The sequence below is a fragment of the Pelodiscus sinensis genome, chromosome 22, assembly GCF_052426305.1.
Source record: "Pelodiscus sinensis isolate ZL-2025 chromosome 22, ASM5242630v1, whole genome shotgun sequence".
Lineage (NCBI taxonomy): Eukaryota > Metazoa > Chordata > Testudines > Trionychidae > Pelodiscus > Pelodiscus sinensis.
The window spans coordinates 11,273,779-11,395,115 of record NC_143073.1 but is presented as its reverse complement, the minus strand read 5'-3'; the positions used below and the strand labels follow the sequence as shown (position 1 = coordinate 11,395,115).

The window sequence follows — 121,337 nt, the reverse complement described above, 5'->3', positions numbered from 1 at the left end:
CTGCTATTATTAATAGTCCCCAACACTGCCCATGCTAACACTCCTTCATTGCATGTAATTTTGCCTTTTTAGTTGGAATGTCCCTCACAGCTGTATGCCTCTGGCTGAATTTTTTTTTAACTTACCCAAAAGGGCTCAATTGTTATTCAGATCAGTGTTTTGTCCATGTTAAAAAAAAGTCCAGTGACCTTGCCTTAGAAATCTGTACTCCCCTGCTCCCTTGACACACTGGAGTAGGGACTTGAAATTTCTGCCCCCAAAAAAGACCAGCCTAGCAGAAGGTGTTGGGATCTTACAATATCAGGCTGTGCTTTCAGGATTTTCTTAAATTGACACTGCCCCAGATAATCCTTTTCTGCTTCTATCACTTTGCAGCTAGAACATGAAACCAAAAAGTGTGAAAAGTCTCAGAGGGGGAGCTGTTAGCCAGTATCTGCAAAAACAAGGAGAAGTCTCATGGCTCCTTAGAGACTGAGGGTCCGTCTACACTACAAGCTTATTTTGAAACAAGCTATTCTGCTATCTCGATTTAGGGCTCCAGGAGGCACCGGGAAGGAATAACTTAGAATGGCCTCGGTGAGGGGCTATTTTGAAATAGCTGCAGTAGAGCGTCTACACAGGCCTCATTTTGAAATAGCTATTTTGGAATAGGGGGAGCAGCACAAGACGACACAACCCCGCACCGCCGAGCATTCCTGCCTTGAGGGAGGGCCCTGAGCTTCCCCCTGGAGGCAGATAAATCCAACCCACAACTTTGAACAGCAGGAGCCTGCCCCCCCTTTTGGAGACAGCCCAAGGCTGGGTGTGAACTCCATCTCCGCGCCACCCCAGCAGACCTGGCCCTCCCCCTCAGTGTGCGGAAATGGAGTTCAAACGGGGCCTGGTATCACGGGGAAGAAGCATCTCCTTTCTCCTGGACTGGATTTTCTCTCTGGTGCCTCACAGCCAAACCAGAAGCCCAGGGAGAGATGAGCAAGTCCCTCGACCCTTCATCCCAATGCCCCTAAGTCAGGGGTGGGGAACTTTTTCGGGTTGCGGAGCCGCTGATCCGCAGAAAAAAAATCAGTCGGGGACCACACTCAAGTGAGAAGCAAGTCGGGGAGTAAAGTGAGGCAGCCCCCAACTGAAGAGAAAGATATTCTCCACATTCCCTGCACACACCAGAGACTGGGGGGGGGGGAGGGGACGGCACTGTGGCTAGTAGATTGTGTGTGCTCCAGCCCCACTGGAGGGAGGGAGCCCTGAGGTTCGGGGGCCAGATCCAGGCAAGCTGGATCCAATTCCCAGGCCGTAGGTTCCCACCCCTGGCTTCAGTGGGCTTATCCTCAGAGCCCCCTGGGGAATCAGGAATGGTTCTTGCCGTGTTGGACAGCTGGGGAGCTGAGCCCAGAGAGCGCACGTCACCTGCCCAGTGAGTCCCTGGCAGAGGGGTGGGGGGTGTTGAAGGCAGCTCTCTGGAATCAGAGGCTCAATCACAAGAGCCCCTCGACTTGCCTTTAGCCCTGGGTAGCTGTGCTGCAGGGGTTCCCAAGGATGTGTCCATGCAGCATGCAGGCAGATACCACGGCATGAGTGGAATGTGCTGATGTTAGTTCTGCTACAAAGCCAGGAGAGAGACACCCAGAAAAGGTCTGAGAAGGGCTGGTGGGTACTGATCCCCTCTGTTCTCTGCGCTGGACCTAATGCCAGGACACGACTGGAGCCAGGAGAAGCATTCCATTCACTTGAATGGGCTTTAGGTGAGGCCCTCTCTGACTCAGTTTCCACATCTATGAAATGGGTAAAATGAGACCTGCACCTCCCCCCCCCCCCCCCGGGTACTGCGAGGCTCAGTTAGCAGAGGGAGAGCCGGGGGAGGCCTCTCTGAATGTACATGATGCTTCTTGGTTTCCTCCTAGCAATTGCTGCAGGCTCTGAAGATGGAAACTGCTCTAAGGATGTCACTGCAGGTCCACCTCCTCCCCTCTCAGGCAAACCCCACTGAACTCAAGGGCTGCAGGGTGCTCGTGCCATGGGCAGGTTAGGCAGAGAGCCAGCACAGCCCTGGGAGCAGGAGGGCTGGGGAGGAGCCCTGACACCCGCTAGCCTGGCTATTAACCAGCTGATCCCCTGTTTTCCCTGCTGCAAAGTCAGCAATGAAGCAACTCGCTCTCCTGCTGCTCCTCTTCCCTGTGACTAGGGCGGCCCCTGGCGGTAAGTGGCTCTTTTTCCTTTCTTCTTCCGGGGAAACAATTCTCCCAACCCTAAGGCAGCCTCCTGCCACCCAGAGCTCCCCCTGAGTCACTGAAAGATTTTCTTCAGTCCAAGTTCCAGGGCCAAGATTTTCAAAGCTGGGTGCCTAAGGGAATTATTGTTGCGGTAGCACCTAGTCCTTGATCCAGGACCCAATGCTGTTATATGCTGCCCTTTATCTATTAGGTGCATTAAGGTAGCACGTAGTTGACCGAATCCTACACCAGGCCCTTATGGTGCTAGGCACCATCCATGATGTATTAGGAGTATTATGGTCGTATCTTGATGACCGAGAACAGGTCTTTGCCTCCAAGGAATTTCCAATCTAAATATAAAAAGTTTGACTCCAGGCCCAAGTGACGAGCGATTTTGGATGCCAGTCTTGACACCTTAAAGGAGCCTAAGGTTTCTTGAGTTGAGCAACCAAAATCAGCCTGAAAATCTTATCCCCAAAAGGCTGTTCAAGAAGAGACCAGATTTTCAAAAACCCTGAGCCTCTAGCTTCCCCCCTCAGCCCAGTTCCACATCCTCTCCCCTTTGTGAGTTTCAAACTTACACAGATCTCCCACTGCCGAGTGAGGGATGTGAACTAGTTCCTCGATGTACCTCTTATGAGAAGCATCCGTTCTACTTTAAATACGGACCTGTGTGGGCTCGGGACTTTGGGGCGTGTATGGGAGGGTCTGGGTGGCTCTGCTGGCCCCAGTGTCGATGGGGAATCTGGGACGAGCAACATGCTACAAGCGCTCCAGGCTGGGGGCCTATGGGATGAGAATGTGTCAAGGAGCCTTCCCTTCCACGCCGTCCATTGGCATCTTACCCTGATATTAGCGGGAGAGGAGCTGGCCCGTCTCAGCTAATCGTGGTGTTCAACTCCCAAACCAGCTCATAGACTTTAAGGTCAGAAGGGACCATTATGATCATCTAGTTTGACCCCCTGCACAATGCAGGCCACAGAATCTCACCCACCCACTGCTAGAATAATCCTCTCACCTAGGCTATGTCTAGACTGCAAGCCTCTTTCAAAAGAGGCTTTTTCGAAAGATACTTTTGAAAAAGCCTCTTTCGAAAAAGAGCGTCTAGACTGCAAGCGGAACTTTCGAAAAAGCAAGCCGCTTTTTCGAAAGGCAGTCTGGATGCTCTCTTTTGAAAAATCCCTGTTTGCATTCAAGAACGCCTTTTTTCGAAAGAGCACTTTCGAAAAAAGTCGTTCTTCCTCGTAAAATGAGGTTTACCACCGTTGAAAGAAAAGCCACGTTCTTTCGATTTAATTTCGAAAGAACGCAGCTGCAGTCTAGACGCAGGTGAAGTTTTTTCGGAAAAAGGCTACTTTTTCGGAAAAAGCCCCTGAGTCTGGACACAGCCCTATATCTCAGATATTGAAGTCCTCAAAGGATGGTTTAAAGCCCTCAGCCCCTAACTCCTGCAGTTTGCTGTCAAATCCCCTAGTGCAAATGCAGCTAAGACAAAAGAAGAAGCCACCTGTGAGGATAGCTAGTGTCGTGTGTGTATATGTGTTACTGTAGTGGCAGTGATGCTGCTGTACTACAAACAATGAACAAAATGGTGCCATAGAGGATCCAGGGGTCTGGGTGTAAATAAGACTCTTGGTTCAATGTATTTGTCAAATGAAATATATTTGTCAAATGAAAAACTCGTTCAAAAGCCATTTTAAAATGGAAATATTTTTATTTAGTAACTTTTTTTTCCAAACAGAGAAAAAATATATACGAACATTCCTTTCCTCCCTCCTCTCCCCAAGTAAAATCAGACTTTTTGTGTAAAGTCTTCCAGTGGATAAAAACACGTCTTCCCTAATTTTATATATAAAATATTTTTTCAGTACAGTACGTCATTAATAGGCAAAAATGAATAGGTTTTGTTTCCTTTTTAAAACAAACATAAGAATACCCCAAAGAACTAAATGAGCGGTAGTAGGTTGGCTTTAACATTAAGCTGGTGTACATATGCCTGTATGTTGGCCTGTCCATAAACAATGTACAGAAAAATCATGCCACTAACTCAGCTTGTTTGTTGCTGGTAATCTTGGATTAAACACCTCATTAAAACATCACCGCTCACTGTGATGCCGAGGGGCTACCGACAGCTGTGAATAGTAAAAGGGTTTAGTGGTGTCTCAAGGTTTTATACTTGATTATCATACAGAATTGTTAAATAGCAAAGGAATGTACCCTGTCCCTGTGTCACAAAGGAATGTACCTTGGTTCCATTCATTAAGCAGCTTCTATTTATGCCTCTGAATCTTCCATCAGCGTCTGTGCAGTTGGGCTTATCAAGGGATGAATGACCCTTCACCCAGAATTCAAGCCGGATCAGAAGTGAGAGAAATACAATATTTGTATATTGAGATATGTCCATACTCAGATCTGTACATCAGGCCCCAGTTTACACGTCCATTATACATTCTCATTGTTCAGTCTTCAACTAGGTGCAGATGTGTTACCCCCCTATTATTGTGCTCAGATCTGGGGTGGCTGTTCTCTGTTAATATCAAGCATAGTTTTTCCCTCTCACATTTTGTTACGAGCAGCAACGGAGCTCTACAGTTGATCTGAGAACAGGGGAATGAAAATGCTGTGAAAGTGCTGCATTTTATCCCCACTGTCTTTGGTCAACATTTCAAATTGCAATGAAGACTTTTGTCAACATTTCTAGTTTTGATCACCATGGTTTGTCAACTTCGCACAATGTCAATGACAATCTCCATCAAAATTTCAAGAATGTTTTCATCAAAATTTCACACAATTATTTTTGTCACAATTCCACATTTCCATTAAACTCGCCATGAAAAATATCAGCCTTTTTAGTTGATTTGTAATGAGTTTGTATCAACATTTCAGATATCAATGACAATTGCCATCTAAATGGCAACAATTTTTCATCAAGGTTTGAGAAAGTTCATCAAAATGTTGTCAGCATTCCAATGAATATTTCTGCCAGTCGTTCAACAGGGTTTTTGGGCATGCTTCAAAGTTGGAGAATGTTTCACCTGGGCTCATCTCAATTTGTCCCTTGACCTTGATGGAGTCTTGTGTCCACTTCTCAACCCTCCGACAACAAAGTGCTCAGCAGTTTAATTAACTCTTTCTAATAAAATAAATATATATATATGTATGTATATTTCATTTATAGATATTTATATATTTCTATTGATATTTTATATGGAGAGCAGAGACGTTCTCCTTTTTTCTCTTTACATTACATCACTTTGGACACATTTCCTGCAAGAAACCAGCCCAGCTCTTTAACAGTGTGGCTCCAGGATGGAGCCAACAATGACTTCCCGATCCCCCTTAGCAGTCACCACCATCATTGGCCACTTGGCACGCAGGCTTTCCCAGGCTGGAACCCAGCTAGCTTCAAGTAGGCCTGGCTTCTAAAGCATCCCAAAGGTAGAAACCACTGGCCTCTAGCTCCTCAGAATTTCCGGGCTTGCAGAAAGGGTCTGATTCCAGGTGGAAGGGTTACCTAGCTATGGTTGAGCTAAATAAATAGCATGGCCACTGCGTTTCTGACTGTATCACGCAACTCCACCACTGAGGAGCCTCCAGTACACAGACAGGACATGTCTGTGTCTACGGTGGCTCAAGAAGTATGTGCAATGGAGCCAGGGGCGGCCCGTGAGCCTAAGCGAACTAGGCAGTTGCCTAGAGCGCCGCTGGCCCAGGCGCCCGATGATGGCATCACGGCCATTGACGGCTGTACAGGCAGAGGCGGCAATTGCTCCACCTGCCTGGGGAGCCAGCTGCCGCAGCCGGCCCCAGGCCACTCCTGAGTGGAGCCATGGGATGTGTCAACACATGGGGTCTCTCAGGGCTTTTCAAGTACATCCTCTGCATGTGCATCATTTGGCCCGCTGGAATCATGTGATTGGAACCTCCCCAAACTAAACACCAAGGTGGCTTCCCCTACAAATCCCAGGCTGGCTTGACATTTGGCTCCACTTTGTGAAGACATCCAACTGTGTCCTGGGATGTCTGAACAACACATGAAGCCTCCTTGTGATACTTTTACACAACTCTAATAGGTACTAATGAGACAGAAGCCTTATCGAGGGCTCTAGCTATGTACAATATCTCTCCCTCTTTCTTATATATAATGTATATATTAATAAAGAACACAGTATTTGTACAGACATGTAACATTATAAAATCTGCCTGGATCCACATTTGTATATATACAACGTAACATGCTATATCTCTATAGCAGTATTGTATGCTAGATTAATATGTGCTGTTAATAATAAGGTATACAGCACCAGTCCTGTATTTGATTATGCTTTACCATGACACATAAACTCTATCTGTGTCTATACTTGCGGCTTCTTGCCCAAGTACGGTCGTTCTTGTGCAAGAATCCGCAGAGCGTCCACACTGCCCGCCTGCTCTTGTGCAAGGAAATTTACAGAACGGCGTGGTAAGAGAGGGCTTCTTGCGCAAGAGCTACGCTCTTTTTTAACAGGCGTAAGCCCTCTTGCGCAGGAGCGTTTGCATAAGAGGGCCATGTGGACGCTCTGCAGGGATTTCTTGCGCAAGAAAGCCCTATGGCTAAAATGGCCATCAGAGCTTTCTTGCGCAAGAGAGCGTCCACACTGCCGTGGGTGCTCTTGCGCAAAAGCACAGCTTGCACATGGCACTGTGGACGTTTTCTTGTGCAAGACTTCTTGCACAAGAACCCTTGCACAAGATATTATTGTGCAAGAAGCCGTGAATGTAGACATAGCGTATATATAGAGGGGTGTGTGTGTATGTGTGATGTTTTTGTGCCATTGTAAAGCATCTTATTACCTTTTTTTTCACCCCTTATATTGTCTCCTTAATCCATGTTCTTATAAGAAACCAGGGTGGTTTCTATGTATGTGTGTGTAGGTAAGCATACGTTTGCAGGCGTACAGGTGTGGGTGTGAGGGTGTGTGTGTGAATGCACTTAGGTGTGTGTGGGCATGGGTCTGAGCCTTCCCTTTTGTGTTAGAGCAGATGGGACTATTTAATTCCCTTTTGTTTATTTGATTGCAGTTTAACATCAGATAAGAAGCCCCCCGTCTCTGGAAGCATCTGGGCATGCACATGTGTATACGCTGGGAGATGGCCCCATGCTTGTTCCCAGGCCTCCCCACACATTCCATCCCTACACATGGATCTTCTCCCTGCACTCTCACGGGGCTGTTGGGGTGAGCAGGATGAAGGCAGACACGCAGCACATGTGGCGAGACATGCATGACTGTAGACACAGCCCCACTCCACCCCATAGTCTGAACCCTTGCTTGGCAGAACAGCAGTGGCCCCAGGTGAATGAGACACAGTTCTGCTCCATCTTCCTCTCCTCTGCACATCCCGGCCAGCAGGGGGTCCTGAGGGCCTGCCGAGACCACCTTCCTCTGTGGACATGAGAGTCATGACTCCAGCAGAGAGACAGACCTGGAGAACATCAGAGACCCCTGCTTACCTCTTTCCATAGGACAGACCCATGGGCGTGCCTGGTGGATGGATGAGTTTGGAAAGGAGCTGTAGACCCAAGCACATCAGAGCAGGTTAAAGGACACTATCCGCCTCTGAAAGTCCAGGGACTGCCCCCCAACACATGCTGGTTCTCGTCTCATGGGGTGCAACATACTCTGGATTCATGCCAGCGCTGGGCTGCACGCAGCAGTTGGTTGTTATCGATGGGTTACTTGTGAGTGTTGGGATGCGCACGGTGGCTTATTTTCATAGGGTGGCTTGTGAATGCTGGGCTGCCAGCCGGGGTTTGCTTGTGAGCAACAGGATGTGTGGAATGGGCTGTTATTGTAGGGCTGCTCATAACTGCTGGATGGGTGGCATTGCTTTTCTGTTAGAAGCAAACAGTGCTGCAGCTGTTGTCCCGGGGACCAAGGCAGGCAGAGTGGCGTGGACTTTTTCAAACAGTTCTAAGAAACAGGAAGGACAGTCCCACTGGTGGCGTAGCAAACGGCCTCCCTTAAAAAACAACAAATGGTCCTGTGGTGCCTTTGAGAGTAACCCAAATACATAGAATCATGAGCTTCCATTGGCAAAACTCACTTCATCAGATGAATTGGAGTGGAAATAACAGAAACCAAGGAACATATAACAGCAGAAGTACCTGTCTGTTGTAAGACTCATGTTAATGAGGCTAATTAAGTGGGCTGCATGTGTCCCATTCCTAACTTTTAATGTGGAAATGTGGATGTTAAAGGCAGGAGAAACTGGCTTTGTAATGCACCAACCAGTTAATGTCGATTCAAGCCCCGGTCAAATCTGTAGATGAATTGCCATTCTGCAGACTCTCTGTAGAATTGGTTAGTGAAATTCCTTAGCTCTGCAATTCCAGACCCTTGGAGCCCTCGGATTGAGCATAAGGTGGATTTGATTGTTTCCTTCCCTTTTGTGAAGAAGCCCTCAGTCCCACCAGCCACAACGCCAGGCCGGAGATCAGCTTAGGAGGCAGCAAGTCTATGAGCATCGCGGATTCGGGGCTTGGATCTTGCTCTACTGCCCTGGCTGTGTAAAGTGCATCTTGCAGTTACAGCTGTGCTTTTTCGGCTGGCAAAGTGGGGCAAAGGGACCTTCGTGTCAAGAGTACCCCCAGAACCCATGTGGACCCTTCCGAACCAGGAGTGATACAGCATCGCCAGCCCCAAGCATTCAGGAATCATTAAAGCAGAGTCCTTTCTATTTGCCTTCTAGCCACTGAATCTCTAGGGATGCACTGGGGCTACTTTGACCTACACCCACAAAGGCTAGAAACTGCCTTTAAAAGAAAACAGACACTGAGGCGCCCACAGAATCACAAGACTCCAGGAGCTGGGACATTCAGAAAAGTACCAGCTATTGCAAAAAATCACAGGTATAGGCCATGCTGGTGACATGTTCGCTGCCTTATCTACCTCCCCACAGGGGAGCATTCATTTCAGCCTCTAATCCAGCTTTACAATGTCAGTGCTGCAAAAAGCCTGGTATATATAATACATGGAGATACACCTACCTCATGAAACTGGAAGGGACCTTGAGAGGTTATTGAGTCCAGCCCCCTGCTGCAACCAAGCACCATCCCTGACAGATTTGCCTTACATCCCTAAGTAGGGCTCTCAAGGATTGAACTCACAACCCTGGATTTAAGCAGGCCAATGCTCAAACTGCAGAGTTACTCCTCTACCACACTTAAAACTAACGGTGCTGTCGGTTTCTCATGTTGTCACAAGTCCTGCCAGGTGCTGGGTGAGTGTGTCTCTCAAAGCGGGCTACAGGAGAGAGGAAATTCAGTAGGATTTGCCCAGGTGAGAAATCAGATTGTTCTGTTAAGGCTAGTTGGGTTTGTTTGTAATTGGACTCCCCAAACCACTTTGGGGAGGTCAGTGTCAGGGATGGGGGTATCAATGTATCAACACATGGCACAAAGGGGCCAGATTCACCAGTGCACCGCTCTTTACACCAGGGCCAAAGTCAGGGTGCATTGCTCTTTTTTCTGACTGGGAAGTGCTCCACCCACTTGGTCCAGAGGTAAATAGCGACCGGCGGGGCTGGGCTATGAGGAATCAGGTGCTGTTGACTTGTTGCACCCTTGTGGAGTTTCTTTGGGCTGGATTCACTCAGTTAAGCGCTGTGCCAGTGTTTCTCAACCTTTTTTTTTTATAAAGTACCCCTTTAAAAAAAAATTATAAGTACCCCCAGTACCTACAGTTTTCAGACACACAATTTTTTCTACCATTGCAACACATTTGTTTAAACAACTTAATCGTATCTGGGCGGGCGATGAAAAGTTTGGGTGTAAAAAATACAAAAATAATAAAGCGCTGTAAAACTTAAACTGCCTATCTCCTAGAACTGGAAGAGACCTTGAAAGGTCATTGAGTCCAGTCCCCTGCCTTCTCAGCAGGACCAAGTACCATCCCTAATGAATTTTTGCCCCAAATCCCTAAATGGTCTCCACAAGGATTGAACTCACAACCCTGGGTTTAGCAGGCCAGTGCTCAAACCACTGAGCTATCCCTCCTCCTAATACTTTTTTTTGCATGTGAAGTTGTTGTACAATGTTGCTGTGCATTGTGGCTAAGTCTATACTGAGAGTTTTTGTGGCAGAAAATATGCTCATAAGGGACTCATTAGCATAAGTCGTGATATCGTTACCATATTTTCTGCTGTTTCTTTTTGCAGAAGGGGTTTTTGCACAAAAAGAAGCAGTGTTGCCCCTTCTGTTTTGCGCAACCCCCCCGTTTTGCTCAAGATCCTTATGCCTGTCCCTGTTTGACTAGCTGCTGCGTTCCGCTCCAGAGGTGGCTGCATTTCAGTGGCTGGTGCCTCACAGTGAGTTGGTGCCTTGTCTGCCTCACAGGATAGTTGTCAGACTTCAGTGTGTAACATTTGAGATCCTTGGAAGAAATATGCTAGAGAAAGGCAAGACATTGTTTTAATGATCACAAAAAGTCAGGGCCCTGGTTTCACACTGTATAATGTGACCTGGTTTGTGAAGCAGAAACGGTCTGCTCTGACTCTCTCCGTAGAGGGCAGTGGCACCCATCCACAGCAGCCAGCACTCAGAGATAGGAGAGAGAATCCAGAGAGGTTTGGCACTCTGGGAAAAGTCTAAGATTTTTCTAAAAATCATCAAGTGTTTATAATGTTTTTTCTCTCTCCCTTGTCCTCTGTTTTCCTACCCAGGAGCTATTTCTGCACAGAAATGTTTTATAGTTGCTAAATTTAAGTGTCAACCTGTTTAAAAAATTCCATGGAACTTCTTTAAGCATGAAAAAGGTTTTTTTTTTTTAAAAAAAATCTCTTTTCCTAAATGGAACAAAGCCCTTAACATTCTGCAAGACTTGGAACCCTGGCACAATTACAATTACATTCTAGAATCCAGGAAGCTCTCACATTCTACATGATCTGGGGCTTCTCCTCGCAGCCCACAGCCAAACTTTCAGCACCTGCCTACTACGTGCAATTAAATCAGCACAATTAAATAAGGAGCTTTCCATTTTAACTTGGGACAAGTTGGAGGTGGAGACTGGAGAGAGGGGAGAGATTGATTGGGGTGTAATCACAGTCTAGCATCAAATATAATGATGAATTGGGGATGCTCTCTGTTTTTTTTTCCAAACAATTTTATTTTCACCTCCTTCCTAGTTCAAACTGGCCTGGCTCCATGTGGACAACACTACACCTGCTTTCCTGAGAGCCTGACTCAATGAGTAGATTTGGCAGATGAGAGATTACAAGGAGGTTCCAGTCATGTGTGGTCATTTGCTTAGACTCTCAACTCCTTGGAGCAGGGAGGAACCTGTCTTTGTTCCATGTACAGTGCCTAGCTCCAGAGGGTCCTGGTCTGTGAATACCACAGTACAGAATAATGATTTAAAATCCCATGGCATGTAGGTGCATCATCCTCAGAATTTTGGCCTCATTCCACCTTGGATATCAACATTTGGCCAAGCTAAATCTCCCCAGAGGCAGCTGCATTTCAGTGGTGAGAGAAACTATCTCGGTTTGCAATCGTTCTGTAAAGTCGGCAGCGTTTGGGGCGGGTTGGGTGAAAAAAAGAGCTGGAATGCCAGCCAGCCTGATGGCAGCATCCTGTCCCCCTGCTGCAGGGGAGAAATGCTGCATTCATGACCTTTGCCAACAGTCCTGATGAAAAATGATGGGAAGCAGCTGAGTTTACACACCCAGGCTGCGATGCTGGGGAAGGAGCCAGGGGATGGAAGAGTAAAGCTTGGAGGTTCTCTCCCCCCGCATAGTGGGGAAAAGGAGGCTGTGTGCCAGTCACAGGGAGGGTGGCACTGCTGCTCACAGTAGAAACCTTTGCTCCCAGCTGGGATTCTGACTCCGCTGCAACAGAAGCCTGTAGTATTCTCCGGACCGCCTGCTGTGGGGCATGGCAAATCTCCCATCTCCCAAAGCAGGAGCAGATGCAGGCCTGCAGGGAGGCAGCACCACGGGAAGCCTGTCCAATGATATTTAAAGTGGGAAAGGCACTAGCCTGCGACGCAGAAACCCTGACATCGATCCCTGGCTCTGCTACTGGCACGGCATTTGACCTTGACCCTGTCTCTTTTCCGCTCTGTTGCCCCATGTCTACGGCTGGCTCTGGGGACAGGAACTCTCTCACTGCGGGTCTGTATAAATAGCAGATGGCATACATAAGTGCTAATGAAATGCTAATAATAAACGCTTTTTGTGCTTGGCTGAGCCTGGACATGAAGCTGGATCTTTCAACAGCATCTGTAATCCCAGCTCTGCTGCTCTAGGGCAGGGTCTCAGACTCCCAGCTGCGGGGTCCTGGTGCCAGTGGGCAGCAGTGGCTGTGTCTCCCTCCCCCACATTCACCCTGGTGGGAGGAGAAGGGGAGCTCACTCTCCAATCTGCCAGAGCATTTCACCATCACCCCCTCGGCCCCCGTTAGGTGCTCAGTAGAATATTCCTACTGCTACACTCTTGTTACTTAAGCCTGGGAGTTCTATCCTGAGAGATTCTATGGTGCAGTTTGATTTATGTAAGATCACGGGGCCTCACCACTGATCCCTCTTCCTTGGGGACAGTGTGCCATGGGGGGGAGGAGGGGATGGAACGATGGTGGGAAGAGGTGGGGCCCAGACAGCCCCCCCACCTCAGCCTGCCGGGAGTTCCAGGCTGGATTGCGTAATTCTCTGGCCAGGAATGGCCTGCAGGCTGGGAGTATGAGATCTCTGCTCTAGGGATAGCCAGTACTGCAGGAGGAGCAAGCATGCTGTGTGCATGCCTGAATATAGCCAGCAGTCCCCAGAGAGCCTGGAAAGCCCAAGCTGGAATTCAGAGTGCCCCGGAACGGAAGAGCCAGAGAGAACCCTGGGATCTGTCTGCGCCCTGCATCCTCAACAAAGAATTGTCCTTTATACTCATCATAGCATGAATTTTAATAAGGTCTGTAACCCCTGCGGAGGTAGCTCCTGGGAGCCTGCCTCCCTGTTCTGGGCATTGCAATGGGGATCACCCGGTTGCTCTGTGGTTCAAGCATGGTGTGTCTGCCTCTGTGGAGCTGGAGAGATGGATGCACCAAACCTGAGTTGCATGGTGATTGCCTGGAAAGGGATTCAACCCCCACTCCCTAGAACAGGAGCTGCTGTTCTGGAGTGAGTACAGGCCAGGCTCATACTCAGTGTCCCCCCAGCCAGGCCGTGAACTTTCCATGACTATGGATTTTTCCCCTCAATTCCACCATGGACTTAACTAACAATTTTAGCCTGAATCACAATCCAGCCTTCTCCCTTCTCTATCAGGAGATGTTCTCTTCAGTCCCCTAGCCTGGCTATAGCTCAGGAGTGTGGTGATTATCCTCATTGTCCAAAGAGACAGGAATGGATGTGAAACTGACATTTGTAAGTGACATGGTTATGAACAAACACACCATTTTCTTTCTGCCTTCTGGGAGTATCAGTGCTGAAATTGACGTGCAGCTAGTTCAGGGCATAGTAATTCTACTTTAATATCCCCAATGGGAAAAGTTCTGTATGGTTTTGTAGGGCTGAAACTAATAGGGAGCTATAGAAACAGAACATGGGACAGTAGAAATGATGTAGTTCTCTAGAATTTAACAGACAATCTGAGCCTGTGAGTTTTTTTCAACCAACCCATAGACGATCGCAGGGATAATCTATCAGAGGATGGTGTTTTCTCTAGGACCTTTCCATAACAGGATCAAATCTTTGCTGGTATTTTGGAAAGGGAACTAGCAGAGGAGCAACTCTGATATTCAGCTTTGGAAAGTGTCTCTGTAGCTGTTATTCACTTGGGATTTCATAACATACAGCGTGTACCATGTTAAAAACGATGTCAAAATAGCTTCAAACTCTGCCTGGCTTCTGTGTACATATTAAGCTTTAAGTGTTAGATTTGCTGGATTTTTTTTAAATAACTCTTTCCTCATTAAAAAGAACTCTCTGTGGAATCTATTATCCTCATTCCGGTTAATACTCTAAAATAATCTGTCTGCATTTTTACATGATTCCTCCACTCTAGAGAGACAGAATTAAATATTGTTTCCCTTTGTTTTCACACAGCAGAGAACAATTCAGCCCTCAAGTAGTTTCCTGAATAGTCCTCTGCCTTTGAAAAAGTTAGATCTATACTGTTGTCAAGCCAAAGCTTCTCCATTGTGTATGTTCATCAGAATATATTTGTATGAAGTTTTTTTCTCTTAAAAACTACTCTACATGCCCCCCGCCCCTCACTGCGACTCCTTACTCCTGAAATGAAAGAAATTGACCCATGTGCAAACTGGCGCAGGGACCTTGAGGCAAGAACAAAATCCGTTTCAAATGACACCCTACACACACACACAACGTAGTGCTCAGACACAGGGCTGAATGTCCCCACTCAGTTCCCAGACTTGGCCGTGAACCATTGACCCCTGAAACATGTGGCCAAGATCAGATGTGATAGCCAGCAGATCAGAGAGCCTGGGACCAAGTGAGATCAAACATTTCTGTAACACTCATCAAGGTTCCCATAGCCTCAGCTTCTGGATTCAGCATTTCTGATGTCAGGAATTTACAGTACTAAAGAATGAGATCACAGCAGGTCTGTTTGGGAATGGAGGTAAGGCTGGTCTAAGCTGCATGCCCATACCTGGGACTTGGGTACAAAGGATAGGTAAGTGCCTGCCTTCATTTTAACCTCTGCTGGGGTGCTGGTTTCTGACATAAATGTAGGGGAATCATGCTGGCTGGTGCGTCTGTCACCGCTGCCCTCTTCTGGATGGAATTAGAACTGCTTGATTGCCTGTCATAGGTCCCGTACTGCCATGAGATGATGAGGACTCTCCTGGAGCACCGGCAGCAGTGCCCGAGAACAACTACTGTCGAGCTTTGCCAAACATGGAGCGTGGTGATAACAGCAGTGAAATCCATGCTGGATTTGTTACCGTGTTTTAACCATGGGGTGGCCAAAAACCAGTCCAAGCTGATGATGCCAAAACTGTGCCTTGTTCCGGCTGATGGGCAGCTTCCCTTCAGTGCAATGAAAGTCCCCAGAGAGCTCTGAGCACTGGTGTCACCTGCCAATAGGGATGTTGTTTCACTAGCAGTAGTGCCTGCTCTGCTGTCCTTCACTTTTAGGCCTGGCTCTGACATCTGTGAGTGGGTTTACCAACCCTGGCTCCAGCTGTCCCTGGCACTGAGAAGCAATTGAAGGGGATTAATCTCCCATCATTGCCCTACACTGCATGCACAACATCCCAGGACAACAGTGAAGCAAAACAGACCAGCATCATGAACTGCATAGAGGCCCGTGGGCAGCAGAAGATATTTTGAAGCTGGGAGCATTTCTCTTTTCAAAGCCACGTGCTGCCCGCTCCTTAGTCCCATGGAGAGAGTTTGGGGATGGGGAGGACTCCGAGATCCATTGTTTCTGTTGGCAAAATATGCCCCCCCAAACCCCCTCAGCAAATTTAAACAGAAATGTTTTCCCCCCACAGTGAGCGGCTGGAACAAGGGCCATAGAGGCCGGGAGCTTAGCACGATTTGCAAAAGGGCTGGGCCTGTCTGTGTGTAGCAAGGCGAGCCAGAGTTAGAAGAGGAAGGAGCTAAGAAAAGAGCTGAGAGCTTTGGAACTCCCAAAACACCGGCCTGCTTTCTGGGTCAGTAGGAAACTTCCCCCCAGATGGCTGATTCCTTTGCTGCCGGTTCGGCCTCTGAGGATACTGGTGCAGGCCACTATTGGAGACAGACTAGTGGGCTAGATAGTCCTGGGTTGGATTCAGGGTGGTCTGTGTTCTTAGGTCCTGGACAGGAAGGGAGATGCCGGCTTTTCTTGGGGCCACTTGGTACCGTCTCCGCCTCTCTCTGGCAGGTTAGCTGGGCATGAGGCTTGAGTGGAGGTGGTGAGGACAGGGTCAGTTTGCAGGTAGAGTGACCCCCTGCCCCTGCAGAATCCATATTCTGTGATGGGCGGCTGCAGTCCTCCTGGCTGGGAGCCAGCTGCTCCCCAGGAGGCCCTGGGGCCCCCAGACAGTCCTGCTGCCCCCACCACACCACTGAAAAGGAGGGCACAGAAAGGGCTTTGGCATGGAGGAAGGAACAGTTGCATCCCAGCTGCTTCCTTGGGCTAAGGGCTCCTGGACCCAGCAAGGGCTGGAGTGGCACTTTTGGGGGAACTATAGCTGCCATCCTCTGGTATGGAGCACTGGAGATGCTTCATGAGACAGGAAAGGGAAAGGAAGGAAGGAAGGAAGGAAGGAAGGAAGGAAGGAAGGAAGAAAAAACCAGCTGAAAAGAATGGCCGAAGCATGGAGCTCAGTGGGGGATAGGCAGGATCAGACGTTGCTGATGCGTACGCTCAGGGGGCTGCCCTCCCGTTCTGATTTCTCCCTGAAGGACTCCTCCAGCTTCAGCTTGTCCGGGTCGCCGAACCCGTGGGCGCAGCACAGGGGCGACACCTTGACCACCTGGTCAAACAGGCTGAAGTCGGCCACATACTTCCCGCTGGCCGAGAGGGAGATGACCGGGCTGAACTCATAGCCCCACAGGATCTCCTCCGGCAGGTAGGAGGTGCGCACCTGGCAGGTGGCGCTGGTCGACTCCACCGTGCCGCTGAGGATCACCACCAGCTCAAAGTCCCCTTCGCCCGTGCGCAGGGCGGAGTCCCGCAAGGGGCTGGAGTCATCCACCACATGGTAGAAGGTGAGGGGCAGGATGAGGAAGGGGCTGTCAGAGGATGTGTCGACATGGAAGTTCACGTTGACCTGGTTGAGCCGGACACACTCCCCTTCCTTGGTGAGGTAGGTGTGCAGCAGCTTGCCCGTCACCTGGCAGCCAATCAGCAGGCTCTTGCGCATGTTGGCCACCCGGATCATCAGGCAGGTCTTGCCATTGTGTGGGGCGACCACCGCATTCTGGCTGAACTTGATGGTCTCGGCTCTCTTCTTGGGACGGGCGATCTTGGCCAGGAACGTTCCGGTGATGAAGATCTCCATGATGGTGGTGAGGACCAGCTGGCTGATGAGCAGCACAATGGCTAAGGGGCATTCCTCGCTGATGTAGCGGAAGCCATAGCCGATTGTGGTCTGGGACTCCAGAGAGAAGAGGAATGCTCCAGTCAGTGTGTGTACCTGCATGACACAAGGGGTGTGGTTGGCCGGCGGTTCAAACTCCAGGAGGTCGCCATGCAACACGGCCACCAGGTACCAAATCACCCCGAAGATGAACCAGGTGCCGGCAAAGGTGGCCGAGAAGAGCAATAGCTTGTAACGCCACTGCATGTCAATGAAGGTGGTCCACAGGTCCTTGAGATAAAGGAACCGCTTGTCGGCGATGTGCTCCATCCGCACGTTGCTCCTGCCATCCTTGGTCATCACGCGCCGCTTGCGCAGGCCGGAGCCGATCAGGGGCCGGCTGTCGGTCTGGGTGGTCTGGCTGTAGTACACCTTGGCAGAAGAAGTCATCTAGAAGAGAGGGCAAAAGGGACGGGAAATGGTTAGGAGGCACCTCAGGGTGGGCTGAGATCACGCACGAGGAGGGCCAGCCGCCGGACGCGACAGGCTGTCAGCCTGCGGGAGGATCGCGGGGTTGGCTGATGTATTAAAGCTAATGAATGTCGCCACTTCAGCCAACTGAATGGAAGGGCGAGAAGGGGCCGTTTCTATTCACTGTAACCTCGAGGAATGCTTAATACTTCATTCAGTGATCACCTTGGGATGTTTGTTCTTGAGATCCTGTCCTCTCTGTCCAACAGGGACACCGTAATGTGCGCGTAAGCCCTTCCGATTCCTGGGCTCACTTATAAGACTGTCTCCCTCACCCTCTCCAAATACTGGTGAAGCCTAAAAGAGAAAACTGCTAATTAGCCACGAGGGGGCAGGATTTTATTAGTTTTAATAACAAATGACTCGTGTTGTACATTATCTAACCCTATAAGCCACTTCTGGGCAGGGACAAACTTTTATGTGTGTGCAGCACAAGGAGAATCCAATCCGTCTTCTTGTTCAACAAACTCACCAGTTCTTCACAGATTTCCTACAGTCAGGGATATAGTCACCGTGCAGACCTCTTTCATTGCCCAGAGTAACCAAAAGCACCAGCGATTCACTTGGGGAACGATGAGGGTATTAAAAATCCAGGCATGGACGGGGCCTTCTCCATTTCATCAGCTATGAAAAGCTGTAATCGGAAACAGATGGGCCATGGCTGTGATTCTACAGGGCCTTTGGGTGAAGTTAAGCCGGTGGCTCACTCAATAGCATCTGTCTGATCTAATCTGTCAGAGAGACAGACAGAGAGACAGACTGACCAAGCAATCCAGCTATTTGCCTGACTGAGAGGGGAAATCTTGGCCTGTTTAAGTCAATGGTAAAACTTCTGCTGATTTCACTAAGGCCAGCATTTCACCCAAAGGGCATGCCTGCACGGCACAACAAAAACCACTGAGTCTTGGTGCCTGGGTCTATTGGCTCAGCTTCATGGAGCCTGGGCCATGGGGCTAAAACCACCAGCGTAGACTTTGGGGCTGCAGCCCGGGCTCTCAGACCTGGCAAGGGAGGAAGATCCCAGAATCCAGGCTCCAATGTCTATGCTGCTATTTACGAACCCAAGTCATTGGTGCCAGCTGTGAGATTCACTGCTGGGGGTCTTTTATTGCAATGTAGCTGAATCCAGAGACTGTCTGTCTCTTGCCATAAGATTCTAGCCATTGAGTGATTGTCATTTCTACCTCTCACTTTTGCTTTCTTCATACACTCATCTGTCTCACTTTCTCTCTATCCCCATACACCTCTTCTGTCTGTCAGTCAGCTTGTCTGTCTAGCCTTCTCTTGTTCTGCAATAGTACCACCCTCAGGGTGTGTGCATGGGGAGGAGGGGGAAATCACAAGCTGAGGATATGGCTCAGAAAGTATCCTTGGATGGAATTAATTTTCCCACCGTCTGGGGCAGGAAGGAGGTGAGCATTAGGAGCAGTGGACTTTTCCCATCTCCCTTCCCTCCCCCACAAAGTACTCCCACCTGACACATGGTTTTCTGATCCAACAAAGGACGTAGCTATTGCATCTAGGGGAGAATGGGCATGGCTAACAGGGTGGATCAGGCCCCAAAACCTCGTGCTGGAGGCTTGTGGCCTTGCCACACTCTACCTCAGAAAAGGACAATAGAGAAGTCCTCCATGCAGGCTAGAGTGACTGAAGGAGAAGGAGCCAATCAGGAACCACGGAGGCCTATAAGAGGAGCTGCAGGAGCAAAGTCACCTCAGTGCCACTGGAGGTCTCAAGAGGTACGTCTAGACTACAGGCTTTTGTCGACAGAAGTTTTGTCGACAGATACTGTCGACAAAGCTTCTGTCGACAAAGAGCACCTAGACTACATCTAGTTCTGTGGACAAAGCAAGCCTCTTTGTCAACACGACAGTGTAGATGCAAAGGACAGTGTAGATGCAATAATGCCTTCTGTGGACAGAACTCTGTCGACAAAAGGCTGTATTCCTCATAGAATGAGGTTAACAGCTGTCGACAAAACTGCCGAGTTCTGTCGATGTTATGTCAGGGTGGACGCAGGTATAGTTTTGTCGACAAAACCCAGTAGTCTAGACACACCCAAGGAGTGCAGATCAGGAGACTAGCTGGCAGCACAGCAGACAGCTCCATGTGAGAGCTGTTGTGAACCACATGCGGCTCCTTGATTAAAAAAAATGCGGCTCCTGCTGGTACTGCTCAGGCCAGCTGCTCAGCGCACAGTGTCCCAGTGCGTGTTCACGTCCGGCTGCTCAGCACACGTGCTACAGTGCCTGGAGGAAGAAGTGCATGGTGGCAGCGGCAGCAGCTCCAGCACCCAGGCATTAGGTTAGAGCATGTGTGTGTGTGTGTGTACTTGGCTCTGGGGGGAGGAGGGGGACTGGGTTAGAGCAGGGGCAGGCTGAAGCACTCAAAGTCTTCATGGATGCAGAATAAGGCAGCCAGCACAGATGTCATATTTAAAGTCCAGGGCAAAAAAAGAATCAGCGTGTACCTGGTTTACACTGTGTTTCTTTAAAGATAATTCAAAGGTTTGCTAGGCTTAAGCAATTAGACATTTTAATTAGTTTTTGTCCGAAATGTCCTGTAATGTTATTTTTAATCACGACATTTTGTGCCCTATAGCTATCTAGCTAGCTTTCTATGGATACATAAAAATAAATATATAATACGTGGCTCTTTGCACTCTATCCACTCTATCCCTGAGACAGGGAGCTCAAATGACACCCTCATGCCCTCTCGCTTGGGCCAAAACTTTGAAAGGTCCCAATTCTGCCTCCTTCCTGTTCTACTCCTCTCACAGCACTGCATAGAGAACACATCTGCACCAGCAGCAGACACAATTTTCTACACTCTAGGTCCTAGGGGTGCCCCCCCCCCCACAGTCTGGCACCTGAGGCGGCTGCTCCAGTTCACCTCATGGTAAGGCCACTCTTGCCCTAAAGGTAAGAGTGAGGATGCTGTTTCCAGGAGGCGATGCCCTGGAGGCACCGCTCTCAATCAGAGTGGGGAAGAGACTGAGGGAACAGGCTGAAGGACACTAGCAGAGGGCACCAAGATGGGCCCTGTTAAGTGTGACAGTGTTTGTGGATCTTACAGGGTGTGACTCGGCCGGGGGCGCTGAGCTGACGAATACACTTTTAACTTCAAACTGAGAGAATGTAGGGACAAGCACTCAGCAAAAGGCGGGTGCTCGTGAGAGTTGGGTGCTGCCCTGTTACACCATCCCATTTGAGATGACAGTGCAACCTGACCTAATGGGCGTCTCCATTAGATGTTAGCTGTAGAGGGCCTATGACACACATCTGATCAGTACAGTAGCATGTGAAGCTCTGAGATCTCTGGGCTGTAGCCTGAGTTAGACCTGAGCAAGGAGCTGGATCTTATCTGGAAATGACCCATGTGTGACACGACTCCCCAGATTCTTGAAGTAGCCTCAGCACTTACAGGCTGGAAGGGTGTCTTGGGATCCGGGCGGGTGTCGTTACTAGGGGAGGATGTTACAATTATGACTCCAATCTCACCCCAGGGAATTTCCGCAGGATGCTAAACTGGTCCTCAAGACTCCTCAGAGCGTGGGGTTTGTTTCATCCCGAAGATTCTCTAGAACCCTGGAAAAGGACCCCAAAGCCAGCGAATCAGATCATTCGAAACCTTAGAGAAGGGCCTGTTTGCAGCTAGGCCTGTTCTTATTTATTTGTATGATAGTAGCCCCGAGAGGCTCCAGCAAAGATTGAGGTCCTATGTAGCCAGGCGTGGCACAAACACGTGGTGTGCAAGGGGCCCAGTCCCCGCGGAGTCCACAGGCTAACCACGTGATGGATGGTGGGGAAGGAAATGTTACTTTCCCTCTCCCTGTTTTCAGGCGAGGAAATGTGGCACAGAGAAGGCCAGATCCCCAAAGAAATGCAGGTGTCTAACTCAAATTGAGATAAGCACTGTAAGTATTTTTGAGACTAAATGAGTCCCACAGGGCCACACAGAGAGTGTGTGGTGGAGAAGGAAACAGAACCTCTGTCTTCTGTTCTTCACACAGCGCATAGTCAATCTGTGGAACTCCTTCCCTCAGGAGGCTGTGAAGGCTAGGACTATAACAGGGTTTAAAAGAGAACTAGATAAATTCATGGCGGTTAAGTCCATAAATGGCTATTAGCCAGGATGGGTAAGGAATGGTGTCGTCAGCTTCTGTTTGTCAGAGGGTGGAGATGGATGGCAGGAGACAGATCGCTTGATCATTACCTGTTCGATTCACTCCCTCGGGGGCACCTGGCACTGGCCACTGTTGGCAGACAGGGTACTAGGCTGGATGGACCTTTGGTCTGACCCAGTACGGCCATTCTTGTTCTTATGTCGTCCAAGGGTTAGTTTAGTTCAGGGCTTTGAGCCTGTGATGGGGTATTCACCTCAGATGGGAGCAGAAGGGGTTAATAGACGCCCCATGGGCCCTCCACACCGTGTCCCAGAAAGGAGCAGTGGAGGTGAGTCCTCCAAGCAGCTTAGAGAGGCTATGCTGAAAGCAGCCAATTGCAGGAAGGCTTCATGGAACAGCCAATCAGGCCTGGGATGAGAATCACATAAAAGGAGCTATGTGGGGCCAAAGATGGTCAGTGGCTGCTGAACCCAGGGAGTGAGCAATGTATGGTGGAGGAGCTGAGAAGATTAACAGTACCTTGGACAGAGCAGCTCCTTGCAGAGACGAAGGAGCACGACGGGTCTCCTAGCTGGCTGCTGGCCCGCTGGGACTAGCGGGCTGAATACTAGGAGAAGAGGGCAAAGAAGGTGCTGGGGTTTTGGGGAGGTGGCCCAGGGAACGGAAGACAGAAAGTTAAGACAGAATCCCTGGGCTGTGATTTAGAGTAGTGGGTACGTTTGGGTATCTCTCACCCCCCTTGCCAGTGGGGAAGTGGCAGGATTTGGAGAGAGATACACCACCTCCCTTTGAAAGGGGGAAATGCTGATGGGGGCATGGCTGAAGCGCCGAGTCGCAAAGAGGAAGCTGCAGTACTTGGGCTGAGATAGGTCAGGCACCACCAGAAGAGGGCACACTAGCTGGCAGAGTGACTCCCCATGACAGCCAGCAGGAGGCGCCATGGAGGCGAACGGACCCCATGACAGAGCCCACGACCTCTAACGGTGAATTCCTCGACTTTCCTCCTAGCAGTTTTCTTTGTCGCTGCTATCAGTTCTGCTCCACAAAGCTCGCCACAAGGGGAGGTATCAGGCCACCCAATGTTTTGACGGCAAGTTACCTTGGCCTCTTCCTGAGCAGGGACTTGAAGAGCACCGCCTGTTTAGCTTGTCAAAAAGAAGACGGAGAGGTGGCTTGATTACCACCTGTATGGTACCTTCACAGGGAGAAATTCTGGGGTACTAAAAGCTAGCAGAGCACAACATGGCCTCCCAGGGAGCTGAAGCCAGACAAAGTCCCATTGGAAATGAGGTGCTTTTTCAACAGCGAGGGTGAGGAAACTGGAGCCGTGATGGGTTCTTCATCTCTTGGTGTTCAGATCAGCCCTGTCTGCCTTTCTGGAAGGCAAACCTTAGCCAAGTACAAGTTCCGGGGCTCCACTGAGAGGTGACTAGGTGACATGTAAGGACTGTGGTGTTCAGGACACAGGAGGTGCTCCCATGGTACCTTAAGCCCTGTGGATCCATGAAGGGCTAGGGAAAAAAATCAGGGTGTTGTGTTGTCCCAGTTCCTTTAATAACAACAGACTCCAACCTCCTCTCCCCGTTTTCCCCAGTAGGTGTCACTCTAACCACATCACTGGCCAGAGCACTGGGGTCCTGTTTGGGCAAGTGGATTTGCTCTGATTGGTTAACTAGACAGTGTAGAAAGACCAGTCATCACCGCGTCTAAGCAGATGAGCAGCATGGGAGCACTGGATCCACAGGCCTGTGGCCCTGGCCAGCTGTAAAAGCTCTCGCCAGACACGGATTTCCTACCTCATGGCCAGTGGGGGGCTTTCACGGAGGCAGCTGGATGTTGGCGTGATTATTCTAGCCGGAGTTCAGGGCGCTATGGCTCAGCATTTTGTACAGCCTCTGCCCCAGAGCATTTAGAGTCTAAATAGAGGCTGAACCTCTCTAAACTGGGACTCTCTTGTCTGGCAACATCCATGTTCTGGAAGGACCATGAATGTTCCAGGAGCAGAGAGTCCTGGTGGAAGGCTGGCAGCTGGGAACCCGGTGGGGCTGGCTGGGCTTGTGGGAGGGGAGGAAGCCAACCAGGAGACTGGTGGTTGGGCCAGGGCTGGGTGGGAGCCTGGTGGTAGGGTGCTGGGGGGAGCTGGCTGGGAGTCCTGCAGTCAGGCCAGGGTTGTGGGGCTGGTAGCAGGGTGGCCAAGAATGACCTCCCCTAGTCCGGCAAAATCCCTTGTCTTGGAGTGGTCAGGTCCTGAGGGTGCTGGACCAGAGAGGTTCAACCTGTAGCACCTCAGTCTCCACTTCCCAGTCGAGCCTGATCTGCAGCAGACCTCGTTCTTAGCAGTCTGAAGACTTTTTCCTGAACCACCCTAGATCTTAGATTGCCTAAGGAAGGGCTTTGGCCTGGCCCTGTCTCTCTCTGAAGTTCAGTCTCTGGGGGTATGTCTACACTACCCCGCTAGTTTGAACTAGCAGGGTAATGTAGGCATACCGCACTTGCAAATGAAGCCCGGGATTTGAATTTCCCAGGCTTCATTTGCAAGTGCGGTATGCCTACATTACCCTCCTAGTTCGAACTAGGAGGGTAGTGTAGACATACCCCAGGAGATTTCTTTCTCCAGCCGCTGTGCTCTCCCTTGGCTCCCTTTGCAGTGAGTTCCCAGGGCTGGCATGGAGCTGTGTGTGCAGTGCACAGTGGGGAGCAGGCAGGGAGCTCAGGCAGCGAGGCATAGGTGTGCGCACGGGGTGTGCCAGGTGTGTCCAGGCACACCCTAATGTCTCGGGCTCGCTAGCCCGAGCCATTTTTGCGCCCTGGGCCCCACCGGGCCTGGCAGCACCGCATGGCCCAGCAGCATGGCGCGGCATTCCTGAGGCACCAGGGAATGCCCCCACCCAGCAGGGCAGCATGGCGCGGTGCCCTTCAGGTGCCCGGGAGCGCCCTTGCCTGGCCTGGCAGCACCGCGCGGTGCCCTGGGGGCACCCCCACCTGTCCTGGCAGCACTGTGTGGCGCCCCGCCCTGCAGCACTGCGCAGTGCCCCGGGGCCAAAAGGGGAAGGGGTGGAAGGGGCTTGTACGGAGGGGGAGGGAAGGGGAGGGGAAGGGGGAAGAAAGGGGAAGGCACCACAGGGACAGGGTAGAGAAGATACAAATGCTAGGGGGGAAGTGGAGACAATGAGGAAAAGGGCAGGAGGGGAGGTGTCAGTGGGAGTGGGGACAGGGTGATGCTGGAAGAGGAGAGGGGAAGGGCATTGGGGATTGGAGGAGGAGGTGCTGGGAGAAGGCTTGACAGAAGGGGTGGGCATGAGGAAGGTGGGGTTGGAGCAAGTCATGTGTGAGGGCACAGGGGCATGAGAGGAATGGGGGCAGAGGGTGGTGAGGGGTAGGCATGAGGGAAAAAGAGCAAAGGGGGCAGGGGCAGTGAGGGAAGGGGGAGGCACCAGGAGGGTGCAGGACTAAGGGAAGGTGCAGGTGCCAGGGGATTCTGGGGGTGAAGCAGAAGAGCAGACACCTGCAGGGGAGGGACCAGCACCAGAGGAGTGAGCGAGGGAGGTGTTAGATGAAGGGATGAGGAGGGGTAGTGCATATGATCAGAGTGGGGCTACTGGAGGAGTGGGCACAGGGGGGAGAGAAGGGCTGGTGGAGGGGGGCAGGTTTCAGGAAGGTTGAGGGCAGTGAGAAGGGCAGGAGTCAGGACAGCAGAGGAGGGTGAGAGGTTGGGGGCAGCAGGCACCAGGGGAGTTGATGGAGCAAGGGGAGGAGACATGGCAGCAGAGGGGAAAGGTAGATATTTATTAATAACTTGGTTGCCACAATGGCACATCCAAACAAGCCACAGGAATTCGGTACTGGTGCACAACACACAAAATTCATTCTGCTCATGGGAGGAAACTCGTAGAGGGAACACTTTACCCCCCCCCCCCCAGCCTCTCCACCCCTGCATTAATGTCACACACATTGGATTAATGCAATTGCAGGATAGTTGCATGGGGGAGGGTTGTGGGGGCCAAACTAATCCCTATTGGTAGGAGGATGGTGGGAAAAGTCCTTGGGTCAGAGGTCACATAACTTTTTACTTTTGATCATTTGCCCATCTTGCCCGGAGAGGGTTACCTCCAGAGGCATGGCTAATGGGGGCCAGCGGCGTGGTTAACAGGAGTCAGGGGTGTGGCTAATGGGGGGGGGGTCAAAGTGCATTTAAAAAAATTCTTTGGGTGCACACCCTAATGAAATGTGCTGCACACGCCTATGCAGCGAGGACAAGAAGGGGGTGATGGGGCGACTGTTCCCGTTGGGGGTGCTAAAAGGATCACGTGTGATCCCTGCTTACTGCATACACTGCAGAACGCTTGTGGTGGGATAACACAGCCAGACTCACCATGCGCTGCAGACCAGGCCAGCGGGGGAGGGCGTCTCCTGTCCTACCTCTGCCTAGGAATGTGGACAGCCCTCCTTACCAGCCCGTGTTCCAGTGAGAGTCAGGCCCATGCATATCTTTCTGAGTGAAGCCTCGAGTGACGTGCCGAGGTCTGCGGTGGGGCAGGGAACTGAGCCCAGACCACCAGCCAATGCTCTAACCACTGGCCCATCCTTCCTCTTAGGGTGGGGCTGCCACCATCGGAAATCCAAGGACCATTCGGCCATCTCTTGCACCTGGGTTATGTAGCACGCAGCTGTCAGCCAAGAACCACCGCCAAGCTCCACAGCGTTACAAGGCGAGGCGAGCGCCTTCCACCCAGCCTCTAAGGGTTTGTGTCCCACAAGAGTATCTCATGTCTAGCACACATGCACAGACCACAGTCAGCAGGTGGCTGTGCATTGAGGCATCACCAGTAGAAACCCAATCCTAGCAGTGGATACTCTGCTAATCAGCTGGACAGCATCGGGATCTCTGCTGAGCGGCCTCACAAGCACACGGCTTACAGGGACCACTGCCCAGGAGTATCAGGAGAGAGTCATTTGGCAGCTGTTGCCAGCAGGTGTCAGATAAGGTTGGTGTGACCGGCTAGCAAATGTGTTTCCAGAGCTCTGGGAAATCACCCTGGAGCTGCATAAGCACCAGCCTACTCCGACGGAGGAACATTTTTCACATGGCCACGGGGTGACTGCCTGCTAGTGGTGACTCCAGGCAGCCGTCATTACACCAAGGGCTATGTAACTTACAGCTGCTAATGGGGCCTACAGTCCCAGTGCGCTGAGCTGTAGGAAAGCGTCACCTCATGCTACAGAAGGACTGGGCAGATTAAGTGACTGGCCTGCTCTCCCTGGCAGCCTATGGCTGAGGCAAGAATTTTAACCCAGCTCTCTTGAGCCCCTGCACAATTCCCAGTTCTTCAAAAGTTGAGGTGATGGATCACTATGGACCTGAGCCACAGCCTACGGAAGACAATAAGAGTCTTTCTATGGACGCTGGCTTTTTGGTTCAGACCCTAAACCAGAGCGATTTGCAAGGTGATTAAATATGTCCCCATGAGCAACGTTCCCTCTAATCTTTTCCAGCCACGGGCAGATTTTTTTCACCCATGTGCAGAATAAATGTTTATGTGCAGTGAGGCACCACCAGTAGAAACACACTGCTAATCAGCTGGACCGCATTGGAGTCTCTGCTGAACAGCCCCACAAGCACACGGCTTACAGGGAACACTGCCCAGGAGTATCAGGAGAAAGTCATTTGGCAGCTGTTGCCAGCAAGTGTCAGATAAGGTTGGTGTGACCGGCTAGCAAGTGTGTTCCCAGAGCTCTGTGAAATCACCCTCACTCACAGGGCCTGTTCTCCGCCCAGCACTAGTAATTTAAGTGCTAACTAAGCTATGCTACAAAGGGTAAATGTCCACCCGCCACCATGAGCACTCACATGCAAAGATCTGCAGTTTCATAAGCATCCCCAAAGATTGGAGAGTCCGACACAAAACCCAGGCTCTGCCTTTTCCTACACTGAATTTGTCACACTCTGAATTCCATCCCTAGCCCCGTGAAAGTTGTCTGGGATGTTTCTTTGTAGGAAAATCAGTTGTTTGGCTGGGAAGAGCTGACAGATTCCCAGCCGGGGCTCAATGCCATTTTGCTGGCATGGAAATTTGCAGTGAAAAGAAAATGCTTTGCTTATTCTCTTGTCGCTCTATCACCGCTAATCCGCATCAATGTTCATTTCCGACTGGTGGGGAGAATGGTTTGGCAAAACTCTAGCCTGTCTGTGCTCACTTTCGTGGCCTAGGCAGAGGTTCTGCCAGCCACAGAAATCCGCATGGCCACTTGTAATTGACATAATCACTGGGATCCATGCAAACCTGGATGATCAGTGGAAGCAACCAATGAAACAGGATGGACGTGACCTAAGCTAGAGGCAGTTCCATCCCTATTATCCTCCTATACAACACCAGGGATTTAATAAGGTCCACTGAATCTTTCATCCCTACATTTCTCGTTCAAAATCAAGTTTTTGGAAAGCTATAAGTCACTCATGAACTGTTTAACAGCGCTCATGCAGGGGGTTTAAACTAAAACAGTTTTGAAACTATAGCTTGGTTTGCAGAGAATTCAGCCCCCCATGAATACTCCAAGTTTTCACTGAGAAGCAACAAACCAATAAAACAAAAACATCCTACAATATTTTTTTGTTTTGTTTTCAGGCTTGAAAAACTGAAAAATTTCCTCTTTTTTCTATGAAAACCAGAATATTTCGGTAAAAAATGAAGATTCCCCCCAATATGTTTTCAACTAACCCAACCCACCTACAAAAGGAAACATCACCAGCTCTGTTAGAAACCAAATTAATGAATCTAGTGTAGCTTTGTGAGTCTAGAGAAGGCCCTGTGAGCCTTAATTCAGACTAATGTCAGGGCACAAGGCAACTTAGTGGGAAGAAACTAAACCTGGAAGTACCTGCCCCTTCCCCAAAAAGAGCTGGCATTGGCCACAGTCGCAGACAGGATACCAGGCTAGATGGGCCCCGTGTCTGAGCCAATCTTCTTTCATGTCGCTCAAGGAACGCTGGAAGTCAGGGTGGTCTCAGGGAAGCAAAGATCCTGCTATGAAGGACTTTTGTAGGACTTTTGAAGCAGAAGCCCTTGGGATAAGCAAGACCCTACTTCGGGGGGCATTTGACAGACCATGTACTAGAGAAGGGAAGACACAGAGGAGTTTAGGACTGGCGGCTATCCCTGTTCTATTTGCCAGGGTAAGGCAGGCCAGCATAGCTCCTGAGGCTTGCAGAATTGAGGCTTAGCAGGGTGCCATGCATTATATAACCTTTTACTGCTCGTGTGATTCTTCCTCAAATGAACTGCTGTGCACTGAGCAAAGAATCCGACTTGTCACTGCTAATAACCTGCCCAGCTGTGGGCCATTAAAGTTCCCTTTCAACAGCTGCTAACAGTAAATTGTAGCTGGGGTTTTTTGGGAAAGGGAGGGGGTAGAGACAGACACCCAAAATCTGAAAAGGGGCTCAGCTGGATTTCCTATGAAGAGCTGACAAAAGATCCCTGCAGGTTCACCACGAAACAGTAACAATTTATATTGTCACAGCTCCTGGAAGCCTCAGCCAGGTCAGGTTTCTATTGTGCTAGGTTCTGTACAAACACATAGTTAACACTCCCAGATGTTTGCACTCTGAGACAAGGCAAAACAAGTGGGTGCAACAAGGAAGCGGGTGGGGAGGGGATGCTGGGGCGAGGAGGAGAATGGCAAACCAACAACAATACAGGATGTGCTAGCGTACACTAGCAGTGTGTACTTAGCCAATCAGGGGTGGAGGGCAGGGTGATCATAAAATTCCCTGTTGTTTTTTTAGCCTGTGAACTGTCTTGGATTCAGGGCTCTGTTGTCTCCTAATTCATTAATGTTTCACCCAACTTATCAGCCTACAGTTCCCAGAATCACCGTCCCCCCGCAGGGCATCCAGACAGGGAGCAGGTCTCGCTCTGCATTACCCCGTCACTATTTACACCAGTGCAGATCACTGCTGTTCTGATTGACCTTGGTGTAAACGCTGTCCTGAGGGGTGCAGAACAGAGAATCAGGCCCCAGGACAACGATTGCTCCACTTCAGTGCTCGGCTTGCCAGGCTTCTGGTTTTTGAACAGATGCCCAGTTGAAAAGGTGCTGAATGGGTCATTGAAAGTCCGATCTGTGGTGCAGCAAGGGCCTGAGGCTAAAGCAGGCTCCGTACCTGCCCTGGCTCCACATGGCTTCTGGAAGCAGCCGCCAGATCCCCATGACCCTTAGACACAGGAGGGCTCTGCATGCTAACCCTGCCCTGAGTGCTTGCTCCACAGCTGCCATTGGCTGGAACCAGGACCAATGGGAACTGCAGGGACCAATGCCTGCAAGGCATGAGAGCAGCACACGGAGCCAGCCTGGCCACCCATGCACCTAGGGGCCAGTGGGATCTGGTGAACACTCTATGGGAACCATAGTAAGCAGAGCTGGGACCCCACACCATTTATTCCTCCATACCCCAATTGCCTACCCCAGCCATCACCCCTTCCTGCACCCTCTGCCCCAGCTCAGTGAAAGCAAGTGAGGGTGGGGGAAAGTGAGTGATGGACGGAGGAGAAATGGAGCAAGTAGGGGGAGGGGTCTTGGGGAAAGGGCAGGGCCTCTGGGAAGGGAAGGTGGTGGGGCTGTTTGGGACACCGCTGTTCCAGGACTGGTGCATATAGAGGATATAAATGAGCGACACTAAAAAGTCCTCAGCCTCTGCAGCTGCAACCTCTCCTCCTATGGGAAACTGACCTCATAACACAGGAACTAGGGGGTACCCAGTGAATGAATATTGTGTACAGATGTGGTCTCCTCATCTCAAAAAAGATATTTTGGCCTTGGAAAAGGTTCAGAAAAGGGCAGCTAAAATGATTAGGGGTTTGGAACGGGTCCCATATGAGGAGAGGTTAAAGCGACTGGGTCTTTTCAGTTTAGAAAAGAGGAGACTGAGGGGGGATATGATAGAGGTCTATAAACTCATGAGTGGTGTGGAGAGGGTGAATAAAGAAAAGTTATTTATTAGTTCCCTAAATAGAAGAACTAGAGAACACCAAATGAAATTAATGGGTAGCAGGTTTAAAACTAATAAAAGAAAGTTCTTCTTCACACAGCGTGTAGTCAACCTGTGGAACTCCTTGCCAGAGGAGGCTGTGAAGGCTAGGACTATAATAGAGTTTAAAGAGAAGCTAGATAATTTCATGGAGGTTAGGTCCATAAAAGACTATTAGCCAGGGGATAAAATGGTGTCCTTGGCCTCTGTTTGTCAGAGGCTGGAGAGGGATGGCAGGAGACAAATCACTTGATCATTGTCTTCGGTCCACCCCCTCTGGGGCACCTGGTGCTGGCCACTGTCGGCAGACAGGATACTGGGCTAGAAGGACCTTTGGTCTGGCCCAGTCTGGCCGTTCTTATGTTCTTATGTTATGTTCTAATAGGCAGCAGGTTTAAAACAAACCTAAGGTGTTTTTTTCACACAGCGCACAGCTTGACTCTTTGCCAGAGGATGTGGTGAAGGCCACAATTATAACAGGGATCAAAAAGAGCTAGATAAATTCAAGGTTAGGTCCATCAAGGGCTGTTAGCTAGAATGGACAGGGATGGTGTCCCTAGTATCTGTCAGAGGCTGGGAATGGGTGACAGGGGAGGTATCACTTGATGATTCCCTGCTCTGTTCATTCCCTCTGGGGCACTGCTGTCAGAGGACAGGATACTGGGCTGGTTGGACCTTTTACAGCCCGGTATGGCTGTTCTTATGCTCTTATACCAGCACAGAGGTGACAATAGCTGCCCCAACAACAGATGAGTCCAGTGATCCCCCACTGCACCAGAGACCTGCAACCATGAGCTGAAGAGACCAGCCCCAGGCCTGCAGGGAGCCCTCAGTCCCTCTGACATGGTCGGCTCTTGCTGTCCCTGCTGAGGGAGCCAACCTGTTTGTGGCTTGAGAAGATGATTTTTGTGGTGGAGACATTCACCCACTGGGAACCAGACTGAGACCTGACAAACTCATTTCACCCCAGGGACCAGCAGCTTCCCTGTGCCCCAATCTTAAACCATCCCTGCCATGAATTTGCTCCTGGCCCCCTAGACCTTATCTCTTTCCTGCTCTTCCTGGCTCCACCAGCCTCCTCCCAGCATTTCCCAGGCACAACCTCTCTGCTGGAGACACCTGCGTCTTCTCCTCTGCAACTCTAGCCACGTGCAACCCCTGCCTATATCTCTGCCACAACAGTCTCCCTCTCCTTCACGTGCCTGCTGCCCAGGCCTGGTCATTCCTTTCGCCGCTGAGAGAAAGTCTTGGCTGGGATTTGCATGGATCGCTGTGCAAAATCCAGCTGTGTGCGCAACCTATATAAATCTACTTCTGTCTCTATCCACCTCCCCAATCTATCTGCCCTCATATGCACCTCTGTCTCTCTATGTCTACACTGCAGTGGTTTCCTGGAAAAACAGATGTTTTTCCAGAAAAACTACACTTATGTCCACACTACAATTGCATTATTGCAACAGAAAGTTGAAAGAATAGAGGGGGTTTTCAGACAGTGGTAAGCCTCTTTCTATGAGGAAGAAGCCTTTTTCTGAAAGAGCTCTTTTGGAAAAAGGCGTGTGTGGATGGGGAAGAGGTGGGTTTTTTTTTTTTTTTCAAAAGAAGAGGCCTCTAGGAAAAAGCACAGGTGTCCTGGTGGCCACTCCGTCCACCGCAATCAGAGCTTACATGTGAGATAGCGTCCAATGAATGTGGACGCTAACTTTTGATAAAGCAGACTTCTTTTTCGTTGTGCTTTGGCTGTGTAGACGCTCTCCTTTGAAAGAAATTTTTCCAGAAGATCTCTTCCAGGAAAGCTTCTTCCAAAAGAAGCCTGCAATCTCGAACAGCCTCTCTGTTTATCCCTGGTGAGTGTCATACCTGAGCCCCTTTTGCACAGGGGTGGGTGTGTCTGACAAGCCATGTCAGTCACTCGCTAGTTACCCTCTTCCCCAGGGTGCCTTGGCTGTGCTTCTGTTTGTCACATGCTCTGAACTCTCTGATACCAAGACCCACAAAGCACCAGGCTGCTGATGCCCTAGATCAGACCTCCCCTTGCTGGGCTTCTTCACTCTCTCCCTCCCTCCTTTTATTAGTGTCACTTTTCCTTAGTGCTCTAGAGGAGCTGGACCGTGTGAGTGCAGGAGCACGATTCCCCTGCAGGTCACCAGCCTGTTACCCAGAATGCCTGGCGCATTAAATGCCTGTCTTGCCACACGGCTGAGGGGTGACCTGGGAGGACAGCTCCAGCCACTGGAACAGAGTACGCCAGGCACAAAGGCAGCTCCTGCATTAATGGAGAGGAGTTTCCAGCTGATCTTGCAGCTAAAGCACAGGACTAGGAGGCAAGATGCTTGGGTTCTAGTCCTTGCTTTGATGTTGCCCTGCTGAGTGCCTCAGTTTCCCCATATGCACCCCAGGGCTGCTGAGAGGCTAAGTGTCTATAAAGTGCATTGGGACCCTCAGGTGTAAAGGGCTGGGTGTGGGGGGGGGAGGGTGATGATTGAGGGCACATGCTCACATCTGACCTCAAAGCATTTTATCAAACCAGGGCAGCATCAGCACCCGCATCTTTACAGGGGGAAACTGAGGCACAGAGCTAAACCGTGATTCATTTAAGTCCACACAACAAATCCAATTCCATTCCAGAATAGAACAGAACCCAGGTATCCTGGCTTCAACTCCCTCGCTTTAACCAGCAGGTAAAATCCCAGAGCTGGGAACAGAGCCCCAGAAGCTTTGCCTCCTTATTTCCTCCTGTACCCTACACTCACACGTGTAGTAGTTAAAGTAGGGGATGAGGAGTCAGGACTCCTGGGTTCTAGGCCCTGCTTGGGAAGGGCAGTGGGGAGTAGTGGTTGAAGTGTTAGGAGGAGGTGCTATAAGTCAGAACTCTGGGACTCTTGTTGCAGGATGAGGAGGACAGTGATTAAAGCAGGGACAGCTATGAGCCAGGACACCGGGGTTCTAGTCCAACACTGAGTTTTTCAGAGCTTATGAGTCAATTCCCCTTGACATCATGAGTGACTTAAAAATGATGAGGTTTTTTAAACCTAATAACTGTTGAGGACTCTCTATTTGCCTTCTGGTTTCTGAGCCCTCCTGGTCACATTTTCAAGCTTTTCTCCTCTGACACAAGGGCTAGGAACATCCTTTTTTTTTTCAGTGTAGACACCTTCCCCTGCGCCTTTTTGGTTCTAGCATTTGGGGCTTCAGCCACCCCACTAAGTATCATCAGACTCCCCAAGGCTGTGTTCCCAGCTCCCTTTCAACGGACACGTGCCTAGAGCTTGGGACGGTACCATCCCACCCATCCCTAGACAGAGGAACTTTGGTGTCAAACAAAAGGGGTTGTGGGGTGCCCAATGCCTTTCCTCTCCACTTCTGCCATCGGGCTGGCTCCTGCACCAGGGCTCCTGCCTGGACTCACCCCAGGTCCAGCAGGTGGTTTGTCCCCTCTGCTCTGCCTGCAGGACTCTCTCTAGACCAGTGTGAGGAACTGGGGTGACTGCCCAGCAACAAGAACTGGATGGGAGCAGGTGGTGGGCAGCCCTGGGGATGAGGTGGACACAAGTGGGGGGTGAGTTGTACATACCACGTGATAATTTTTGGGGGGTGCCCCTGCAGCACTTCCCTCAAGAGCTGCTAACCCAACTGAAAGCCATCACGGCTACACACTGCAGTCAGCTCTTCCACTGGTGGCATCCCACAGGACCGCAGTGCCTCTGGGCTTTTTTCTACCATTTACCCTGTGAGATGTTCTGTCCCTGTCAATGCTTGAACAACCTCCCACCACTTAACTTTCCAGGAAGCTGCTGAGGTAGCAGTCACCCTGGAGATGGAGGAGCACGGGAACACAAAGGAGTTCCGTGTGGCCGCTGTGCGCAAACTACGCACACCGAGAAGAACCGCTGGCCATGCTAGGGTATTTGCAGAACGTGCCAGGAGAAAGGACACAGTGCTGTGACCTACCATACAGTTCAATGACCAGCAACACGGAGAAACTGTGACTGTGACCTAATGCCCAGGGGGGGAGGGGACACCGGTCACCCGCTTTTTGCCTCAGTATGGCTGCGGGGTGGCACAGAAGAATCAAATCTTCCCACTCTGGAGCCTGGGTGAGATGGGCTGTAAATACATGAAGGGAGAGTGCAGGGAGGGAAGGTGACAATCCAATGTGGAGAGGGGCCCCTGCCCTCTTACATAACGCCCCAAAAGCTGGGCTTTCTCATCTCGTTAATCCCTGTCCTGGGAGATAAATGGAACCAGCCAAGAACACATTGCCAAAGACGGAACCTAGGAAAAGATGAACGTTGGGACTTCATAATGTGGGAAGAAATAAGGTCTTTAGTGACATTGACCAAAGTCTAGAACTATACGGGTTATCGTAAAGTGGAGTCAGAGATGACATCCCTTGATTGAAGGAGTTCCTACAAGAACAGAACTTGATGCTGGAGCTGCTGTTTCACCGATTTCTGCCTCTATCTTTAACTGGATGTGGTCACAAGTTCCTCTGGAAGAAACTGCCTGGTTCGAAGGCTTGAATTAGTGAAAAGTTATTAGGGATATTCCAGGTGGAAGATCAACTTGATGGAAAACCAGCTGTTTTACTCGCATGTGTGACTGAAGGAATGAATCTGTCATTAGTTGGCAGATTTTGGTTTGAGATGCTCAAGGTGGATTAGATCAAGATCAAGACTCTCATGAAAGCACCATGGAATCACCAAGAAATACTGGCCAGATACTCTATTTAAAAACAAAAGAGCTTGGACAGATTAGAAACATGCTAGTTAAGAACAGCCAGCCTAATTATTGCAGAATTGTGCCTTATGTTCTGAAGCCCCTAGTAAAAGCTGATTTAGATCATTTAATGAACACCGGGGTCCTGTCACCCAGATTCAGAGATCAAGTGGGTTACACCCATTGTATCAGTGATCAAGAATTCCTCATTCCTAATTTGGGGACATTCAAAGTGACACTGAATCCAGTTTTATGTTCACAACCTCATATTGAAGATTTGTTTGTTACAGTGTTTCCGTAAATTAGATTTGCTCAACACATGCCTGCAAATGGAGATTGAGCTGGCATCTTGCAAATATCTCTGTAGCATCTGTCCCACACTGGCCTTTAAGGGTAAACCTCAGCCCTAGGAGAGGGCTGAGAGAGCAAAGCCCCACAGCTGAGGCAGGTACTAGCTAAGTAGGGCCCAGCTGAGAGGAGTATAAATAAAGGCTCCTGGAGGGGCAGAAACACAGGGACTCACTCTTGCTTTAGCTGGGGAGTAGGAGGGACCTGGCTGCCTGGGAAGCTGGAGGCTTCCTGGCTTAGAGCAGGTCTGGGGAAGCTCTGGCCAGGCAAGCTCCCAGGCTCCAGGGCCTGAAACAAGGCCTGAGGCTACTAGTGCTGCAGAGGAGCAGCCAGGATAGGCGAAGGCAGCAGGTCCACAGCCCCTTGCCAGTGATGAGTGGCCATTTCAGACAGCAGTTTGCCCCTGAGGTAAGGGGCTAGATGAGGACTGGCAGTGGGTCACTGAGGCAAGGTGGACATAGAGCAGGGCTGGGCAATAATTTTTGCCTGAGGGCCACTTCAAAAATTTCTGAAATATCCTTGGGCCACCCCAGAAGGGGCGGGGCCAAAACAGGAAGGGATGGGGCCAAAACAGGAAGGGGTGGGGCTAACCCACAGCCAGACCATGATTGGTCTGGGGGTGGGAAATCCCCGTTCCCCCTCCTTCCCACTAGGCACCCATGCCCTGGAAGAGGCTTGGCATGCTCCCCTACGCCAATCAGGGTCTGGGGGTTGGGGAAGTGCCGGAAGCCTCCTGCCCTGCGAGGAGCACGTGGCACTTTGAGGTGCCGTGGGCTCCTAGCAGGGCCGTGGCAGGGCAAAGGTGGGAGGACACCACGGTCTTGGAGGGACATGGGTCCTAACCCAGAGGTGGAGGAAAAAGAGGTAACAGCCGGCAAGATACCAGCTGAAAGGCGCACCAGGGCTGCAGAGCTAATTCCCAAAGCAACCAGGAGGAGGTGCCTGTGGCAGTGGGTCCCACCCAGTTACACTCACAATCAACACAGAAAAAGGTGCATTTTGTTATGTTGGAACTTGCCCTGTTCCATAAAGCCAGTGATGCGATTCTGAGGCTCGTTTTTACAATCTGGATGTTATTTTGCAACATTTGGAAGGCCATGGATTAAGAGCATGTCAGGACAAATATGACATTTTCAAACCTTCGGCTGAATACCTTGGACACGTCATTGATGCTATGGGCTTAAGGCAATCGCTAGAGAGAGAGAAGATGATTTCTGAAGCTGCATCACCAGAGAACATGTCACAGTCGTGTTCATCCCTACAACTGCTTAACTAATGCCGTAAATTTCCGCTTCATCTGGTGACAGCATTGGTGCCTTTGCACAAACCATTACAAGGAAAGAACACATGGAACTGGACAAAAGAATGTGAGTGTGTATTTAAAGAACTAAAGAATCTACTGCTGAACCACAAAAAGTTTCAGAATGGCTAGTGAAAGCCAATAGTGGTTACTGAAGAAAATGAATGGTCTGGAGCTCAAGTCAATGATCTGTGAATAGTTCTGTGCTTCTTGTAAGCCTGGACTAGAGTTGGTCCTGCTATGACATGTGGTCAGGTCACCTGATGCTAGAACCCATGTTGAAGATGGTACTTTCCTGTGGGGGTGTGAAAAGGTTGAAGCTGAATACAAAGGATCCCCACCTGGGGCACAATCTATTTATAGACGGGGAGCCAAACAAAGGGGAGTTGTCAGATGCCAGACACCAAGACATTCCCTGCTTACCACCAAGATGTCTATTGGAAACATCTAAGACTGAACAGGAGGAAGGATTGAACCCAGCTAGGAGTCTGCCTAACTTGTGAGAGAGATGATTACAATTAATGTTAGGGTAAGAATTTTAAGTTAGGGTAACAATTTTCTTAAACTATTAAACTTAGTTGGTATATCTTGTTTTATTTTGCTTAGTAACTTTGATGTGTCTGTTACCACTTGCAACCACTTAAATCCTACTTTTTATAGGTGAAGCGATCTAACAGTATTTTATGGCACTGGCGTATGGACTAGTTGCAGCTGGTGCCGGAATCTGGAGGTGTTCCAGCAGGAGTTTCTGCTCCTTTATTCCAACCTCTTTCCATGACAGCTCTTGATTTTGGTGACTTCTTGGGAGAAACTCTGGCACTAGATCCATACCAGAACCAGCCGTTTGCTTACCACTGACTGTGCCTGTTGTTCAGTTTTCTTGTCCCACCCTCACCACGTTATCCCCAGAGAGCACGAACACTAGGGGTGTGCCTGCTCTTACCAAGTATTTAATGACTATATTGCTATGCCAGGGCAGAACAATGCCTCACACTTTAAGAGGCTGTGGTAGTTCACCCACAACGTTTTGTTAGTGTTTTACAGTAGCCAGGTAATGAATGAGTATTTGGCTAGTTTTTTAAAGTTGGGTGAAGGAATATGATGTCCTGGCCCTTTAGGGATGGGGAATCTTTCTTGGGTGGGGAGATGCTGATCTACAGAAAAATCAATTGGGGACTTTATACAGGTGAGAAACAAAAAAACCCAACCCAACAACACAACACAAACAAAACCCCTGAAACCCCTCACTGACGTGGATCACGACAGAGAAGCAGAAAGACACTCGCCGCATTCCCCTCACACACCAGAGCCTAGGAGGGCCCGGGCCAGTAGATTGTGTGAGCTCCAGCCCCACTGTGGAGCGGCAAAGGGACTGAAGCACCAGCGTGGGCTTCCCAATGCTGGGAAGAGCCCAGAGTCTCAAGGGCCGGATCCAGGCAAGCCAGAGGCCACAACTGGCCTCCGGACCTTAGGTTCCCCCCTCTCCTGCTTTAAATGTCAGTGTTTTTCCCCACCCTGGTGGAAAAACTCCATTTTCCTGTTGTTTTCAGTTCTGCTGCCTAAACAACACCGCTACACCAGAGCACACAGCTGTCAGCGACCCCTGCTCTGCTCCGTTCAAATATAACAGACCTAGCTCCTGTTTCTTGACCAGAAGCCACGCTGCTTCCCCCAGCCAGTTGTCCCCATAGGAATGGGAGTGCTTGCTTGAGTGTGACTGTGACCTCATCCCCGGGGGGAGGAGGGGGCACCAGTCACTTGCTTTTAGCCTCAGTATGGTTGGGGGGTGGCACAGAAGAATCAAATCTTTCCACGCTGGAGGCTGGGTGAGATGGGCTGTAAATACATGAAGGGAGAGCACGGAGAGAGAAGGTGACAATCCAGCACGGAGAGGGGGCCCTGCCCTCTTACATAACGCCCCAAAAGCTGGGCTTTCTCATCTCGTTAATCCCTGTCCTGGGAGATAAATGGAACCAGACAGAGACAAAACCCGCCGGGGAAGAAAGCGATGTGTGTTTCCGACTGTGTCACAGCCAGCCCCCCCCCGCCAGCTCCCCCTTGTTTCCTCCCACCCTGCTCTCCTTCCCTGCGAATGGAAAACAAGCCGGGAGGGAACAAGAAAGGCCCTTTTCATCTTTGCGTCAATGTTTGGAAACTTGTCCTGGAAGCGAAGCGCTCGGTTTGTCCTCCTGCAATCATACGGCCCCTGCCCCGTCCTTTCTTGTTTCATTGGCTTTTCCGGTGGCTGGTGAAAGGAGGGGAGCAGTGCAGAGCTGGGGGAGGGGGGACGCTGAAGGGGCAGGAAATGTCTTTCTGTGCCTCCCCCCCACTTGCCCGATCACCCCTCTCTCTCTCTCCTGACAGGCTGTTTGTGTGACTGTCCCTCTGCTGGGAAAAGGGCAGAACATTCCTGGCCCAGAATATGCCTGCGGTTGGCACCACCAGGTTCCTCTCCTCAGGCCTGGGTGGGAGGAGCGGTGCCAAACGCCAGGAGTCAATTTGGGATGAGGATAAATCTCCCTTTGTTACAATGCGGAGCTGAGATGTGTCCAAGGAGGGAGCGTGTGGGACGGTAGGTAGCATTTTGGGCCCCTTTTATCAGGCATGGCCTCGTCTTTGGCTCAGTCATCACGTTGGCCATGCTTCCTCCTTTTTACACTCTTCTCAAAGGACAGAGTCTCTTCTCTTTGAAGGCTCCCCATAAGTTACCGGTGCATGTGGCCACCCAAGAAATAAAGGGAGGCTAGAGCACTGATCCCAGGCAGCCCTGTGTTAATAGTCTAATACTGGGCTGCCATCAGCAGTGGAAGTCACCTAAAATTTCTTGCAGGGACTGTCCCATTGCAGCCCGGGGCCCTTCCAGCTCTTTAAATAACCCACTGATGGCTTTTGCCGCAGGTCAGGCAGCGCTTGCTGGAGCTGCACACCAGGACGGCACCAGCTTGCGTTCACCTAGGGTTGCCAGGTGTCCGGTTTTGAACCAGACAGTCCAGTAGTTGAGCTTTCTGTTTTGGAAACAAATTGAGACAATATAAATGTCCGGTATAAGATGTAATGTAGATTGTGATGTAATGTCAAGTGTGTCCGGTATTTTTGCTGAAACTGTCTGGCAACCCTACTTTCACCTCTGGCTGTGGTGCACAGAGGGTTAGCTGCATTCCCTGTCACCTGCACCTTGCCTGACGTCGCTCCCCCCACTCACCACGAAGAAGGGTGCTGACAAGCAGACGGCCTTTATTTTTGGCCTTCCAAGCAGATCAGGTCACATCCACAGAGAGAGACTTAAAGAAAAAAACCTCCCTCCCGTGGGCCTCCTCCCAAGTCCTCTCTTCCAGCAGCACCAGCTTGTTCAATCTCAGTGTGAGATTTGCTGTTTTTCTCTACAGCACCAACTCCGGGAGTCCCGGGATTATCTGCCTCTAGGCTGACCAGACAAGCTGGAAACTGTGAGCCCTGAAGATCCCACTATTATTAGTCCCCTGGTTTTTAACCCACGCTCAGAATTTCTGAGGGGGCCGGCTCATGTTTCTGAAAGCTTGGCGAGAGCAGTATAGGATTTACAGCACCCACGGTACCCCACAGTCATCTGCCCAGCACCTCGTGAGCAAATCAATTATTGTCAATTCCAGTCAATTGCTTTATAGACTGGGAAGATATGGCACAGAGAAAATAAATAACTTGTTCAAAGCCATCCACAATCAACGTCAATAGAGGTCTCCCTCACCACAGACCGATGACCCTAACCACTGTACCATCCTTCCCCTTGCTACAGGGCTTCTGACTCCACACCCGACCTGTGCTAATCTCTCGCCCTCCCCTATGGCCCTGACTCGTAGGTCGAGCAAAGCTGTGCCCAACACAGAGCCCCAGGGCTGGGGAGCAAGACGCAAGATGCCTCTGGTCTCCCTGTGGGATAAGTCACAGCTGCCACGGGGCTGCTCTCACCTCTACGGCCCATCCTAGCAAGCAGGACTAGCCATGGTGCTATAGAACTCCTGCTACATCCCCCTTCCCAGCTGGGGGGAGAACCGACAGAAACACGCCCTCTGCTGCACATGCCGCTCTGAAAGGCAGAGCGTGAGGCGGCACGAGGATGGATAACTGTGTGGCAGTCCCTCGGTAAAATAGTGGCAGCAAATCGAATAAGAGGAGCGGCCCTGGAGTCTCCACCATCTGGACACTTTATGCTATTGCCCAGTACACCTGCTCCTGGGAAAGGCCATGACAGGAGAAGTTGGAATCTCTCCCAACAGCCAATACATCTGCCCAGCTCCCTATACCGCCCCCTGCTGGGAGATGCTGCAGCCGGAGTAGCTGGGAGCTCTTCCCAACAGCCTGTGCCAATGCCCTGCTCCCCACACCGCCCCCTGCTGGGAGAAGCTGCAGCCAGAGAAGCTGGGAGCTCTTCCCAACAGCCTGTGCCAATGTCCTGCTCCCCACACCGCCCCTGCTGGGAGATGCTGCAGTTGGTGTAGCTGGGAGCTCTTCCCAACATCTAGGGTTACCAGATGGCTTCAAGAAAAAATACCAGACACACTTGATCTCAGACTGGGGAGAGAGGGGGATGGCCAAGAGGAGGTCGGGGGAAGTGGGGCTGGCCTGGAGAGAGGGGGGAGGGAGAGAACCGGCCGGTGGGAAGCAGGGCTGGCCGGGAGGGGGTTGGGGAGAGTGGGACTGGCCAGGGGAGATCGGGAGGGGGGAACCGGCTGGCGGGAAGGAGGTCTGGCCGGGAGGAGGTTGGGGGGAGCGTGGCTGGCGGGGGGGGGGGGAATCGGCCTCTGGGGAGTGGGGCTGGCTGGGAGGGGGCTGGAGGGAGCAGGGCTGGCCGGGGGAGAAATGGCTGGTGGGGAGCGGGGCTGACCCAGGTGCACACAGATTCCGGGGCACTGCCCATCCCATGCACAGTCCTGGCAGAGCACGAGCGAGTCTGGCCCCAGGGATTCCATCCCACCTCGGCCCCAGCCCCCTCCTCTCTACTGCATAGCTGCGTACTGCCTGGCTGGTAGACACGCTCACACACTGTGAACGTGTCTACCAGCCAGGCAGTATGCAACTACGTACTGAAACTCCTAATAATAAAACTAACTTTATTAGAAAATACCAGACATGTATAAGTCCGGTATTTTCTCAATTTATTTCCTGGACAGAAAGCTCAAATACTGGACTGTCCGGTTCAAAACCGGACACCTGGCAACCCTACCAACAGCCTGTGCCCCTGCCCTTCTCCTCACAGCACCCCCTGCTGGGAAAGACTAGGACTGGCGTAACCAGGAACTCCTTCCACAGTGCTCCTGACTTGCTCTCAATAGAGCCCCTTGCTGAGAGAGGTTGGGGCTGGAGTAGGTGGGGGCTCCCAACAACCATTGCTCCCCGAAAGCAGCGTTACTCTGACCTGTGGAAGCTAGCCCCCATGTCAGGAAAATGACATTACACCTGCACTCTTCCATGGGCTGTTTAAGGCCTACTCCTATCAATACACACCTTCTGTCCCTTCACATTACCAGGCTTCTGCACTCCCCGTCCCTCCCCAGCACACTGTCACAGGGAAAAGCTGGGGTGCCTCAGGAGGGGGGCTCCCCTCTGGTTTCTCATACAGCATGCAGTGAAATCATCGCCCATGTTGACATTCAGAACACCCTCAAGGATGATCGGAGTCAGTGCCCATGGAGACTCACAGGGTAACTCTCACCTTGGAGGGATTGTTTCAGGCTCTCTGCAAGCTCAGGCAGGCGCCTGTGTGCCAATTACACTCAAATCCCGCGTTCAAGGGGTCCTTCGCTACCACCGCAGTTAGACACTTGGCCTGTTCTTTTTTCAAACGAATGCAGAGACTCTGGAAAACAATCCAGAAGCTTGTCTGAGCCCACCAGAGGGTGAGGATGCCTCCCCCCCACCACATACAAACAGTCCCACAGGTGCCCTTGTTCGGAGTTGGAACGGCAGCAGCAGTGCTCCCCTCCCCAGGCAGCTGCCCCCGCTCCACCACTCATCCCAAAGCACACTGCAAAATCTGAGCTGACAATCTGCCGCCGGGGTGACTCGCCAGCCTATCTGGTTCCATGTAACCTCACTCCTGGGACCTTCTCCAAGCAATTCTCGGGAAGGGCCTCCAAGCTTTTAGAGTCACAAAAGGCGAGTGTGCGTCCCCAGCAGTAGGGACTTATCTCCTGTGGTTCTGGGGGCAGAGAGGGCCAGGGGAGAGCCACACCTGCACCCTAAGCATAGGAGAGAAAAGTGGCTGCATTGTAGGACCTAGGCCTGGTTTATACTTACCCCGAGATTGTCACGCCAGAGATCGATCTTCTGGGGTTTGATTTAGTGGGTCTAGTAAAGACCCTCTAAATTGACCACTGATGGTGCCCCTGTCAACCTCAGTACTCCACTAGGTTGTGAGGAGCAAGGAATAAGCTGACTCTGTCTGCAGGACTGTTTCATTGCTATATAGGACCAGGCTAGTACTTAGGATCCCTCCCAAGCCTGCATCTACCCAGAAATGAAGCAGCCCTGGGAGCCTGAGTCGGCTGGCATGGGTCAGCCATAGGTGTCTAGTTGCTGGGGAGATGGACCCTTGATGCTTCAGCTGCCTGCTGTGAAATTGGAGCTAAAAATCCTTCTTTTGTGCTTTTTGATTAGAAATGCTTGGAAGACAGGGGCTTTGCCCTGCTCAGCTGTGCCAGCGCCTAGCGCAAGGGACCCTTTCTTGAGATTTGAATACGTGGAAAAATAAAGGCAATAAAAGAGGTGACTTGGTGACAAGCTATAAGCACCTCCCTGGTAGGGTGCGGGGGGGACACCTTTTTAACAACAGGGCTCTTCAGTATGAGAGTGAAAGGTGGAACACAATCGAGCAGTGGAACCTGAAGCTGGAAAAATGCAGAGTCGGAATAAGGTGTGTGTTTTGAACAGTGAGCTAATTCATAGTCATGAGCCCTTAGAGAACCTGGAGAAGGAGGTGTGGTGGAATCTCTACAACAGACCATTTTAAAATCAAGATGGGATGTTTTTTTCTAAAAGCTCTGCCCTAGGCAGTCCTTTGGGCCAGTTCTCTGGTCTGTGATTATGCAGGAGGTCAGAGAGATGATCACAGTGGTTCCCTGCGCATCCTGCCCCCCACGAGCAAAACTTTTGTAACACTCTGAGTGCTAAAAACGCCAGACCCATCACCAATGTTCCCTCTAATTTTTTTCTATCCATGAGCAGAATAAATTTTGTTATGTGCACCCAGATTTGGGCAAATGTGCACCACCAGGAAAAACACAGGCTGCTGGCTGCAGGCACTCTGCTAATCAGCTGGATGGCACCTCAATCTTTCTTGGGCAGCTGCCCAAACACTCATCTTACAGGAAATACTGCTCTTAACCCCCCTCCCCAACCATCATTGTTCAGTCTCTTTCCTAAGCACTGAGTTGGTCTAGGAATGTGGAAAATGTCAGCATTGGAAGGGTTAAATCCCACAAAACACACATACACACACACAAACACACCCCCTCTCTTGGCACTGAGCCACACACACCCCTGTGATGGCATTCAGCATGCTTGCCTGCAGTTTAACATCCCAGTGCTCCTGGCACTATCTTAATGGTCCATTGTTCCACTAAATCTAGGAGAATAAAACCCTAAAGAGATAAAAGCTAATGGGAGGGTGCAGGCCTGGGGGATTTCTTTGATTGTTAAAGCTGCACACAGAGCTGCCTCTTACACACATGCTCATGAAGAACATTTTTATTTATTACTATCTCGATGGCATTTGACTCCAGTTACTTTTGCTCCTAGGGAGATGCATGGTTGGATGGCTTGTGAAGAAGAGGGAATAGAGGAATTAGACAGTTTTGAGAAAAAATTGTTAAACACATTGATCTGATGACAAAATACCAGCTTCCTCATCATCATCATCCCCTGACCTGCTTACTGAATGGTACAAGGAAGGTGCTGCATTGGAAACGGAACAATAAATTTATTTCTTTTTTCTTGTTAGCAGCGAGACTCTGCGTTGGAAAAATGCAATGCCTCCGATGGAATCGTAGCATAATAAAATACAGACAGCCTTTGTAATAGGAAAGCATTTACCCCAAGCATATGCACAAGGGACGCTCCAAAGAGAAGACAGGTATTTAGAAATGTGATCACCTTTTCATAGAATTATAGAATCATAGAATACTAGGACTGGAAGGGATCTCGAGAGGTCATCGAGTCCAATCCCCTGCCCTCATGGCAGGACCAAATGCTGTCTAGAAAGACCATCCCTGATAGACAGTTATCTAATCTACTCTTAAATATCTCCAGAGATGGAGATTCCACAACCTCCCTGGGCAATTTATTCCAGTGTTTGACTACTCTGACAGTTAGGAACCTTTTCCTAATGTCCAACCTAACCCTCCCTTGCTGCAGTTTAAGCCCATTGCTTCTTGTTCTATCCTCAGAGTCCAAGATGAACAAGTTTTCTCCCTCCTCCTTATGACACCCTTTTAGATACCTGAAAACGTCTATCATGTCCCCCCTCAATCCTCTCTTTTCTAAACTAAACAAACTCAATTTTCAGCCTTCCTCCATAGGTCATGTTATCTAGACATTTAATCATTCTTGTTGCTCGTCTCTGGACCCTCTCCAGTTTCTCCACATCCTTCTTGAAATGCAGTGCCCAGAACTGGACAGAACACTCCAACTGAGGCCTAACTAGCGCAGAGTAGAGCGGAAGAATGACTTCTCATGTCTTGCTCACAACACACCTGTTAATGCATCCCAGAATCATGTTTGCTTTTTTTGCAACAGCATCACCCTGCTGATTCATATTCAGCTTGTCATCCACTATAACCCTTAGATCCCTTTCTGCCATACTGTAGGGATAACATATTAATGTATTGAAAATGATTCCTCCAAATGGAAGTGACTCCCCATAATTTGTTCCCTACAACTTAGTGTTTAGATTTATTATTAATTCTTCTTCTTATTATTATTATTATTTGTTAAGATTGTTAAATGTTTAGATTTATTATTATTATTGTCCCTTTAGAATATAATATATTAGGTCATGTAACTTAGAACTGTTAAAAATATAATCCTAACTGTTAAGAATATAATCCTATGTAGCCAGAAACAGCCCCCCCCCCCCCCCCCCCCCCCCCCCGCGCTCCAGGGCATACTCAAGCTTGTGCAAGGGGCTGCTTGAAATTGACATTGCAGAGATACATTGTAACAATGCATTGTCAAGCCACTAACTCTGCTATGGGAGCCAAGCCCTGTAATTGACTTAAGGGCATTGTTACTTAATTGAGGCCTGTTCTCTTTAAAACATTGTAACTTTATTCAGCACTCAGAGAATGTTTTAAGCAATACCACCCAGAAACTCTCTGTAACTACAACTTTTATTATTATACAAAATACTGTATGAATGTATGAGAGAGTGCTTGGATGATGAGTGAATGGTTTTGAGAGGTGCCAGCCTGAGAATACAGCAACAAAGGGCTGAAGAAGGCGTCAGGTGCCAGTGCAACCAAAAGGTGTCAAGTGGAGAAACTGGAGGTCCACCCGATGAGATCACTGATGAGCACCTGGCAGCCACCCTGGAGACATCAGCATGATACAGCAATTTCCATAGACTGGCATAGGAAGAAATTCCTATAAGAACTGGACTAAAAAACTATGGAATCAGAGTCCAAGGTTCTGCTGCCAGCCCACCAGGAGCTTCAGATGCGCATCTGATCAGGACTTCGCTCCCCACTACCATCACTTGTGTACAGAGTACCTGGCCAGTATTCTGTCACAAGCAACTTCCAGGCTGGTAACTATACACAGAACTTGAATGAATGGATGTATGAATGAATGGTTATATATATATATATATATATATATATATACACACAAGTGTATAAGGGTTAAGTAGTGTTAGGAATAAGTAGTTAAACAACGTTGTTTGCTTCTATCTTCTCTTTATTTTTTATTATTATCTTTACAATAAATGTGGCTTTTTGCCTTATCCTCCTCATAAGATCCTGCTTGCTTTTATTTGGTACAACAATACTCCTTCCTAGACAGTCGCTTCCCATTCTGTATGTGTGAAACTGATTGTTCCTTCCTAAGTGGAGCACTTTGCATTTGTCTTTATTAAACTTCATCCTGTTTACCTCAGACCATTTCTCCAATTTGTCCAGATCATTTTGAATTATGACCCTATCCTGCAGACTAGTCACAACCCCTCCCAGCTTGGTATCATCTGCAAACTTAATAAGCGTACTTTCTATGCCAATATCTAAATCGTTGATGAAGATATTGAAGCGAGCCGGTCCCAAAACAGAACCCTGTGGAACCCCACTTGGTATACCTTTCCAGCAGGATTGCGAACCATTAACTACACTCTGAGTACAGTTATCCAGCCAGTTATGCACCCACCTTATAGTAGCCCCATCTAAGTTGTATTTGCCTAGTTTATTGATAAGAATATCATGCGAGACCGTACCAAATGCCTTACTAAAGTCTAGGTATACCACATCCACCACTTCTTCCTTATCCGCAAGACTTGTTATCCTATCAGAGAAAGCTATCAGATTGGTTTGACATGATTTATTCTTTACAAATCCATGCTGGCTGTTCCCTATCACCTTGCCACCTTCCAAGTGTTTACAGATGATTTCCTTAATTACTTGCTCCATTATTTTCCCTGGCACAGAAGTTAAACTAACTGGTCTGTAGTTTCCTGGGTTGTTCTTATTTCCCTTTTTATAAATGGGCACTATATTTGCCCTTTTCCAGTCTTCTGGAATCTCTCCTGTCTCCCATGATTTTCCAAAGATGATAGCTAGAGGCTCAGATACCTCCTCTATCAGTTCCTTGAGTATTCTAGGATGCATTTCGTCAGGCCCTGGTGACTTGCAGGCATCTAACTTTTCTAGGTGATTTTTAACTTGTTCTTTTTTTAAAATTTTATCTTCTAAACCTACCCCCTTCCCACTAGCATTCCCTATGTTAGGCATTCCTTCAGACTTCTCGGTGAAGACCAAAACAAAGAAGTCATTGAGCATCTCTGCCATTTCCAAGTTTCCTGTTACTGTTTCTCCCTCCTCACTGACCAGTGGGCCTACCCTGTCCTTGGTCTTCCTCTTGCTTCTAATGTATTTATAAAAAGACTTCTTGTTTCCCTTTATTCCCGCAGCTAGTTTGAGCTCATTTTGTGCCTTTGCCTTTCTAATCTTGCCCCTGCATTCCTGTGTTGTTTGCCTATATTCTTTGCCTGTAATTTGTCCTACTTTCCATTTTTTATAGGACTCCTTTTTTATTTTTAGATCATGCAAGATCTCGTTGTTAAGCCAAGGAGGTCTTTTGCCATATTTTCTATCTTTTCGACACAGCAGAATAGCTTGCTTTTGGGCTCGTAATAATGTCCCTTTGAAAAACTGCCAACTCTCCTCAGCTGTTTTTCCCCTCAGTCTTGATTCCCATGGAACCTTGCCTATCAGCTCTCTGAGCTTACCAAAATCCGCCTTCCTGAAATCCATTGTCTCTATTTTGCTGTTCTCCCTTCTACCTTTCCTTAGAATTGTGAACTCTATGATTTCATGATCACTTTCACCCAAGCTGCATTCCACTTTCAAATTCTCAACCATTTCCTCCCTATTTGTTTTCTAACTTTGTCAGAGGAGGAGGGGCTCCCCAGCCAGCAAACCAGAATCTAGCCAGGGTCTTGGACTGTGAACTCGACCCTGAATAAGCAGCATCAGATGTTAATGTTTGGTTGTAACTTTGGCTTAATAAAAAGTGCCATCCAACCGAAACCAGCTAAATGAAACGACAGGCTCGTGGAAACAAGAGATGGAAAAAGGCTTTGTAGATTCCACCTAGATTCCCCCAGCCTTGCCCCGACCCCCTACAAGCAGGGCAGAATCATTCCTTGTCTACACACACAAGTTGTACAGATGTAACTGTGCTAGTCTAGATCCAGCCAAGCAACACGCCTAAAGGCGGCTCCGTGCCAGAAAATTAGACTGATCCAGCTATGCTATCCCTGGGGGAGGGAGAATCAGGGTGACCACTCAGGGCCTCATGTTTTTGGGGGCCCCGCACTTCAGGGTGAGCATCGTGTGGGTCTTGGGCTCAGTGTCCAATAGCAGCAGCCATAGGTATCGACTCTATGGGTGGTCCAGGGCAAGAACACCCGTGGAAAAATATGGTGGGTCCTCAGCACCCACTGGGCAGCCCTTTATTAATTCCTCTCCCTCCCCCCAGCACCTTCTGCCCACCTGTGCCTTCTCCTTTCTTCCAATGCCTACTGCCTGCTGTGGATCAGCTGTTTCGCAGCCTCAAGAGGCTCCGGAGGGGAGGGGGCATGAGCGAGGGAGCCGCATGCTTAGGGTGGGGGAGGAGTGGAACCGGGCAGGAAGAGATGGGGTGGGGGGTTGGGAAAAAGCAGGGCAGGGAGAATTGGGGGAAGGGGTTGGAGTGTGGGGTGGGACCTGGGCAGAGCTGGAGGAGCGCACCCCCCAGCAGATTAAAAGCACAGGCTGATTTGTCGTGGGCCCTGTATCCCCCTAGAGATGGCCACTAGGCATGAACTGGCATAATTACAGAGTTAAAAAATAACCCTGCCTAGCAATGCGGGGACTAAGTCTGTGTACAGAGCAGCTACCCTGGCATCTCAAGAACTTTTCACTGGAGATGACTACCCACTAGCCTTTGGAAGGAGACTTGGCTGCCCCTTAAGATGCTAGAGGACCCTACATGCCTAGGTCAAGTCCATGCTCTATCATAGCTCCCTGGCATGACATGGGCAAATGGAGTTGAGCTAATGTAGGTCGGCATATAGCCACCACAGCACTTACAGTGCTTGTGCAGGTCTACACTACTGCCTTGTGGTGGCAGTGTGTGTGTATCAATTGTACAGCCAGTTGTGGGGCACTGCGGGATGGCTTCTGAAAGCCAGGGACCATAGATGTACACCGAAGTGTCTACACCAACATGGCGACCCCCAACTACATTGACCCCGTGAGGTACAATCACAGTTGAAGTAGCTAGGGTGATGCTTAGTTCAACATTGACCCCTAATGTAGACCTGGCCCAACTGTCCACACTAACATGTAGCTCTGGCTGACATAACTGCCCCAGCCTACACCATGTTTATACTAGCAAGAAGATCGACACTGCGGCAGTTGATCTTTTGGCATTTGATTTAGTGGGTCTAGTAAAGACCTGCTAAATCGAGCACCGAGGGCACCTCCTGCAGCACCGGTACGCCTCGATTTGCAAGGAGTAGGGGAAGTCAATGGGATCATTTGCTCCCATTGACCTCCCGCTGTAAAGCCGGCGGGAAACATTAAATTCAGGTACTTCGACTCCACCTATGCAATTAATGTAGCTGGAGTTGTGTATCTTAATTCAAACTTCTGGGTATGTATAGATGTGGCCTAAGTTGGTGGAGGCTAGGGCAGTTTTGTTAGCAGGAGTGATATGTTATATTGGACACTTGGGCCGGGTCGAACTAAGGCACACAACTCCAGGGACATGAATAGCATAGTTGGAGTCGATGTACTTTAGTTCAACTTTCTGCAGTGTTCCCATTGCTGGGGATTGACAGAAGAAACTCTCCTGTCAACTTCCCTTACTCATTGCAATCTGGTGGAGTTGACAGTAGAATGATCAGTGGTCAATTTAGTGTGTCCTTCCTATACCCACCAAATCAACCACCGGGAGATCGATCCCCATCTCCCAGTAAGTGTAGAAAAAGCCTTCCATAGTGAGGTCGATGTAAGCTGCCTTGTGTCACCCTAACTTGGTGGTGTAGGCCAGGTCTGAGTGTAGACGAGCCCTGAGATATTAACAGGAGCCAGATGAGATCAAGTCTACACATAAGACACTGCATTGGCCACTGTAGCACTGTAATAAAGATGTTGTAAGTTGACAGGAGAAAGCTCAGCCATTGGCATAGTTAACCCACCTCCCTGAGAGGCAGTAGCTATTGTAATGGGAGAAGCTCTCCTGTCAACATAGTGCTGTCTACACAGAGGGGTCAGATCAGTATAACTAGGGGTGGGGATGGATGTAGGTTTGTACTACAGACCTGGCCTAAGTGTCCATCTATCTATACCCAGCCTAGCCATCCCCATTCCGCAGGTTCACTCCATTGCTCTTTGCTCTGCTCTTGGATTGAATCTAAATGATTATTGTCATTTTTACCAGATGGTTAGGTGGCCTAGTGGTGTATCAACCAAGCTAGGATCTCAGTTTTCAGCATCCTGACACTCATGCAATCATTTACACCCCTGTAAAGAGAATTTAAATGACTTCCATTCAGAGCCAGCCTCTATATTGCTGATCCCAGTGCTACCACCATCTCCCTCGCCAGCTTGTGGCACTTAGGCGGTGCCTCAGTTTCTCCTTCTTCTGAACCGTGTTAATGCAACTTGACTACAGCTAAACGAATAATGGATTTTTTTTTAGTTCAGGGGCCAAACCAAAAAAATCTGTGAGGAAAAATGATGCAGTTCAATTTGAAGCCAAATCAATTTTTTTCAAAAATTTGCATCAAATTCATAAAACATGGGGGAAAACACCCCCAGTTTGAATTGATGAAAACATTTTAGGTTGCTTCTAAACAAAACATTTTTGTTTTGAGTTTTTCATTTTGATTCAGCTGTTTTGGGGTGTTTTTCAGCAGATGTGTGTGTGCGCGCACACGCTTGCAGGGGAGCTGACAGTTACACCGGACCCCTGGGCCAGGTGGGGAGGGGCTAGCTCTTCACTCCTGGAAGGGGCGGGGCCTCAGGTGGAAGGGGTGGAGCTTCCACGCAAGCTCCCCCTCAGTCCTCAGAGCTGCCTGGAGTATGTAGGGCAACACTCCAGAGGCAATTTAAAGGGGACATGGCTCTGGGCACCACCACTGTCACAGTAGCAGCGGTGGAAGGCAGGAGCCCTAGACCCTTTTGAATTGTGGGGCCTCAGAGCAGTTTCTGCTTTTACCCCCTCATTGGCAGGCCTATATGTGTATTTAAATGGCCAGATTTGAAAACAAAACCCCATTTCTGTTCTTAGCAGACCAGCTTCCCTGGACCTAGTGCAGGTTTCCTGTCCCCCCCTCCCCTGCTAGAGATCACACCTGTAGTGTAGACAGACCCTGTAAAATGAAGATAATAGCACTGCCCTCCCTCACGGAAGATTCTCAAAGAGGTAGCCATGTGTAATGAAGTGGGGATTGTATTTGCTCTGTTCCCTTTGTGATGATGCCTATCATTTCTACCGTCCTTTCAGTAAGCCCATGTGTGCCTCAGTTTCCCAGGGCACTGCGCCCATATCTAGGAATTTCAGTGTGATAGTCTCCCTCAAGTACACCATGGCTGATGCTTTCTGCAGCCTGAGCCTGGGCAGGGGGAGTCTCCAGCCCAGAAAGAGAGGTGGGGCTGGCTGCAGGGCCAGGGCAGGCTTTCAAGAGCGTGATTGAGTCTCGCTGGCTTGGGGTGCAGAGATGGGGATCAGGGTCCTTGGCTCGGACCCCCCCTCTCTCCAAGATGGATTGTACTGACCGCTTCAGGGTTCTGTGCTGCCAGGTCTGCTCCACTTGTATTCCAAGTCTGTATTCCTGTCAACTAATAAACCTGTTCTACCTGCTGGCTGAGTCACAGGTGGGGGTGCAGGGTCCAGTGGCTCCCCACACCTTGGTGACAGGGCATTAGTCTGTAGCTACAAGAACAATGAGGAGTCCTGCGCAGTGTTCCCTCTAAGCTGCACAGCAGCACAGTTTTACAGGTACTTCATCAGCCCCGTCCAGTCCGCCAGCGTGGAGTCCAGGGTGGGGCTGCTGAAGCACCTGTGAAGCTGTGCTGTCCCAAAAACTGGTCCTCTGGCCCCTTAGGACATGTCTACACTGAGGAATTATTTTGAAAACAAGGTGAGTGTTCACACGGCCAAGCCCATTATTTCGAAATAACAACTCCTGCTTGTGAAGAGGAATAAACTTATTTCAAAAGACTTATTTTGGGGGTTATTATTTTGAAAGAACCCTGGGGTATGTCTAGACTACAGGGTTTTGTTGACAGAAGTTTTGTTGACAGATACTGTTGACAAAGCTTCTGTCGACAAAGAGCGTCTAGACTACATCCAGTTCTGTCGACAAAGCAAGCCGCTTTGTCGACATAACAGTGTGGACGCAAAGGACAGTGTAGATGCAATAATGCCTTCTATCGACAGAACACTGTCGATAAAAGGCGTTATTCCTCGTAGAATGAGGTTTACATACGTCGACAAAACTGCTGAGTTTTGTCGACGTTGTGTCGACATAACTCAAAGGCAGTGTGGACGCAAGTATAGTTTTGTCGACAAAACTCCACTTTTGTCGACAAAACCCTGTAACCTAGACACACCCCGGTAGTGTAGACAATAGCCTCTGAGAGTGAGGGCGCATCCACACTGCAGGGCTATTTTGAAATAAGCTATTCTAGAATACTCTGGTCATCTGAAGAAGTGGGCTGTGCCCACGAAAGCTCATGCTACCATCGACATTTTTTGTTAGTCTGTAAGGTGCTACTAGACTATTTGTTGTTTTTTACATTTTTCCTGTTACAGACTAATCTGGCTACCCCTCTCAAGCTTTTATTCCAGAATAGTTCTTATGAAGTAGCTTATTTCGAAATAGCATGTCTACACTGCAGGGAAGCCTCAAATTAGACCATGGCAGGCTTCCCTAATGTAGACGTGCTATCTCGATTTAGAGCCCCAGGAGACACTGAGGAAGAATAACTTAGAATGGCCCTGGGGAGGGGCTAATTTGAAATAACAGCAGAGGAGCGTCCACAAAGGCCTTATTTCGAAATAGCTATTTTGGAACAGGCGTTATTCCTCGTAGAATGAGGTTTACAGATTTCAGAGTAAGCTGTCCGTTATTTTGGAATTATTTTGAAATAACGGAATGGCTGTGTAGACACTCGCGTTGTTATTTCAAAATAACGCCAGTTATCTCAAAGTAACGGGGTACAGCGTAGATGCACCCTTGGTCTACATCTACACAGCAGAGCTATTTTGGGATACCTCCAGTATCCTGAAATAACTATTCCACATCTTAAGAGCAAGCCCGTTATAACAAAATATAATGGGCTCACTATTCCGACATCCCTGTAAACCTCATTGCCTGAGGGATAAGGAACGTTTCAGAATAGCACCTTCTTTTGTAATAACATCAAAATAAGCTGCCCAATTTGTGTAGCTTATTATGAGGTAAGAATGCTGTGGAAATGCACCCTAACAGATTTATGAAGGCATAAGCTTTCATGGGTAAAACTCACTTCATCAGATGAATTGAAATAAATCCGTTAGCCTCTAAATATTCATCTACGCTGCTGGTTTTGCCAGCAGTGAGTATGCAAATGAGGCACGGATTAGCATATTGCCATGCAGCATTTGCATACTGTATGGATAATTTATGCTCGCCATTTTTGTACAAAGAGTGAGGCATAAGGATCATGTGCAAAACAGGGGTTTTTCACAAAAAAACCCTGTCCACTCTACTTTTTTTTCCTACAAAAACCCTCATTTGCATACTCACTGCCGGCAAAACCGGCAGTGTAGACGTAGCCCAAGGCTTTGTCTACACTACAGGGTTTTTGCACAAGAAGCTTTTTACAGAAGAGATCTTCCACAAAATCTTCTTGCACAAAAGCACGTCCACACCTCAAAAGTACATTGCAAAAGTGATGTGCTTTTGCACAAGAGAGCATCCACAGTGCATGGACGCTCTTGCGCAAGAAAGTTCTGACTGCCATTCGCAGAACGGCCTTCAGAGCACCTGTACTTTTTGTGATAGGCTCTTTTTGCAGAAGAAACCCCTGTTGAGTGTCCATACACACCTTTTTGCGCAAGAACTCTTGCAAAAAGAGTTATTCCTCGTGGGGAGAGGAATAACTCTACTGGCAAAAGCCCTCTGTCCTGTTAATTTACTGTATTTTTTTGTGCATGCAAAAATGCACTTGAGGTGCAGAAGGGTGAAAACAGCACTGATGGTGGCTTCAAGAGCCAGCTCGCAGCCCACCTAAAGAGGTGCTAACCGCTTCTCACCACCTTCGAGATGCGCCAGTGTGGGCAGTGGATTGCACCAGTCTCCACCCCCCGCCCTGTGACTGGCTAGAAATTAGCACAGGGGGATATCCATGGGTCGGATGCACGGGGCTGACAGGTGCTGGCAGGGTTTGTAACAGGGCTGGTGCCATGCCCCGTTCATGCCATGGCTCACCTGTGTATGGTACCTGCCTGAAAGCAGAATTGAAATGCTATTGTTAGAGCCCTGGCCAGCTGCTAGGGGCGGGGCTTACTCTGGGATATTCCGCGCCAAACACAGAGCTAAAGGAGCGAGCTCCTTAACCGGCAGTAGCAATGGCATTAATATTGATCACTAGCAGATTTACCCGGTGTTGCTCGGGTCCTGAACGCAATGATGTTTTATTTTGTGGGGAATAACATGAAAATGTCCAGGCTTCATTTCAATCATTGCTGGGGGCGGGGGCTAGGGAGGAGGGGTTCAGGGTGCAGGCTGCCCCGGGGAGAGAGGGGACAACCCCAGCCCTCTCACATTGCACCAGCTTGGGGCCAGGTGAGAAGTGCCTCTCCACATCCGCTGCAGCTCCAACGGGCACAGCTGGGGGAGGGGTGCATGTCCCTCAGCTGGGGCAGGTCCAGATTTGTCTTCCCCCTGCGCTCCTCAGCCGGAGTGAGGAATGCAGCAAATTGTGCACTTTTCCCTCACTCCCTGAGGAAGGGGAAGAGCCAGCAATGTTCCTGTAGAAATCGGATTGGGGGAGAGACTCAACCCCCCCCCCCCCCCACTCCCGCTAAGGGACGCTGGGTGGGGGAAGCTTGAGTCTGGGGCAGTCCTGGAAGGGGGGAGTGCACCTCCCAGTCAGCCCCTTTCACCTGCCTGGTGATTTTGTCTCTTTTGTGTATGGTTTTCTGAGAAGCAATCCCATTCCAGGCACATCCCATTTTCCTGGCACAACCAAACCCGGACCTTGCCTTAAGTTAGGATAAGAGGAAGCTGCGTGCTGGGTTTGGTGGTCCTAGCTCTTATAGTTTAGGAGAAGTTCTTGAACAAACAGACAGACTCACCGACAGACAAACTCTCTCAAATAAATAGTACATTTGCATGATGACTATTGCACCGAAGAACCAAAGGCTTCCTTCTTTCACCCCGTTTCAATTGGCAGCTCTCCTCCAACCTCATTACAACGTACACTGGTGCGTTGGCTGCACAGAGCAAGTTCTGGCACAACACAACCCTGTCTCATCTGTCTTTGTGCATCCGCACTGATCACGCTGCTTACACATCCATGCTGTTCTCCCATAATACCCCGGGGAGAGAGCACAGAGAGGCAGCTTAAGGAGAACATCCCAGAATGCACTGCGCCATGTGGAGAGCATCCACAGTCCTCTGTAGGATGGGCTAGTCACACGGATTACCCCAGAATGTACTTGCATGCTTGTGGCCATGCAGCCTAATGGGTGGAGCTGGCCAGCACGGTTGGACCAAACCAGGTGAGACTGGGGCCAAAGGTTATTTTTTCCTTTTCCCCAGAACCTTAAAGGGGGAGAGTTGGGGGAGGGGAGGAAACGGGGGAAGGGACTTGGAGAGCTGCTATGGGTGGGAGGGGGGCATCTCTTCCTCCAAAGCCACTCCTCTTCCCCAGGCCCTGTCCCTGCTCCACCTCTTCTCCTAAAACTCTGCCCCTGCCCCACATCTTTCCTTGAAGCCCCTTCTGCACCCCTTCCCCTGAGACTCTGCCCTTCTCCGCCCCTTCCCCAGGCCCCGCCCCTTCTCTGCCTCTTGAGCAGGCTCCGCCCCTTCTCTGCCTCTTCCTCTGAGACTCCGCCCCTTCTCTGCCTCTTCCTCTGAGGCTCCGCCCCTTCTCTGCCTCTTCCTCTGTGGCTCCGCCCCTTCTCTGCCTCTGCCTCTGAGGCTCCGCCCCTTCTCTGCCTCTTCCTCTGAGGCTCCGCCCTTGTCGTTTGCCCTGCCCACCCTTCTCCTGCAGCTCTCTGGATCATCTCAAGGAGCCTGCTGCAGGTCGGAGGCCGCGCAGGGGCATGTGCAGGTTAACGACTCAACTCCCTGCCCTGCAGTAACCAGACTTTTGGTTCAGGTGCTATTTACAGTTGCCACGTCCTCCTTTTGACCAGACTCTGATCAAAAACTGGGCATCCGCCAGCCATGAAGGCACCTGGACACAGAACCCAAAAACTGGGCTGTAAAACCCCGACGGCTGGCAACCCTTTGACCAGTGACGCTGCAGGGACGGCCGCTGGGAGGGTGGGGGGGAAGGGGTGTGAAGCCTAGGTACAGACTCAGCTACTGATTGATGTTTAATTCACTCCACAGAACCATGTTTTTGAGCCATGGTCCTGTCTCCTCAGACCCACAGCCAGCTGTCCTGGGCCTTCCAGCTCAGGCTGCCTAGCCAGTTCCATGATGGCAGCGCACACACATTCCCGAAGCTTCCAGCACTCCCCGAAGCTCCACCAGGGGAGAGACCAGCATCTGCCTGTGTGGGGAGTTCAGTGGGGAGGGCTTTAGAACACACCGGGCACTGTGTGTGGAGCTGCCAGCTCCAGGAATCTTTTTATTTCTTCAATCCCCAGCTCCTGGAGTCATGGGAAGGTGTGAGCAGCTCATCTGCCATTGAAAAACCAAGTTCTAGCTATCTTACTTGTGGGGAAAAGCTTGAGAATGGGACCCAGGCACCTCCCCGCGGGTCAGAAACCAAGAGGCAAACCCCAGCATATATATGTTTTAAAACGCTCCTGATTTTGGGGGGGCACAGCTCACGACTGACAAGGACTCCAGGCTGGCAATAGTGTATTCTCTATTCTGCCACTGATGCCCGCGTGACCTTGGGCAAATCTCTTTGCTTCCCTGTGAGCCTGTGAGCTCATTGGGCAAGCACTGTCTGTGTTGGTGCAGCGCCGAGCAAAACGAGAGCCTGGTGAAAGCCAGGGCAGAGACTGTTTCTCACTTTGTGTCTGAGCAATGGCCAGCCTTAATCTCAACTAAAGCCTCGATATGCTACTATATGAACAGAGGAGGCGATGGAGTGAACTGAGACCCACTGAGTCATTTCCCATAGGAGTAGCTGCTGGTCAGTGCCCTGTGCTGTTCGGTCCCCAGACAGAGCACAGGGGCTCCAGCTCACAGTAGCTGTGCTTGGATGGATGCCTGGCTCTTTTCCGGAGGCAGCATTTGCTCTAACCTCACGTCCAGGAATTTGTATTAGTGGTGTCAATAATTTACAGAGAGGGACAAGCAGGGAGAGAAGCAGGCTGATGCGGGGCAGAGGGAAACCGGGGTGTGAAATGAAATCGGTATGACCTTGTTAGAAGGGAGCTGCCTCTGTGCCTAGCTTGGAAGCAATCAGGCAAGGACGTAGGGTTTAGGGGGGTAAAGCAGGGGCTGGGAATCAGGCTCCAGCTTCTATCCTGGTTCTGGGAAGGGAGTATGACATAGTGGTTAGTGTAAGGCACCCCAGAGTCAGGGCTCCACAGTTCTAGTTACCCCTCTGGTAAGGTTGGGATGTGTGTGTGTGTGCACAAGTCAGAGGCCTAATGCTGCTTTTGGGGAAAGGTGCGGTCTAGTGGTTAGAGCAGACACCTGGACCCTTGGGTTCTGGTCCTAACTCCATGGTGTCTTAGGGAAGTGTCTTCCCCAGTCTGCACCTTTGCTTTCCCACATGAACTCTGGTGCTGATGCCCCTTTTGGAAGAAGCCTGCATCCCCTGATAATTAGGCTCTATAAAATGCCACATGGTCCTGCCCTGGTGGGGTCTGTGAGTGGCAGGTGGGAGTGGCCAGGGTGGAAGAGGGGCAATGGGCAAGGAGCTAGCTGGCATTGGAGGGCGGTGCCCCCTCCACCTGGCTGAGGAATGGCAGAGCGGCTGCACTGTCCCCTCTGACTAGGGATCACTAGGGGGGACAGAGTCCAGCTGTAAAACCAGCCCGGTAACCGGGATCATCAGCAATGGGGCAGAGGCCTCCAAAGTGACTGAATTCAGTAAGTCTCCTGTAGTTTGGCTCATGGCCCCCAAAATGTCTGTACTGGGGAAAAATAGGAGGGGGCAATGCCCTGGTCAAAGTGATGAACCGGACCCCAATTTCTCTCGACAGGCTGGCAGGGGATCATGCCCAGCATCGGGTCCTCACCAGTGAGAACATCACTGCTGCAGTATGCGTAATAGACACAGAGAAGGCAGAGCCGCCTGGCCAGCGAGGAAGGTCATTGTCTGCAAGATGGAGAAGAACTAATCAAACATGCGGACGACAGAGCTGGGAGAGGCTGCAAGGAGTTTGGAGGATGGGGGTAGGATTCAGAACTACCTGGACTTATTAAAGTTTCTCTGAAATCAGCAAGGTGACATTTGATCAAGACAAGTGCAAAGCACGGCACTTGGGAAGGGGGGAAACCCCTCTGCACTATTGCAAAATAGGGACTGACTGGCAAGGCGGTGAGACTGCTGACAAACCTCTGGGGGCTGTAACGGAGCACAAATTGAATGTAAGTTTACTGTATGATGCGGCTGTAAAGCAGGCTAACATCACGCTGGGGTGTATTAATAGGAGTCGTACTTAAGGCAGGGGAGGTAACTGTCTGCTTCTACTGGGCCCTGGGGAGGCCTCAGCTGGAGGATTGTGTCCTATTCTGGGCATTTAGGAAAGAATCCAGAGGAGAGCAGTGAAGGGGATACAAAGGGTTAGCAAATGTGACCTAGCAGGAAAGGTTGGAAAAGCTCCGTATGTGTAGTCTTGAGAAAAGAAGACTGAGTGGGGAGCTGCTAATAGTCTTCAGAGATGTTATGGGGAGTTATAAAGAGGATGGGGGTGGGGGGGTCAGCTGTTCTCCATATACTCAGAAGGCAGGACAGGAAGGAATAGGCTTAATCTGTACCAAGAAAGATCAAGGGGTACGTCTACACTGCAGGGATCTTCTGGGATACTTCTGGGATCCCGGAAAAACTCCGCCATGTCCAGGGAACGGTTTGCACTGCCTCTTTTTTTTTTTTTTTGTGGAAGTGCAAATGTGTTCTTTCTGAAGCTGTCTTCCTCATTCCACGAGGAAGAAAGGATCTTCCGAAAGAGGGGGATTTTCTGAAATTTGGCCCAGTGTAGACGGGCCAAATTCCGGAAAAGCCTCTTCTGAAAAGAAAAAGCTGTAATGTAGACCTAGCCTAGGTTAGATATTAGGAAAAAATCTTTAACTCTCAGGGGAACTAAGCACTGGACCAGGCCTAGAAGGGAGGCTCTGGATTTCGCATCACTAGAGGTTGCTAAGAACAGGTTGGACGAACGCCAGTCAGGGATGCTGTAGGTTTACTTGACCCTGCCTCAGCAAGGGGGTGGGGTGCCTGCCTTTGATGACTCCTTGAGGTCCCTTCCAGCCCTATGCTGCTATGACTCTATGATCATCTTGTGAATTTCACCCTTAGTCTCACGCTGTATTCTAAACCATAGAGTTAAGGCCAGAAGGGACCATTAGAGCCTCTAACCTCCTGCATAACACAGACCATTCAGGGTCACCCAGCTGCCCCTATACAGAGCCCAATATCTTATGTTTGGCTAATGTGTCTCCCAGAAAAGCAGTCAGCTTGCCCCTGAAGACACAGAAAGATGGAGAAGCTGCCTCTTTGGGGTGTATTTGATCGGTTCAGCTGCTGATGGAATCACTGTGTAAATCATCCCCTCAGAAGTTCTGCTTTGATTGACATTTGATTGGCTCTGATTGACAGGAGATTCCCTTGCCAGCCCAGTGGCTTGAGCTTGACTCCCAGAGTTTCTGTTACAAGTTTCTGTGGCCAGTTTGGCCATTCTCATATTTTTACACTGTCAGGGAAGCCCCAGAGACCTGAGCAGGAGGGAGTGGGATGCCTCTACAAATGCAAAGTGACTGCTCTGAAGAAGAATTGCTCCAGCTATAACCATGATCAAGATCTGTCTCCTTTTAATTTCCTTAGTCAGGCTCTTCAAGGTGCACTCTGTGCCCTGGAGAGAACCCAGCTGTGTCTGTCTCATGTCCCCCTTGTTTTTGCCAGCTGCTAGGACAGCATTATGGCTCCAGAGGAAGCAGCAAATGCAATTTAATTCCTTGTGCTGGTGGAAGGGTTAAACCAAGCAAGTCACGTGACCTATCTTGCCTAACTCTCAGCCCTAGTTCCTAGTGATCACAAAGTACTATCCAGGCAGTATTGACAAGCAGGCAAAAATAATTATTCTGACAGGTTGGCATTATAGTGGTACTAGATTAAGAGGCATTGTACTGAGTCAGTAGACAGCCTGCTGACTCAGGAGCCAGGAAACATGGACTCTGTTCTCAGCTATGCAGAATCACCATGGGCAAGTTGGTTAGTCTAGCTGTGCCTCAGTTTCCCCATCCCACTTGTTGTCTTGTCCATTCAGTTCATAATCTTTTCTAGATTTGGCCTGTCTCTATATATATCTTGGTAAAGCAGCTGGTAGGTGCTGCTGTAAATCACATAATAAGTGGCTCAGTTTTAAAGATGGGGAAACTGAGGCACCACATGGCTGTGACTTGCTCAAGGTCTACCTAGCAGGTTGACGGCAGAGACAGGAAAAGAACCCAGATGTTTTGAGGTCTAGTCCTCTGTTCACCAGACCATAGTTCTATGCTGATTTCAATGTGACTTCCTCAGGGCAGAGCTAATGGGCACATGCTCTTTCTAATATGGGAAGAACTAGGACATTATGCCAGATGGTAACATTATGTTCACCACTTTTACAATACTGTGATAAATCTTATACAAAGTATGCGTTATGAATTATCCTTTGAAAACTCATAATTTGCTGATCATTATTGTCCTTGTGAAAGATGTATGACAACATTGTGGGTATGTCTAGACTACAGGGTTTTGTCGACAGAAGTTTTGTCGACAGATACTGTTGACAAAGCTTCTGTCGACAAAGAGCATCTAGACTACATCCAGTTCTGTCAACAAAGCAAGCCGCTTTGTCGACATAACAGTGTGGATGCAAAGGACAGTGTAGATGCAATAATGCCTTCTATCGACAGAACTCTGTCAATAAAAGGCGTTATTCCTCGTAGAATGAGGTTTACATACATCGACAAAACTGCTGAGTTTTGTCGACGTTATGTCGACATAACTCAAAGGCAGTGTGGACGCAGGTATAGTTTTGTCGACAAAAGTCCACTTTTGTCGACAAAACCCTGTAGTCTAGACATACCCTGTATGTATAGTTAAACAATTAAACAGCTTCAAACCAGTTCCTCAGAACCAAAAAGCTAGCCATCACCTCAGCCAGGTGTCAGTATAATCAGCCAGTCTTTGGCAAGAAGAAGGCTGTGAGTGAGAAATTTACACCTGGGCAAACAGACTTGCTGTCCCCTGAGCCCCAGCTGGAGATGATTCTCAAAGAATAGAAATGTTGGAAGAAGGGAGAATGGCAGACATAAATCACCTCTCTTCTCTCAGCTCTACTCATGCCATCAACAACGTGGGAAAGACAAAAGGTGCATCATAGAACTGGTGGAGGGGTCCTGGCTGAAATATCCAGCCAGACGGCTGTGAACATATGGTGAGAGAAATCCTGTTGCTTTAAGTTCATGTCTCAGCTGAGGGAGCAGGGAGCTTTGACTGTGCATTTGTACCAGTGACACACAGTCTTCCTAGCCTTCGGCGAGTATGGTTAAACTGTAACCTGAATGATGATTAAAATGAGCAAGTTGAAAACATGTTTCTGCCTCCAGGGCAACATTCTGGTATCTGCAACAAGAGCCAGCTTGTTAAAACCTGTGTTCGGACGTCAGGGGACGGAGTCGGGGCACGAAGGGCACAGGCTGATGCCCAGGGAGAGGAGTGGAGACAAAGGGAGTGGGACAGCCTCTGGGGGATGGCATTAGAATCCTATGGCACAGGGCATCTGGGATTCCGGAGCGCTAGGTGTGGTGTGCGGGGTGGAGCGGGAGGCATGCCAGTTGTGTGTGATGTAGAGGGGTATTGGGTGTGGGGAAGGGAGAGGGGTGAATGTGGTATGCAGGGGAGAGGAGTGTGCACATATATGGTGTGAGCATTGTATAAAGCTCGTGCGGTGTTCAAGGCATGTGGTGTGAGGGTTGTGTGTACATGTGATGCTGGGGGTTTTTGAAGGCGGGGAGTGATGGTTCTTACCACACACACTACATCCTCACCTCCAGCATTGTGTGTTAGGTGTTAACAGTGCGGTGCGCGTGAAGGGTGTAACCACTGAGAGTGCATGTGGTATGACAATGGTGTGTGTGTAGCTGAGAGCAGTGTGAAGTGCAGAGATGTTAACAGGTAACCAGTTATCCAGTGAGCATCACCCTTAATGGCTAACCAGTAGGTTAACTGGTACCTGGGGAACAGCCCCACCATGCTCCTGCGTAGGGCTGCTGGCTTCTAGACCCATGCAGGCTGAGAGCTGTCTGCTCCAGAACCAGTTAACTAGTTACATTTAACATTTACCTGGTTAACTAATTAAATGGGCTTTTACATCCCTAGTGAGATGTGTAGTGTGTGAATCTCTACTGGGGAGTAGTTTCTGTGGTGGGAGCTCTGTGTGTGTGTTGTTATGTACTAACGTTACTGATTACTGAAGAACACCCAGTTATTACTTGGAGGGTTGGCAGGTTTTCGTTCCAGGATAAGGCCCTTTAGTATTTAGATTATTAGCTAGTTGGGACCCCCGATGTGCAGGGGGTGACACTCACATGCAAGGAACTCTGATGTATTTACAGATCGGCTTTATCGATACAGTTAACACAGTCCCAAACGCTCCGACTCAGTAAACAGAGGTACTGCAGAATGTTCGTGGGCACATCCTTTTTCTCACACCATCCCTTGTAGAGCAACCTGAACTGTTAGCCATTGTTAGCCATTGTCTCCTTCGCCTTCCCCAGCATCACCAGGGACCAGCATTCTGACTTCCCCCAGGCCTACATCTCCTTTTCCGCCAGTTCCCCAGCTGGGAGGCCACTTTTATGGTACGTGAAGCTGATATTTCTGTGTTTGATGCATAGAGTGGCAGTATCATAACCAGTAAGATAGTGATAGAAATGTAGCCGTGTTAGTCTGGTGTAGCTGAAACAAAATGCAGGACTATGTAGCACTTTAAAGACTAACAAAATGGTTTATTAGGTGATGAGCTTTCGTGGGCCAGACCCACTTCCTCAGATCAAATAGTGGAAGAAAATAGTCACAACCATATATACCAAAGGATACAATTTAAAAAAAATGCACACATATGAAAAGGACAAATCACATTTCAGAACAGAAGGGGGATGCGGGGGGGGGGGGGGGGGGAGACTTCCAGCTCCCATCCAGCACATACCATACGATCCATCATCTATAGCCAAGCCCTTCGATACAACCGCATCTGCTCTAATCCCACTGACAGAGACCAGAAGCTTCAGGATCTCTACCAAGCATTTATAAACCTCAACTACCCACCCAGAGAAATAAAAAAGCAAATTGAAAGAGCCAAACGAATACCTAGAAACCATCTACTTCAAGACAGACCCAAGAAAACCAACAATAGAACACCACTTGTCATCACCTACAACCCCCAACTTAAACCTGTCCAACACATTATCAATAGATTACAACCTATACTGGAACAGGACACTAAACTCTAAGAAGCTCTGGGAGACAGACCCATAGTCTCCTATAGACAACCACCTAACCTCAAGATGATTCTTACCAACAACCACAGGACATACCACACTAATACCAACCCTGGTACTTTCCCTTGCAACAAACCCCGTCGCCAGCTTTGTCCACATATTCACTCTGCTGACACCATTATTGGGCCTAACCAAGTGAGTTATAAGATCAAGAATACATATTCCTGCGCCTCCAGAAATATAATCTATGCTATCATGTGCCGAAAGTGTCCGTCTGCTATGTACATTGGACAAACGTCTCAGACACTTCGCCAAAGAATCAATGCCCACAAAACAGATATCAGACAAGATCACAAAGAGAAAACAGTTGCTTGTCATTTCAACCAGAAAGGACACTGTCTGAATGACCTGCTAACCTGCATCCTACTTCAGAAGACATTCAAATCTGCACTTGAAAGGGAATCCTCTGAACTGGCATTCATGCTAAAATTCGACACTCTCCGCAGGGGACTTAACAAAGACTCCAACTATCTTAGCCATTACAAAGATAGCTTCCCCAATTATCACCTCTAATACTATTAACTCACAGACATCTACCCTTCCCCACCTCTAATATCATTAACTCACTGGCATTCACCTTCCTCCCCTCCCCCCCCCCCCCCCCCGCATCCCCCTTCTGTTCTGAAATGTGATTTGTCCTTTTCATATGTGTTCATTTTTTTTTAAATTGTATCCTTTGGTATATATGGTTGTGACTATTTTCTTCCACTATTTGATCTGAGGAAGTGGGTCTGGCCCACGAAAGCTCATCATCTAATAAACCATCTTGTTAGTCTTTAAAGTGCTACATAGTCCTGTATTTTATAACCAGTAAGGTTAATCTGAGGTGCGATTAGCTAGTTGGGACCCCCGATGCACAGAGGGGAGACGCTCACATGTGAGGAACTCGGGTGTATTTACAGCTAGGTTTTATTGGTACAGTTTACTCAGCAGTTTGAGCATTGGCCTCCTAAACCCAGGGTTGTGAGTTCAATCCTTGAGGGGGGCCATTTGGGCAGATCTGTCAGGGATGGTACTTGGCCCTACCATGAGGGCAAGGGACTGGACTCAATGACCTCTCAAGGTCCCTTCCAGCGCTATGAGGTAAGTATAGCTCTACTTATTGTTATTAGGGGATTATCCACCTTTTCCTTAGCTGTATATTCCTACCTGACTCATTTTGAGGGTCTTTCCTTTATAAGTTCAGAGATCAATGATTTTAACTTATAGTTACATGCCCTGGAGGTGGGCAAATCCGGGCTTTTGAGCTACATATGGTTCTTTTATAGTTAAATTACAACTTTGAAGACCCCCAGCACTCCACTTCCATTCTCCACCTAGAAGCAGGACCTCTGATAGGGGCAGGCAAAAGAGGCAGTTGCCCCCGGGCCTGGTGTTTTAAAAGGGCCTGGGGCTCTGAGCTATTGCCGGTGTTACCATGGCAGCAGTGGCAGCCATTGCTGCTGGCTCTTTAAATCCCCACCAGAGCTCCATGCGGCACTATCTGGGTGGCACTGAGGGCTGGCTGCCTCTAACCCCGCCCTTTCTGCCCAAAGCCCCACCCATTCTAGGGGCCTGGAGCTCAGCTTCTCTCCCCATATTGCCCAGGGCCTGGCAAAGTCTATTGACAGCTCTGCCTAAAAGACTGAGGGGCGAGGAGTATAGGGCAAAGGGCTTCAGCCCTGCGGGGCTCTTGAACTTCTGAAGATTGCTGTTAAGGGGCTCAGAGAGTCAGTAAGTTTGGCTACCTCCATCAGATATTCTGATTTCTTACTATGGCCTTTCTGTGGCTAGTATTTAGGGGTATGTCTACACTACCACCCTAGTTCAAACTAGGGTGGTTAAGGTAGGCATCCGAAGTTGCAAATGAAGCCCAGGATTTAAATTTCCCGGGCTTCATTTGCATCTTGGCGGGTGCCGCCATTTTTAAATCCCCAGTAGTTCAGACTCCGTGCCCGCAGCTACGGAGTAGGTAGTTCGAATTAGGCACGAGGTAGTTCAAATTAGGAATGAGGTGTACCGGTAGTTCGGATTAGGAAGCCTAATTCGAACTACCTACTCCGTGCTGCGTGTAGCCGCGGGCACGGAGTCTGAACTACCAGGGATTTAAAAATGGCGGCGCCCGGCAAGATGCAAATGAAGCCCAGGAAATTTAAATCCCGGGCTTCATTTGCAACTTCAGATGCCTACATTAACCACCCTAGTTCGAACTAGGGTGGTAGTGTAGACATGCCCTAGGATCTCTCTCATATACCTGTTGCTGTCAGGGCATTTTTGTGAGCCTAAGGATGTGGGTAAAATTTCCTCTTAAACAATTTAAGACTTGGGATTTTCCGTGGGGCCATTTATCTGTGCATAAACATCCTGCCTTATGTTTCCATGAGAAAGCTAATGTGTTATATAGAATCCAGGCCTGTCGGTTCCTTACATTGCTGGTGAATCTCATGAAAAGCCAAATGCAAAGCAGCACAGTAACTATAATAAAGGCAAGCTAGCCCACTGAGCTACAATCCCCGCTTTAAGAGGGCAATTGTTAGTGTATGCTGTTGCAGAAATGGAGGGGCTGTGTTTTAACACGATAGATAACAGATAACAGGGAACTGCCACCTGTTTAATTAATATAGGTGTATGTCACTTCCCTGTAAACTGGGTGCTTGTGTGGCCACTCAGGAGAAATTCCAATGCTGCCCAGAAGAGTGCCCACAACTCAGTTTTTGTTTCTACTTGTGGTGCACATTAGCACATGCCTTGGTGCACATAGAAAAAATATTCCACACACGAATGAAAAAAATCTGCTCGTGGATGGACAAGATTAGAGGGAACATTGGTGTATGTGTATGCCTTTGGGATTTGACACAGTGACCTTGTACTTCAATTTACCATAAAAGCATGCACTTTCTCTCTCTCTCACACACACACCTGGAATACTGGCCATTTTTATTATATGATCCTTTTTTTATACAAGCCATTTGCTTGGTTAGACTGGCAAGCTACTGGCAATGAGGACTGCTTTTTTTGGTACCTTCCTTCTGACCACACTACCAGTATTGATTCTCTTCTCTCGTCTCACAAAAAGTCCTTGGTGTTCCTCATAAAAAAATGTATTGTGTGGTGTTCCTCCATCTTAAAAAGTTTAAGAAACACAGCCCTAGAGGTTTTTAAGTCCCAGCCTGACAAAGCCCTGACTGGGATGATTTAGTTGGGATTGGTCCTGCTTTGGGCAGGGGGCTGGACTCAATGACCTCCTGAGGTCTCTTCCAGTTCTATGATTCTATGATTCACTGTTCCAGGAGTCTAGGTACTTGATTTCCCTTGAAAGAGTGATCGGTGCAACAGGGCTTGAGTAGGAAAGGAAGGATTCTATGATACTTTCAAGTACCTAATGGTGTTATAAAGAGGAGAGAGAGAGAAATTGTTCTCCTTGGCCTCTGAGGATAGGACAAGAAGCAATGAGCTCAAATTGCAGCAGGGGAGGTTTAGGTTGGACATTACAAAAAACTTCGTCAGGGTGATTACACACTGGATTAAACTGCCTAGGGAGATTGTGGAATCTCCATCACTGGAGACATTTAAAAGCAGGTTAGACAGACACCTGTCAGGAAAGATCTAGATCAGGTATGGGAAACCTTTTTTGGGTTGGGGGCTGCTAACCCCAGGCAAGTAGATTATGTGTGCTCCAGCCCCATGGTGGGATAGCGGTGGGGTAGGGGGCTGGACCACCAGTGATGGTTTCCCAGTGCTGGGGGTGGGGATCCCCAAGACTTATGGGCTGGATCCAGGCAAGCTGGGGGCTGCAAGTTCCCCAACCCTGATCTAGATGGTGCTTGGTCCTGCTGTGAGGGCAGGGGACTGGATTTGATGAGCTCTTGAGGTCTCTTCCAGTTCTATGACTCTATGAAGTTAGCATAAGCCTTGAGGTTTAAGCAGAGATAAATGGCCCTATGGAAAACCACAAGTATCGGGGAGCTGAAAATAAAGTGTTTAAGTGGAAATTTTACCCACTGATGTGTGATTCAACCACAAGAACAATCTGGCAAGAAAATGACTGACATAACAGGTATATGAGATGCATCCATCGATACCTAACCACAACAGAGACATGATGACAAATTAATGTCTATAATTATGTATTACAGTCAGTGATATATTTAACTAGTAGGTGAAAAATCAGTGGTATATTTGCATATGCAGGAAAGACAGCCCAAAAATAATCAGGTAAGAATATACAAATAAAGGGGGGACTCCCCTACCAAATCAGACCAAACATGGTAATATCAGCGTAACAGATTAGAAAAATGGCATCCCAGCCTACGGGCCATAGATCAGTCCTTGGGAGGTGCCAAAACGATGCCCCCTGGCAATGATGGGGAAAGCGATGGTGAGGAGGAAGACAACGGCTAACACTCCAGATTGTTCTGCGAAGGAGGCAGGGAATAAATGGATGTTCTATGGTATCACAGCTTAATTGCAAGATAGCATCCATTCAGTGTGAACGCTATAGTTTGAGAAAGCAAGTCTCTTTGATGTACTTTTGCTGTGTAGTCGCTCTCTTTTGGAAGAAGTTTTTTTTTGGAAGATCTCAGAAAAAAACTTCTTTTGAAAGAAGCTTGTAGTGTAGATGTAGCCTCAGCAACAATATATAAAATATCTCAGAAGGGACCCAAATCAAAATTGGCTCAGAACACCAGGAAGCTAACACCATTGTTCCTCCTCTCCTAACAGTTGGTTCGGGAAAACACCTGGCCCTTTAAATTCCAACTCCCATGCGCCTGTGTTTGTACCATGTGAAGGAAGCTAAGAACACAAATTTTCGCATAAACCTCCACCTAGTAAACTACACTGGCCGCTTGAATTTGTGCAAGAGCACTGACTTTGTAATGTACAAAATCAGTGCTTCTTGCACAAATACTTTCATGCTCACGCTCAGGAAAAAGCCCTCTTGCACAAGAATACTTGTGCAAGAGGGCCTGTGTAGACAGGGAAGAATTGTTTTGTGCAAAAAAGCTCCGATGGCTAAAATGGCGATCGGGGCTTTCTTGCGCAAAATCGTGTCTAGTCTGGTCACGGATGCTTTTGTGCAAAATCATGCCAGTCTAGACGTAGCCCTAATGTTTTGGAGGCTGCAGGTCTGTGGGATCCTTGCAGTACATCTGAATGTTATGCAAAGCTGAATCTGATGCAGCGCAGTAAATATAATAAAGCAAGCTAGCCCACTGGGCTACAGTGTGTGGGGCAGTTGCTGGGGGGAGGAGGGGGGAAGTTGCAGGGAGCAGCACGAGCCATGTATTTTAAGTGCTCCTGATGCGTTGTGTCCTCTGGCCTGGCTGGGCTCCTGTGTGGCTACGCTGGGAATGGCAGCTGAGCAGGGCCTCTGCTGGGCAGCGACTCCCTCCGAGGTGACAGAATAGGACAGGCACCGAATCTGGAAGCAAACAAGGCTCAGGTGGGGAGTGGGCAGGCAGCAGAGCAGGGGACAAAGCCAGCAGCCTGCCAGCTGACAAGGCCAGACTGCCCACCCCCAGCAGCTCCACCAGCACCCGCTGCCACCACTGTCCTGAGCCCTTCCCAGCTCCGCCCCTATAGACCGCTGTGAGAGTGCCAGTAGGGACTGATTCCCTGCTGCTGGTTTCTGTCTCCTAGCATGCCAGCCGCACCATTAGAGAACCCTTTGCCAGTGTGGCGCTGTGACTCCTAATTTTATGCCAGCTGCCCCATAGCTCTGGCTCCAAGGCCCCCAAACTCCCAGCCCCACACTGAGCCCCCAAACCTGCTCCCCAGCTCTCTCCCATGATCTGTCGGGTGGGGCCAGGACCATCCTACCCTAGAGCCTCTGCGGGCTTCGGGGATCTCAGGGCTAATGAATCAGGAAGCTACGGGCAGGGACTGGTCCGGCCTCTGGGGAAGGAGGTGGAGGGAGGTTGTGAAAGCATCTGACTGTTGGTGAGGGGAACAGGCCAGACAGTAGCTCCATTGTGTGCCCTGTAGGAGAGGGGCTGAATGAGCGTCAAGCCACACAAAGGAGCTTTGACAATGGGGGCCTCATTAGTATGCACAGGGAGCCCTTCGCTGCCTCCTCTCGCATCACTCCGTCTCCCCCTCCATTGCTGCCTGCTGCCCCGTGTCACGCAGAGGTGAGCGAGGGAAGGAATTGGGGAGAGCGGAGGGGAAATGGAAAACAGCGGGAGAGCCCCGGCTACCGTTCCGCCTCTTTCAGCCAAGCCCCCTGGCTCAGTCGTTCGCCAGCTGCACAAAGTCGTCAGAAAGCAAACGAGTCCGGGATGCGAGAAGCAAGGGGGAGAGATGGCGGCGCGCCCTCCCCGTCCTGGCCCGGCCCCTAGCAAACTGCGCCAAGTTTGCACTGGCCTTTAAATCGCCACTTGTGTTTTAAAAGGAGCACCCAGCAGAATAAAAAGCCCCTTCTCCCAGGTGGCAGCTTGCATTGGTGCTGCAAAGATTTATCCTTGCAGACATGAGCGCTCGTGAGCGGGGAAAGGACGCCTGGATCTTTACCTGCCTCTGCCACTGACTTGCTCCAGGACCCCGAGAGGAGGCCCCTTCCGTGCCCTGCATGTGGTTCTTTCCTGGGAGAAACTGTGGAACCAGGAGACAAATTGCACTCACCCTGGCCCAGGGATTTCCTCCCCAGCCTCTGCCCATTTGACCCATCACTGCCGCAAATCAACTCAACCACCAGACTAGCTTCAAACAATCAACACCCAAACCACCCCCACAGTGATAACTTGCCCCTCCTGAAGCAGAATTTTCCTTTGATTGACGTGGAATTTTCCCTTGACAGGGTGTACAGAAGGTAGATTGTGCCAGACCACCTGATCTCTTTCTCTGAGCAGAGAACCCATTTCCTGTGTCTAAAACAATCCAGTCAATGAGGCATTGGCTACAGTTCCACATGGTAATTAGCACTTGAAAAGCTGAGAAGTCTTAGGGAGTCGCCATACCAGTCTGTATCTGCAAAAACGAGGTGTCTGGTGACACCTTAAATACTAACAGAGTTATTTAGGCATCACCCTTCCTGGGTACAAATCACTTTGCATCTGACGAAGTGGTTTTTATCCGGGAAAGCTGATGCCCAAATACATCTGTTAGTCTTTAAGATGCCACAGGGCTCCTCGCTGAAAAGATGAGAATTCATACAAGAACTTATAGATGGAGAAGGAACAGGTTAAAGAGGAGACTATAACAGGTCATGCTGAAAGGAGACTGGAGGGAGGTTACTATTGAATTTCCTCAGGGATTGGTCTTGGGATCAATCCTATTTAACATTTGTATTAATGACCGTGGCACAAAAAGTGGGACTGTGCTAATAAAATCTACGGGCAACACAAAGTTGGGAGGTATTGCCACCCTGGGACATAAGAATGACCAGAACAGGTAATCATCAAGTGATCTCTCTCCTGTCATCCATTTCCAAGCCCTGACAGAGGCTAGGGACACCATTCCTCTCTATTCTGCCTAGTAAGTATTGATGGACCTAACCTCCATGAATATATCTAGCTCTTTCTGAAATCCTGTTAAAGTCCTGGCATCACTATATCCTCTGGCAAGGAGTTCCACAGGTTGACTGTGCGCTGTGTGTAGAAAACCTTCCTTTTGTTTTAACCTGCTACCTATTGATTTCGTTTGGTGATCCCTAGTTCTTATTTTATGGGAACAAGTAAATAATTTTTCGCTATTCACTTAAGGATTTCAAATTACAGTGTATCCACCATTTATTCTAGTTTAAGCCAGCACCAGAAGATCAGGATGACCTTGAAAATGGGAGTAACCGAAATGGGATGCAACTTAATAGTGCAATGTAAGAGGTGAAGAATTTTTGCTACAAGCTGGGGTTTCATCAGTCAAAGGCAACACAGGTGAAGAAAGAGCTGGGTGTATTGATTGATCAGAGGATGACTATGAGCCACCAATGTGACACAGCTGTGAAAAAGCTTAATACAGACCTAGCATACATCAGACCAATATGCATGGTTTACAGTTTGGGTCAGTGGCGCTCAGCTTGCCCACGGCACACCTTATTCCAGAATCCATGCATCAGGCATGGTATTTCCACTACAGACAGGGAAGTGGTGGTACCACGATACGAGGCGCCGCTGAGACCCATCGGGAATAGCTTGCGAAATTCTGGTCTCCCCTGGTTAAGCAAGAGGCACTGGAACGGGAGCAGGTGTAGGGAAGGGCTACTAGGATAATGCGAGGAATGCAAAACCTACCTTACGAGAGGAGACGCCAAGAGCGAGGCTTGTTTAGCCTAACCAAACTGAGGCCAAGGGGAGCCCCGATTGCTCCCTATAAATACACCAGAGGGATAAATACCAGGGAGGAAGAGGATCATTTAGGTTAAGCCCCAATGTGGACACAAGAACCAAGGAAATAAACTGGCCACCCACAAGCTCCGAAATTAGGCCAATGTTTCTAACCATCTGAGTGGGGAAGGGCTGGCACAGCCTCCCAAGAGGCACGGCGGGGAAGGGTAGGGAAGAGGAGGAAATCTGACGAGCTTCAAGCCCAAGCTTGATCCATTTCTGGAGGAGACGGGATGATGCGGCTGCCTACAGGGACGTGTAGCTGATCTGCGACTGCTCACAGCAAATATCTCCAGTGGCTCGTGATGGGGGACTAGACAGAGAGAGCTCGGAGCTTCCTACATGTGTGTGGCATGTGGGTCTTGCCCACGTGCTCAGGGGTATGACCAGTCACTATATCTGGGGTCGGGAAGGAATATTCCCTCTGCTCCGATTGGCAGAGACTCTGGGGGTGGGTCACCTTCCTCCGCCATATAGGGCATAGGACATTTGCAGGCTTACACTAGAGTAAATGGTGGCGTCTCTGTAACTTGGAGTCTTTACGTCCTGATTTGAGTCAGGAAGTGGCTGGAAGTGAGGGGTCTGTTACAGGAGGGGGTGGGTGAGGCTCTGTGGCCCGTGATGTGCTGCAGGTCGGATGAGCATGCTGGTCCTGAAAGTCTAAAAGTCACCCCGTCCTTAATCAAGGCTCTCCCATCAGGCCCCTGCAGGGAAGCTTAAGGAGGGCCCTGAGAGGTGAGCCAGCCATAGGCTATTCCTGCACTGTCCCAGAGCTCCGAGGCGGAAAACAGACTGGGTGAAGCTTGTTTGTATAACACGAAAACCTGCCTTCCCGACGCAGAGCGAGAAGCCCTGGACGAGGAGTCCCCAAGGCCTGAAATGCTTATGGCACAGTAGGGGTAATGAAGGAATTGAAACCCCTCTTCCAAGACGCCCACCAACACACGGTGTCTCCAGAACCCTCAGGAGGGGACAGGGATGTGAATGGTTAACCTGTAAGCATTACTCTTACCAGGTAATGCTTACTGGTTACAGTTAGCCAGTGGGGACTGGCATAGCCCTTCGGCCAGAGAGGCCCCTGCCCACGGCAGGCCCAGTCTAGCCAAACCAGCGTGTGTGGCTGCTCAGCTTGGCTGAGGCCCCCATCTCTGTTGATGCTTAACATAATGCTTAACCGGTTAACGGATTAAACGGGATTTTCCATCCCGAGGAAGGAGCTAGGAACTGGAACGTCCTTTCTAAATCCTCAGGGACCCCCAGAAAGAGACAAGACAGGCCCTGATGGGTCATCCAGGTCAGCGTGGAATCGTTCCTTCCCCAGGCTGGTTTTAAAGGACCCAGGTGATGGATGCAGCATCGCTGCAGCCCGGTCGGTCCCCGGATGGGAGGGAGATGAGGAGGGTGAGGCAATAGCTTTTACTGGACCAGCTGCTGTCGATGAGAGAGGTGGGGTGTGTGTGGGGGGGTGTCTCCCATCACTGTCATTAATACACCTTCCCAAATGGCAGTCGCTAAGCTGACAGAAGAATTCTTCCATCTGCCTGGTGCAGTCTTCATGAATGGGGGGGATGTTAGGTCAGCTTAACTATATTGCTTGGGGGAGGGGTGGCTTTTTTCACACTCCTGAGCGATGTAGCTGGGACGGCCTGACTTAAGTGTAGACCCTAATGTAAACCAACCCCCTTCAGTGGTTGTTGACTAAGTAGCAGGCTGCACATGCTGGGGATTCCTTCGCTGCACATGCCGGGGGCTCCTTGCAGCCCTTCGCCCACCCCATAGCTCCTTATGTGCCACCCTCCCAACCCCCTCTAGTGCAGGGACTCTCTGTCACCACCCCAGCCTGGCTCTACTGGAGTCATCTGAGCATTCTCCAACACAGGGGGATAATGCTTCAGGGCCCAAATGGACGCACCTGAGCTAGTTTTAATGGAGCTAGCGTGGGAGTCGGAGCAATAGCATGAGCCTCAGCATGACTGTACAAGCCCCCTGGGAATCCTGGGCCTAGGTAATTACCTCAGCTGCTGCCATGGTTTCCCTGCTCCGGTACCCAAGCTAGTTGGATTAAAGCTAATTGGCGTATGTCTATGTGAGCCGCAAAGACACACACAAGTTTCCCCGTCTTCTGGGGAAAGAGTCACTTCCACATTGCACGGTCCCAAAGTAAAGAAGACAACAACAATTTCCTCCCCAATACTTGGTTGGTCCCTTTTCATCACCTTTTCTCCAATATAAGCTCCTCAGGCAACTTTCAAAGATTCGTCACTTTATTTGTTTCCAGACAATTTCCCCCTCACCCCCACACACACTTGGTCATGTGGTGAATTTGAGAGCCAGGATTGCTTACCCATCAAACATTTTGTTCTCTATTACCCTCCACCTTCTGCAGACAACTCCCTCACTGCAAAGCAGGTATAAAATGCCAGGATCAAAAATCCGGAGACTCCCCCCCCAATCATGACATTGGCAAAAATATAAACACATGATTTTTTTTAAGTGGGCTTGCTGGTATCTGGGCCTTTTGGGATCACAATTTCCAGCTTTTGTCCCCAACAGGAGGTCTGGAAACATACTGTTGTTTTTAAAACAAAAATCAGGATTCTCACCTAATCACATGATTCCAGGAGTTGGAGATTTAAGAAAAGCACCAAAGGTTACGAGATTTGCAGTTAAATCATGAGCACTAGCAACACTGAAATGCACCATACCAGCATAATTGTGCCCAATACTTAATAAAATAAAATAATAATAGTGCTAAGGAGCTCTTCTCATGGTACAGAACCCCAATGTGCAAGATGCTATAAAAACACAAAAAAGAATAGGCCCCTTCGTCAAAGAGCTTCCAATCCCTTGCACAAAGGACCTCTGAACAGCAACCATCCATCCCAATGACTCTTTGTATATGGAAAACCCCCATAAGGACTAGCATGCTCGCTGATATAACAGGCTAAAATATATTAACATAGATAGGTATTTTAGCTTCCCGCTCCTTGCTGATTGAGCTGTCTGACAGGAGACGGCATAGTTTGGCCATGACTTGCCGATCAGCTTCCAGATGCGAATCCATTTACGTGACAGAATCAGATAACCAAATTTCAGTCCTGGAAATAAACCAATTTGCCAAACAAAGGAGTGGCTAATGCACCAGACACTGTCTTTTGAGATGGTCGGAGGCACTGGTGTATAGAACAGTGTGGGAGCCTAAACAACCACTGTCATACCTGACTTTCTTTTGCCTCACCATCAAACCATGGACACTTATTTATTCCAACTCACAGCTGCCTCCTCCAATGATACAGGCAATTGTTATTTTACAGAGGGAAATGAAGGCCCAGGGAGAAGTAACTTGCTTAAGGACAGACCCTGAAAGAACTGGGAACAGACCTCACGAGTCCAAAAGGGCTTCTGGTCTGTGCACCAACCCAATGCACTGAAAACCAAGGAGCCCGCCAATGGAGTCCAACATTGGTGCCACACCCTACCAAGCCCTCAGAGTCCAATTTATTTTCTGCCTTGAGCCACAGAGTGGGAGTTCGTGGGCATCAGGCACTTTTAAAACTCTGACTTTGAAACAGGAGCTGAGCTCTGGAACATGCAGACAGCTGCCAACAGCACTAAAAGCAGGGGCTGCTCTAATTTGAGCTCAAGATCCAAGCTGCTGTAGCTGCAACATGCCCTGTAGATTGTGCTGGAGGGGGGATTTGTCACACGCTTTCACGGCAGGGTTACACAGGTATCCATTCCCCCTGGCTGATTTATTTGTGCTTTGTCACTGGGAGCCAGGACTGCTGATTTGTGCTCTTGGGCTATGTCTACACTGGCTGTTCTTCTGCAGAGCGTCCACACTGCCCACCCGCTCTTGCGCAAGAAGATTTGCAGTAAAGCGTAGGAAGAGAGGGCTTCTTGCGCAAGAACTACACTCTTTTCTAACAAGTGTAAGCTCTCTTGCACAAGAGCTCTTGTGCTCTGCAGCAGGAGTTTCTTGCGCAAGAAAGCCCTCTGGCTAAAATGGCCATCAGAGCTTTCTTGCACAAGAGAGCGTCCACACTGCCATGGATGCTCTTGTGCAAAAGCACGTGGCCGTGTTCTTGCACAAGAACCCTTGCGCAAGATGTTCTTGTGCAAGAACCTGCCAGTGTAGACATAGCCGTGGTGTAGTTTCCACTCCTCGCAAACCAGAGAACATGGTCTGACCCTAATCCACTCCTAATCCTTGGGCAGGTGACCAGCGTGGTATAGAGCCAGCACTGTCCCAAACCCTGTGTCCTGACATACACACACCACTGCCCAACTGGGCAGAGGGCTCCCTTTGCAGGCGAAGCTATATCTCACCGGGGACCTGTCTGGGGAGTAAAGCGAGGCTTCACAGCAGATACACTAAGGAAGGGAGGAAGTGGGAGGGGGTGGTCCCAGCAGATAACAGCCAGAAGCATTGGAGGAATGTCAGCAGAGGAAACAGTCTGAATTATCCTGGAAATCTTCTTCCCTGCAAGATCTGTCTGTTTATCACCATACAACCCTTCATCCTTCTATCTATCGCCATACACCCCCTCTATCTGTCCTTCTACCTACCTCCATCCACCAACCATCTGTCTCTAGTTCATCTCCATCTGTCCATCCACACCTCTCTGTCCCCATACACACCCATTTCTCCTTTTCTCTTTCCCTATTCACACCCATCTCTCTCCAGCCATAGGTGTTAATGTCCAACTGCAGGAATCCCTGGGGGAGGCTGGACAAGATGGTTAGGACAGGCCTTAACAATGACCAGCACTTGTTGCCAGAGCTGTCAGAGCCCTTTGGAAACACTAATGTATTGATACAGACCAGCAAGGTAGAAAAGAGTCACTATCCCTCATTCACTCTGTTGCCCTGTAGCTGATGCCTCCCCCCATCCACACCACACGGAGGGGGTGTGAAACACTGCTAGGACTCATCCACTGTGACGTGGGAGCCCCTGGAGGTGATCCCAGAACAAGCAGACCTCAGAATAGCCAGGGATTTTTTTGGAAACACCCCATGAGGCTTCCACTGTTTGCCAGAGATGCTTGGCTTCAGGGCAGGGATCAGACTTGACTCTGCTCCCATTGAAGCTGACAGTCCTGCCCTGAGTCCTATGTGTAGCCAGACAGGAACCCCCTTGTAACATCCATTTTTGCTTGCCTGGAGCATACAGGGCACACAGAGCAGAAGGCCCAGGCTTTGTGACCGTGAATGGCTGTAAACAGAGATACGCCAATTGCTGACCAAGAGGCTGCCAAGGAGTGCCCTTGACTTAACCCATATTGATACGAACACACATCCATCCGCGGGGGGAGGAATCTCTCGCCCAGTAAAAAAATGTCTAGTGCTCACAATTTAGTTGTCTCTCTTGCAAGTGTAAATTAACTTGAAACTTGCTTGTAAGAACTGGCGCCACAAAACGGACCAGTAGAATTCGGCATCTTAGATAAGAAAGAGAATACGGGCCCCCAGGGGTATAAAGATAGGTCCAGCAGCGCATTTTCTCTGAGTGTCAATCTACCATCTATCTGCTGGTCGGGTATGGTGTTTGATCTCCCGAGGTTCCAAGGGGACGCCCACCTCGTATTCGTCTTTCCTAGGAATTGAGAGACCGGCCCTGGCCTGACACGCTGGAGTCGAGAGGCACAGAAAGGGGTAAAAATTGTACCTGGATGTGGTCCTTTGTTTAAGTATATATATACATAGACTTAGAGCTCTTTAAAGATTAAGCTGTCACTTGGTACCATTATTTCTATTTTCTATCTTTATTTTCTTTGTAACCATTTTTAAAATCTGTATTTGTTAGCATTTAAGAAATAGAGCAATAGCCATTGTAACCATATGCTTTTATAAGTCTTTTAATAAACCTGTAACTGTTTAAGCTTTAACCTGACTCCTTCAGTTGCTGTAACAGAATCAAGCACAATTTAAAAGAACTTCAGCCGGTCATAAAGGGACAGACATAGGGAGAGCTTGGGCGTTTGGATCTGTGTCACTCCCAGGTGACAAGATCCGTTGGGGCACCTTTCCAGCCTTTCCCAGGCTGCCCGCTGCGAAGGAACCCCTGTGTTCTAGCAGTTAAAATCTAAGGTGTAATAAGCTCTTTCTATATAACGGGGCGTCTGTTGGCCTGCTGGCCACCCTCTGCGACGGGACCCCGGTCCTAGCAGTAAAGACACGGACGTTAAACCTTTTCTCGGAAGCATACACACACACACTGCCCTGACCGTCGGCTGACAGAATTGGCGTAGTCGGCAGGATTGTGCTATTGGTTCAAATACAGCAGCATGAAGCCAGTCACGATTGACATGGATTTTAGCTGTATAGAAAAGGAGTTTGCCCGAGAGGGATGGGGCAACCCTAAGTGGGATAAAGAGATGTTAAGGAAAGGCGCTTGCATCTGGCTGTTAAAGGGTGTGTGGCAAGCAGCCTGCTCTAGCTACTGGAACTTAGAAACAGAGCTGATAAAGGTGCAGAGAGAGAGATACAAACTCTGGGAGCAATGCCAGAACCTGGATACCCGGGTGCGAACCCTAAATAAGGACATGGAGCACCTACAGGAATGGCTCCTCGTGAAGCTAGAGAGGGGAAGGAGAAAGTAATTAATGGAGAAAAATGAGCTTTTGGAGCTGGCTTTAAAACTTTGCTAGCTCAAACCCCCGCTCTCCCGCCTTCCACTGTAACCAAGATAAAACAGTACAGCATTCCAGCCGAAGCTATGGCTCCGGTCTGTGAACTAATTAAAGATCTGAAAAAACGGGGAATCTTAATTTGTACCTACTCCCCGTATAATTTGCTCAGGAAGCATGCTTGATGGGAATGAGCCCCCCCTCTCATGAGGAAGCTCTGAGAGACAGCTGATAACGAGATACGCACTTATCAGTCTATAGGTTCGATTTACCGTAATGGGTCCCATTTCATTTGTACCTTACTGTGGGAAACACAGAGATGTCCTATGCCTTATGGCAAGAAGGAGAAACTGTACCCCGCCGCCCCATACAGTTTGGCTCGAAGTTATGGCAGAGGTCATAGTTAAATTACACGCTTTATGAAAAGTGCTTCTGGCAGCCTACACAGCACTAAGAGAAACAAAGGAGCTAACCCAAGCTCAAGCCATAACACTTCACACTCCTCTCCCAATCATTAAGCCCATATTGGAAGGAAAGGAGTTGCCACCGGGAATAGCCCAAAGGAAAATTAAGGATTCTACTGAAACTTAATTAGTTAACTGCATAAAAGAATGAGCTCTATATATTGTAACTTTATTTTGTGGGTTTCAAATGAACTAGTTTTATTTTGTTTTAGATTATGTCCTCTTGCTTAAAATTGCAAATAGACAATGCACAAATTAGTTAGCGCTTCTGTTAAGAATTCAACTTTTAAGGTTAAATTTGCTCTCTAAGAAAACCAAGTTATTGTTTTAAGAAATTCAAACTCTGAAACTTCACTGTGTCTATGTTCAAGGCTGAGTTGATAACACTTTTAGCTTGCTCTCAGATCCAAGGTTGTAAGTAGGTGCAGACTGCCTGTCTGTTCTGAAGAGGTTTGAAACCAACTGTCCCTCATAAGTAAGCCTGTAACATTGTACATATGATTCTTTTCAGGAAAATAAAAGCTTTTTGCTTGCAGGAACAGTAACTAGCCAACCAACACCTTGTGCTAAGGAGAAGCATTATAGCTTCACACATTAAGCCTGATCTGTAGTACAAGAGGGAAACTGAGGCATGCCACCGTTGGGGAAGGCTAGCAACTCTAGAGGTAATTCAAGGGAGTGGAAGGTCACGAGTACCGATGAAGCGCCCTTGTTCTCGTAAAGTTATAGCTCACTCGCCCATAGAAGTGGTAAGGAACTAGCTGTAACCGATTCCCCTAGCAGATCTTAGGCAGTATTTTAAGTTATAATAGGCCACCCCGATGGGGGTAGAGATGTTTTCTTGTCTTTCAGATCATCAGAAAGCGCTGGTGCCAGCTGAAGAAAAACAACAAACAACAACGACAAAAAACCATGGTTCTGTGTCATGACACAATAAGTTTGTGTTCTGTCCAAGTTTGTCTTGTGTGTCTTAATTGTAATACGTATTGCAAATATTGTTGTGTGTAAGATAGTGTTTTAATGAAAGGATAATTTGAGTAAAGCAGAAGCATTAATTTAAACCATCAAAATTAATAATTGGGCCCAATCAATTGGCAACTTTAAAATTCAGTGAAAGGATAATAGTTTAGAAATTGTTTAGGCTAGGAGAATGTTAACAATGTCTCCACAGGTGAATAAAGAAGAAACTGGAAAGAAGCAAGGAGTGCATCACGTAAACAGAAAGACTGGGAGTGGGGTAACAGCCCTCTCCCCCACCAGATTAGTTTTGCTTTAATAGCTCTAGAGCGCCAGAGATAATAAGAAATCTATAAGAAACAACACAGGCAAGTGGGACATCAGCATATTTAAGTAAAGATGCCCACAACAATGAAGAAACTAGTCCTGCTACTTACTGGTGCCTGATGCCTTAAAAGGCCTCAAGAATTATAGAATTGCATGGGTTAACAATTAAATATCTGTGAACCATGCTTGGTCCTTTAAAAGAAACAGTGACTCTAGTCAACGTAACCTCCTTCAAGTCACATACATAGAACAAATACACAGTCCTCTGAGTTAAAGTTTGTATAGAATACAGGCTGGTAGATGCAGTAATATCCAGTGCCTGTAAAGGCCTACACACCAGCCAAGCCAACCAAGTGATCCTAGATAGTTTGAAGGATCTGTCCAGCTCTGTGTCCACTTCACTAGATCTAACCAGATATTTGGACCAGAGACTGATTAGATTGTTAATTAATGGAACTAAATTAAAGAATTAGAAGGCCAGTATTGAAGAATAAGATAGCTTTGACCACCCAGCCCTGATGGTGGTGAGTCCCCATCTCCCCCGTGCCTACCCATGGGAGTGGGGAAGTAAAGAATCCATGAGGACCCAAAGGCCCACAGATGGCAAATAAGAAAACAGATTAGATACTGTGGTGCAAAGATTAAACAATCGGCAGACCCCTACGGGCAGTCCGATCAGTAAGAGATTTCTTCCCTACAGGGAGAACCTCTCCTAGCCACACTGTGCCACTCAAAGATTCTAAATATGCACCTGAAGACACTGTAGTAATCAAACACCCCAGTTTAAGAATGCAAACCTACGTACTGCACTCCTACAAAGGAAAAGGAGTCTAGACCACTGCAGACGCTGGGCTAACACCAATAACCATTACTGAGGCTTGGATTGTATCCAAGACCAGCGAACTTTTTTGTTTTATTACAGGAAACTGAGGCAATGGCCCTGAACAGTGCTCCAGTGGGATGTATCCCTCCCAGCGCTGGTGTGGATCCAGGAAACCATCATGAACTTTTTATATATATACGGCTTGCTGTTGCAGTGCTTGCAATCGCTGTTGTTATAGACTGAACTATAGAAAAAGAAACCTAAGCTGAAGCAAGACATGGTACTCCAACTCGCCATGGTCTTCTTCCTCATCCCAACTGCTACTGCTGTACCAGAACACCTTACTTAACTCCTCTACTGGACTGAGAATCGAGTTTGTCCCTCTCGGCCCAAAACAACTGATGGAACAAGAGTGACATCTTCCAATGGAGACCAGTATGGTTCGATAACAGCGACCACCGCAATCCTCAAAATAACTTTGGGGGGAGGCAAAGGAAGTGGCAATGGATGGTATGGGGTAAGACATGCTGTAACTAAGAATGTAAACATCTCATGGCTAAATTGGTTAGCCCAACAGCTGAGATTTTCCCTAACTCCTTTTTTTACACTCTGTTATAACCACTGCTCTAACCACTGTAATTTTTGTAATCATTTTCTGCATAGCTCTATGTATTGTGCAATGCCTAGTTAATGCAGCTATCTTTTCTGTGCACATTCGATATACAGCACTAGGAAAGGACCCTCGCCAATTCCTAGATCCTGAACCTTCTATTCCGGCCATCGGGCACTTCTAGATTCCCCCAAGGTGGGCAAGAGGTGCTGGTATCACCGCCATCTTGTATCCTGGGATGTGGTGTGTCGTATCAGGGGGTGGAATGTAGCCAGACAGGAACCCCCTTGTAACATCCATTTTTGCTTGCCTGGAGCATACAGGGCACACAGAGCAGAAGGCCCAGGCTTTGTGACCGTGAATGGCTGTAAACAGAGATACGCCAATTGCTGACCAAGAGGCTGCCAAGGAGTGCCCTTGACTTAACCCATATTGATACGAACACACATCCATCCGCGGGGGGAGGAATCTCTCGCCCAGTAAAAAAATGTCTAGTGCTCACAATTTAGTTGTCTCTCTTGCAAGTGTAAATTAACTTGAAACTTGCTTGTAAGAACTGGCGCCACAAAACGGACCAGTAGAATTCGGCATCTTAGATAAGAAAGAGAATACGGGCCCCCAGGGGTATAAAGATAGGTCCAGCAGCGCATTTTCTCTGAGTGTCAATCTACCATCTATCTGCTGGTCGGGTATGGTGTTTGATCTCCCGAGGTTCCAAGGGGACGCCCACCTCGTATTCGTCTTTCCTAGGAATTGAGAGACCGGCCCTGGCCTGACACGCTGGAGTCGAGAGGCACAGAAAGGGGTAAAAATTGTACCTGGATGTGGTCCTTTGTTTAAGTATATATATACATAGACTTAGAGCTCTTTAAAGATTAAGCTGTCACTTGGTACCATTATTTCTATTTTCTATCTTTATTTTCTTTGTAACCATTTTTAAAATCTGTATTTGTTAGCATTTAAGAAATAGAGCAATAGCCATTGTAACCATATGCTTTTATAAGTCTTTTAATAAACCTGTAACTGTTTAAGCTTTAACCTGACTCCTTCAGTTGCTGTAACAGAATCAAGCACAATTTAAAAGAACTTCAGCCGGTCATAAAGGGACAGACATAGGGAGAGCTTGGGCGTTTGGATCTGTGTCACTCCCAGGTGACAAGATCCGTTGGGGCACCTTTCCAGCCTTTCCCAGGCTGCCCGCTGCGAAGGAACCCCTGTGTTCTAGCAGTTAAAATCTAAGGTGTAATAAGCTCTTTCTATATAACGGGGCGTCTGTTGGCCTGCTGGCCACCCTCTGCGACGGGACCCCGGTCCTAGCAGTAAAGACACGGACGTTAAACCTTTTCTCGGAAGCATACACACACACACTGCCCTGACCGTCGGCTGACACTATGGAATGTGACAAAGCCCCTCCATAACCTCAGTGGGGCCCATGCTTTCAGGTGGATAACTTGCCTCAGAGGCTCACAGGAGCTCTCAGTTTAGACACCAGCCTGCTGTTTGTTGAGCTACACTCAGCATTAGCCAGCATGGGGAAGAGAGGGGAAACCAAGCTTCACAGTCTCTGTGGCCCTCAGTGGTACAAGGTGAGACCAACCCTTGTACCAAAACCAGTCTCTTTCTAGTACTGAAATGGGGAGCTGGTGGGGAGAGGGGCAACCCAGGCCCACCCACTACTCCAGGCTCCAGCTCTGGGACCCTGTGATAGCAGCTGTCTATAAGATCAGTTTCATGACAGCTACAAATCCCTGGGCCACTTTCCCACAGCCTTCCCTGGCACCTTCCTTGCCACAAGTTCTTCTTACTGGCATCTGCTTGCACTTTCTCCTCCCAGCCTCTCCATGGCCCATTCTCTCATGAGCTCCTTCCTCACACACTGAGCTAACAAAAGGGAAGCCTTTTTAAACCAGTCTCAAGGGGGGGGGGGGGGAGCGTCTTAATTAGTCCCCAGGTGTTCTAATTACGATGGCTCCTTTGAGCCTTGAAGCCTCCTAATTGGTACCAGGTGCTTTAATTGGCCTGATTGCTCTGATTGATTCTAGCAGATTTCTGCTAGTTCTGGATCAGTCCTTGGCTACGTCTACATTGGCAAGATTTTGCACAAAGACTTTTAATGCAAGAGTTTTTGCGTTAAAGTATTTGCGCAAGAGAGTGTCTACACTGGCATGTGCCTTTGTGCAAGAGATGTGCTTTTGCATAAAAGCATCCATGCCAGTGTAGATGCTCTCTTGCGCAAGAAAGCTCCGATGGTCATTTTAGCCATCGGGCTTTCTTGCGCAAGAAATTCATGCTGCCTGTCTACACTGGCCTTTTGCGCAAGAACAGTTGTGCAAGAGGGCTTTTTCCTGAGCGGGAGCATCATAGTTCTTGCGCAAGAAGCGCTGATTTTACGCATTAGAACGTCAGTGATCTTGCGCAAAACTCCCCGCCAGTGTAGACAGGTGGCAAGTTTTTGTGCAAAATCTTGCCAATGTAGACACAGCCCTTGTATCTACCCTGGGGATAGAGATCTATTTAATCTGGGGCTAATATATTTCCCCTTCACTACTCTTCTGTTGCTCTTTGGATCCTCCCTGGAGGCTGAGGGAAGGTTCTTTAGATGTGGGCGGGCTAATGCTTGCACACCTCCTAGACTCCAATAGGACTACTCTCCTGTTGCCTTCTGACCTGACTCTGTCACAGCACCTGGCCAAAGGGATAGAAAATGCTGAGAACCACTCTTAGTTCATGATCAAAACAGACAAATCAGCAAGGATATCACCCCCAGTTCATAGAAGGGAAACTGAGGCACGGGGCAAACAAGCTCAGGAGGGTCTGAGCAGACTTCCTCAGCTCCAAACTAGCACCTTAATTATGACGGCAGCCTTCCTTTCTGTGAACAGTCTTTCTTGAGTAAATCTAAATCGTGCACTCTCCCTGCAGAAACAATCCTAGGATAGGTCATTGTAATCTCTGCTGAATTCTCAAACCCACTTGAAAAATCCTATAGAGGGGAGAAAAGGGCCCTGTACAGGGCTAGAGGCTGTTTTAGGCACGTCGGCTTTGGAATCTCTGGGGCCCGATTCTCCATGGCCCTGCCCCGAGGCAGCTTTTCACGCCCCTGCAGAAAGAGTGCAAAATGGGGTCAGACCCTCTCAGCTCAGAATCGAGCATCCACTCGATGACTGTGCTTTTGAGAGGAATTCCCATCAGTTGTTGAAGAAGAGCTTGGGGTAGCTTGTCTCCCTCACCAATGTGCAATGAAAGACATTACCTCACCTGCCTGGTGTCTCCAATATCCGAGACCTGACGTGGCTCCCACGCTGCCTATCCCAAGCCCTGTGTCATTTCTAGAGAGCCCTGCAGGACTGTCCTTCCAGCTCGGGCCCTTTCTCTGGGTGGTGGGTCGCATGCTTCCGAGCTGCCAGTGCTGAGCGCGTCTGGCCTTTGCCGTGGTGCATCCTGCAGCCCTGTGTTTGCTGCTCCCCCTGCTGCCCTGGGAGGGTGCTAGCCGTTGGGCTGGGGGGCAGAGGGAGGGTGGAGCTTCCCAGTCAAGGCCACCCAAGCCCCGTGGCTTCCTTGGCCATGGCAGTGGCTAGCTAGTTCCTTGCAGATCTGTAGTTGGTTCCCCAGAGACACTAGCTGAAGTGGGCCAGGCAGGCTTGGGGTTGCACCACACGTGAGGGGGAGGGGCAAACCACGGAGTCATCTGGCCTCCGAATCCCTCAGGCTGCCACTGGCCCTCAGCCTTGTTCCTCATCAAAACGGCCCTGGGCTCCCCATCCTGGCTGACGAAGGCTCTGCCGGTCCATTGGTCGCTGAGTGCCCCACCCCTCGCAGGTGTCTCTGCCCCGTTCCCACCCCACTCAGGCCTTGTTCTATCCCCAACGTCGGCTCTTTGCCTCAGGCCCCAGCTGGCTGAGGCGCCTCAGCCTTCCCCACCAGGCCCTGTGTGATCTCACCACTGCCCACATCTCAGGTCGCGCTTCCTCTGCCTACCCCACCCTTGACCTGAGATACTGAGTCCCATCCTGAACTGCTCCCCTTCTCTCTCCCATTCTGGATTTGGCAACGTCTGTCCATCCATCCCTCTGGCTCAGCTTGTCAGTGTGCTCCAGGGGGTTGGGATGCAGGGCTGGAATTGGGGAAACTGGGTGTTTCCATTCCCTTCTTGTGTGAACTTGAGCAATGCCTGTCCCACTTTGTGCCTCAGTTTCCCCATGAAGTGCTCTGAGGGCTAGGGATTCTATGTCCCTAACCAATGGCCACTGCTCCCCCATCCATAAACCCACAACCTCCCCAGATGCCTGCCTTGCCCCTCCTATGCTGGAAACTCTTCAAGGCAGTGATGTCCAAATATGCACCTATACACATAATTTATCTGTCTGGTGATGATACTTATCTGGCTCTCAACCCCTTAGTGTTTGGGCACCTCATCATCTTTACTGTATTGTGCCTCACAGCCCCCCTGGGAGTCAACACAGGGCCATTATCCTCACTGTAGAGATGGGGAAACTGAGGCACAGGGAGACTAAGTGAGCTCTTTTCAACATCTGTCTCTTGGGAGACAGCTCACACCCATAAGAGCTGCCCAGCAATCCCCTGCAGGTCTCTGTTTTCTGCTTCCACTTGTATCTTTGTTGCTGAGGGTTTTATAGGCAAAGGGCTACAGGGGCTAATGGGCTGTCCTTTCTTGCTGCTGGCCAGGGAGAGGGATTCTGTCAAACGTGGGGAGCAAGAAAGGCTCAGTGAGGTGGCACAAGAAGGCAGCACAAACCCAAAGGACACAGAGACACAGATGCCCATAGACATGATCTGCTCAGAGCCAAGCCTCCAGCTCAGAGGAGTAGCAAGGAGACCACATGCCCTGGTACAGCACCTCGACTCAGCCACATGTCCTGCCAGCTCTGCCCTCTCTGTACCAGCTCCCAGGGTCCAGCTGAATGTGTGTGACTCTTCAGAGCCAGCTGTGAGACTAATGAGAACACACCCCAGCGCACAGCCAGAACCTGCCATGACAGTGACCGTACACTGGAACCCTGAAAGTGTCAGCCAGCGGTTCACGAGGGGTGCGGGCCATGAGCACAGAAAGCAGAACCACTATAGGAGCTGAAGCAAGACTGCGGAACTCACTGCCATTGTAAAGAAGAGGCCACGAGCCTCACTAGGCGCAGAGCCATTGGCAAACTGGTTCTTCAATTGCACTTTTCCTTGGTACGTTTTACATGTACATACACATCCCACAACACCCACCCACTCACACAGCACCCAATAAACACAAGAGTTTGTACTGCCTTGGAAATAAAGATTTTAAAAATATCTCTGAGGTGCTCAAGCATGTTAGATTAGATAGATAGATAGATAGATAGATAGATAGATAGAGGGGGGGGTGTGGTGATAGATAGATAGATGGGGGGGTTATCTAACTTGCTGGCTGCTCCTGTATGCTTCTGGGGTATGATCTATGACAATGCAAGATCCTTCTCCTCTGCATTCTCTCTCAGTGGGAGCAGGCTCCAATGCTCCCTCTCATGGGACACACCTGCATGACAGTCACCTTTTCTTTCTTGCCTTTGCAGCTTGATCCCCTCTCCCATCCCACCCTTACTTTTTATTTAGCTCTGTGCAGCCATCCCTACCACTGTAAACTTCTGAAATTGGATGTCACAGTCCTGGTGTGTGTGTGTGTGTGTGTGTGTGTGTGTGTGTGTGCGCACCAAACTGGATGTCACAGTCCTGGTGTGTGTGTGTGTGTGTGTGTGTGCGCGCGCGCATGCACCAGTGGACTAATGCCTTGCTCTGTTTCTTGTTTACTGTCCACCCTGTTATTGTCAGCCCCTGAGATTTTCAGCTCCTTTGGAGTGGTGGGAACAGCCCCCTCTAGGCTGTGTCTACACTGGCATGAATTTCCGGAAATGCTTAAAACAGAATAGTTTTCGTTATAAGTATTTCCGGAAAAGAGCGTCTACATTGGCCACAGATGCTTTTCCGGAAAAGCCCTTTTTCTGGAAAAGCATCTGTGGCCAATGTAGACGCGCTTTTCCAGAAAAGAGCCCCGATCGTCATTTTCGCCATCGGGGCTTTTTTCCGGAAAAGACTACTGGGCTGTCTACACTGGCCCTTTTCCGGAACAGTGTTCCGGAATAAGGACTTATGCCGGAGCGGGAGCAGCGTAGCTTTTCCAGAATTGCGGCTGATTTTCCGGAATAAGTGGCCCAGTGTAGACACAGCCGAAGGCTACGTCTACACTGGCCCCTTTTCCGGAAGGGGCATGTAAATTTCACCAGTCGTCGTAGGGAAATCCGCGGGGGATTTAAATATCCCCTGCGGCATTTAAATAAAAATGTCTGCCGCTTTTTTCCGGCTTTTTTAAAAGCCGGAAAAGAGCGTCTACACTGGCCCCGATCCTCCGGAAAAAGCGCCCTTTTCCGGAGGGTCTTATTCCTACTTCAAAGTAGGAATAAGACCCTCCGGAAAAGGGCGCTTTTTCCGGAGGATCGGGGGTAGTGTAGACGCTCTTTTCCGGCTTTTTTAAAAGCCGGAAAAAAGCGGTGGACATTTTTATTTAAATGCCGCGGGGGATATTTAAATCCCCCGCGGATTTCCCTACGACGACTGGTGAAATTTACATGCCCCTTCCGGAAAAGGGGCCAGTGTAGACGAGCCCCTAGTGTTTCATATGACAGGAATAACACCGCTAATAAGGCCTCTCCCATCAAGTTGGGTTGTGTGTTGTCAATCATCTGACCCAAGGTTTCCTCTCTTTTTTTTCTGCCTGCAAACCAGCCCCAAACAGCTACAGATTTTTTATGGCTTGGTGCACAAGTGCTCAGTGCTTGGCTTATTCACAGGAAGGTTGACCTATGGGCGCATGGAAGAGATTTCCCTTCACAATTGACTAGGTGAGCGTAGCGTCCTAGGACATTTGCTTCCGCTACCTGATTGGATGTGGCTAGGGGTCTATAGCCTCCATTCCCTCATCGTCTCTACCCATTTATTGCCTTTTCTCCTGTAGTTAGCTTGGGAGCTCCTTGGGGCAGAGACTTTCTTTGTGTTCTGGATACGTACAGCGCCTATCGCATGGGTTCTGGGGCCATGACAAGGGCTTCACCAGATAACTTTATTCAGGCTTGGCCGCTGGCAAAGGTTTAAGGATGTTTCCTCACAAGATGCCCATGTGGTAAGGGAACAGTTACTAGTAATGAATTAGCATTATTCTCCTTTTACACGGGGATGGAGAAGCAGACACGCCAGAGCTCAGCAAAACCCCTCAGCTACAATCTTGTCTACTCCAAGCCTTTAAAAATCATGAGCTGCCCCCGCCCCCATCACTAGACAGGCTTGAAAATGATGAGATTATAAAAGAATAATAATATTTATACCATCTGGGTTTTGTTTCTTTGCCTTCTGGGTTCTGAGCCTTTTGGGGCCAGAACATTTGGCTTTTCTCCCCATTGGTGAGAGCAACGTTAGTGCTGATTGACACCTCAGAAGCTTGTGTCATCCCCTGACTCCAGCAGCAAGTAACACGAGACTTGGGATAAAATCGCCCGAGTTGGCGACAGCTCATCGCCCAGGCTGCATTAAAAATCTGGCCCTAGCTGTGGAGAATTAACTGGCCCAAGGTCACACCAGGCACCAGAGGAAACCTGAATTGTCACCGAGCGCCTGAACCACAGACCAGCCTTCCTCCTTCTGGGCACTGAAGACTTATAGCAGAATCATGAGCAACATTCTGTGATTTGCCCACCTTTATCACTGGTTGACAGGGAGACACGGCCTGGGAGATACAGCCTGTGACTAGGACAGTCAGGCCTGAAACCTGGGCTCAAAGTACAGGTTGAACCTCTCTAGGTCGGCGCCTTTGGGACCCGCTGAACTGGAGAATTTGCTGGACCACACGTGGTCCATATTGTCTAGCAGCATCACCATCACTTCTACTGCTTGCTGGGCTCTTAGAAGATATTCAAGGGCACATTAGAGCTAATAACAGCACAGAACCCTGAGAGTCAGGACTGGCAGCTGTAAACAAACTTTATGGGACCGTGGGACCGTGTCCTTGATGAGTGGACAGCCGGCTCTCTAAAACCATGCCGGACCACAGATGTTGCCAGAGCAGAGAGTGCCAGACTAAAGAGGTTCAACCTATAAATCCCACTGGCATGAGTGATCCCATAACCTATAAATCCCACTCGCATGCAGGAGAGGAAGCAAAAAGCAGCTAGGACTCTGGAGGGACATTCCCAGACCTGGCACGCTGCTTCTCACCCAGCGCCGATAAAGCAATCGGTGCAGTGGAGTGGAGCCGCGTCAATTGCGGAGCGATCGGAGCTAGAACTGCCTCCCCCTGGCCAGGGCTTTGGAGACAGGAAGCAAAGCCTGCAGGGGAACTGCTGTCCACCAGCAAGTCCCAGTCTGTGGGTACAAACCCCCTTCCCCTTGGGGAGTTATCTCATTCACAGGCCGGTCCTGCCTTTAGGGATCTCTAGAAACCAGCAGGGAGGGGATGGGGGGAGTATGTCTGTATAACGCAGCCTGGCCTCCCAGCATGATGGGGTCATAGCTGGGTCGACTTTAAAGCCAGAAGGTGAAAGCTCATCTTATCTGAACCCCTCCCTTAATACAGGCCAGGAACTTTCCCCTAGTTCCCCCGTATTGAGCCCAGGAACTTGTGCCGGGCTAAAGGAGCCCCTCCAGAGAGGCACCAGTCCTGCTATGAAGATAGCAAGAGACGTAGGGTCCCCCTTTTCCTCGACGTTCGTGCCACGGCCCAGCCGCCCTCCTGGTGAGCAACGTGGGCCGAATTTTGAACTGGAATTTTTCTGGCTTCCGCTGCCAGCCCCTGGCTCTTGTTCTGCCGCTCTCTGCTGGTTCAAAGAGCCCTCTCTCCCCCAGGCTTTTCTCCCCGGGAAAGTAAATCCTGCCTTGCAATCAAGCCACCCATCCACCCTCTCTTGGATCGCGAAGCTCTGCACGCCTCTGCCGGGGAGGCGCTTTCAAATCGTCTGTGTGGCCCTTTGCTTCTTCCTCGCCACCCGGCCAGCCCAGGCAGGATGGCTGCATTAACAAAGGGCCATCAGCCGCTGTGTGCCCATGTCTGAGTAATTCAGAGCCAGTGGGCATGTGACAGGGGGTCTGACCCACCCCGCATCATGCCTCGGTGAGGCAGGGAAGGGGGGCACTTTATGGGGGCTGGGCTTCCCCCTGGGCAAGGAGAGGATGGAAGCTCTAGTGGCGAAAGTGCTGTGCAGGGAGTCTAGCGAGCTGGGTTCAGTTCCCAGCTTTGCCACAGGTTTCTGGGACGACCTTGGGCACGTTCCTTAATCTTTCCCAAGCAGCTGTCAAGTGGGGCTAATGATCTCTCCTCTGCCAGTGGGATGTGAGCACTTTGGGGTCTCTTTCTCATGCGGAACCGGTGGCAGTCCCTGGACTTGGCTTAGGCCCCCTAATAATTGTGCTGTTTCCCACTGGATTGAGCCAATTGTTGGGGGCCCGGAGGACATTTAACGACACCGTTAATGAGCCATGGAACTAGTGGGGCACTTGTCACTTAAACACAATGAGGGACAAGTGCAGGCACTCACAGGGCAGAGTAATAGGGCAGCGCTTTTCTATCTGCCCCATTTCCAGCTGCTGGGCTGATGCATAGAGAGGGGGAGTGGATGGGGGAGCCCAGGGTGCCTGTTTTGGGATGCCAGGACGGGCAGATGCAGAGCAGGTGGCGGATTCTGCGGATTCCCTGCTGCAGGACTCGAACCCCCTCCACTCCCGGCCACGGTGGCCCCAATTCATCAATCAGCGCCCGCTCTGTGAACGGAATCCCAGCCCAATGAGGAGGCCATGCTGGGACCGGCCGTACAGGCAAGGGACGGGGCACATTCCAGCAGCGCGGAATGCCAGCCTGGCAGAGGGCAGTCAGGGAGGGCTGTGTGGTGGCATCCCACCCGCCCCTGCAAACACAGGGAGTAAACACTGCGGCTACAGAGCTTCGCTGCTGATTGACAGAGGGCAGGGGGGCTAAGCGGGGTCAGCTGGGATCCCAAAGACGTATTGATTTACAGGAGATTTTTGTTGTGAGTGAGAGACTTTGCCGGCACTTCAAATAAAAGTTTGATTCTCTCTACAAGATTTGCTCTCCTCTCTCCTCCCCCACTCCCCTCCCCACCCTGATTTTGCCATGGGAAAATGCACCTCAGTGTAAACCCGGCGTACGCACAATCAGAATCCGCCCGTCTCTTTCGCTCTCTGCCCACCCTCATCTTTGCATCTGGCTGAACAGATGCTCCAAGTCACTTTAAGGGATATCTGTGCCAGGCTAGAGCGGCGGGGAGGGACATGCCCGCTGAGCCGCAGCACCCATGGGGAGTCCAGGCCGTCAACTCAGAGCGCAAGACAGAAGCATCCCCTGCACCACCTTCACCCCAGGGAGGAACGGCGCCTGCCCTTACCTTGAGCCCAAAGGGACACTTCGCAGTCTGGGTCCACGTTGGCCGGACGTGTGGTGGAACCCGAGAGGAAAATGACCCAATTTTCCCCCTTCGCCTGGTCTGAGCGACGGTGAGCAAAACTTTCTCACGCGGAGCCGGGTAAAGTTGGTGCCCCGAAGTGCCAAGGTTCAGCTGCAGAGGCAGGCGGGCAAGGGCTTTTAAGAGCTGTTGCTACAATCAGATAAGAGGCTCTGAAAAGCCCTGAGCTCCCATCTCTTTTATGCTTCTTTTTTCCCCCCTTCCCCTCTTACAAAACTTTGTCCAAGTTCAATTGAATGAAAGGATTATTTTTTAAAAGGAGGGGGCGGCAAAGGGAGTTGATTGACAGCCCAGAGGGCCCTATCGCAGGAGGAGGGGGCTGGCTGTGATTGGAGGGACCAAGGTGGGGTAGGAGGAGCCGAGGAGTGTAAAAGAAAAAGGGAAAGAAAGAAGGAAAAAGAACTGGCAGGGAAAGGTGGGAGGCAAGGGGCGGGGGAGGGAGGATGGAGAGTGAAAGTTTGAGAGGAAAGTTAATGAGGTGGAAATCAATCCCTCGCTCAGAGAGGGTCACGTTCCCGCTCCCCGGGAAAGGGAGGGATGGAGCACAACAGGAGAGAGAGAAGGATTTCGTTACCAGGCCCCTGCCCTGGGAGAGCTTTGGGGATTTAAAGGGCGCAAGTAGCCAGGCTTGGCAGGTCTCAGTGCTAGGCCCTGTCTGTTCGCACCGGTGTCCGTTAACACAGCACAAAAGCCCTGCAGAGCTGAGCTGCAACCGGGTAACACAGGGCGTCACCTTGGGGCTTAGCATCAGGTCAGTTACACCCAGGCAGCCTCCTGGATGTGCATCCCCAGGCTGGCTCCTGCGTGGACAGGCTGGGAATCGCTGCCAGAGCCTGGCTCTCCCCTGCCCTGGCTCCTTGCACAGCTGTTTATACCAGGGCACGGAGCTCCAGCCCGCCACGCGCCTGGGTCTTATTTACACCCGTGCATTGCTCTGGAAGCCCCAAACCGGGGGGAGCAGCCGGGACAGCCCCAAACAAGCCAAAATCACGGGACTGGTTTGAACATCCTGGCCATTTGTGTTTATTCGGGTTTTAAGGAATACATGGTGGGTTTGGTCCTTTGGCGGTTTGGTTTCTGAGCCCCCGCGGTCTGATTTCTGGCTCTTTTCTGCAGCCTAGAAGCTGGAAACTTACTTGGGAAAAAACAAAGACAAGAAAAACCAATAAAGAGAAAGCTGAGCTTCTCCCACCCTTCCCTGGCTCTGGGCGCTAAGTAAAACTTCCAACATTGCAAGACTGGTGATAGAGCCGTGGAAGCCAGCAATGCCCTGGGAAAGCAGCGAACGCTCCCTTTTACGCTGCCCGAGTGCTGTTGGTGGAACTAAGCATCGGGCCTGATCCGGTACCGTCTCGCACTCACATGGAAATTGGGCAAATGATGCCCAAGGGGCAGGGAGCCAGACCTACGGCGTTTAAGGCCAGCAGGGCCCATTCTGCATAGGTGTTGAGTTTGAATTTTCCCCAGGGGTGCACCACTCCCTCTCTGCCCCGAGCCCCGTCCCCACTCCATCCATTCCACTGAGGCTCCTCCCTCATTCTCCCTCGTCCCACCCTTGCCCCTCTCCCTCCCCGCCCTCGCTCTGACTACACTTGCCCCATTCCTACCCCTGCCATGAGGCCCCCACCCTCCCACCACTCACTGCTCTTCACCCTCCCCTCATCTCCAGACAGCTGCTTGCTGACACTGCAGAGCTGCTGATGGGCAGCAGCTCAGAATAGCTATGGGTATGTCTACACTACAGCACTAATTCGAACTAACGTAATTCAAATTAGTTAATTCGAACTAAGCTAATTCGAACTAGTGCATCTAGACCTAAAAACTAGTTCGAATTAGCATTTTGCTAATTCGAACTAGCATGTCCACATTGAGTGGACCCTGAACCGGGGTTAAGGATGGCTGGAAGCAGTGCCGGCAGGGCATCAGATTAGGACTTAGAGCGTGCAGCTGCTGTCTCAGGCTAGCCGAGGGCTGTGCTTAAAGGGACCCGACTCCCACCCTGGACAGACAGTTCTCAGGGGTTCTCCACTCGCTTGTCTAACTCGATGAGGGACAGCAAAGCAGTCCTGTCTAGGGGTATGTCTACACTACCCCGCTAGTTCGAACTAGCGGGGTAATGTAGGCATACTGCACTTGCAATTAAGCCCGGGATTTGAATTTCCCGGGCTTCATTTGCATAAGCCGGGCGCCGCCATTTTTAAATCCCAGCTGGTTCGAACCCCGTGCCGCACGGCTACACGCGGCACGAACTAGGTAGTTCGGACTAGGCTTCCTAGTTCAAACTACCGTTACTCCTCGTGGAATGAGGAGTAACGGTAGTTCGAACTAGGAAGCCTAGTTCGAACTACCTAGTTCGTGCCGCATGTAGCCGCGCGGCACGGGGTTCGAACCAGCCGGGATTTTAAAATGGCGGCGCCCAGCTTATGCAAATGAAGCCCGGGAAATTCAAATCCCGGGCTTCATTTGCAAGTGCGGTATGCCTACATTACCCCGCTAGTTCGAACTAGCAGGGTAGTGTAGACATACCCTTGGAGTGCCCTGAATGCCCACGCTCGGCACATCACTGCACTCGGCCATCAGCCCGGCTGCACTTGCCGCAGGCTGCCATCCAGGGAGGGGAGCAATCAGGGGGCTGCAGGAGAGCTTCCACCCCGAGGAGCCCGCAGAGCCACCCCAGTCCTCCCCATCGGGGGCTCATACCCCATTCCTCCCTCACCTCCTTCCACTTACCCCTCCCTAGCCCCCCTTCCTGATGTACAAAATAAAGGACATGTGTGTTCAAAAATAGAATCTCTCTTTATTGAACAAAACTCAGGGAGACTGGGAAAAGGAGGTGGGAGAGGGGAAGAGAGAGGGTGGGAGAGGGGAGGGCAACTAAAATGATCAGGGGTTTGGAACAGGTCCCATATGAAGAGAGGCTAAAGAGACTGGGACTTCTCAGCTTAGAAAAGAGGAGACTGAGGGGGGATATAAGAACATAAGAACGGCCGTACTGGGTCAGACCAAAGGTCCATCTAGCCCAGTATCCTGTCTGCTGACAGTGGCCAGCACCAGGTACCCCAGAGAGGGTGGACCGAAGACAATGATCAAGCGATTTGTCTCCTGCCATCCCTCTCCAGCCTCTGACAAACAGAGGCCAAGGACACCATTTTATCCCCTGGCTAATAGCCTTTTATGGACCTAACCTCCATGAAATTATCTAGCTTCTCTTTAAACTCTATTATAGTCCTAGCCTTCACAGCCTCCTCTGGCAAGGAGTTCCACAGGTTGACTACACGCTGTGTGAAGAAGAACTTTCTTTTATTAGTATGATAGAGGTCTATAAAAGCATTAGTGGTGTGGAGAGGGTGCATAAAGAAAAGTTCTTCATTAGTTCCCATAATAGAAGGACTAGAGGACACCAAATGAAATGAATGGGTAGCAGGCTTCAAACTAATAACAGAAAGTTCTTCTTCACAAAGCAAATAGTCAACCTTGATTTTCATGCAAACCTGCTCCTTGGTGGCCAGGCTGGCAGCTATCCTGCCCTAGACGGCCACTTTCCTGTGCCTAGTGCGGAGGTTATGGACGTTGGAGGCTTCCCCCCAAACCTGGATGAGGTCCCCGATCTCCGCACTAGACCAGGCAGGTGCCCGCCTCCTGTGGCCCCGGGCAGGCTCCTGGGAGCCGCCAGCCTGGTCCCGGGAAGAGGCCGAGGGCTGGGTGGCAGCGGGTGGCTGGCTCATGCCGTGCCAGGTGCAGGGACTGCTGGCTGGGTGCTGGGAGGCTTGCACCTGGCACGGGCACCATAGCCAGCCCGTGCCCCTTTAAGGGCTCCGGGGCCGGGAGGGGGGCAGACAAGTTTCCCTAGTGGTGCCCAGAGTGGCCACCAGGGCAAGCTGGGGAGGGCTAGCCTCCCACTAGTTCGAATTAAGTGGCCACACAGCCCTTAATTCGAACTACTTAATTCGAACTAGGCGTTAGTCCTCGTAGAATGAGGTTTACCTAGTTCAAATTAAGTGCTCCGCTAGTTCGAATTAAGTTCGAACTAGCGGTTTGTATGTGTAGCGCCTATTAAAGTTAATTCGAACTAACGGCTGTTAGTTCGAATTAACTTTGTAGTGTAGACATACCCTAAGAGAGGCTGGGATTCCATCCCCCTCCTGTGAATCTTACCCGTAAGAAATGCCCCAAACAAAATGTTTGAGCCCGATCCCCACATTTCGTTCCACCCTACACGGGCTTTTCACAATGCGCCAGACGGGTTCCAACGTTTTGAGTTCGGTTCCTCCTGGGCGATTGATTGATTTCTTTTGGAACGCCCAGTGAACCAAAACATCGGTTATTCTCCCAGCTCTGGGTGCTCCCCGTGCAAAGTAGGTTGGGACAGTCAGGCTGGGGGTAAGGAGACCATGTGAAAACAAAATGGCAAGAGCGCATAGGGGTGACATCGGCCGGTTTTGTCTGGGCCACTTAGGGAGCATCAGCGGTCAGGTGCCAAGCTCCCTTCCTAGCCCAAAGGTTCCCCTTGCCCCACATATGTTCTTGCTGCCCTAGGCCAGTTTGCAGGTGAGTTCTGCCCACTGGTGTCGCTGCAAGCTCCCTGCTGCTGCCTCCCTCTGTTGGGCAGATTTCAAATGTTATTTCACAACGCCGTGGGTCAGTCCCCATGGGCCGTGTTTCAGCCTGACGTCCCAGAGATCACTGGGTGTGACTGTCATTCGCACAAAGGCCCCTTGACCCAGCCAGAGGGGTGGGGCGGGGTCTAACTCTGACCATCAGTGCGTCAGATAGGCCTGCTCTGATTCATACCAGGGGAGAGCTGGCCTATTTCACTCTAGTGCAGGGGTGGCCAACCCATTAAACGAAAAGAGCCGAAACAGTGGCAGAAAAAATGCGAAGAGCTTTACCAGAATTGTTATGGGGGGGGAGGGGGAATGCTCCCCACACACCAGAGTTGTTGAGTAAAAAAATAAAAAGACGGTGCCCCTTTACGGCCACATCAGGCTCCCGTCGGCTGACACCATCTTGCCGACACCATTTTGCCGCACCGGACGGTTCCCCTACACAGGGAGCCGGGGACCGTTTGTAGGGGTGCATAGGGTGGCTTCGCGAGCCACACGTTCAGGGGTTCGCCACCCCTGCTCTAGTGCTTATGTCAACTAAGCACACCCAAGGGGGAAAGATTCTCTTTTCTCTCCACTCCCATTGATGCAGTGGGAAACACAGGTTAAAGGCATCCGGTGAGAGAGCGGAGCAAATAACCGATTTTCTTGTTTTAGGGATCAAAACAAAAAAATGAGAAAAAAAAACACCCCTCTTGGCTCAGGCCAGGTTCTCCCACACCCCAGAAATTCATTTCAGCAATGGTACATGACAATCCCAGGGTTCAATTTGCCCCCCAGGATGGGCAGCCACTGAATGAAATCCAGCACCTTCAAACAGCAGCCATGAAACTGACAAGACTGTCAGTTCCATTCAGCAACTGCAGGGCCTGCAGCACTGAAACAGCCCAGCCCCAGGGGCATTAATTGTGGCCTTTGACAGTTGGAAGCTCTAATATCACCCCATAGATCTGCCCCAGCCCCACAGACCAGGGAGATCCCATCAGGGATCTTCTCAGTGCTTTAAGGGTCCCTGCCGCAGAATCAGGAGCCAAGCCCATTACAGTCAGCGCCCCCACCCATGGGCCTGAGAGCCTGAGCATGGCAGGGCTGCCCCCAAACCATGGACCCCAGAAGTGCTTGGCTCTGGGGCAGTCCACCTGGCAGGTCTGCCCCTGAGTGAAGAGCCCCGGGAGACCCAGCTGGAGCCAGGGCTCTTGGTCCAGGGACTGTCAGATTGCCTGCCATAGTCAGTTAGGGTTGCCAGGTGTCCAGTTTTCACCCGGACAGTCTGGTAATTACATCTTCTGTCCAGTAAAAAAACCCCAAAAATACCAGACATGTATTTTCTGTTTTTCTCAGACAGAAGGCCAGCAGGGACGTTTTCCCCCTGTTGCATCTGGCAGGGGTGGGAGAGTGGGAATTTAAAGGCACAGTGACCTTTTTTTTTCTCAACAAGTTTGGTCTTCCTCCCCCCCCCTTTTTTTTTCTTCAACCGATTTTTTCCCCCCCGCCATGTTCGGGATTTTTTGTTTAAGTAACTGGCAACCCTACAGACAGTAGAATTTAGCAGCCCCAAGAGGCCAGCTCTAGTCAGGACTCCCGGGACTGGCAGGCTCCCCGGGGTGGTGCTGCAGACCCTGAAACACGGGGGGACACTGAGGTTCCGTGAAAGTTTTGTTGAATCTGCAATAGAAGCGGCAAAATACGTCAGTCCTGTGAATGGGCATTTTCTGGGTAAACTTGGTTGGGTTATCACTTGATTTCCAGCCTGGCTTCCACGGACCAGTCATCCCTTGCTATGGTAGGGGACCTTAGCATGGTTACAGCCAGGCAGCAGTAGCAACAGACATTGCCCCTTTCATCCAATTTGATACAAATGTCACTTTCCCAACAGATCTCCAGCGATCATTTCACCCACCGCTGAAAGGCAGCCACCTCTGAGGTGACAGGCAGCGGCTGTTGCATAGTGTATGAACCGCCACCATTCTGCCAGGGTGGGCTTTACCGGCCCTTGCACTGGTGTCAACGACTGCACGAGGGAATGGAGAACCAGGCCAGGCCCTTGCTGCTGTACACGGTATTGGTGTAACCTTTGCTTTTCATTGGTGCAACCATGGGAGTTAGGAGCCGTGAGGGTTTGGTGCTCAGCGCCAGTCAACACTGTGAAACTCCCAGTGCAGGTGTTTGCACAGAGCAATGTCATTTCCCGGTACAGACAGGACCCCACGTTGCCAGTCGTCCCCAGGTGTTGCTAGTATGAGCTAGTGAAACAGGCCCTGGCATTTAATCTTTCACCTAATTAATTAGCCCTATGCAGCCCCTGATATGGCAAGCAGGGATGCCAACCCCTGTGGCAGAGCCAAGCTGTGCGGTTTGTGGTTTTCCTCATTCTTGAATCGTGGGAGCTGCCGCAGTCCCTCGGGACGGGAACCAAAGAACAATTGGCCGTGCAACAGGGAACAGGGCCCTTGGCTGCCTGCACCTGCTGCTTGTGTCTTCCTCCTTGGGGTTTCTATGTTCTGGCTCCGTCTCTTTTCTAACCACCCTTTGTCCCTGGCACTGGGTCCAAGGGGACCACGGGGGGTGAGATCTCTCAGCTCACACAGCTGAGCAGAGGAAAACCAGATCAGCCAGTCTGCAATCAGAGGGCACAGTCCTGACCCTGGCCCCCAGCCGAGCCCTACACACCCTGTGTGCCCTGGGATAGCTACGTCAGTCAGATGTAGTGGATTTTTCCATTCTAGCTGTGCAGGCACAGCCCCAGCATGGCTACAGCTCTGCTGGGATAAAAGTGTCCTTGACTGGGCTACTGTATTCTCCTTCTAGCTCAGGGACAGCTATAGCAGCATTAACACATTTACCCCAATGGACCGCCCACACAACGGGGGGGGGGGGGGGGGAGCCGTGCCCCTCTAATAGCATTTGGCCACATCCTCCAAAAGAGGCAGGCAGCCTCCAGAGTCTTGACTGCACTAGGTCTCCAGCTGCTGCCATAGTGGGAACTGCGGTGGTAGGAATCGCAAGGAAATTTAGGGCCAAACTCTGTGGCAGAGGAGGCTGGTTCTGTGGCTTTCCCCTGGGTTGGGATGCAGGAGATCAGTTTTCACTTCCTAGCTGTGCTAAAGACTGCCTGTGTGACTTTGGGTCAGATGCTTCCAGCTGGATAGCCAGATATTACCAGGTACTGAGCAGTATTCCCTCTAATTTTTTTCCATCCATGTGTGGAATAAATGTTGGTGTGTGCACCAAAGGATATGCAGATGTGCATGACTAATGCCGGAGGCTGCAGGCACTCTGCAAATCATCAAGGGCAGCATTGGAATCCCTCCTGGGCAGCCACCCAAGCGCTCAGCTTACAGGGAACAGTGGTGCTGAGAACTCTAGAAAACCTGGCTCCTTATCTCTTGAGGGCACAGTTTCCTTTCTGTAAGACAGGGGATGAGGACATCTCCCCAGCCCCAGAAGAACTGAGGCCAGGCCCAGAGTCTGGGGTAGGGGCAGGTCCTTCCTTCGGGGCCAAGTTTATTATTCAAACACAACCCTATGCTGTTTCCCTAATCAAGGCAGCAAGGCAGGGACCCAAGACACCTTCCTCTTCACATCTCTTCAACCTGACACTGGAAACTCCCTGCTTCCTGCCACCCCTCACCTGGGCTCTTTCATCCTTTGATAAGAATCACTTGGCTCAATAATCCCATCTATCAGCCAATCTTACATGAGATCGTCAGTGTTCTTGTGGAAATTCAAACGGCCACTGTAGACAGATGATTTTGCGGAAAAACTTGCCAGTCTAGACACAGCCGGACTGTTTGGCTTAGAAAAGGGATCACTAAGGAAGGTTATGATAGAGGTCTATAAATCCTGAATGATGCAGAGAAAGTGACTTGATGTTATTTACCCTTTCATACAACACAAAAACCGGGATCACCCAATGAAATGAATAGGCAGGAGGTTTAAAGCAAACAAAAGGAAGTACTTCTTCACCCAGTGCACAGGTAACCAGAGGAACTCCTTGCCAGGGTTCCAAAAGGACTTGGCTAAGTTGCTGGAGGCTATGTCCAACAATAGCTATTAGCCAAGATGTCCCTCAATCTCGAGAAGCTGGGACACAGTGGTTCCCAAACTTTTAGGCATCACGCCCCCTTTTTGATTTTTGAGAAAACCTCATGCCCCCCAGTTTGGGAACCCATGCACTAGAGGATGGATCCAGTACCAGAGCTAGCTCATAGGGGGCCCTGTGCAGGAATATTGTAGTCTCCCCCAATTATACTAATAGGCTATGTCTAGACTGGCATGATTTTCCGTAAATGCTTTTAACGGAAAAGGTTTCCATTAAAAGCATTTGCGGAAAAGAGCATCTAGATTGGCACGGACGTTTTTCCGCAAAAGCACTTTTTACGGAAAAGCGTCCGTGCCAATCTAGACGCGCTTTTCCGCAAAAAAGCCCCGATTGCCATATTTGCGATCGGGGCTTTTTTGCGCAAAACAAATCTGAGCTGTCTACACTGGCCCTTTTGTGCAAATGATTTGCCCAAAAGGACTTTTGCCCGAATGGGAGCAGCATAGCATTTCTGCAAGAAGCACTGATTTCAGACAGTAGGAAGTCAGTGTTCTTGTGGAAATTCAAGCGGCCAGTGTAGACAGCTGGCAAGTTTTTCCACAAAAGCAGCTGCTTTTGTGGAAAAACTTGCCAGTCTAGACACGGCCATACAGTTTGAACCTCTCTAATCTGGCAACCTTGGGACCTGACCAGCGCTGAACCAGAGAATTTGACAAACCACGGGAGGTCAATATTGCGTAGCTCCATTACCAACACCTCTACTGCTTGCTGGGCTGTTGGAGGACATGTAGGGGTCAACTAGAGATAAATAACAGCGCAGAACCCTGAGAGTTAGGACTGGTGGCTGTAAGCAAACTTTATGGGACTGTGGGAGACGTGGCCACACCCATGCTAAGTGGGCATCTGGCTAATTAAAATCATGCTGGACCACGGATGTTGCCGGAGCAGAGAGTGCTGGACTAGAGAGGTTCAACCTGTTAACAGGTGGCCCCTTGAGCTCCTTGGATCCTAAGAAGTTGCTTAGTCAACTTATACCTATTTGGATCACTCAAAATAACCCCGTTCTGTTCATTCCCTCTGAAGCATCTAACAAAAGCCATGACAGGAGACTGGCCTAGAGGCAGTGCTCCTTGAATGCTTCACACTTGGGCAGCCACCCAGGAAAGATTCAGGTGTCACCCAGCTGATTCACAGAGCGCTCACAGCCAGCAGCCTTTGTGTCTCCTGGTGGTGCACATCTGCATATGCCTTAGTGCACCGAACAAAATTTATTCCACCCACGGATGGAAAAAATTAGAGGGAACACTAACTAGACCCACTGTGTCAGTTCTTATGTTCATAAAGGGGCTGGATCTTCCCCCAGACTCCCCCCCCCCCCGACTCTGTGAAGTCAGACCACTCTGTTACAACGATTCTTTCTTTGTCTCTGATGTTGAGAGTGGGGGAGGCAGGAGCTTGCTCTCACTCTGTCTGAGCAGTGATGGGCACGATGGGCCCCAGCCTCAGCAGGGGCCTTGAGGGGCCACTGTAATACATAAAGACTAATGAGAGTGGGTGCAGCCTTTGCAATATTTCTGTCTGATCAACTAGAATAGGGGCAAGCAACACTCCTTCCCCAGGAATACTGAGGGGATGTGAGCCCACCAGGTTTTCTCCCTCTCCAATGTCAGAGAAATCAAGCCCAGTTTTGGCTACTGCCTTTACTGAGAAGCAATGGCTAGTTTGGTTACCAAAAACTCCTACTTCTAGCTGAAGGGGGATCTCTTCTGTGGACAGGACATGTGACAAAAATCTTTCTGATCCTTTTAAAACCTTGCAGGCCAAATCCTAGCAGGGACATCTCAGCCTAGCACCACCGAGCCTGGTTCCTATTTGCATGAAGGACCCATTCCAGAATGGTGGAAATGGGACCAGGAGCCCAAAGGTGTGTCTACTCTGCACCCAATTAGCTTATTTTGGAATGAGCATTACAGGGATGCCGGAATAGCATGCCTGTTATTTCGAAATATATTTCAAAATAACGGGCACGTTTAAAGACACAGAATAGCTATTTCGGGATACTTGTGGTATCCCGAAATAGCACGGTTGTCTAGCTGTAGCCCAATGGAGCAATGGTGCTTTACATCAGTAAATAAGGGTGCAGAAAAAAGGAAGGGCACTCTTTTCACTCAACCCTCAAAGGTGCAAGTTGGGCTAATGATGAAGATCAAAGCAAAGCACCTGTTCCTGCCTGGTTTCTAGGCCTGTCCCTAGTGGCCAAGGAAAGGAACTTAGCATGGTTACAGCCAGGCAGCAATAACTCATCACTCCAGTCATCTGAAGAAGTGGGCTGTGCCCACGAAAGCTCATGACACCATCTCCATGTTTTGTTAGTCTATAAAGTGCTACCGGACTGTTTGTTGTTTTTTTCTGTAACAAACTAACTGGCTACCTCCTGAAGTTCCTAGTCTTTGTATCTTTCATCCAGATGGATACAAATGTTTCAATCTATCTCAGTTGTCTGCTATATCTCTAGCACTTCCCCCACCACTGAAATGCTACCACCTCTGAAGAGACAGGCAACAGCTGATCAGCCCTGTGCAGCGGAGGTTCAGGGCAGGAAGTGGAGAATTCTGTGCCCTCTTGTGGCTGTCCGGGTCAGCCACAGTTTGTCAGGGTAACAGTCTGGCTCTTTGGAGGCAAGTACTGTAGGCTCACCAGTGACCAAAACAAAACAAAAAGACCGAGATCTCAATTTCTAACTCACCTGAAAAGTATCCCCCAGTAGCCCTCCCTAGCCGGGACATTCGCTCAGTTCCATGCTAGGACAACACCCAAGCCCTGTTGGTGGGGATTTGGCTGAGCCTGGGTGTGAGGCTCGAGTGCCGGCTTCCTGCTGGCACAGCAAGGCTGAGAGTGAGCCAGGCAGTGGGCTGGGAAGGGATGGGAAGCCATTTTCCAAACCGGTTTAATTTTCAGCCAGAGCAGCCAGTGCCCTGCACACAGCAGACCAGAGGAAGCTGGGCCCGGCGCTAGCTCTGCTGGGAGAGCAAAGCACCGTGGTAAGACAGGTGCCGTGGGTTCATGCCCTAGGCGAGGTAGCACATGGTTCACACATCCCACCATAGGCCCCACCCTTGCCAGTCCGAGGATCTTCAAGGAGTCAGACTGTCCCTGTGCCTTTTACCAGGCCACATCCCGGCTCCTTAAAGGAGAGGGTTTCAAGTATCCCCACAAGGTGTCCACCTCACAAAGGACACTGTGGCTATTAGCCTGCTTTTCTCACAGCAGCTCCTAGCAGCCGCAGCTGAGACTGGGGCCACAGGGAGAGGCAGCGCCTGCCTCCAAGCTCTGGCCACCTACCTAGACAACACAGACAAAAGGGAGGATAGACAGAGAGAGAGAGAGAGTGAGTGTGTGTGTGTGTGAAATAGTGACCTCAGGGAGCATCAGGGTAATTTACCAAGGTCGGGGGGGGGGGGTGAACTTAGCCCACCTCCTCCAATTAATGGGCCACATGCCCAGCCTTCCTGCTAAAGGGAGGTTCCCACGCCTGCCTGCCCCCCCTTGGCTCCCCTGTGCCATTTTCGCCTGCAGGCAACGGCTGCCCTGGTTAACGTGCGAGATAAGAACTTTGCTGTGCCCGGGAACTGGTTCCCGCAGGAGTCTGGTGACAAGAATTTATTGTCTGCACAGAAGAGGGGGCCACGGCACTTTCGACTGGTCGGCGTCACTAGGCCAGAAAAGAAAAGGGCAAAGGGATCAAGGTCAGTGGTAGGACAAGGCAGCCAGGCCAAACAAGGTCAAACTTGGGTGCCCACAGGTAGATGCCAAACTAGAAGTGACGGCAAGTACGGCAGGTGGCTGCCCTCATGGTTAAGGACTTGACTGGCAACCTAGAGCTCTGGCTTCCATTTCTAGCTCTCCTTGGCAAGTCATTTCACCCCACAGCTTCCCCCATTGCCACCCCTCCCGCTTCAGCTGTCATTTCTGTGCAGCTGGGAACTCCTTCACAGCTGCACACCACGCCACTGGGATCACTTCCCCCCAGCAATGACATGCAGCCACCTCTGGGGTGGAATGGGGCAGCTGCTTAAAAGCTACGCAGCAATGCAGAGCACCTAGGTAGCTCAGTCCATGGGAGACACAGACACTACAGACGGGTGCCCAAACATGGCAGGAGTTGCTTAACTTTAGATACCTGCCCTTGCCAGAGCTGGCCCTAGGTGTTTATGGAACTTGCAATGTTTCTAAAAAGGCATTTTCACCCAGGCGGTGCCTGGGAACAGGGCAGACTCTCTGGGGACAGCCCCCATCGCAAAGCACTTACCCACGGTCACTCCCTGTAGCAGGTCAGCGTAGAGCTGGGAATAGAACCAAGCCCTACAAACTTCTGCCTGAGCAACTGGGTGTGCCAACCATTAGACATCACTGCCGCAGCTGCTGCCTGCTCTCGCTTTAAACAAGTGACCATTCTAGCACAGCCCAAATCAGGTGTATCGAGTGACTTTGGGCTATTGCCCGTGGGCCCAGTGGGACTGCAGGAGGAGCTCTTGGAGACGCAGCCATCTGGGACCCTGCAGAGCATCCAGCTCTGAAATCTGAGCCCCTTTCGGTGAAAGAGATGGGAGGGGATGGCCTAAAAGCAGAAAAGCAACAGCAAGAAAAGCAACAGCGCCACAGAAAGAAAGCAAAGAGAGGACAAATGTATCACACCTCATCTTTGTCTGCTTGGATGGCACCTTTTCCTGGGAACCCTTCATGCCAGGTCATGTTGGATACAGGATCCTTTCTTTCCCTCGCTTATTGTGCAGTGCTGCTGCGTAGCTTGTAAGCAGCTATCCCGTTCCACCCCAGAGGTGGCTGCATTTCATTGCTGGCGAATGAACCCGGTGGCATGTTGTGCAGCTGTCAAGGAGTTACATGCAACATGGTCATGAGTAAAGTGCCAGTACTCTACTTGCAGTAAGGGATGAAAGTATTTTGCATTTGCCCCTAATTTTTCAAGGCATCAGGGCGGCATTGCCGGGCGGGTGCAGTGCCAGCCGGCTGGCTCTGGAGAGACGTAGCCAGAGCAATCTCCAGTGCTGTGCGCACAAGGTACAGGACACTCCCTGCCCCACACCCAGGACCCTGGGCTGCCTCTCACCGAGGCAGGAGCAGGTGTTGAACCCCAACCTCCTATGGGATTGACGGCCTTGGAGATGTGACAAGGAGAGCAGAACCTGAGCTGTGAAATCGACACGCGTCAGAGAGACGTTCGCTGTAGGAAATAGAGCAGAGCCACCCTTGGCATCACCAAAGCTGTGTGGGGGACAGGAGCTGGTGGCTGAGGGCTCCTTGGGAGGTGGGTTCAATTCCCTCTTCTCCTGCAAGCTGCCTCTATGACGTTAGCCAGTCACTTTGCCTCTGTGCTCAGTGTGGGGGGCAGGATGCCCTGCCCTACAGAGGGCTGTCAAGAGACATGCACTGAAGATGGTGAGGAGCTTGGACATCTCAGGAAGGGGGACAGGTAAGTACGTTAGATAGAAACTGGCCTGTTGTCTCACGAGATACAAATCCCGACGGCGCCTCGGCTCTGATGCCCTGGTCCGACTGTGCCAGCTGGGGAGAGGGGGTAGAACCACACACTGGGATGTAAAGGAATCCCGCAAATGAGGTTTGCTCCTGAAGTGGAGTCCTCATTGATTGGCTAATGGGCTGTCCCCTTCGAAACCTGGGCAGGGAGGCCGAGGGGACTGACCCCCATGTCGCCCCCTGGAGACCATTTGGTGTAGTGCGAGGAAGCGTGCTGGTCCTGGGGCTGCTGGAGCCAGACTCACCCGCCGTGTAAACAGCGAGTGCCTGCCAATCACCACCACTGTCAGGCGGGTGCCTTCCGTACCGCCCAGGGAAATAACAAGCCCACAGTGTTTGGAGCCTCTTGCTCTGTGGCTGCATCTCTCTGGCCAGGCCTGGGGGAAATAACAAATGGCTGGGAATAGCCACTGCACACACGGATCTGCTGCGGATTTGTTCCTGCCTCCTTGTGCCTCAGTTTCCTCCTCATTACAAACGTGGGTCCTGCTGTTAACTCCCCAGGGGGGTTGCGAGGGATAAGTCGGTGATGTCTGTGAGGCCTTTGGGCAGAAGGTGGAAGACGGTTATCGTCACCATCACTGTCCAGCTCTGGGCCCCAATGCACAAACACCTAGTGATCGCCAGGAGCCAACAGGCAGAACAAAGGTGGGGGAGGGGATAGTAACTCTCCCCATGATGGGAATGGAACCAGGATCCCCGGAATCCACATCCAGGGCCCGAACCGCTAGGCATCACAGCCCCAGAGAGTCAGGCAAAGCGGTGTTATTCCAGCAGAGCGACAAAGCCATGTGGGAGCAAATATTCCTTGATTCCAGCACTAGATCTTGTGGAGAACACAGGCCAGAACAGAGCCATCAACCCAACCCGAACCTAACAGGACCCAACAGGAAATGCCAGCTCCGGGTTGGCCGTTCCTTATCAGGCCCAGGTCGGCTCTCCTCCTCCTGGCCATGAGGCCAGCACAGCAGTGGCTACGCGTCCTGTTCCCACCAGTTGCCCCCACCTGGCTGCACCTCTCATGCTTTAGTATACACAGTGCAGGAAAGGGCAGCTCCCTGAAGGCTCCCCCACAGGGAGGAAACAGGGCCAAAGAGAAGGGAGAAATCTGCCCCACCATTGCCCCTGTGATGGGTCCAGTTTACAACCCCCAGGCTCCATCCAGGGCAGGAGGGGGTGTCACTAAGTCAGGAATGGGAGAAAGATTCAGGTCCAAAAATGACTTAACCCTCTTAGGCTTGGGTCTGGATTGAGCCTTAAAGTTAAGCCTCTGAGCCCTGGGGCTTCCTGGAATTCACTCCGGGCTGAACTAAAGTCGATCTGTGAGAGAAACAGCCCATCTTGAGTGACAGATGGTCAGTGATGGAGAATCTACTGCTGCCCGGGGGACATGGTTCCAGAGGTTAATTCCCCTCCCTGCTAATACTGCCTGCCTGACTTTCAGGCTGAATTTGTCTCACTTTGGCTTCCAGCCATTTGGTGGTGTCCCACCTGGCCTGCTAGACTGAAGACTCCATCATCAGATTCCTGTTTCTTATGTAGGTACTTGCAGCCACCCCTTTAACCTTCTCAAACTTTGAGCTCCGGGAGTCCATCACTAACCCTGTGATCATTCACTTGACTCTTCTCTGACCTCTCTCCAATATAGCAACATCTGTGAATTGAGGGGAACCAGAGCCAGGCACAGGATCCCAGCAGCAGTGGTGAAACCCGTGTCAGATACAGAAGTAAAATAACCCCTCTGCTCCTTCTTGAGAGCCCCCCGTTTATGCATCCCAGGGTTGCATTCGCTCCTTTGGCCACAAGGCCACACTGGACACTCATGCTCAACTGATCATCCACCAACCACCCCAAACTTTGTCAGAGTCCCTGTTGCTCAGGGTAGCACCCCCAGCTTGTAAGCAGGGCTACGGTCTTTGTTCCTAGCTGCACACATGCACACATAGCCCTGTTAAACCACATATTGTTTACTGGAGGCCAGTTTATCAAGAGAACCAGATCACGTTGTGACGGTGACTTGTCCTCTCCATTAGTGAACACTCCCACAACTGTGGTGTCACCTGCAGGGCCGGCCCGAGCCATTCATGCGCCCCAGGTTCCGGGCGCCCGGCGCATGCGTAGCAATCCTGCACAGCACCCCCTACAATGGGGTGCCCCGGGCGGTAGCCTCATCAGCTCGTAGCTTGGGCCGGCTCTGGTTACCTGCCAGTGTTCCCTGTAGGCTGGGTACTTGTGCGGCCACTCAAGAGAAACTCAAATGCCACCTGATTAGCAAAGTACCCACAGCTGGATTTTGTGTGGTTGTTGGCGGTGCACATCCGCACACGCCTCGGGGGGGGGCATAAAATTTATTCCGCACCTGGATGGAATACATCCGCACCAGGCTGGAAGAGATGAGAGGGAACATCATTTTATCAGTGATGGTTTTGTTTGATTCCAGGTCAAGAACAGAGCCTTGCAGGACCCCACTAGAAACACACCTGCTCAAAGATGATGCATCTGTGTTTACAATGCCATTTGGAGGCCTCGCAGTGAGCCGGCTTTTAACTCATGTAAGTCGGGCCATGTTCATTTGCTATTGTTCTGGGTTTAAAGTCACAATGGCCTGTGGTACCAACACAACTGCCTTGCAGAAGGCTGTCTACAGGCAGGAGAGTGCAGGGGAACAAGCGGTCCTCAGTCGGTTAACGGGTGGACACAAAACCACTGTGTTCCCAGTGCTTGGATTGATCCCAGGACCTGAGCATTTGAGAAAGGGCCTCGGCGGGGCCTTGCTGCTTTTCGTCCGGCTCAGGAGGGTCTCACCCGAGACGGCCTTTAGTTTGATCTGGAGGGATGAAAAGGAGGAAATCGCCCTCCCGCAGCAGCCTGTGAAGAGGAACAGAAACAGCCTTTCTGTGTGGTGAGCTGGCTGGAGCCCACGCCTGGCGGGAGATTGCCAGCCCCAGCCATCTCACTGGCTCCCCTTGGAGATGCAGAAAAGCCTTCCCCCTCCCTCCCCGCCATCCAGCCCCGGGGGCCAAGGGCCAACGCTGCGATCTCCTCTCAAGGCTTGGCACTTGGCTCTCTGCAGGCCTCCAGGCCAGGATCATGCCTGGGGCTCAGGCTTCCTAGGGCCTCATGGGGCAGGGGTTCGTGGCTGTGGCTGCACTGGGGAGAGGACATTACACGGAGAAGGGAGCGCTGTAGGGGCACAAGGTCCCACACCGGCTGAGGCTCCAGAGTGGTGACGCCGCCCCACACCCTCCAAGAGCTGAGCCATCTCCATGGAGATCCTGGGTGGGGTCCCTCCTCCGCAGTGGGGTCCCTCCCTCCCAGCCCCCTCTCACAGTCCCCTGCCCCACAGCCCCCTCTCACAGTCCCCTCCCTCCTTCCCAGCCCCCTCTCACAGTCCCCTGCCCCACAGCCCCCTCTCACAGTCCCCTCCCTCCCATCCCCCTTTCACAGTCCCCTGCCCCACAGCCCCCTCTCACAGTCCCCTCCCTCCCATCCCCCTTTCACAGTCCCCTGCCCCACAGCCCCCTCTCACAGTCCCCTCCCTCCCATCCCCCTTTCACAGTCCCCTGCCCCACAGCCCCCTCTCACAGTCCCCTCCCTCCCATCCCCCTTTCACAGTCCCCTGCCCCACAGCCCCCTCTCACAGTCCCCTCCATGGGCTGCCCAGCTCCCAAAGGGACAGATGCTCAGTGAGTTTCCAGCTCTTGTGGTTGTGAAGGAAAGTCCCAAAACAGGGCCTAGGTACAACTGGGAGGGGGGAGCTGCCCTGAGCGTAACCAGTGCTGTGATGCTGCCTGAGTCTGCCGAGAGCCTGAGCCCATTGCTCTGAGTGGGGTGGGGAGATGCCCTCATGGAACTGGCACAGTGACCCCTGCCTGAGTCCGCACTGAGGCTGAGCCCATCACTGGGGCGGAGGGGCAAGGGACAGTCCCATATGTAAATGACACTGTGACACTGCCGGAGCCTGCAGGCAGCCTCCACCAGTGGGAGGAGCAGCAGCTACTACTGGGAGAGATGAAGCCGCTTGGCCCTGCACCTGTTCAGACACCCATTGTTCTTCAGTGGGGACCCTGCTGTCTCTTTCACTGCCCCTGGGGGTGGGGGTCAGTATCCTCGTTTCAAAGGGCAGAGGAACCTCCTAGCCACTCCAGGCACCTGTGAGGGGGTGTGGGAGGCCACTAGACACAGTGACGGCCTCAGGAGCATATTGACGGTGTGCGGGGAGTCTGGACCCCTTGTGTAGAGGATCCATCTACCCAGGGATGTCAGGACCAGTCACAGTACGTCAGCACTAAAATGTAGAGTAATAAACAGTGTCTCATTCTGGGCTCTGAATATGTATGGCCCCAGCCAAGCCTTTGCCTTGGTTTGGACAATGACTCCCGGTCTCCATACGTCAGTACTATCAGGACAGGAACGTGCCCTGTGGGTCACACCTGCCCAGCACCCGTGGTGAGGTGAAGCAAGTGGATACCTTCCCATTCGAGGCCTGTTCAGTGCAGTGAGTTTTGACAGAGCTCAACATGGATTCCTTTGCTGAGGCTGCGCTGACCCCTGGTGGCACCTCCTAGGCAGTGAACACCTGGGTAGCAGGGTGCCTGGACCTGACATCCCTCTGCTGCTGGCCAACATCCTGGTTCTGTCAGGTGGGGCTCACACTCAGCCTCTGTGTCTGTCTCCCCCTGCAGCGGGGCTTTGGCTGGGGGCACTAGCCAAGGATCAGGCCCCTTGTGAAAAGTTTCTTTGCTCTCATGTGGCGTCGGCTTTATCGCAACTTCTCCCCAACCCAAAGTTTCTGGGTCTGTTTCTCAAAACAAAGTCAAAGGGGCTTTAATGGCAAGAAACAAATGTCCCTTTCAGAGCCATGGGAGTTCAGTGCCTGGCAGATTAAATCAAGGTTCTTGCTTTCCAACTTTCTCTCTCGCTTTCTTTCCCCCCTTTGTGCCTTTCTCTTTTTCCTCTCTCTGCCTCTCTTAGCCTAGCTCTTTTTCATGCTCATTCTTCTCTCTCATTTTATCTCTGATTCTCTCCCCCCCCCCCCATTTTGCCGTTCTTTTTCTCTCTCGTTTTGGCTTTTTTACTTCCTCTCTTTTTCACTCCCTGCCTTTTGAAGTGCGGCTTCTATTTTGTTTTCTTTGTTTCTTATTCTCTCTGGATAACCCTCATTTCCTCCCCCGCACCTATGGTGGGGCGGGCGGGGAGGGCGCAGTCCAGTGAATCCTGCTTCCTTCTGGCCTGGATTCAATTCTCTCTTCCGCCACCTGGCCTGTCCCCTGCCATATGCTGACAGCTGTTCCCTGCCTTTTCATGCCCGGCAGCTAGATGTGCTAGGTGAACAGGGAGAGGGGGGATGCAATGTGAGGAAACAGGCTTATTTCAAAATCATTATTTCAGGAGTTATTTCAAATTATCTTATTTTGAAATAGTCTGGTAGCATAGACCTAGCCTGAGAGGGCTAAATGCACCCCTGGAGCTGCAGGGGGCAGACTGAAATGGCACATGGGCAGAAAGACCAGTCAGAGACCGGGAGACTACAAGGAGCACTGAAGAAGGAGGGCCAGAGATGATCAATATTGTCCATTCCTAGATACAGGCAGAGCATGTGGCTGCAATGCAGCCGTCTCTGGGGTGGGACACAGCCACTGTTTAATGGCAACATGGCACAGCTGCTGAGTAGGCCACATTCAGCTGGAACTGAGCAGGTTCTGGGACACAGGCAAAGGCACCATTTCCAGAGGCTGTGGAAGGGCAGCAGCTGTGCACTCCGGGACCTGGTTTGCTTTTCATCCCTTTCCCCGGACTATCAGGGAGCGAGGGGAAAGTGCTTGCAGTCCCTTCCCACCATAATAATATCAATATTAAAAATTATTTGATATAACTTTAATACGTCAACATTTTTTTTTCTCTTTTAGGCCAAATTTAATAGATTTTCGTGGGCCCTAAAAGTTTCGGTTTTTTTCTGATGTGAGAAAAAAATTAAAACATTTTCTTCAACCCTAGAAGTTCATTTTTTTCCTTCTGATTTTAAAAGAAATTAGAACATTTTCGTGGGCCCCTAAAAGTATTGTGGGCCCTAGGCACTGTGCCTACTGGATAAGTCGGCCCTGGTCCCTGGGACCATCCAGCTCCTTGGGTAGGAAGAATGAGGAGGCTGCCTGTTGCTAGCACTCCAGGCTTTCCCCGGCTGGTTTGCTCCTCCGACCCCACTGCAGGGCACAGCAAGCCCCAGTGTGGGGCTGCGTCTGCTGCCCCCTGCACGAACCTTCAAAAATAGCAGATGCTTCCTCTGAACACCCCTCCCCTTGCAAGTGGGTGGGAGGCAGGAGCTGCCAAAGATCCCATTGCTCATTTACACAGAGCTGGGAGGCTGCATGAGACTTGCTCCAGATTTGCTCCAGTTTTACCCAGTCTCCCAGCCCAGTGCAAGCACTGACCATGCAAGGAAATAGAGTGGGGGGCGGCATGGCGGAGGAAGGGCAAAGCTGGTCTGTCAGGGACAATGGTGGATGCGGTGCAGGGACACAGGATCGTGCCCATTAAGGTGCCATGGCATCAGAGGCAGTGATGTGCACCTCAGAGCAACAGACAGGTCACCCTGCCTGCCCCGCCATCTCCTGCTGGCAAGCACAGCGCTGTGGATCGACCACACCAGGACCGCTCGTGCTGATGTGACTCTGGGCTACACTAGATTCACCCCACCCTGCCAGAGCGCAGCCTCAGGCCCCAGCTCTGTCTGGCTCCCATCCTAGCCAGGCGGGCTCCGGGGCTCCATGCTGATCAGAGGGGCGAGGGGGAGCCTGGCACGCTGCCATCTCACCCCCTGCTACTGCAAGGCCTGGGCAGGACAGAGCCACCGTGGGAGCTGGGCTGTTCAGGGAGACACCAGGCCAGGCCAGTGCCCGTCGTGCTGTTAGCAGGCGGGATCCTAGTGTGGGGAGAGTGTCACACCTGACTGCACGGCATGGGAACCCCGATGTGTCCACCCCCCGGCACCCAGCGCTCGCCCCCCAGCTCCTTGGCCATGCTACTCCCTAACCACTGCACCATCTGCTCCTTGCCTGCATCGCCACCCCTACACCCCACTGCCCCAACACCTTCCCCCTCCCCCACTTCTATCCCCACCCCGCAACTACCCTAGCTCCCTCCCCCACATCTATCCTTTCTGCCCTGCAACTACCCTAGCTCCCTCCCCCACATCTATCCCCACAACTAACCTAGTTCCCTCCTCCACATCTAACCCCACTGCCCCAACACCTTCCCCACCTCTATCACCACTGCCCCACAACTACCCTAGTTCCCTCCCCCCCCCTACCCTGCTCCCCCTATCCTCCCACAGCCCCAGCCCCCTCCCCCACGCTGATGCCCCACAACCACCCCAACCCTTTCCTCCCACTTCTTCCCTAACTGCCACTCCCCTCCCCCATTCCTGCCTCACTGCCCCACTACCTCCCCCAGAACACCCCTCTCTGACTCTGCACACCTAACCAGACTCTCTCCTTCACAGTCATATTCACACTCAGACTCCAGCAGTCTGCTTGCTACACTCCAGCCACACTCTGGCTTCCACCAGCCATGGTGAAACCAGGCAAGACCCCAACACACCCTCCCCCGCCCAGTTCATGCACTCTGCAACATGCAGCCCCGTCCTGCACTGGTCAGGGAAATCACAGGTGTGGCAAAGTTCTGGCTGTGCCCCATGGCTCCTGCCCTCCTAAGGGGTCAGGTAGGTATGTGCCTCAGAGGCTCCCTGTCCCCCTCTATGCTGCCTCTTGTGTTTTTCTAGAGGTCGGGGTTACACTTATTGAGCCATTTTCCATCATTGGTAAAGTCAATGAATGGGGAGGGGGAGATCCCTCTGTAATTCCTGAACCACCTTTTCCCAGAATTCTCTAGTGCAGGGAGGTTGGGGGAACCCAGGCCCACCCACGGCTCCGGGTGTTGGCCCAGAGCCAGTGGTAACTGTTCAAGTTTTTCCCTCTAGCCCCAAGACAGCAGCCTTTTCTCTGGGCCACCTCCCCAGATGCTGCCCTAGTGCCTTTCCTCTGGTACCTGATGGAATCTTTCTCTTCTCAATTTCTCCACAAACACACTGCCTCCTCTGGGTCCATTTCTCTTCTCCTTCCCCCTTCTTTACCTGGGGGAAACCATATATGGCAGCTCCCTTGGCTTTAATTGGCTGCAGGTGTTGGATTAGCCTGCTCCTAGTCTCAGGTGTCTGCCTGCCTTAATTATATGACGGCATACTCAGAGTTTATTTGGGGAAGAGAAAACTGTTTATCCAGTGCCCCGTATATCTGCCCTCTGCTAGAGTACAACAGCCAGCTAGTCTGGGTCTGTCACATGAGGCGCGTTTGTTCCTCTGAGGGGACAAACTGCACAACTTGCCTTAGCTGGCATTCGCGAGCTCTTTAATTAAAACAGCCCTGGGTCGGCTCAGATTCCAAGGGAAACCTGTTTTTTGTGCTCAAGGAGCAAGGATTTTCAGAGAGGTCAAAGGATGGCGTTGGAAATGGGAACAGGCACACAACAGCAAGACCAAGACCTCCCAGAATGATGGCCTTCATTCAAGGCAGCTTCCTTACCCATCCTTCTTAGAATCATAGAGCTGGAAGAGACCTCAGAAGGTCATCAAGTCCAGCCCCCTGCTCTAGGCAGGACCAATCCCAACTAAATCAACCCGGCCAGGGCTTTGTGAAGCCGAGACTTAAACACCTCTAGGGATGGAGACTCCACTACTTCCCTAGGTAACCCATCCCAGTGCTTCACCACCCTCCTAGTGAAATAGTTTTTCCTAATACCTAACCTGGACCTCTCCCACCACAACTTGAGACCATTGCTCCTTGTTCTGCCATCTGTCACTACTGAGAACAGCCTCCCTCCATCCTCTTTGGAACCTCCCTTCAGGAAGTTGAAGGCTGCTGTCAAATCCCCCCTCACTCTTCGCTTCTGCAGACTAAACAGACTCAATTCCCTCAGCCTCTCCTCGTAGGTCATATGCTCCAGCCCCCTAATCATTTTGGTTGCTCTCCGCTGGACCCTCTCCAATGCGTCCACACCCTTCCAGCCAGATGGCTCATTGCCCCTCGGGGCTGGGCTCCCTCTGCGTCCACAGAGCTTGGTTCCTTCCTCATCCCGGTGAAAGAGGACTTGGAGTTCTCCACCCCTCTCTTCTCAGTCCAGGGAACCTTTTCAACGGATCTTTCTGAAGGTCCTGCTCCCCAAAGTGAAGCTCATTTCAGCTGCAGGGAAGGAGACCTGGAGTCTCATGATGAAGGAAGCTTCTATGGTGGTGGTGTCTTCCCCTGGGGGTGTCTGCTGAAATGCCAATTGATCTGCTGCCATCTTGTCCCCCTGCTGCGAGCTGAGCGGGTCTCTCCTCCCCTGCCTGCCCCCGTGGCCCTGTTACCATCTATGTAAATTGCACTTCCCTTGTCTCTGAATATACCTTGGAAATAGCTTGCAGGAGGAAGAGCCACATTCCTCTGTCAAGGGCAGGGGCCCCCTACCTACACCGCTCAAGGTGTTATTAGCTTCTCTGGGCATCTCACGTATCACAGGATCTGATGTTAGTGAGTTGGGGTGCACATGTAACCCACACACCATGGCTATGTCTACACTCGCGGCTTCTTGCGCGAGTAATATGCAAATGAGGCTAAGCGTGGAATATCGCCGAGCCTCATTTGCATACCTAATGAGTCACCGTTTTTTTCAGACGAGGCTTTTGCGCAAGAAGGAGCGTCTACACTGCCCCTTCTTGCGCAAGGAAAACCCTCTTGTGCAACGCCGCTCTTCTTGAAAAGTAATAGGTATAACGGCGTTGCGCAAGAGGGTTTTGCTTGCACAAGAAGGGGCAGTGTAGACGCTCCTTCTTGTGCAAAAGCCTCTTCTGAAAAAAATGGTGGCTCATTAGGTATGCAAATGAGGCTCAGCGATATTCCACGCTTAGCCTCATTTGCATATTACTCGCGCAAGAAGCCGCGAGTGTAGACATAGCCCTACACTGACATAGTGTAGACAGTGGTTCACTGTCCCAGGCAGTGGCACCTAGACCACAGCAACCGATAAGAACAAGAGCCCTCTACAGGCTGGGCTGAGAGTGAGCTGGCTTTTAGCTCAAATAGTAGAGGCTCCTACACTAAGCTTCAGAGATCCCAGGTTCAAATCCGCCTGGTGGCGGTTAGGACATCACTATCATGTACCAGTGAGCCCATTAGCACTGCAATGCTCTTAGCCCTGGTCCACACTAGGGAGTTATTTTGAAATAACGAGCTGGTTATTTGAAATCTGTACTCCTGCTTTCCTCAGGGAATAGCGCTGAGTTTGAAATAGTTATTTTGAAATAGCGGGAGTGTGGACGCTGCGCCTGCTGTTTCGAAATAACTACCCCCCCGAGTCATTCAAAGGAATTACTCCCCAGTGCTTCCTGGGGCTCTAAGTCAAGGCAGCGCATCCACCATAACGGAGCCTGCCTCGGACTCATTTCACAGCTCCCCTGTAGAGGGACATGCCATTTTGATTTTGTTATTCCAGGAGTTATTATTTTGAATTTGGTTGTTTTGAAATAATTTCCTCGTGTAGACATGCCCTTAGAGTGCCACCCACCCTCCTCCTCTGCCTCACACCAATGCCCACTTCTCTTCCTCTCCCTTCCCCCCAGGCCTATCCCCACTGCCCCCACCTCCCTGCCCCCACTCTGGCACCCAGGCACGGCGAGGCGAGGAGACCTGCTATGGATCCTGTGATGGCTGCAGCTTGTCACAGGTGAAGATGAATCACTAGGTGCCCTGGATGGCTGCCAATCACTACTCTGGAGATGTGTGTGTTTGTCAAGTAGCGACAACCTCCCCCGCCATCTCATTATGCCAGCAGAGCCCAGGGCACGTCCGACCCCTGAGGAAGGACGCCTGCCTCGCAGCTCAGTGCCTGGAGCAGTGTTTCGGAGCCGTCCCAGCTATGCCATTAACCCAGCCCTGGGCTCCTCTGCTGCAAGGTGAGCTGCGGGGTGGGGCTCACACAGGCAATGCCATAGGGCGTAACAGCCACTGTCCTTGTTTCTGTCAGCCCTGAGCAGCATGAATTTTGTGATGTGCACCCAAAGGGCAGGGACGTGTAGCCCGGAGGTGATGGGAAAAATGCGTGTGGTGGGGGTGGGGCCATGGGGTTGCATGTGGGAGGGGGCTCGGGGCTGAGGCAGAGGGTCGGGGTGCGAGGGCTCTGGGTGAGGGTGTGGGCTCTGGGGTGGGGGTAGGGCAGAGGGTGGGGTGCAGAGGTGTGAGGGGGCCTCCAGGGCATGAGGGCTCTGTATCTGGGCTGCTCAGGATGTAGTGGGAGGTCCGCCAGGTGTGAGATGCATGCATGGAGTGCAAGCACTTTCCCCTCACTCCTTCAGCATCCGGGGAAAGGGATGAAAAGCTAGCCTTGTCCCGGAGTGCACAGCTGCTGCCCCCGCCTCCCAAAATGGCACCCTTGCCGCTCAGCTCTGCTCCAGGCTCCATCTGGAGAGGGCGGGGCAAGGCAGGGGCGGGGCTTATTCCTCACACCTGTGGAGAGAGCAGGTGCCCTCAGCCCAGTGAGCACGGGAGAGACTCTCTCAGGGTCACGTAGGCAGGCTGAGGCAGAGCTGGGGGCAGCCTGCAAGGACTGATTTCTCCTCTCACAGGGCACACGCAGGATACAGTGTCCAGGGGAGCCAACGGGGGAGGAGAGTCAGGCTCCCAGAGTCCTGGCTTCCAGCTTCACTCTTGCCACACCTGACGCCTGGGCTCTCCCTCCCCTAGGCCAGCAGGTTTCAGACTTTTCTTCTCAGGCCTCGGTTGAAGAAAATTGTTGATGTCGAGACCCAACATCATCTGACTAGAGTGCAGGCTCCAGGGTGGAAGCATTGGGGTGTAGGAGGGGGCTCTGGCATGGGGGGGCAGGAGGGACTTAGTTTGAGCAGTTCCCAGTCCAGCTCTGCAGCAGGGGTGCTAAGGCCGCTTCCTGCCTCTCCTGGCACCGCAGACCATGCTGCCTGGAAGCAGTCAGCAGCAAGTTCCCAGCCAAGGGGAGCGCAGAGCTAGTGCTCAAGGCAGGGGCAGTGTGCAGAGCCCTGTGCACTCTCCATGCAGTCTATGGTGCCAGGACAGGCAGCCCCACTGGTCACCTGATCCCCCTGCAGCAATGAGACTCAATACTGGGTTGCAACCTGGAGTTTACACCCCAACTACCCCTGGCGGTGGGAATAGAACCCAGGAGTCCTGGCTCCTAACTCCTCCCCATGCTAGGCAGCACCTTTCTCCCACCCACCCTCTCAGAGGGTGGGGCAGCTACTAAGAGCCATTTTCTTTTAGGAGGGAGCTGCCAACGCTGAGTCCAGACCCCTCCTCAGGAAGGTTCCTTTGTGGCACATGAATTCCAAACTCTCAGGCATCCTGTACTTAACACAGCAGCTTTATGTAACGCCTGCCACCTCCTGCCAGGCAGCAGCAAAAAAATCAAGCTGCAAAAGCCAGCAGGGGTCCTGTGCCAAATGCATCCCCGGGGGGCCAGTGCTGAGGAAGCACGGAAGGCTTATTAATACTCCCAGCCTTAACCAGGCCAGACCTATTTTAGTAGCTGGATTCATCCCCTGCTCTCTCTGCCTGTCTCCTGTGATCCTCTGTGCTAGCAAGCTCCTGCCCATGAGAGCAGTGAGGGTGGGGGGAAGGGGTGGGGAGTGACTCCTGCTGCTGGAGGCTGGCTTTGTCACTCACCCCTCAGCCCTGGGCACTGCATGGAGCTTTCTTTTCTTTCTTGCTCTCCTCAGGGTGCCTGGGTTATTGTGCGCAGAAGGCAGCTGCTGAGTCACTCCAGCCTCTCACCTGCTAGAGGCAGAGTGGCCTAGTGGGTGGAGATCCCAGACACTTGGGCTCACTTCCAAGCTGACCGTGACCTCGGACAAGTTACCCTGACATGGGAACTGCATGTAGATTGAAGGACCGAAGGCATGGGCAGTGGGCGAACCTAGGGGTGGGGGAGGCAACCCCCCAGCCCTGCTTCTTCCACCCCCCTGCAGGAGCCAATCCCCTCCACCACAGTGGCAGGGCTCCAGCTCTCCCCCTGTTCCTGCAAGACACCCCCCAGAGCATGGGGAAGCACCAGTCCCAGCCTTTCTAGCCCCAGAGCACGCGTAGGACAGGTGGCATACGGTCCCAGCCTCAGCGAGGCTGAAGCTCGAGGACAGCCTGAGAGTCACACTGAAGCAAGGGGTGGAGTGTGGGCGGGGCCATGCCTGGCAGTTTGAGAAGGCAATGCCTTCCCCTGCCTCTTAGACACACCACCCATGCCCAAAGGGCCCATTCTGGTCCCCTAGACTGAGCTTCTGTAAAACCCAGGCCGGAGAACGTCCTCCGGGATTCCTGAATCCAGCCCATCACGTCCAACAGAGCTGGAGAGAATCGCTTAAAAAGTCACCCAACGTGAGTGAGAGACGACAGGTTCCGGGGGATCTGCTGCAGCTCAGTGGTTAATTCCCCGCCTAAGTCAAATCTGCACCTTATTTTTAGACTGTGTCTGGCATCAGCTTCCAGCCATTCTCAGCCTTTGCCTTCTAGGCTAGAGACTCCCCTCTTCAGA

At 50.6% G+C, this 121,337-nt stretch overlaps 1 protein-coding gene across 1 annotated transcript; it reads right to left on the bottom strand.

Annotated features, from left to right (window-relative positions):
* Window positions 1-11,018: 11,018 nt before the first annotated feature.
* KCNJ10 (potassium inwardly rectifying channel subfamily J member 10) lies at window positions 11,019-93,772 on the bottom strand. Its single transcript, XM_006115221.5, has 2 exons — window positions 93,468-93,772; window positions 11,019-17,658 (listed from the first exon to the last, which is right to left on the bottom strand). The coding sequence occupies exon 2, from the start codon at window positions 17,656-17,658 to the stop codon at window positions 16,531-16,533; it is 1,128 nt and encodes a 375-aa protein (XP_006115283.2). The 5' UTR covers window positions 93,468-93,772; the 3' UTR covers window positions 11,019-16,530.
* Window positions 93,773-121,337: the final 27,565 nt, after the last annotated feature.

Coding starts and splice junctions, on each gene's coding strand:
- KCNJ10 (XM_006115221.5), bottom strand. CDS start 17,658: ATGACTTCTTCTGCCAAGGTGTACTACAGCCAGACCACCCAGACCGAC.